This window comes from Bicyclus anynana, chromosome 16 (genome assembly GCF_947172395.1).
Source record: "Bicyclus anynana chromosome 16, ilBicAnyn1.1, whole genome shotgun sequence".
NCBI lineage: Eukaryota > Metazoa > Arthropoda > Insecta > Lepidoptera > Nymphalidae > Bicyclus > Bicyclus anynana.
Window position 1 is genome coordinate 5,078,419 of NC_069098.1, and position 144,179 is coordinate 5,222,597.

At 36.1% G+C, this 144,179-nt stretch overlaps 2 protein-coding genes across 4 annotated transcripts; both read right to left on the minus strand.

Annotated features, from left to right (window-relative positions):
- Positions 1-20,089: 20,089 nt before the first annotated feature.
- LOC112052500 (zinc finger CCCH domain-containing protein 14) lies at positions 20,090-31,990 on the minus strand. Its single transcript, XM_024091604.2, has 13 exons — positions 31,736-31,990; positions 30,574-30,616; positions 28,927-29,094; positions 27,776-28,407; positions 27,203-27,432; positions 26,242-26,391; positions 25,398-25,536; positions 24,226-24,413; positions 23,424-23,549; positions 22,440-22,807; positions 21,771-22,007; positions 21,041-21,220; positions 20,090-20,320 (listed from the first exon to the last, which is right to left on the minus strand). The coding sequence occupies exons 1-13, from the start codon at positions 31,772-31,774 to the stop codon at positions 20,115-20,117; spliced, it is 2,706 nt and encodes a 901-aa protein (XP_023947372.2). The 5' UTR covers positions 31,775-31,990; the 3' UTR covers positions 20,090-20,114.
- A 1,998-nt stretch (positions 31,991-33,988) lies between these two features.
- On the minus strand, positions 33,989-105,137 carry LOC112052502 (G-protein coupled receptor moody). 3 transcript variants are annotated; one of them, XM_024091609.2, is made up of 10 exons: positions 104,858-105,137; positions 88,349-88,433; positions 63,567-63,643; positions 56,399-56,539; positions 54,052-54,222; positions 47,844-47,971; positions 42,814-42,967; positions 41,209-41,435; positions 37,514-37,657; positions 33,989-35,865 (listed from the first exon to the last, which is right to left on the minus strand). In XM_024091609.2, the coding sequence occupies exons 3-10, from the start codon at positions 63,632-63,634 to the stop codon at positions 35,750-35,752; spliced, it is 1,149 nt and encodes a 382-aa protein (XP_023947377.2). In that variant the 5' UTR covers positions 63,635-63,643; positions 88,349-88,433; positions 104,858-105,137; the 3' UTR covers positions 33,989-35,749. The 3 variants fall into 3 exon arrangements, with proteins under 3 accessions (XP_023947377.2, XP_023947376.2, XP_023947379.2); XM_024091611.2 differs by having other exon boundaries at positions 35,728-35,865; positions 37,432-37,657; XM_024091608.2 differs by lacking the exon at positions 88,349-88,433 and having other exon boundaries at positions 33,989-35,863.
- Positions 105,138-144,179: the final 39,042 nt, after the last annotated feature.

Below are 144,179 nucleotides of genomic sequence, written 5' to 3' on the forward strand. Positions count from 1 at the left end.
ATATATACCTAATATATCTGCAATAATCTTAATGTCCTTTAATCGCGGTTTAAATAAGCAGGAAGAAAGCAAAATCTATAAAATTTACCAATATTTAACATTATGTTGTATGGCTGTACAAATCTTCACTATTCGAGTTGGTGATTTAAAAAGATGGTAAGTGGAAGGACACAAGGGGGAAGAAAGGTTAAAGAAGAAATGGTTGGAGTGTATAAAAGAGTATATAAGGAGAAGATGATGATTCGAGTAATTTATATCTAAGATTAAACCATCTGGTTGGTTGGTAGGAATTATGTGGTTGATAGCAGTAGCGAAGGCTGAAATTTTCTAGTAGGTAACCCGTTCATGTGTTTTTAGGTCTGAATGACCAAACGAGTATCATATATATTGCATTTTAGTTGCGCGGAGGCTTTTGTTGTACAGATTGTAGAAATGCTGTAGTAATAAACCTATTTGGAGGGTATAAAATACATTACAATATGAATGTATGGATTTTTAAAAGGTAGCCCGATAGGAATCGTATACCTACACCACCCCCTGACTTGGAAGAGCACGTTAAAAGCTAAGGTATGTACATATATTTTGCAGTAGGTAAATGAAGTAGCGTAACGATTTTTTTAATTATATTTTTTATCGTTTTTCTTTACAAGTGTATTAAATAAAGTACTATAACCAATATTAAAATTAGCATTGAAATCTTTTTAAATTCTGAGGCGACATATGGTTACTAACTTTATTGCATCCTAATATGCACGAGATAAATATAAATGATTTATCATTTCTATATTTTTATTAACGGATGTAATTTTCATGACAGGCAATATGCAACGAACTAAAAATTATCTCAAAGATAAATTAGATTTTTATCTAAAAATAGACTGTCTAGCTCAATTCGCATAGATTGTGTCTAATTAAGACACGTGATATAAATAGACTTAAAAGTCTTTGCATAATTTCAAAGTCAAATAGTTAGATAAACTTTTTTGTTATTGATTAAGATTATTCTACACGTGGAAAACTTAAGGTTCTATTATCAAAATATGTCATGAGAAAAGGGTGATTTTGTTAAAACAAATCTGACAAAAATAACCCTTTTTAATTAAAAGCAAACAAGGTCTTGGTCGCTAACTATGGGTCTCATAAGATGGCTCAGAGTCACACAGCGGGCTATGGAACGAGCTATGTTAGGAGTATTGCTGCGTGAACGAATCAGAAATGAGGAGATCCGCAGAAGAACTAAAGTCACTGACATAGCTCAACGAGTCGCGAAGCTGAAGTGGCAATGGGCTGGGCACATAGTTCGAAGAACCGATGGACATTGGGTCGCAAGGTGCTGGAATGGCGATCCCGCACTAGAAAGCGCAGTGTTGGTCGATCCCCCACCAGGTGAACTGACAATCAAGCAAGCCGCAGGGGTTCGCTGGATGCAGGCGGTTCAGGATCATAAGGTTTGGAAGTCCCTACAAAAGGCCTATGTCCTGCAGGACGTCCATCGGCTGATATGATGATTACGATGAATTAAAAAGCATGTGATAAACTTTTATTATGAAACTCTCGTTGAAAAACAGACAGACAAAACACAATGCCTACGGAACAGAACAAATGGCCTATGATTTTTAGAGCAGCAGGCGACACTTCTCGTATGTTTTTCTATGGAATAAATCCCAGACGATGTATCGTTAGAAACACGGAAGGAAAATTGGCAAACCCGTTTTCCATACGTTTGGAAAAAGCTTTCACAACACTACGTATGGATATACAAGATTCCATTTCATTTTCAAACTATCCCGTATCTACAGATACGAACAGATGATCCACAATTGTATAGAGCCCAGGATCAGTCATTGTACCCCAGCGGAAATAAAAGAAAATATTTTTTTAAACTATCTTTGATTATACAAATCTACGAATTTACTTAATTCTTTTGAAATAATATTCATTATCTCCCAAGAAATGCAACACTAAGGACAATAATGGCGGATAGATGATGTTTTCAATGCATTAATCGATTTGACGTTTGCTGTCAATTGTCATGTCATAGTTGCTCTATGGGTGCCATCTTGATATAACTTGAAAACTTGGGTTTTTATTTTATTTAGTTTGATTTATGCAATTTAGTCTTCATTCTGAGAGGAGACTTACTCGTAGTGCTCAACATATAAGCCGAATATGGATTGTTATTGATGAAAATGGCAAAGATCTGGCTATCCCTCTATAAGTACACACTCGTAGGTATTGCATGATATAGGTCAAAGTATAAAAAATTACCAACTTATAGATTACCAGTTATACTAATCCTTGCTCCGCTCTTTTGGTTTTTGTGATACAAAATTACAATATGTCACAAATATTTTTTTTAATTTTAAAGGTATAAAGTGCCTACTCGATATCTGCAAATGCGCGACATTGCTCGCATGAATTTCGGTTTCCAAGAAGAGGAATAAGAAAAAACATCTTGTTTGAAAAAGTTTCATTAAAATAATCAAATCGAGGTAATAAGTAGTAAGACTAAGTTTTAACACACAGTGTGGACTTTGTAAATATGATATATCTGTCAAACACGATTTTTTTTTATTTATGTATAAAAAAATATCATTTATGTTTAGAAAGGTGAAATAAAAAGATTTTTTGATTTAGGGATTTTATCAATTATTTATTATTATATAACTTTTGATGTGGGTAAGTTAAAAAAGTGCAAAAGTTTATAAAGCCAAACTTATTGCTAAGCAAAATAACGCAATATTTAACTTTTACAGATGCTAGATAATAGAACAGCAAGTACTAAAATATACAGAAATACATACAACAAATGAGTATTGTTATAATATGTACCTATAAAAGAACACATACATACTCGTAGGTGACCTTCTAATAAGATTTACATTAGCAGACAGGCATTTATTTCTTTACAGTACGATCTAGCCTACTGTAAAAAATCCAAGACAAAGGTTACTAGTTATATGTTATTATATAAATATTAATTACCCATGTATTAAAACTTATTGTACTACGTAGGTATGACTCCTTCATCTATAATTTATTTAAGTAATGAATAATGTTAGTAGGTACGCAAAACCATTTGAAACGTTCGTTACATTAGAGCTTTTATATATACAGATACACTAGTTTTTGTTTTATTAAAAATACCAAATAGTTATGATTTTACATGCATTCAAAGTTCGCATAAATATCGCATAAACGGTCGCGATATTGTACGTGACGTCATCACACAACATTTGCTCACCTGTTATAGGCAATTCGTACTTCTGCCTTACCTACTGACGAACTAATGGTTAAAATTGACATATTTTATTTTTGTGTTGAAAAGCGCATTTATCGAGGAAGGCTTTAAGCTACATAATATCAAGTTAAGACCAATAGGAGCAAAGCACCGATCTAAAATGTGGCCAAAACGGGGAAAATAATGTTCGTTCGTTGGCTAGTCTTCCTAATATACAAATGCGAAAGGTCATTCTCACGAAATTGTGAAAACCGCTCGACGTACAAAGATGAAATTTGGCAGGGAGGTAGTCCATAGTTAGTAGGTATCTGCTAATAATGGATTTTGCGATAGGGCGAGTCCCTTCGTCAAAAGTTTAAAGAAATAGGTATACTAACAGTAGCCTGTCAATATATATATAACAGTATAGTATATGTAAGACAAAATATTAATTTGTACAAACGAAAAGGAGATTTAAACCCACGTCTTACTAGACACGGGCATAAGTTAGTTATTTCTGCATATCGTCTCCAAAGAGTAAAAAAATCTTTTGTAGGTTTGGGTGTACTCTTCTATAATAAGATCCCCAAGACTGTGATGGACCTGTCAATGCATAGCTTTAAGCAATGTGTTAAAAAACATTTACTTAGTCGAGGGTACTACAACATTGATGAGTTCCTTAATGATAAAGATGCTTGGAGACCGTTGGATCAGCTTCCACCTTCACACAGAAAGTAAAACTATAAGAAATGTAAACAGTAATTGTTATCAATTGTAAATTAAAATACTGTATGACTTTTTCATAAGAGCAACTGTTGAGTTTCTTGCCGGTATCTTCTCAGCAGAACCTGCCTTCCGAACCGGTGGTAGAATCTTTACAAATAGTCAACTGACGTGTCAAAAGTGCTTGTAAACTGAGCCTACTTGAAATAAATGATTTTTGATTTTGATTTTGGGCCGGATTAAAGAGATCTAGAGGCTCTCACAAGTTTGCATGAAAGTCCTTGATTTTTTATGCTACAAACTTGATTTTTTTTTTAATACTTACAAAATTTTATAATTAGCAACCTGAAATAAACACTTATAGGTACGTACTATCACAATAAGTTACTAAGCCGAGGTCCGAGTCTCAGAGAAGACGCCCTTAGAGAGTCGTTCCGCCCATCTCTCCCACTCCCACTCTGCTTCTACCTTCGGGTCCCATCAGGCGATGCTTCTGCGACCCCCGGTGTAGCCGCTGAGGTCCCATAAGGAGCCTACAGCACTTACACAATCAGAAAAAAAGTAAGTTACTAAATAAAATAGTGATTTTAACAACCTTTATTATCAAAAGATAATAGCTATACAGCTATGAGCTAACCACCTATGTTATCATGAGCTGGAAGCTGGAATTTGTACCATTTATTACGACATCGGTGTGTAACTGTAAGGATGATGCTACCAGTCAATCTCCCCAACTGCCAACCTCACCTGCTCGTGGTGCACCCTGCAGATGGACCAACGAAGTGACCAACGAAAGGCGGTATATCCATTTCCACAGGCTAGATTATAATATTCCTCAGGCCGGTGTCGGGCAGCAGCGACATCGGCGCGAGTAATCTAGCACTGCGTTGACCAACCCGCTTGCCCAGCGTGGTAAGTACTGGGCAAAAACAGAACACAGCCCCTATTCCCTTATTCCCTGGCGGCTCCGCTATTCCTGGCTCTGGCAGTGGTTACGGTAATAGCGGGGCAAGGGGTGTTAAGAATCTCCGGCAGGTTGACTGACGACATCAAAAGAGTCGCAGGGATTCGCTGGATGCAGGCGGTTCAGGATCGTGATGTTTGGTAGTCCCTACAAAAGTCCCATGTCCTGCAGTGGATGTCCATCCGCTGTTATGATGATGATGAAGACATTACCTTACCAGTACTACTCGATACGTCCAAAGTCTAACAGTATTCCAATAGCAGAATAAAATACTATAGAAAACGGTAACATAAATTATTCTATAGTTGTATTAATTATAAGTAATAAAAAATTCATCAATTCTACTACTCCAATATCATTTTTTACGAGAACGAATCCTTTACATTCATTGATTGTTGTAGCTAAGCCCAATATTCTTTTAACAGCAACTTTCGATTTTTATTCAAACAAAAAATTGTTTGACAGTCGCAATCCTATAGATAGGTTTACCAACAATCTTGATTTTTTGGTACAAGTCCTGATTTATTTTTTATAAATTGCTTCTGTATTTGCATAAGTATATAGCATATTCAAAATTGATAAATCGTAGCTGACAATTATATAGCTCCATTAAACATATTGTAAACGTTCATCCGTTTTACCTTATAGGTAACAACTTAGAATGTAATAAAAAAATAATTATTATTATACGTAATTAGGATATGTCACTTTCAGCCAACCTAGATACACATATATTTACTAGCGGACGCCCGCGACTTCGTCCGCTCTTGGACCTCTATGATTCGGCCCTGTCGCCAAATCCGTTCATAGCAGACGTCTAATAATTACCTTACCGCTGAAGCGGTTTTTGAGATTTCGCGATGTGACTTTAAGTTTTTATTTTTATATATTTAGATTAATGGTGTATGAATATTTAAAGAAGTATGATTTTAATGAATATTTACTTAAAATACAAATACTTATTCAAAATATGACCCTTTATTAAAAAACTGATATTTAGTTAAACTAGATAAATAGATTTAACCAGAATAAGGAATTAATGGGATATTTTCTTAGTTGGCAATTATTTGTCAAATGCGTGAAAACTAAGTCTCATGTCTTTTTCCCATGGCTTTGATATGGACACCCTGAACTAAACGGACATTAAATACAGCGTTAGTCATATTCATGTTGACAAGTTTATTGTAATATTAAACCAACCGGTAAATACCGGTTCAAGTGATATAATTACAGCATATTATTATGAATACGAATATTATGTATTGTAGATTGTGTCTGTAAGTTCCAATAAAGGTAACTTTCGGAATATTTATTGCTTGAGAGTTAAATCGACTTAATTGGCACTTTCATTGAGAATTCAGTATACGAGAACGTCTTTTCATGAAATCAAAGTTGTCGGTTTCACGATTTAGCGGTACCATCGAAATTCCCAAAGTTTATTAATTATTTCGGAGCAAAGAATCTCGTTTTTTATTCAAAATAAATTTTAATTATGTAATTAGTATTAGTCATTATTTTATATAGTAAATACATAGGCAAATGATTAAGTATGAATAGGTAAATTACTATCACAATCAAGAATTTATTCTTAGGTATAACTACATTGGAAAAGTAAAACTTCTCGATCTTTTTTCTTTTCTTGATACCTACTCGTAGGTGGAACAGTAATTATCTACAGGATACTCGAGTAGGACTGAATTCCAATGCATAGATTCAAATAATTAGGTATGTAGAACAGAACGAAGGCGTTGCAAAAATTTAATTTGTATGACAAGTAAGTACCGTATCTAGATATCCAGGAAGTGTACAATTGTAAATAGGTACGCATTTTTATTGTGCTAAGACTAGTACTAGAAGCACAGTAATTAGGCCAGGGCTGTGAGTTGTGTATAGTAAAACATTATAAGGCATTAATTAGGTAAATTATCTTTGATATTTGTGTTAACTATTTATCTATTTACATTAAATTTTTGAATCATCCTTTATTTTTATGTATTAGCCTGGTAAAATATAATTAATAGCAGCTATTATTAATTAAATTTCTCTAGATCCATCAATCTGCTTCGGAAATGAATTATTAAAAATCGCAATTCTGTATTTGTTTTATTACATAGGATATATAACTGTAGATATGATATAATGCCGTTGGATTTTACATCTTCTACTAATATTGTTTTAAAAGGAAGGAAAACTTGTTGACGAAAACACGCAGCACTTATTTATAATCCCCATATAGATACCAATTTGACAGGAGCGTGCACTTTATTGATGCAACAATGCACAGTCTATCATGACGCATTATGAACCTGTATTGGAGAAGAGATTTTCTATTTTGTACCTGACCTTAACTAGGGTAGGTATTAACCTGCCATAGTTAAGGTCTTTGTGCTTGTACACAGCACTGCCAATCACTATGACCAAAATCCCACACTAATCATAGGCAACCCTGATCCGACTTACTGAATAAAATATTGTTATTTATATAGATTTTCGCGTCCGCTAGCTTTATAACCCTGGGGTTTTATTGTCCCTTTTTAGTGGTGTATCATGCATGGGGGGGGGGGGGGAGAGGCAAAATGGAGGGTAAAGATTTCTCATAAAAGAAACACAAATGCTTACATTAATAATAAAATGAATATTTATTGTTCATTTGTTATCTCTTCCTCCTAGAAATCTAGCTAGCCAAGAAATTTGCAGAAACAGAAGCAAGAAAAGTCTCGATATTTTTTTTAATTGCTTTTGTTTCAGCAAATTTCTGCCAGTATACACATTTAAAAATTTAATAAAATCATAGAAGTCTGTTTATTCATACTATTCATACCTGTATTTGTCTAATAATTGTATTTTATAGTCTGTTTAAATAATTCTCTATTTATTATTTGTAAAAGTTCAAAGCTACTCGTATAATTAAATTCAGGAATCAAAAATTAACTAAATTACAAGAAAGCTATAAAAATATTTTTAATTAACCCCTTGATCACTAACTACTCAGAAATGTTGATCGTTCAACAAGGTTTTAGTCAGAATTTTTTTCTTTTATAACCACATATCACAAGTTGGAATTACCACAGTTTACTGATTACGTAGGTTTATTCGAAATAGGGTAGGTATAAAAATAGCACCAAAACTTTCCATATATGACACGGCATACCGACCTTGATGTACTTTAATCATTGTTGTTCTTCTAAAGCTTTAGAACATATATTGTAAGATACATATATTGTAAGATCTGGAAACCTTAATTGTATCAAATACAATTAAGGTTTCCCAGAATCCAACTTAGTTTGAAGGGCCCTGGGCTATAGTCCGGTTTTGACTGTGTGTTTTTTATGTGTTTCTTTTAAATTTACGGACGGAAGATAGCTAGATAGATAGGAAATAAGTAGGTAATGAATAACATTTTCCTCTTTTTATAACTTCTTTAATAAAAGGAAAACAAAACAATCGCATCTGTTTACTGGTACATAATATTTGTTGTCATGGTGTTTCTTATTGCACAGGAAAATAAATATTTATCTGTATTATTTACATCGACTGTTGATTAGTATTGATTAGGTAACAGACAATCTGCTTGTTGCTTTAAAAGCGTTTAACTAAAATTTCATGCCCTTGATGTGAAAAGTGACAACTTTTGAATAGAAACTTTTAATTTAATAAATTATATTTTAATAATATTTTATTTTACATCCTTCAAGATTTTTACATGACAAAAATTAGGGCTGATCTACATTATTACTTACCAAAATCATGATTATTTTTAAATGAAATTTTACTTACATTGCACTATACTTTTAATTACTTAAGTTACTTATTTTTAATTACTGTAATTTTAATTTAAATATTAGAAAATCATAAAATAACGAGATGAGGAATTTTAATTAAAATAATATTCTACAGTAGAAATTAAAATGAAAGTGAAAATGGAAAAATGTGTGGTTGTAATTTTGTCCTGTTTTTTAAATTTATTTCATGGCTACTATACAAGTAGTTAGTAGCACAGAAAGTAGTTTTGTTCGATTCTTTGTTTATTAATTAGCGATTTATGCTTTTATTTTCAATAGCAAGGTCACGGCATTTTATTTTATGATGTAGTAAACTGTCGTACATAGTTGTTAAACAAAACAGTGGGAGACGTATATGATTATTGAAGTGCACAGTCAAATAATTTATATTCTATTTTCATCAAGTTTATTTTGAATAAGTCAACTTTGTCGTGACTACCGGTTACATAAAGCGTTTAGTGTTCTATATTGAGTGGGTAACATATTACTTATGTAACCTAATTTGTTTGTAAGTCTTATTTTTTTGTTTACCACCATACTTATACGATTCTATACTTACGTCATCAACCCATATTCGACTCACTGCTGAGCTCGAGTCTCCTCTCAGGATGGCTGGCTGGCTCAATGCGGATTGGCAGACTTCACACACGCAGAGAATTAAGATAATTCTCTGGTATGCAGGTTTCCTCGCGATGTTTTCCTTCACCGATTGAGACACGTGATATTTATTTTTTTTAAATGCACACAACTGAAAAGTTGGAGGTGCATGCCCCGGACCGGATTCGAACCCACATCCTCCGGAATCGGAGGCAGAGGTCATATCCACTGGGCTATCACGGCTATACTTACTTTGAGATAAAGAGATATTTTTCAATGATTATGACTATGAGCCCCGTATGGGTTCGATACTAGTCGGGCATACTCGTTGTCATAGATAATACCTACAGTATTTATCTCTTTGTATCACGTGAGTGATAGCCGTGCTTCATAATACATTAATAAATAACACTCATGATAGTTGAAAATCTAAGATTTTCGGTACGATGCCGCGTAGAAACTGCAAGAGGTAGAATGAAGTTATACCTCTTCCAAGTAACCCCGCTTCCATCTTAATCGTAATTTTGCATGACATGAGGAAGCAGTCTAAATTTCATTGAATAAAAAAAGCTATTACCGAAGCATGTACATAATCTAAGACTTTACCTATTTATGAGTAGGTGTCTAGCTTAGTTCTAATTTAATAATTATAAATGAATCAAAAACCAATTAGGACTTACACGTGTCTGAAATTTCAAAGCGCGTTCAAAGGTAGTGTCCTAGGAAGTGTTTTTGCAAATGTCAAGGATCAATTAAATGCGCGTGCGAATAGGGCTGACAAAGCCAACTTATATCACAATTTTATTGTTACATGTTTTATTGGTACATGAACAAAGTAATGGTAAAATAGTAGGTAATAAAACAGTTGCAAGGACTATTATTATGAATATAAAAAATACTGAAAATTAAGTTCTTCCTGTGTCATAGCTCAGCGAGTCGCAAAGCTGAAGTGGCAATGGACAGGCCACATAGTTTGAAGAGGGAGGGTCCCAATGTGCTGGAATTGCGACCCCGCATCGGAAAGCGCATTGGGTCGACCCCCCCACTAGATGGACTGGAGACATCAAGCGTGTTGCAGGAAGCCGCTGAATGAAAGAGGTATTGGTCCAACAGTGGACGTCCATCGGCTGATAATGATGATGATGATTTGTTAAAACTATATGAAAATTCATTTACTTAACGTAACGTACTTGCTTGCTTATATTCACTATTGAGTTGAAGATATAATAAGTTCAAAGAACTGGTGTTGAACTGCACGAACGGATTTGCACACAACGCCAAACCAGCTAGCGGTGCCGAACAGGACCCGATTACAGAACCCTAACTCATAGAGGCTCATGGGGAACATACATTGCGACTTCCCAGTGCCGGATTAAGGTAACTTGATGCCCTAAGCAATATGAATTACAATAGTCAATCAACGTCAAACGCGGATTTTGAAATTGCTTTAAAATAAATATGTCAATGGCTTAACCTATTATGTAGGATGTGTCCAACTTTTGGGTGCAAGTCTTTTTTTACTTTTATTATTTCTGAAGTGACAACTTTCAGTTTTTTATGATATTTTCCGGGAAGCAGATTAAGATTGTGGATTACACTTTACTAATTTTTGCTTTCACAAATAAGGAGCCCCTGTAATCCTGGATACTGCTGATACGGCAGTAGCTACGCCCCTGCATATAGGCTAATCCATATCGAGGACTTCTCCAGAGAGCGACAGCTTTAAGGAATAGGCAGCCCTACGTTAAGCCTATCAGTGCAAACGTTTAGCGGTTCAGCCACGGAGTGTAGTAACATTGACCGAGTTGTCTTTTGACTGCGTGAGGTCGAGCGCTATCTCCAGCATCTCGAGCGAATACGAACGGGATCAGCTGACTGAGCTGTTCACTGCTTTACTTGTGGGTTAAAATGTATAAAAAAGTTCCAATTAAGTGTCGCCGCACGTCGTGAATGAGGGACACGGTGAGAGAAAAACATCGCGAGGAAACCTGCATACCAGAGAATTATCTTAATTCTCTGCGTGTGTGAAGTCTGCCAATCCGCATTGGGCCAGCGTGGTGGACTACTGGCCTAACCCCTCTCTTAAATGGGTTGATAATGATGAATGACCCCAGGGGGAGATTCCGCTGTGCGTTCGTCTGTCACTAGGTATCTCATGAACTGTGATAGTAGGTAGTTTAAATTATCACAGGTATATTTCTGTTCAATCACAAATAAATACTAAAAAAAACTATCCACCGGACCAACGCCACAGAAAATATCCAATGCGTCAGTTAGATTTGAAGGAATTGTGACATATTTTTTTAAAAGAATATTTGCCATAACTTTTAAATATGAACTATATTCCGTTCCCCTCCAATTAGTCGTAAAAGACTGTATTAAGAGTGGGTACGACAATTTAGACCAAAGGGGATCGAACCACCACCTCTCGTTGATGAGTCCGGCTCTTTTACCACTGAGCTATTGAGGCTTAATAAATAAATATAGATGGAAATAGCACCCAAATTCTTAAAGCTAATTTTATCTAGATCTAGATAACTTCGATATATGACCTTCCTCAATTCACGCTTGTAAATATACTAGATTCAAATTGATAAGTGCATAAAAGCAGTGTGAAATAGAATTTTGATAAGATTATTATCAATCTCAACAAGGTTGAGAAAGCTTACTAAAGTTATGGTAAGTAGGCACTCGTAGGTATCAAAAAAGTCTTGAAAAAACTACTTCGTAATACATTTATTAATTGTATCTGTACCTACTTACTTCTGAACATTTCAACTGTTTTATTTTTAGGGTTCCGTATAGTCAACAAGGAACCCCTAGTCCGTCAGTCCGGTTCAGCTCAGAGACTATATATTTTGTTGAACATTAAGCTCGCCGAGAAAGTAAAATCTTGAAAAATATTTTCATTTAGGATACATTCCCTATAAGTAACTACATGTAAATTGGGAATGATTTTTTTACTCGTTGATTTTAAAGTGTGGGGTGTCGTTGCCTTATTGGATAGGTCTTTGAAATAGGTATATTTGTAGGTGTAACACCTTTGATTATATTTATTCAAAGGTTTGCACAATTTTTAATTTTAGGGAGTTAAGTTTTAAGTGCTAGGTAATTTTTGTTAGAGTCAAGTGTCAAGTGAAGAGTCTCCCCTCTGCCAGCTAAAAGGTTATTTAAGGATTTCTGATTACGTGAAAAAATTCACAGATGTAGTGTATGTTAAAAAAATAAAAAGGAAAAGTACCACGTGGGAATAGAGATAAATATTGAGAGTCGTAGTCGACCAACCAAAAACCACTACCTACTCAATGACGCGATAGCAGTCAGTGAGCCTGGCGACTTGACCGTACGATTTAACGTAGGCGTCCACTTATCCGCATCGTGGGTACGTATCGGACGCATCACATCAAACGGATTTATAGTTTTACAGTAAATAAAATATGGTCGATGCGATCCGTATGATACGGATTAGTGGACGCACTTGTATGACTTTCTATACAAAGAATACTAAAATCCATTTGATGCGATGCGTCCGATATGTACGACTGTCGCAGCTTGAAACAGTCGAACATGACTGCTTCAAGCTGTTCATGTATGACCGGTGCTAGTCAACATTGGTTACGAACAAGTTACAGCTGTGAAACACTTTAATGCGTAGAGCCAGACACGCATGTGTGAGGGTCGTGACCACCCCCATCTCTAATCTTACCCCGTAAGGTGTTGTGCCATCTTTTTCTATCTCCGGCTGTTTGGAGAGCATCATAAATGAGAGACATCATAAAGACTAGAGTGTAGTGCGGATCAGACCAACGCATCGGGCTGCGCCCTCGCGGCCTTTTTCCTTTCTTTCGCGGGTATATTTTAAAAAGGTGTTATTTAAAACTAAATATTATGCATTTTCTACGCTCAAGACAACGTTTACCTACATAACTACTAGCAGAACACATCAAGTTAATGCATTCTGTCTGTTATCAATGTTAAATGAACTCTGCTAATGTACCTAGATAATGTTATCTTAGACAGTTAATAGATACTATTTTACAAGACGCACTTGCATATATGCACTTGAAGAATTACTTTTAATGTTTTATAGAGAAATGTTTCATTATAACTATTCTCCGCGAAAAACCGAAATCTAAGCGACAACACTAAGATGAGACCGAAAATTACTATGATTGTTATACCTAGTAGTAAAATGAACCCATTATTCCAAGTCGGCATATAAGTATATAACTACGGAACCCTACACTGCGCATTACCTGACACGAACTTGGCTATTTTTTTCCGAATGAAGAAAATATTTTTAACACCTAGACTCCTATCTGTATATAACGGTACGACGGTATCTGACGGTAGATAAAAAGCAAAGTCTTATGGGTACAAATTAATAAAATTACATCAAAATCTACCCCGAAGTAAGTCCCGACGCACCAAAACGGGCTCTTACGTTGGTAAGGTACTAATAGTAGGTACCTGAACGTTACAGAAGTTTTAAAGCAATTAAAATAAGCTCTTGGGTCTTACCATTGTCTCCATGATTTTCTAATTAGTCACAGTAACACCCTGGTGAAACACAGTTTATAAATCTCGAAGTTGGAGATAAACTTATCTTTTATGCACGAACTTTTACACGGAATATAAAATCAGCTCATTTACACAGTTATTTTCAAGATTTACACGGATTTATTTGTTGAAAATTATAAGGATAGGATTATTTTATGGAATATCCTACACGTATGCAGTGCGTTTGGAGGATGGATGATTACAGGATGGTATAGGGGCCCGCGGATGTTTTGCTCTCTACTTGTGTCGTTGCAAGTAGGTGAGCACTTCATATTTGATAGCTCTAGGACTGTAGGTAATGTCTGCATAAGATAAATGAAATAGTAAGTATAGAACTATAGATAATACTCAACAGTATAAATCATCTACTAATAATATTTCATTAACATCAAAAAGAGGGGTGTTATAAGTTTGACGTGTCTGTCTGTCTGTCAATCTGTCTGTGGTACCATAACTCCCGAACGGATGAAGCGATTTCAAGTTTCTTTTTTGTATTAAAGGTGACATATGCGCAAATGTTCTTAGACATGTGTGATGAAAATCGGTTGAGCTTTTTAAAAGTTGTAGGGGGTGAAAGTGGGGAAGAACTGAATGTCTGCAAATATACTCGAGTGGGGTCCCAAATGAAAGATAGGTACTTGATCGAGAGTGTAATTAATAATTTCATGACATTCAGGGGTTTTTCAAATTTTCAATTTAATTTTTATGTATGAGTAGGTACATAATAATATAAGCAAACATATAAACATATCCATAAGAAATCACAGGAAATCATACAGAAAAAAAATTATAAACAACTTTATTAATGAAACAGGAGGGGTACGCAAAGCATTAAAAGTGTTACAAGAAAGCAAGACATGGATAGCTGGAGTAAACAATAAAAGGAACAAAAAAATAACGAACCGTAAAATAATAAACCAGTTAGCTACAGATTTCTATGAAGACCTTTACTGGGATGCTATTACTAAGAAGTAGATACCAACAATGACCAAGAAAACGAAGAACCTATTCCATGCATCCTAAACGGAGAAGTAAGAAGAGCCATACTGTCCCAAAAAAGGACAAATCACCAGGGGATGACAGCATAACAAACGAACTTCTTAAAAATGTAATAGATATAATAACTTGTCCCCTCACTATGCTTTTTAATAATATCTTAGATACAGAAGAAGTGCCAACACAATGGACACAGAGCACAATAATCCTGATTTATAAAAAAGGAAGTAAAGAATACATTAACAATTATAGAACCATAAGCCTTACATCAAATCTATATAAAATCTTCTCAAAAGTTTTACTAAACCGAATATCTAGCACTCTGGATGAACACCAACCACGGGAACAAGGAGGCTTTCGTAGTGGGTACTCAACACTTGATCACATCCATGTCATAAAACAGATAATGGAAAAATATAATGAGTATAGTATGCCCTTATATATAGCCTTTGTAGACTATAACAAGGCTTTTGACTCCATTAAACACAATAAACTATGGAAAGCCTTAATGGATCAAGGAGTTGAACAAAAATATGTACGCATTTTAAAAGAAATATATAAAAACAGTGTTGCAAAAATACAATTGGAACAACCAGGAAGAGAATTCAGAATATTAAAAGGAGTAAAACAAGGTGATGAGGTGAGGTCAGAGATGTGGCAGTAATAATTAAGAAGCTTAAGTGGAAGTGGACAGGACACTTCATGCGGGATAAAAGGGATAAGTGGACCAGGGATGTGACAGAGTGGTATCCTAGGATAGGAAAAAGGAAAAGAGGTCGCCCCTGCCAAAGATGGGAGGATGACCTCAGACAGACAGCAGGAGACACATGGAGAAGGAAAGCAAGAGATAGAGAACTATGGAAGTGTCTGGAGGAGGCCTATGCCCGAGGGCAAGCTGAAGAAAAGAATCAGTGTCAATGATATGTAACAATAATATTATGTTTATAAAGTTCAGGAAATAAAGGCTTTTATTATTATTATTATTATTATTAGGTACATATCTATTATTTTCATATATTTATCTATAGCAGATGCTGCGCGGTTTCACCCGCGTAGTTCCCGTTCCCGTAGAAATACGGGGATAAAATATAGCGTAGGTATAGAACCCGGAGATAGTGTAGCTTCCCAACAGTGAAAGATTTTTTTTAATCAGTTCAGTAGTTTCGGAGCTCAATGTAAACAAACAAACAATGAAATCTTTCCTCTTTAGAATATTAAAATAGAAGAATAAGTGACATGTATGCTGTCATTAGGGTAGAGTAGATACCTACTGTCTGTAACTCTTACATTGGAATACATTTATTTCTTACTTTTTATATTTCCTTGAAGTTATCTAAGTTTTGAGACGAGCCTATAAAAGAGTTGGTAGGTCTGTACCTACCTACTCTTTGGCTGGTGGGAGGCTTCTGCCGTGGTTAGTTACCACCCTACCGACAAAGGCGTACCGCCAAGCGATTTACCGTTCCAATACGATGTCGTGTAGAAACCGAAAGGGGTGTGGATTTCATCCTACTCCTAACAAGATAGCCCGTTTCCATCTTAGATTGCTTCATCACTTACCATCAGGAGAGATTGTAGTCAAGGGCTAACTTATAGAGAATAAAAAAAAACCTACTCTTTAAAGTTCCTGAGGAACTTCCTAGTCGTCACACTCTTGACCATAAATACCATTTGGCATCTATATGGTTCAAAGTTTCATCAATAAATAATAATCTGTCTGTAGGTACATATTTTGACAACGGTACCTACCTATTAAACAATTCAACAACTTAGGTATAGGTGGGATGCTGGATGCTGAGTAGGGGAGACCGGGTACAAAAGTAACGGCGGGTCGAAAGTAACAAATGTTCTGTAAGGATATCCAACAGTCAAACACCGCGTCGATGTCGTAAGTTAACAACGGGGCGGTACTCCCCTTCCTTGCGTTCAGTCGCCACGCGCGCCTCGTGCTGCTAGGTTAAGTGAGAAGACGTTTTGTGATTTCGCACATCAAACGTAAGTATTTTGTTGTTTTGGTATTTCGTTTTTTCGTAGTCTTTTAAAAATTATACCAATCTGAATATTTGCATGTTGATTCTTGATTAGATTGATTACACAGTATTTTAATTCATTTTGCTCTAGCACATTTCATTTTAAGGTTATCTTTTATATTTTAACAGAAATGTGGTCGGGTACAAAAGTAACATAGCCCTATGGGTACACAAGTAACATTTTTACTTTTGTCCCCGTACTGATTTGCTAACTTTTTTTGCTTATCATTGTTGTGTGTTAACAGGATCGTCTAATACTGATCGGCTTCTACAAATAAACAGTGAAATTCCACCTAATGACGTTTTGAATATTCTTGATGCAACAACCCCCACCTAAGTAGATCCAGATACTCCAGTTGATAATCTTCCAGCGTCGAGTGACCAAATTATCGAGCAAATAGTAAACAATGATTTGTCAAATATAGTATCATCTAATAAAGGATCCAATTCGCCTACACCAGAACCTAGCGGGTTACAGCAAGAAAATTCCTGTCAGCCATTTGTTTTAACACCTAAATGTCTTACCAAGACCCTTACCAAAAGTAGACCCAGAACTGCAAAAACAGAGGATGTAAAAAACGTAAGACAGCAATATTGACGGACACGCCCGAAAAAATCGCAATTGAGGAAGAACAGAATCTAGAAAAAATTAAAGCTAAGGGAAGGGTTTTACCACCTGGTACTGGAAATGGCAAGAAAAAGTTACGAAAAAAGTAAAGAAATATCTACGAAAGGCAAGGTAAAAGGAAAAAAGACAAAGAAGGCAGCTGAAGAGAAGGAAAGAAATTCAGACAACGAAGGTCGCTATTGTCTCGTTTGTTTAGAACTCTTTGGCAATAGCCGGCCAAGTGAACAGTGGGTTCAATGTCTCTCGTGCAAAATGTGGTCACACGCCGAATATCTCGATGATGATGCTAATAAAATAAGGCTGATTGTAAAAATGATTACATAAAGTTAAAAAATTACTGGTCTCATTACTAGAAGAAATAATAATTTGTTTTGTTATCTTAAAATATTTTTTTTTAGTTTTTAAGCATTTTGAATGCAACTTCTTTGAATACAAAGACTTTAAATAAATAATATGTTGATTTAGTATGTCATACTGTTTTCTTTACGAACCCTTTCGGCCTGTTACTTTTGACCCACAATGTGTTACTTTCGTCCTGCCTACGTGGTCGAAAGTAACAACTTCCCATTTTTTTTCGAGTCTCTGTGATTCACATCAAATGACCAATAAAAAGCAAAATTGAGATACCGATGTAAAGATCATAAATGGAATGTTTAAATGGTTTTATTCATTTCTACAAAATATTCATCTATAACCAGAAATCAATGTAAATGTTCAAAATGTTACTTTTGTACCCGGTCTCCCCTACACCAATACATCTCTGTCATAGGTCGCTCAATAAGGAAATCTCAAATCTGTGTCCGAAATAATCCAATAAGTACAAATTGGTCTCTATTAGCCTTGACTGGATAAAGAGACACGATAATATGACAAGCGGACCGAACTACAGAGAGCTAGTCATGGGCGACGCGACATTTGGCTCAATTCAACCAATCATGTTTTATTGATGTGAAATAAATTAAGGGTTAAAAAAAGATTTAAGATGTTTCGAGGGTTTTCAAATGGCTGCAAATCCCCTTGAAAATGATCGTACTGATATTTTAAAACTCAAAGTTTCTAGTTTTGGGATCTTACGATGAATAGTAGATTGTTAACCGAGGGTGGAAAGAGTCAATTCCGAGGTATTTAGAGCTATAGCTCTCTCGAAACTATTTCGATAGAGCTGCCACCCAACCCAACCAACTAGTGGTTAAGGCCTGTAAATTGTAATAACCCTCCCAATCTTAACGCTAACTGCAAGCAGAGGCGTCCCAAAAACGTATTTTACGACCCAGACGATGACATGACGATAGACAATGCTTTCCAGGCAACACTAACACAAGCTACAAAATAGTCTTCGCCGGCGAAGACGAGGTCCCCGATATCTAACGTCACCGGACGTGAGATATCTAACTCACGATCTTGGGGGCGTTTTGACTGACTCACTCAGGCCAAGGTTATTTCTTCCTGAACAGCCTTCTAAGCCGAGGTCCGAGTCTTACAGGAGATGCCTTTAGAGAGAATCATAACCTTTGTTCAACATTGGTTTTCTTATTTTTTAAATTCACTTCTGAGCTTTTGAGAGATCAAGAAAAAAGGGCTTTTGAGATAATTTGGCGTTAAGTTGAAAATATCGAGAACCAAGTAATGTTGAGTATGCCTTTTACAGTTCATTATGCCAACAAAAACTGCACAAGTTTAAATTCAATCTATCGAGCCGTTTTTTTGTTTTATTCAATCGAATTTATGAAAAAAGATTAAAGGATCATCATTTTGACATTACATGATCATAACCTTTGCCAAAAAAATCGTTTTTTCAGTTTTTTTATAGATCTGAATATAGATGGTTAACCATATCGCCGCTGCAACCAGCCGAACGAACCGAACTGCACTTTGACGAATGTTAGTTAATTGTGCCAGTCCCATCTCTTTCGTCACAACTCGCCGCTCTTGGTTGCTGCACGAGATATTTCGTTGGTCGCATGTTAGGCTTTAAAGATCCGCAGAAGAACCAAAGTCACTGACATAGCTCAGCGAGTCGCGAAGCTGAAGTGGAAATAGGCAGGCCAAATAGTTCGAAGAGCCTGATAGTGTTGGTCGACCCCCCACTAGGTGGACTGAGGACATCAAGCTGGTTGCAGGGAGCCGCTGGATGCGGGCGGCTCGAGACCGTTTAATTTGATGTCCATGCAATAGGCTTACGGTGATAGTTCAGTGAATATGACCTCTGCCTCCGATTCCGGAGGGTGTGGGCTCGAATCCGGTTTGGGACATGCTCCTCCAACTTTTAAGTTGTGTGCATTTTAAGAAATTAAATATCACGTGTCTCAAACGGTGAAGGACAAACATCGTAAGGAAACCTGCGTACCAGAGAATTTTCTTAAATTATCTGCGTATGTGAAATCTGCCAATCCGCATTGGGCCTGCGTGGAGTACTATTGGCCTAACCCCTCCCATTCTGAGAGGAGATTGGAGCTCAGCTGTGAGCCGAATATGGGTTGATAACGATGAAGAGGCTTATGTCCAGCGGTGGACGTCCATCGGCTGTTAATGATGAATGATGTTACTGGCTAGAACATCTCGGGACATTAAAAAAAAAACACAACAAAATTGGCTAAAACAATCATTATATATTTTATAAGGAATATTTCCACTTGGCGGCGAGGTCGTGATGATAGAAGTTACACTCGAGCTTGTTCCCGCACGCTTTGCCGTAGCGGCACGGCTTGGGGTGGTAGAAGTGGCACGCGGGGTTCACGCAGCCGGGGTAGAACTTGCACATGCTGGGCAGCGCGCCGGTGGATATAGTCTTGTAATTCGCCGCTGGTACTACGTGAGACGCTGCAAAGTTCAAACAAGTTCATGGAAAAATGAATCGACTTCAATTTATTCACAGACTAGCAAACGCCCGCCCTTTAGATCTCCTCAATCCGGCCTTCATGCAAAATCCGTTCTTAGAGGACCTCTACTAACTACAGGGTGCTGGTGAGTATTTTCCGTAACTCTGGGGCTATTAACGAAAATTAATTAAAAGTGTTCAAGGCACGCGGGGTTCAAATACGATTTTTTTTTATGCACATAGTAAGTCTGAGAATCGGCCACTATTTATTTTTCAAACCTCGAAGTGATAAGAGTTGTCCACCCTGACATATTTTTCTATACAAACGATTCGTGATAATACTTAAAGGGCAATTTGAACTTTAATACCACATCATAGTTCAAGTGTTAATGGATAAGTACCGGAATGGCAAAACAATTGATTGAAGTTAGTGTAGGGGTAGGGTAGGGGTAGGGCAGAGGTAGAGTAGAGTTAGGGTAGGGATATGGTAGGGTAGGGGTAGGGTTGGGGTTGTGTAGGGGTAGCTTGGGTAGGTAGAGGTAAGGTACAGTAGGCGTAGGGTGGGAGTAGGGTAGGGTAGGAGTAGGGTAGGGTAGATGTAGGGTGGAAGTAGAATAGGATAGAAGTAGGGAATCAGTCAAAGGTAAGCTTAGCCGGGTGAGCGAACGCGCACGCAGAGCCGAACCGGCACAGCGGGAACAGCTTGCGGTACTACAACTCACCAACGACAGGCGAAGGGGCCGCGGGGCCGGGCAGCGCGTTCGGCGCGTGCGAGTACACGCAGCCGCGCCTGGTGCACGCGGCCGCGAACTTGCAGCGCGGGTGAGCGAACGCGCACGCAGAGCCGAACCGGCACAGCGGGAACGCACGGCACCACGCCAGCTTGCGTTCCGCTTGCGATACTATAACACAAGCACAATGTTGTCACGTATCTGTATCGAGGACGTACTCGTAGTACAGCAGCGTTAATGAACCGGTTTATAAATGCGTGAGGCCCAAAGCCAGCGTTTATCGCCAGAGTGGGCGCACCGCATGAGTTTTAACTGACACCCGATGCCGATGAGGTCAGAGATACAAGATAAACTAGGGGCACTAACGGATTAGCAACAAATGGAAAAGCAACATGGTGTGCTAATATGCGAACAACAAGATAATATTGTGAAGATAAATAGACAAATTTTAACCAATTCATTCCAAGCAACCGGAAATACCGCTGTTTCTTTCATTGCGTTTTGCATTCATCATTTCATTGGGACGAAAGAGATGGGGCTCCGGCGTCATTGGACAACATTTTGTCTATTTCTTTTCACTTGGTCGTATGTTAGCAACACATCACTCGTGATTATTATAAGTTTTAAAATTTTAGATTAACTTTTCGCGTTACACGCGCGTTTTGTTAAATGTTACACAAATGTATTTTTTGATTTATATATTGTTATAAATTCAACTTACATGGCGGTAGTGAATCATATTTATGCGAACTGGAGATCGTGGACAAAGTCACGTGACTATCGCTGGTAGCGCTCACAGTCCTTTCTCTTACTACCTCCTTCTCCTTGTTTTCAGTTTCCTTCTCCTTTTTTTCCGTTTCTTTCTTCTTCTCTTTCTTGTCCACGTCAAATACGATAGGCGATGCTCTTCTCTTTTTGACGGGCGGAGATTCTATAACCTTTTCTGCTTTTGGGGGCTCTATATAGAAAAGATGTTTACATGAATATAATAATCTGAGGATGGTTTAAAACGTACAGGATGACGTAGCCAAAAATTGTTCATTTCATAAATCTATATATATATATATATCAAATGAATCCATATATCCCTTGGTCACGTCATCACGCGTGAACGGCTGGTCCGATTTCACTATTTTTTTGATGTGTTGGTTATTCAGGAGAAGGCTTATGACAGAAAAAAATTAATAATTGCGGGGAAAATTAGAAAAAGGGGTAGGGGTAGGGAAGATCAGTAAAAGGGTAGGGATAGGTATCGGTAGGGTAGGTAGTTTACATCGAGTTTCACCTAGACGAATTCTCGGGCGTCTGCTAATAATTTTAATACAACGATGTACATATCAAATTAGACAAAATATGACACAATAATATGAAATTTTAAACTAAAACTTACCTATTTCTATGATTTTTCTCTTTTCGACTGGCTTCTCATCCTGTTTTTTTAAAACAACTTGTGTGTCACTCTCAGCGCTTGTATTACTCAATCTCTTTTTTGGGTCACTTGGTATCAATACCCCTTTAACTTCCTCAGGTTTTTCTGCTATTGGTTCTTTGGTTGGACTGTCCTTTTTTATTATATTATCTATTTCTTTCGGTTCAGTATTTGCAGGAACATTTTTTGGTTTGTCTTTTAGATCATCCTTGTCTAATAGTCCTTCTGTCAATAGCTTCTTAGCGAGGAACGCGTTAGGATGGTATCCATCCATAGTCACTATGAACTGAGTGCTTTTGTCTTTGTCCACTTTTGTTTTATGAATTGTACTGTGAAGTATGAAATGTTGATTAAAAAAAAATACTTTGTCTTACTTATGGTAATAGCAATATAATTTAAAAAAGTTCTAGAAGACAATAATACAAATTAGTAGGCAATTTTTTTACAAAAATGAGGTATTTTAAATGCTGAAAATATTTGTGTTAAAGAAGAAATTTTGTATTTTCAGATATTTTTACGTACACTATTATAATGAATTCATTAAATATATTTATTTATTATACTTTTTCCTTATATTTTCTTCATTAATTCCTTAAATATTAATATATGTGTTGTAACACATATATTGTGTACTTTACATATTTTTTTTAAAGTAATCAGCGACATCACACCTCAAATTAAAAAATAAAATTTCTTGCAAGTCACTTCTTTCTCTTTAATAGAGATTTTTTTTATAATTTTTATATTATTTTTAAAGTTTCTTTTCAAGACTTATATCTAAATATCTATTATAGATCTAGATATGTATGTAAGAATAGGAGTAGGGTCAGGGTAGGTGTAGGATAGGACTAGGGGTAGGGTAGTGTAGGTGTGGGGTAGGGTAGGGGTAGGGTTTCATGTCCGCTAGTTAAATTAAAAATAAAAATAATTCGTTACAGAACTTACATAGGGTCCACGAGCATGTCATCCTGTCGAGTAGATCCGCCTTCTGGTACATAGTCAGTGTTTGTGATCACTTTAGTGATATTTTTTGGTACATAGTCATCCTTATCCGTGATATCACTTGCCACTCTGTGAAAGTATTCATCATCAGCATCATCATCACTTCATTATTACACACCACTTCACACACACAGAGAATTAAGAAAATTCTGAGCAAGAAACATTCTTACCATGTTTTTCCTTCACTGTTTGGGACATTTAATTTCTTTAAATGCGTGTAAGGGAAAAATTGGAGGTACATCCTCCGGACTGGATTCGAACATAATCCTGTCTGCTTCATTGAATGTATCCTTACCTAGTAATTCCCATCTTATTGGAAAAATGGGACACTCAGCTGTAAAGTGATAGATGGTCTCCTCCTCACTACAACCTGAACATGATGGATGGATCTTCTATGATTTTCATTATCTGGTGACACTTGCTTTGAGCCTTTCTCCTCTCCATGTCGCCCAAGTCAGACTGGGCGTCCACATTCCCGGTACCTGTATAACCATCATAACAGATGGTACTCACTTTTAACTCCTCTCCTCTCCTTCGCTGTCCATGTCTCCCAGGCTGATGGTGTCTCCATGGCTGTCAGACTGGGCGTTAATTCCCCCCGGTACCTATATCACCATCGTAACTGATGGAACTCCTCTCCTCTAGTTCGCTGTCAATGTCTCCCAGGCTGATGGTATCTCCTTGGCTGTCAGACTGAGCGTCCATACTCCTCGTCACCTGTATCACTTTAACTGATGTTACTCACTTTGAACTCTTCTCCTCTCCTTCGCTGTCCATGTCTCCCAGGCTGATAGTATCTCCCTGGCTGTCTGACTGGGCGTCCATTCCCCCCGGCACCTGTATCACGATCTTCTGCGCCTCAACACTGCGCCGCATCGGTAGCACCAGGGCGCGCTTAATTTTCTGTGGCTCAGGGTCCACTTTGGGCGGTATCTGGTGTAAGAAGCAGTAACTTTAAAGCAAATACATAGTGATAAAAATACAATATTCAGAAAAAAGTAAATCCTGAGAAATAAAAATAATAATTGGTTACAAGATTTAAACCTAAATTTTCTTTAAAGTAAAGTTAACGTTAAGTATTAGTGATTAGGTCCACTATCCTTTGTAGCAAATCTTGGTCCATGTTTATAAATAAGGCCGTTTGTGTGCAATATACACAGAGTAACTTCAGTAACAACAAGTATACAAGCAACATACTGAAGCCATTAAAAAATAACAAACGTCACGTGTCTCCTTGACCACCGCATATACAAACTTTTTTCATAATTTGTATTTAAAAATTTAACACTAACAATAGTTACTTAATTTAATAGAATAATCAATAATTAAAAAATACTCCTATCTTAAAACTTACGTTTCTGTAAACAGTTTTTAAAATATGTATTTAAAATAAAAACATAAGACGCCATTTTTCTTGAATAATATTGAAAATTACTGATGCGACGCTTCGTGTCGTACTGACTCGAGAATGTATTCGTTTTTGAATTTCGTATTTGCAACGGTTACGACAACGTCGTGTTCCTTACGCTCCATCTGTATATTATTGATTAATCTGTAGCAATATATTACAAAATGGACGCGGGAGCCGACATGCGCGGACGAGGACGCACGCGTTCGTTGAGCGGCTCTCTCTTGTAATATGGTAGTCAACCGAGGACAGTTTGTGACTGACTCGTACTAAACTATTGTTGTATTATAGTCCATACTAATATTATAAAGCTGAAGAGTTTGTTTGTTTGTTTGATTGAACGCGCTAATCTCAGGAACTACTGGTCCGATTGGAAAAATTCTTTCAGTGTTAGATAGCCCATTTATCGAGGAAGGCTATATATATTATCCCCGTATTCCTAAAGGAACGGGAACCACGCGAGTGAAACCGCGCGGCGTCAGCTAGTGTGCAATATATTGTAAACTCACGCTGAGCAAACTCTTGTGCGCGTCCGCCACGGCGCGCATGAGCAAGCTGGACGCGGGCGCCGACACGCGCGGGCGAGGACGCACGCGCACTACGGACGCGCAAGTCGAGCGCGCGCTGCGGCTCTCTAATACTGATACTCTGTAACAATGTTACTTATTTCATGACAAGATTTTTAAAAAGTTTTAGGAACTACTTAAGGCAGATGACAAAGAGGATTCCTGTCTTTCTTTTATTTCTTGGGGGAGTTTTCGAAACGCCTTTTTCAGAAATATACCCCCAAAGAATGCAACACTTTTGCGACACAACGACAACGCCCCCTTAGCTACACAATCAACCTCTGTATGTCCGGAAATTTTACTAATTGAGCGTCATACAGTAGTCATAAAAAACACTAAAACCAGCGAGAATATTTTGCTATATCCACCTAGCAACGTATATAATAGCATAGCATTCCAGATAAAAAAAAAAACAAAAAATCAAAGTTGTCATAGACCACCACTTTTATTAGAAAGATATATAATTTGCAGCCCACAAATGTGACAATATTTATCCACAGTTTACATGTAGGGAAGGGTTAATTTAAGTAAATTTTATGTTAAGACTTTGTCAGCTTCTATAATCTACATACTTAAAAAAAGTAACAGCATTCTATTAAATAGTGACAGCAGTCTAGTAACAAGTCTTTTAGCAAAACCCCAGACAGATAGATGATATGAGATGAGATGAGTTGAGATAGACAAGACGAAACTAAAGGGTCCCTTGTTGGGGGACCCTAAAAATCCGCACAACCGACGGGAGGTTTACTAGTCTTTCAGAAAACTCTAAATTCAAAATAGAACTTACTTCGAAGTGAGTCTTTTAAAACTGGACTCGGATGTCTTCTCAGAACTGTCTTCGGAAACAGAGACTCTTCTCTGAGACTCTGTCTGACTACCCAAGCGACTTCTTGCTGTTTTTTGAGGTCGAAACTCAATCTCTCTTTCAGGTGTGAATCTGAAAACAGTGGAATAATCTAGTTACATTTAATTATTCTTCATATATTTAAAATGGTTAAAGATATATGTTATAAAATCTTTATATCAACTTCCTATACACCAATATGTACTACTCTGAAAAGTAGTACCGCCTTCCTTTTTTCTGAAGTAATATAAAATATTATAAATAAACTTTTTATAGACAGTTATTTCACAAGACGGTTTGACTTTGCATGTAATAGTACAACAGCAAGTTCATAACAAATATGATTACTAATATTAGAATAGTAAAAGTGTTGGAGAGTTGAAATATGGCACTCCTTTTCATTCCAACCCAATTCATCCTCCAAAAGTCCTTCTTTTGGCGATATTTTCACCCTCAGGATCTATAAAATTTGAAGTAGAGTCATGGAAGGTCAATACTATTTCATAGTACAATAAAAAACAAACGAAAACAGATAGTTTTGTCATTCTCTGAGATAACCCTTATCTCAGAGAATATACAAAACATGAAATTTTAAAAACAATAAGTATTTAGATTGACCCTTCCTTTTTATGAGTCTATTAATAATAGAGAAGGGTGACACTAGGATTATAAATAATATTATATTTAAATTCTAACAAGAAGTGGAAAAATTAATTACGAAAGAAACTATTACAGTTACAAATCCAAAATCTACATGTTACAAACATCATCCATAATTTAAAATGCACAGGAACTAAAAAGAGTCCAAAACTACATGATACATCCATAACAACAATTTAAAAGACATTACAACTAAAAAGAGACATATTTTCTTACTACCTTAAAGGAGTTTGTAATTAACAACCTTTCAGGGCTTTCTGACTTTTTAGTTGCCACTTTCTCCTTTACTTCTTGAGTCTTTGCACCAAGCCTTTCACGAATCGGTCTTTTGGGCAGGTTCAGCTCTATTTGAGGTAGGACTTCTGGTTCTTTGGGTACTTCTGGGGGGTTTGGAGGTGTTTCAACGATTTTGGGAGGAGTGGGAGATTTTGGGGGTAACAAGGGCGGTGTAACTGGTGGTGGCTGGGATATTTCCTGAAACAAATAATTGAAGTTAACTTGGATTTGTCACAAATTTTTGTAATCACAAATATTTTGATGTCAAATATTTTTGTTCTATATTTTCTTATACTTTGGTATAGACCTCATCAAGTAAATTGAATCAAAATGACAGTTGTCTATGCAGGTACAATTACTAAAGAAATTGTTATACGCGTCCTCAGGGATTGCATACTAAAGAAGTCAAATAATTGAATATTTTGTGCATGATTGTAATGGTGTCTATATTTTGCTTTGGTTGCTCAACCTACATCGAACCTAACACCCGAAAATGAGTTACTGCGCATAGTTCAACTTATAGGCCGCTACTTTTACTTACCTGCAATACATCTTCAGCAAAGTCATTCATAAGTTCCTCTGCCTCAGTCCTAATAGTTAAGAAGTCTTCATCATCGGACATTGAATCTAACTGTTCAGCCAATTTCTGCTTTAGGCCTTGTATTTTTGCTTCAATCTGATTTATTTCCTTTATCTGCTCATCTCTAACTTCAACTTGTGGACTTTTATTTGTATTTTCACAAATTTTTTCAATTGCTGTTGATGATTCAGGCTGTGATATGGTAGCTGGATCGATAATAGGGATAATAGGTCTTTTTAGTTCCTCAAAAACTGTTTTTGTCTCTACTTGTTTAGGATCTTCTTTATATGATTCAAGTAAAACCCCATGGTTTTTCAAAATCTGTCCAGCGAATACATCAGTAATAGAAGGTTCAGATTCTTTCTCAATATTCATAAGTAGAGGTGGTACATTCGGCCGTATCATTTCATGATGTTTACTTTTCTTTTTACTTTTATGACTTTTCTTCTCTACTTTTTTGTGAGATTTTTCTTTTTCCTTTTCTTTCTTCTTGGACTTCTTTGTGCTCTCGCTCTTTTTTTGTTTGTCTTTTTTCTCTTTAACTTTTTTTTCTCTTGACACAGATCTGTCCTTCTCTTTTTCAACATCAGCTTCTATAAGAAAACGGATAAAAAGTTATTCATCAATGATAAAAATTATCTGAATTTAGGATTTTACTAATCCACAGCTACTATTCAGCTGTCCAGGATAATAAATAGTTTTCCAATGTACGAAATAGTGCATTACTCAAATGATGTCATTTATCAAAATATATCGAGCCATTCAGTAGTTACAAAAATACTTCAGGTGAAAAGGAGTGTTTATATAACACTCCTTTTCGGTTTCTACACGACATCATACCAGAATGCTAAATCGTTTGGGGGTACGTCTTTGCCGTTTGGGTGGTAACTAGCTACATCTGAAGCCTCCCACCAGCCAGACCTGGATCAATTAAAAGAGATCAAACCCAGGACCTGCACCACGGAGGTCATCACATAACATTGTTATTCTAAGTCTAAGCCCTCAAATTGGACCAGCATGGTGAGAATAAGCTCCATATCTCCTCTCCTATTAGGGCGGCCTCACCCTGTGATGGTTCTACATTCAAATAGGATAGTAAGGATAATACTTACTCAAAGGTGCAGTAACAGTGACCTCCTGAAGCTTCTTCAACACCTGATGAAGCCAGTTCACAAAGAGCTCAGTGTTGTCACCCAAGAACAGCTGCAGGTCATCCTCCATCTGTGCTCTGGTGCGCTTGTTTGCCACCATTACCATCACATAATCAGGCAACTCATCATCTGCACAAGTGGTTTATTTATTTATTGTTTTTTTTATTCTTTACAAGTTAGCCCTTGACTACAATCTCAGCTGATGGTAAGTGATGATGCAGTCTAAGATGGAAGCGGGCTAACTTGTTAGGAGGAAGATACAAATCCACACCCCTTTCGGTTTCTACACGGCGTCGTACCGGAACGCTAAATCGCTTGGCGGTGCGTCTTTGCCGGTAGGGTGGTAACTAGCCACGGCCGAAGCCTCCCACAAGCCAAACCTGGACCAATTAAGAAACCTCAATCGGTCTAGCCATACTATCGCGCATACCACTGCGCCACGGAGGCTGTCCATTCGTCGTTAATAAAATGTCATACATTTTTAGACCCCAAATCAGATTAGTCTATAGCAAAGGATATATTACATGATAATGAAGGCTTACAATGGATATTAATTCAATTCCAGGTGCTTTTATAGGCTGCTTTGAACACTTTTACTGTATTGTCTATGTTTATTTTGTAGACAAGGGAGCAAAACAAAAAAAATATTTATCTTACTAATGCGGGTTCCAAAAATTCTGAAAATTATTTTCTCAACAGCAATTTGTATCTTCTATCTGTAAAAACTACTATCAACCTGCTTATAATTATAAATAATAAAGGCCCATTTTGGGACATGTCCTTTACTTATCATTATTAAAATATATTAACAACATTAAATGTAATCACTAATAAGGCTTAACACGGAACACTGACAGAATACACAAAGGTTTTGTAATAAACCTATCTGTACAAAAGTTAATTTTATAGAACAGTTTTATTTAGAAAAGCATTTTACTATATACTTAATTTAATTTTGCTATTTCAATACATGTCCTTATCAATCTATGTCATTATGATATATTTTCTTTATTCCATAATTGAGGTTATACTATATGAGAGTAGATAAAAAAATATAACTTTATACATTGCAATAAAACTTTATCATATTAAAATTTAAAACACTTTAGCAAATTTGATATACTTAACATTTTTTTTTTTTTTTTTTTTTTTAAATTTAATTTCTATTGTGCAATCAGCTGCATCAGTTATAAGCAAATTGCTTGAGAGTACTTTATGGCATGTGCAGCTGACCTTCCATTGAGGGTCATGCTGGCTAATTTACTTTGTTATTGATTTTTTTTTTATATTTATTTTTTTATATACTTAACATAGTTTATAATATTTAATGTTATATATTGGTATGTTATTACTAGAAGACAGCCCATGGTTTCATCTGCATAGTTTCCATTCTTGTGGGAATATATGGCGGTCAAATATAGCCACTGACAAAGACAATTATTGTGGGTTTCTATTGGTTTAAGAATTTTCAAAATTGGTTTGGTAGATCCAGAGATTATGCTCCTACAACAATCTTACAAACTTTACCTCTTTTAATATTAGTCTTATAGACAACACATTAAACAACTTTATTTAACTATATTTTATTTCCCTGATGTGATGACTTACCAACATAGCAGCCCAATTCAGTCAGCTTAGCCTTGATGGCAGACTGTAAATACATAAATAAATTAGTAGTATTATAATGTTATTAAAAAAATGCCTTTAAATTATTTATTGAAAGCCCATCAAAACCAAATTAGTAGTTTTGAAAAAATTCCAAATACATATATACATACATACATTTTTGGGTTAAATTCAGAAGATAATTCTAGTTATTTTGTTGTTGCATACACTACTAGGCTTGCTTAATTATTACATATTATTGTGTAACAAACTAACTATCTAAAAATGGCTACTGGTGGAGAGTTTATGTGTATAGTTTAAGAGTATATGAGGCTTACTACACATACATACATTTACATGTACTAGCAAATACACTCTATAACCTGCTCAAAGATTTAAGCACAACTAGAACTGCAGCAAGTTTTTTTCAGTAAGATTGGGTACTTTCTTTACTAACAACTCATATTTAGGTCACTATTAAGCATAAGTCTCCTCTCAGTATGAGAAGGGTTATGACTTAGTCCACCACGCTAGCCTAATGCGGATTGGCAGACTTCACACATGCAGAGAATTAAGAAATTTATCAGGTATGCAGGTTTCTTCACAATGTTTTTCCTTCACCATCTGAGAAAAGTTATATTAAATTTCTTAAGATCCACATAACTGGAGGTGCATGGACCAGATTCGAACCCACCACCTCTGAATCGAAGACATAGATGTCCACTAGGCTATCACATCTCTATGGGTACTTTAGTATACTGTAAGGGTACTTAAGTATTTAATATGGTAATTGGTGAGGGTACTTTAGTAGGATGCTATCAATTTTTTCTTGGCAGGGAGATCAACTCGAGCAGTTAAGAAGAGAGTTGACACGCTTTAAAGGGCTCCCTACACCCACACCTGGGTAACAAGTCAACAAGTCCTGGATTTAATCAGTTTTCTCTGTTTCTCAGATGTCTCAGTTGGAATGCCTTTCGAAATGTTTCACTGTGATCCTTGTCAGATGTCGACTCTACAATGAATGAGTACCAGAATACAAGTGAACTTGTGTCTCATTTGGAATTTATCTAGCCACCCGGTCCAACTAAAATTCAGCCAATAACAGGCGCCCTGGTTGTGTTTCTCCCTAGAAATATGATCTAGTTATCAGAATAATCGTATTTACCCTCATCTTCTGGCCTATTTCGCTGCCGACAACATCCATTTTTGTTTAGTTTCCAACAGATCCTTAGCCTAAAATATCTGTGATTACACAGCACACAAACACTAAAATATAAGATTAAGAATTTTAACTTTAAGAAAACATTTTGTAGAGCTTAAATTACATGACATTACTGTATTTTAATGTTATTTAATAATTATTTTACGAAATAAATTCAATCAGCCATGCAAAATTTTTGACATTTACTGTTTGTTTCTAACTGTCAGTGTCAGATGTCATAATTGACACATAACATAAAGCGGTTGAAGTTTGTAAGCGATTTTCGTTTAGTAACATTCATTGAATTTTGACAATCATTAATAATTATCAAAGATAATTAATACGGTACGTTCTTCGTTGTAGTTTTGAAACTCGTGATCTCGTGATGCTTAAGTTATGAACTATGAAGCTCGGGAGAAGCTAAGGATGAAAAAATCCATTTTTAACTTGTGCGCCCGAAATCGTTTAGCAAGTGCAGCCAATTTACAATAGATGCCGCGAGAGTTGTTTCATTCATACAGCAGAGTTTTACCCGGTATTGCCTAGTTCGGTCTACTACTCTACTTAACGTACGTTATACGTTCAGTATTTTAGTCGAATATGAACGATTTTTGGGCGGTAAATACAAAAACTGTTCGTACTCGACTAAAATACTAAAGTAGTCCGAACTAAGCATTAATGTTAAGCAGTAAGCAGCACCACAAATTATCCTAGCCATTATATTAATTTACTTTTTGCTAGCCATCCTAGCATTAACACAGAGAAAGAGACAGGTCCAGGAGTACAATGATGTACATTGGTTTTAATCATTTTACGAAGGTCGTAGTATCTACGTAGTAGTATACGTAGTATCTATTAATCTGTGGTTTTAATTGGTACCTATATCAGTCGTCTCTCAGCATTGTTGTCGGGCCTGGGACTTGGAACAGCTGTACTTTTTAACTTCTCGTTATTTACTTACCTATTAGGTAACATCTTGATTTCACACATCAATTTTGTTCAAAATGATAATTATAGTCCCAGTCAGCAGATTTAGGTAGCTTCGTAACTGAAGATGACTCTGACTAAATAATAAATAAATGTATTTAAACAATACACATCATTATCTAGCCCCAAAGTAAGCATACAGAGTAGCTTTTGTTATGGGTACTAAGATAGTTGATATTATAATATTCATATACATTTATAAACTACATATAAATACTTATATAATGTATAAATACACACAGACACTGGAAAAAAACCTTGCTCATCACACAAATATTTTCCAGTTGTGGGAATTGAACCCACGGCCGTGGATGCAGAAAGCAGGGTCACTACCCACTGCGCCACGCGGCCGTCAAACTATGTACTATCGTGGAAAAATGAAAGGGAGGCAGGGAGGTTTATAGTTAATATGTATATCCACTAAAAATGAATTCTGCGAAAGGACCGAATTAAGGAGTTCTAAGGGCGGACGAAGTCGCGGAAGTCTACCAGTTAAGATTAACGTCCGACGGGCGTCCACTGCAGGACACGGATTTGAGCTGCCTGCATCCAACGGGCTACCCGCTTGATATTTTTTGCCCCATTGTTACCACAACCGCTGCGATGGGGATAGCGGAGCTAGTGGGAACTAGGGAATGTTGTTTTTAGATTTGTAAGTATTTCCATGTGTGAGTTGAGGTGAAGTTGGCAGTTTGTAGTTGAATGTCATTAGAGTGCGCACACGAAAAGTTTGCGTGTGTCCAAAATCAAGAACTAATCAAATGCCACCATCTTGTCGTCTATCTCTATCTATCTCTAGGCGGGTAAAAGAGATCGCGGTAAAGCTGGCATCCAGAGCGCCACCAGTCACGAGTAGACTTATCTTGCGCGCACTCTCGCCTCCCCTTACCTTTCTATGTAGATGGGAATTTAGATACACGAGCATGTTTGTGCCTAGTTCTTGAAACTATTTAGCGCATTCAGTTTTTCTTTTGAATCAGTTTGCCGAGCATCATTTTTGTAAACCTCTTAGAATTTAGATAAATAAAAAGGATTAAAAATCTGAATTCAGGTAATCTATGAAAATCGAGGTTTGTCAAAGTAAAATCGACTCCGTTTGTTGAAGTCGGCTAAAAAGCCTTTAACATCTTATAATAAGCATGAATAATTAAGGAAATTACTTACATACAAACACTGCAAAAAAAGTTCATCCTTTTGGTTTCGACATAGTCGGTAAAAAAAACAAAGATGTTCTTTAAAAGTATATAGTATATTTTATTGAAAATTAACAATCCAAATCGGTAATTTTATTGCTAAGTATAGATAAAAACAAATAAAATATGAAGATACAGTAATATCCGTCAATTAATTTCGATTTCTTAAAAAATATTATGGCATTGCAGTATTTATGATACATTTAATTTAAAATATTTTAATTAATTTACAAATGTAGGTACCTACCTACGAGTACTTACATTATTATGTAATGTATTCGATTTCATTGAATTTAATACCTAACTGTTTCTTTAATTTAAATACATAAGGCAGGTAGGTATTTTTCATAAAAATCATGAAATCCCTAGTAAATGGTTTAAAAAAATGTATAAGTAGAAATAGTGTCAGATAAAAAGAGAGTTCAACTGTAATAACATTTGCTGGTATAATTAGATAAATTCAAATGTTCAAAACCTCAACTGTAGAAGCGTGGTGGATGACCTTAGTATTTCTTTTCTACAGTACAGGGCCTGTAGCCATGTGGCACATCGATTCTCTTTCTACAAACGCTAACGCTTCGAAAACTATAATATTGGATGGGAATGACAGATCCGATCGATAACTCGATCACGTGACCTGCCGACAGCAAATATCATTCCCATATTTTACATTTTTATAGATTTCGAAGCGTTAGCGATTGTAGAAAGAGAACCGACGTGCCACTTAGCTACAGGTGCTGGGGCAGGCTCGTAATGAGTTTTCAGAGTAGGCAGTGCTTTTTAATTTCTATGAAATTTCGACTAATATGTAATTTGAAGTATTCTAATGATGGAATATTGCAAATAAAAAGATACATCTGCAGACTATTATCTACTAGCTTTTTACTTAACGTTCATACTCTCAATTGAACTCATACGAATAAATCTTTGGTCGTTACCTTAAAAATATTCAGCCAAATAAAATATACAAATGTAGGGGAATGTACAAATATACAAATACAAACTACATTTTGGAATGTGTCTTAGGTGGTTTGAATGGTGGTAACTTTCTAAAATTTATATTTAATTTCATATTATACAATAAGGCACAATATAAAATGTCTTTGTCTTTATATTACATTTGATATTTCTCTTATATTTAAATATATAATAATCATAAATAAGCCACTAACTATATACAAAGCTAATAAAGCTATAGTTTGCTTGTCGCTTTCTAGCTGGACGGATTGGTATAATACTGAGTTTTCCTTACTTCCTGAATGTATCAATACTTTCTGAAACTTTTCAAAGATACGCTGTTATGAGGGTATTTTACGTTATTTGAGAAATAATCTAAAAATGTCTGAAATAATTTTTAATTCAATCCATAAAACAAAAAAATGTATTTTAAAAATTCATTTCAAATTGAATTCTATGAATTTGTAAATTGATAGTAAAATACGTAGACAGAGAACTCCATCTACGGTAAAACGTACTAATGCCCTACATGACGTCATTAGAGCGGTAAATACTAGTGCCAGCGACTTATTAATGTAAATTAAAAATCTTATTTTCTTAGCATTGCAAATATTATTAATTTTGCCGATAATAATCACTGACAACAACTGGAGTGCGTACTTATAGTAAAAATAAAAAAAAAAAAATATCTTTGGTTCGTCTAGCTAAAAAGCGACAGGCTAAGAGCGTTGGTCAATTTCGAATCTTGTCATCTTGATCAAGGTGCCCCTTGACCCCAAACCGCTGGTAACTGTCTCTGTTCTTGGCCCCATGCTGGAACTCGGCCTGGATCCGGGGTAATCTACCTTGGAGAAGGCAGGGAGCCCCGAGGGTCTGCTCTGGAGTCCGCCAGCGACACTTGGCTTAGCACCGTTCGTGTGTTGCTGAAGCTGTATCCGTGACGCTCGTTCCATTTCTCTAAAAGAATGGGCAACTAGTTATTCAAGTATCGTATTATAATCTTCGGCACATTTATTTAGTAATTACACACTAACGACCTTACTTATAAACATGGAGTAGGCTTTAAGCCTCAAATTCCTTTAAAGTAAAGTGTACTTTAAACAGTAGACATTAGACCCACTTTACTTTTAGATAATTGAGTCTTAAACCACACTGTCTCTACGTATAGGAATATGGGGTAGAGGACCCTTAGCATGAGATGCGCGCCAAGAGGTAATGCTATAGTTTTTGTCAACATAATATCACTTTCTCTTTTATCTTTTGAAAAGGCAAACGAGAGATCGATATGTAGACGAAATTTGGTTGGTTGGCACCGTAATGATCACAACCTATCAGGTGTTATCAACCGGGGTCGACGACTAAACGCACTCTAACACCAATTCTAAAGGTAATATTAACTAAATAGTATCTAACTATAACATTTTTGAATATAGTAATTAATGATGATAATGAATAAATTAAAAGAAAAATAAGCCATGCATATAAAAATCGAAATCAAACAAACTATCAATAACTGAGTGAATTTCAAAACTGAGTATTTAAATTGAAACCTTATTTATTATACTAATTGCCTACAAGTTTTAATATAGAATTCGAACGGCAAAATAAATTCACCTAAAACAACCACACCAAAAATGAGTTAGACAAAGACCGAAATCATGACCATGATATGATGACAGAGCTTCAGGTTCTGATATCACTGAAGAAACACAATATATAATATATACATAAATATAATGTAATAATAACCAAGCCACACCAAGCAAGAATCAAAATACCAACGACAACTTCAAATTCTAATGTTAAGATACCAAGCAGATATGAAAGTTTAAGTTAAGAGGCGAACGAAAACGTGCGCTTCAGTTTTTTTTTCTGCAGGTGATGATTTACTTGGACCGTTGGTAAGAGGACTTTTCAACTTTCGCGCTGTTCTTAAAAAAAGCAAGTAACATGAAAAACGTGGAACAACACCAAGCATAATGTATCATTATGCTTACAAAAAAGATTCCGACGTTTATATAGATGTAAACAAGTGACCCCAAGCCACACCAAGTAGGTAACAGGAGAGTAAGCAATGCTACCTTTAAGTTCTGATATAGGAGATGCACGTATTAGACCTGCGTTCCGGGTACTCCAAAAATAGAGCACATCACCAAGCATTTAACGGACCTACCAAGAATATTTGACGATGATTGTTAATATAATCCACACAAGCATCAACGTTTGAGGACTCCGACATTCCTTTAGATGTACAACTCATATACTCAATACCTTCAAGTTATGATATAGGAGGCGAACGCAGACGTGCGCTCAGATTTCTTGATTTGGCATGCGGGCAATAATGGAAATACACCATCAAATATAAATCGCCATAAAAACAGCAGAACACCAATCATATAAGCAAACTTACCAAGTATCTTACAAGCATCAATGTTCGATGTCGCAGATGCTCCTAAATGTTAACTGAGTCACAACTCACAATAAGCCACACCAAGCAGGAAACAGGAGAGTAAGCAATGATACCTTCAAGTTCTGATATAGGAGGCGAACGCAGACGTGCGCTCCGGTTTCTTGATGTGGCATGCGGGCGATGATGGATACGCACCGCTGGTGAGGCCCGACAGACGCGAGAGCGGGCAGCAGAGGGCGGCGGCGTATGCTGCGCGGTACTGCGCGTTCATTATCACGTAGATGATCGGGTTCACGCACGCGCTCGCGTACAGGAGGAGGTAGCCGGCTATGTGGAATACTGAAATAAGGAGAATAAGTATTAAAAAGCCTCATCATCATCATCTCTTAATGTCATCCCCTTAACGAAGTCCATCAGTATGCGAAAAGCTTTCCTGTCTTTCACAATGCGCTTTAGTTGTGGGAAGTCGAGTAATCGAGTTTTGATAAACTATGGCGTGTTGTAGAAAACAGAGGGGACCGTAAAGACATCGTCAGTTGCTTTGGTCGTTCCGTTCGTAACAGATGGGTATGAAAGTTTGTCTGCATTAGATTTAGATATATTCATCATCATCAGTATCAGCCGATGTACGTCCATTGCTGGACATAAGGCTCTTGAGCCAGCGGTTCCCCGTCATTGGTGTCATTGGTGTACCTCGTCTTAGTAAATATATTAATAGGAATTATCATTTGAGGAAAGAGAGGAATGAATAAATAAGTTTGCGATCAGTGTTTAATTTTCTTCTACTAGTATTCTCATAGACGGCTAAAAAGTAATTTTTGCGGCCAAAATATAAGTTTTAAAAGTTGAAATTTAAAGAAACTTTTCAATGTTAAAACATGTTTCGTTTAATACCGATTTACTTTGATTTGTAGTTTGATCAAATTACAGTGGATACTATAATTTCGCCGAAGAAAACTAACGTCTTTCTCACAGTATAACTAGTAGGTGGACTTCATACTAAAGGTCGCAACGTGAGCTATACCTACGCAACTCGTACGTGGGGTGATCGTGGGGTGAAGACCGTTGCGACTGTGCCGCGGTGACGAACGCAGTGTATTGGATTGTTTAATTATGACGACTAGGAAAAAAGTTATTATTTTTATAAAGTTTGATTAATATTTTGTATTCTAAAGGCATAATTTAAAATATATATATATATATATATATATATATAAATAAATGCTTCAATGATTTTGTGTAAATAGGTAAATCACGTAAACGGTAATATAATATTATTAAATAATTATTTATTAACTTCTTTAATCAGGTTGTTTTCTTTGATTATTATGTAATACATAGATTTAAATCTTATGACATGTATGTTTTGTATACCTGTATTTTAATGTAATAAAAAAGTTAAGTAAAGAAGTTGTTTGAATTTAACAACATTATTGTGTTGCTCATACTTTAATGTATTTGAATAAAAAGAGTAAAGAGCCAGCTGATATTAATATACCTATCCAGATTTTTTTATTAAACTACTAGCGAACCCGGTCAATCTCAATTTGTTTTTGTAGTTCCTTCCCTACATGCCAAGTCAGGATCAATTTTTTATCGTCTATTCTATAGTGTGGGAGTATCGTTAATGGTATTTTTGTGCATTACATAAGGGATTAAAGTGCTAACATAATCTACGGAACCCTACACTGCGCGTGGCCCGACACGCACTTGACCGATTTTTTATTATTTGATCACCTAGTGTGGTGGTAATACCTAGATGGCATCACCAAAATAAATATATGAAGGTCCTTCAAGATCATTGATTAGTATCAGCCTTATTTAAATCTACCAATCAAAAAACAACACGCATTTTATTGATCACTTCCTATTTTACTACAATTTACAAAGTATTTTATTTGTTTATTTAAAAAAAAGTATATTTACAATAACAAAACTAAATGGAAACACAAAGTTGGCAAATGTAATTAAAATGCTGAAGGCGGGCAGCCCTATTACATGTTTACGTGCCGCGCGGCTGTAGGTATTTATTTCAAAAATACGGCCGAGTTATTATACTGCTTGTTATATCTACTGTGTCTTTCTGGTCCGCTAGTTTACCGATATTTTGAAAATTCTTTTTTTGTTTTGTAGGGTATACTTCCAGGGTGGTCCCATTTTTTTCATGTCAGGATCTGATGATGGCATCCTGGAGAAATTGAGGAGAACTTTCGAAAGTTGTAGAGACGGCTAGTACGTTTGTTAGTGTTTCCATAAGGTATTTTAAACCACTACAACTTTATGAAGGTTTGGAGTTGGTCTGATGATGGAGCCGAAACATAGACGATAGAACTCGTCAAGGATTTACAGCAGTCACCTTTTGTTTGGGTTTGATTAATTTGTATTGATGAGTTTTTTCCACCTATATGGGTTGTGACTGTATTAAGGGTCTGGTGATGAAGACGAGGGACAGTGAAGAGAACTCCTCGACGGTTCACAGTAGCTACCTTGTGTTTGGACTTGATAAATTTGTATTGATGAGAACTTTCCACCTAGAAGGATTGTGACTGTATTAAGGGTCTGGTGATGAAGACGAGGGACAGTGAAGAGAACTCCTCGACGGTTCACAGTAGCTACCTTGTGTTTGGACTTGATAAATTTGTATTGATGAGAACTTTCCACCTAGAAGGATTGTGACTGTATTAAGGGTCTGGTGATGAAGACGAAGCACAGTGAAGAGAACTCCTCGACGGCTCACAGTAGCTACCTTGTGTTTGGACTTGATAATTTTGTATTGATAAGAACTTTCCACTTAGATAGGTTGTGACTGTACACACGCAGTGGGTATGCTAACACTAAAAATAAAAAAATAAAAATTTTAATAAAAAAATTCAACCGACTTCCAACTCAAAAAATGACTTTAACTAAAAAGCAAAAAATAACATCTTACCTATGTGCTACCTTCTGATCAGTTTGAAGGCGGTGCCAAGCCAGTGTCGTGTTTTAATTAAAGCTGTTTCTGGAATAACCACAGAAATTTTGTAGTTTAAACGTATTTAATTAAAACATCACTGGCTTGGCACCGCCTTCAAACTGATCAGAAGGTAGCACATAGGTAAGATGTTATTTTTTGCTTTTTAGTTAAAGTCATTTTTTGAGTTGGAAGTCGGTTGAATTTTTTTATTAAAATTTTTCACATTAGGATTCCGAGTCGTAAATAAATAGTAGATAGGATTAAAGTGGTATTTTGCTTCCTCGGGTGACACCTACACGCGTGCCTACAGCACCGGAAGTTATTGTCTCGTGCATACTCCTGTGTAGGTGTTTTGATCAATTTGAATTTTGATCAAGCCTTGGCCTTTACTAGACTAGGTATATTGGATTTTTAACATTGCTTCGGCGGGTTATTTGAATCTCAAAATGTAAAAGGTAGCAAATAATAATAATATTAAAAATACGCTGTTTAATTACGCAACTGTTTCTTTACAAGTTTTTAAAATTTTCAGTCATGATTAGGAAATTTTATGCCGCAAAATTCCTTCCATGATAACCGAAAAATTCAAATGGTATTTAAATATGTTAGCTGGAGTAAAGAAAATTATTATCCTCCTTCTTATAGTCCTCGTGACATATCAGCATTAGAGGAATTGCCAAAAATATAAAATGAGGACAATTTAATTGATTTTTTTGATAATGTAGTAAATAGTTCATCTACGGCCTTCCATAACTTTTTGAAATTTCACTAACTTACTATGTAACTTACAGTTTTAAAATATTCGATTGTTGATCTCCACTTTAACCCTTAGTTTCTTCAGCTGTTAATAAAAAAAAAACGTTTCCAAATCGGCTCATCGATTCGGGGTTAGGTACCTACTTTAAATGACTTTACAAATATTTAACAGATAACTTACCAGGATAATGTACGTGACTATCAGCGACTTTTGCGATAGTGATGGGAAGATAGCAGACAAGGAATGAGAGGAAGATTGCCAGGACCATCTTCGTTATCCTCCACTCGTTACGACGTGCTTTGGTTTCTCTCGTATCCTTAATCGTTGAACGCTTGTCACTGCCATTGTTGAGGGTCCCGGGGATGTTGTGTTGGGAGCGTTGGTGTTCACGCATTCTTTGCTCCGAACTGTAAATAAATAAATACATAATACGTCTTCATCTATACTAGTACTGATCTATACTGATATTATAGAGAGCTAAATTTTGTGGTGTTGTAGGAATCTCTGGATTTACTGAAGCGATTTTGAAAATTCTCTACATCAGAGAAAGCCATTTTATTGGTAAGTGTCATAGGTTTCCGACTTATTATAACCAGAGCATCTTTAAGACAGATATAGGTACATATACGAATAACAAAAGGTCAAATACATGAACCTCCCTTCAGGCCTTGAGGTCGAGGAAATACTATGTTCTTACCTGACCGAAGCCAGGAAAGAACACAATATTTTTAAATAGTATTTTTAGACAAGTGCTTGCAAGAAATGTGGGTAGAAATGTAACGCTATATAACTTTAATAAAGGTAAGTACATACACCTCCAAAATTAAAAGTCAAAGGATCACCGTGCCTGTTAGACGGTCTCGTAAAAGTATCCTAATAAAACGTACCAAAAATGTTTCAATGTCCAGATGGACCTTTTTTATTTGACCACAAAATAAGCATTTGTCGCCTGACCCCCATAGATACGAAGGTATACAATTTTATGGCCCCGTAAAACCTAAATATAGTATAAAAATGTCAACCCCCTATTTGTTCTTGCCATAAAGATAAGGAACACGCTTCAGGGCATAAAACATTAATTTTGAAGCACGCATTCAGAACCCGAATACTCAACATTCATTAGTTGAACTAAATTCCTAAGGTTTCAGATGCTTAAGCATATCGTTTTATGATTGAAGATGGGTAGAGTAAGTGTATTAAAAGCACATTACCAAGTTTCCGGTACGCTCTCGGCATACGACTCTTCAAGTAACGAGGTATGTTACAAAGTTTCGTAGAACCCAAGTATTTCAATTTTCATTACGGATGGCGTGGCAAACGTTTAGGAGTTTTGCGGAAGTATTTTATACTTTTGTTATAAACATGTTATGGAAACTTACCTGCTTGAATAAAATTGCTTGAATAAAATTATTGTGAATTATTTTATTGAGGATGGGAGGTAACTAAATGTAAAATGCATCTTGTGCCATATTTTTTATGTTGATTATGTGATGATAGAACGAGAGCATTTTTTTTTATAAAACGTTTGTCAATCCATGCTCCTGGTAGGTAAGTACGGCAAGCAAATCTAATGACATTTCACACCTTAAAATCAGTAGAATGGACTGTAGAGCATGCCAAACAAATAACTCAAGTAAAGATCAGAATTCTCAAGTAAAGATCAGAAAACAGGGAATAGAGAAGACTCTCTATTCCCTGTTTTTTAATGTCGAGTATAAGTTTTAATATTCTTTCCTACTAACATTAATAATGATAAGTATTTATTTGAAATAATTATATAATTACCTGTGCACAACCCAGAATATTCTTGCGTAGCAGATGAAGATCAGGAGCGCAGGAACGATGAAGGCTATCACGAAGAGAGCGGTCTTCGCCGAACGACCGTTTTCGTCCGGCACTATGGAACACGTGCCTAGCTCTTGATCGTAGTCGAATTTACCTGTGAAATTACAACATGAAAATTTGTTAATAATAAAAAAAATATTTCTGTTAAATACCTTATATTCAGTGAAAGTTCAAGTTAAATATCTGCTTCTTTTTGTAAAGGATAGGCTGGCGCTTGGAAAGCGGTTATGCGGTTTAGGTGGGTGCGCGCTTACATAGAAGATGCTTCATTCTTGTTCTTGCTTTGAAGGTGTTTAAATTGTAAGAGTCCGGAAACACAAACGCTGGAAGGGCATCCCAAATTGTTGCTGTGCGAATAAGAAATGTGGATGTAAAACGTTTAGTACGAGTTGCCTGAATATTTACAACGTAAGGATGCCATCGTTCGCTGCGGCTTGCTGTTCTGTGGTAGAATGGGGAAGGAGGAACAAGATGGTGAAGTTCCTTCACACTCACCGAAGTGTATTCGGTAAAAAAACCAATAGATAAGCAACATAAAACCTGCATTAATTAAGCAGCAAGCGGACCATATTTGGTTTTTTCGGTTTATACATATTTGTCATCATTATCTGCTCATTTTAATAGCCTAACGGGTTGGTGTGCTAAGACTAAAGACTAAGTCCTGGATTCCAGTCCCAGGTATCGAATCCAGGACAAGGACATCGTGATCTCAATCCACAGGAGAACAATGGGGTTGTTTATTCGTAAATGGGCCCCATAAATTGCAATTGGGGGTTTTATGTTGGCATATTTAAACACGCAAGTAATTATCGTACCTTTGCTATCATAATAATTTATTATAGGGTTTTGTTTCGACAATTTCAGGCAATGTAATTCGAGTAATTAAAGTCATTTAATAAATTCTCAAGATGTTTTATGCTTAAGAGTGTGCAATATGTAATTTGGTGGTTACAAATGGTTCTAAATCTGAGATTCTGGTAAAGTTAGGAGCCTGATATTTGGGTAAATGATATTTCAAAGTGTTAGCTTCGTTATGACTATACAAAATACACAATTTGTAAAACTTTTCTCGATAGTTTATTTTTTTGAAAAATACATGTTTTGCTCACATTTTGCTTTCAATCTCAGGAAAAGCAAACTTATTTTCTTAAATTTTTGTTTTGTATAGAAAATTAGGTATATATCTTGAACATGGCCATTTTGTTTTTCGTTATGTTGTTTAATTTACTTGCAATTAGGTAAAAATGGTTTTGGCGCTCACGTCATTAAATTTGCGTCGCGCGTCAATCGGTCCGTGCTTTTCACTCACGTGAAAGTCATAATTCGGCGTCTCGTTTGCGCTTCGAATTTTATCCATATCGTACTGACTCTTAAATTGTTGTTCTTGACAATGTCTTTATTGTTACTAATTTAAATTACATCTAGCGGTACACGTATCTAGATAGGTACTATTGTTAATACGACAATGTCAGGTTGATACCCTGCGAATGCTGATTCCACGACTATAATTACATGGACTGAAAGCAAGTCATAGTCAGACCTTCCTAATTTCATCATTAATCATCATCATATCAGCCGATGGACGTCCACTGCCAGAACATAGGCCTTTTGTAGGGACTTCGAAACATCACAAGCATCCAGCGAATCCCTGCGACTCGCTTGATGTCGTCAGTCCACCTGGTGAGGGTCGACCAACGCAGCGATTACTAGTGCGGGGACGCCAACGTCCATCGGCTCTTCGAACTATGTTTCTAACTTTAGAAAGGATGAAAGTTTGTAAGCTTATGTTGGTTTTACCATAAATAACTACGGTAGGCAACTATGGAATTTGGCTTGTGGTACGTTAGGGAGTTAGTAGGTTCCAAGGGCCCACTTTCAAATTCATCATTATCAGCCAATGGACGACTGCTAAACATAGGCCTCTTGCATAGACTTTCCAACACCACTGTCTCGAATGCCCTCAAGTTTGATTTTACATAGTGTTTTTCGAAGGGTTGCCACGAAGCTAAGGGAATTGTGATTGGGGATATTATGCCGAAAGGCGAAAAGTAGAAGCAGAATTATGAATAAATCACGCTTTATATACTTGGACTATTCGAGTGGTCTAGATTCTTGAAACCTCGCCAAGCCACTACGGTCCGAAGGCTGGTTTCCGTAGTTCATTAGTTTGCTTACCTATGGAAAGACGAAGGTCTGGGTGTTGCAGGCTCGTTCTATCAGTAAAAGTCTCGTACAAGCAAGGCCAAACAATTCCATTGAGTTTCTTAACAGATGGATATAAGATGAAATGTAAATTTATGTATCTCCAAGGAATACAAAGGTAATTTAAGGTTCTTAATAGCTGTCTTCGTTTAATAGGCCCTAGTCTAGGTATTCTATTTAGGGTATCCAACATTAACTAACTTTAAAGGGCTTTCGACAAAGGATTTAAAATTCAAATAAATACTGCGTACAAAGCTTCAGAGTTATCCTGGCATATATGAGTATTAGAAGATTACCAATTTAATTCTTCTGTTCAATATTAGGGGCACGTATCACGTATCAATCCGAATTAATTTTTGAATAGTAATCTCTCGGATTTATATTTGGGATTTCATTTGTTTGACGGTTAGTTGGAAAGTTTACACTTATGTACAGATCCTGAGCATATAGTAAAAGATCCGAATGATTAGAAACTTGTTTTAAATCAAATTAGCCGATAACCTGCGGTTATTGCCGCGTACTTCCCGTTCCGTGAGATAGTTACGGGGATAAAATATTGCCTATGACGCTTACAAATAACGTAGCTTTAAAAATAAAGTAAATGAATAATCAAAATCGAGAAATTGCTACCTACACATTACCTCTTAATAATATTAGTATAGTTTTATATTAATTACATCTTAAAGTTCGATTATAACCGAAACTAGAAGAGAAAATGAAACACCTTCCATCCATGTGGGATAAGGTTTTCGAATATATTTCAAGTATAATTTTAAAAGCTTAGCGAATAGTCCAAGTCTTTTGAAAATCATTCCAAAGAGCAATTGCTTCAGTTTTAGGACGTTCCAAATCATGGTACCTCTAGCGCCATCTGTCTGAGATGTTTTATTGACCTATGCAAATGCAAATAAAGACTAGACCATTAAAATTAATACGTTCTTTAGTGAACTCTTCTGTTATTACACTAATTTCATGCTGCTCTATAATTATTAGCACGCTCCAGGTGATTTAGACATTTGTAATCGTAAGTTAATGTAAAACGGGTTTTATGTTTGATAAAACTAAACGTGTACTTAGGGTTTATCTTTAGTGTTGCCTGTTTAAATTTAACGCTCCCTTTTATCATTTTTATAGCGTTGGATACGTGTTTATTGATTTTTAAAAGGTTTTGCTTTTTTAAACTCCATTCAGTTAGGAGTGGAAATTCGATGTCGTTGCATACTATCGTTACTTTTTATTGAGCTAGACTGAATATCCAGAATATAACGGGTACCGGGTAAATATTCCACATTTCAGCAGTGGTATAACGATGTCTTTCGTGTGGTCTTAAAAACGATTGTGGTTTTATTGTACACCATATAAGTAGATTCCGAAACGATCATTATCTTCAAAATGGTGTGATACCGCGAATAAAAATACATATGAGGTAGCTCATTAGATTCATCATGACGTCTAGAAAAATGTATAGGTCATCCCTATACATTTTTCTTTGGCTGTTTTTTAAATTGTAAATAAATGAATGAGTATGCTAATAGTAAAGCAATTTTGTAAAAGTAACAGGGTATCTGCGATCTTACTTTGGAGCTTCAGGAATTTGCGGTGGTGCCACAGATCCCTGAAAAATGCCCCATACAAAATGGTACGATTTAATGACGTCGTAGGTCATAATGATCGTTAGATTTGTATGGGCGTTCAGACAAAATTACTAATTTCTTCGTTTTTGTACGTTTATGTTTATAGCTCATCTATTACAAAATGTCACATTTAATGTAAGGAAGCTAAAACTGTATGAATTTTCATCTAGTTACGATAAAAGATTTTTATCTTATTTATTTTGCAAATATCCAGACAATATTAGTTTTTATGCAGGTATAAGTTAGTTAACATTGATCTTAATTACCCGAATGTATCATAAAAATTAAAATATATTTAAACCTAGTCATCATCCCATTGTTAATAGTTTGTATTTAATATTGAAAGTAGGGTTCCGCAGGGTCACTAAACACGGTCGCGTCGTCACTGGAAAGCGAGTTTCTCTGTGTGATCGTATCTAAAATGAAGAGAACCGAAGTCACTGACATAAGTCGCGAATCGCGAAACTAATGTGGCAATAGACAGGGCTTATAGTCCAAAGTGTCGATGGACGTTGGGACCCCTAGTGTGGCAACACCACACCGGAAAACGTAGTGTTGGTGGATCCTCACTAAGTGGACTGAGGACATTAAGTGAGTTGCGGGGGACCGCTAGACTTTGGCAACTGGCGGTTTATGATGATGAAGACGATGACGATGTCGATGTCGATGTCGATGAAGATTATGTTAATGATAACGATGACGATGACGATGTCGATGACGATTATGTTGATGATAACGATGACGATGTAGATATCGATGACGATTATGATGATGATGACGATGATGATGACGATGACGATGATGATGATGATGACGATAATGATGACGATGACGATTATGATGATGATGACGATGACGATGATGATTATGATGACGATGACCATAACGATGACCATGACCATGACCATGACCATGACTATGAAGATGACGATGACGATGACGATGACGATTATGATAATGATGATGATGACGATGAGGATTATAATGATGATGACGATGACAATGACGATGACGATTATGATGTTTATGATGATGACGATGACAATTATGATGACGAGGACGATTATGATGATGATGACGCTGAATATGATGTTGCTGAGGAGTCAGCGAGTTAAGACTAGCCAAGCTACGTACCCCAGACTCCAATGAGCGTCGGTATCTGCATCCCGTACGAGAACATCCACGAGAACACGATCATGAGCGCTATGTTGTACTTGCGGTATACCCTCGCGTACCAGCTGTGGTGGGCTATCATTATGTACCTGGAAATCAAAAAATAAAATTACCTCCATTTTTATAAACATAGGCCTGTGACACTTACAACTAACGTAGCTTTCTAATGGTAAAAGAATTTTCAAAATCGGTTCAGTAGATCCAGAGATTCCCTACAACACCACAAATTTTACCTTTTGATAATATTAGTATATAACATATAATATCGTTTTTTTTACAAAATAAACGTATATAATGTTCTGGATTTGGTTCATCCTCATAGAACTATTTTCAATGGCCGACGGATCAATGTGCTACGTAGTACAGGGGTATATCACAACCAATTTCTCTCCAAAATCATATCTTCTTAAATGATCTTTCTAACCCACGTATGTATACCCAAAGAACCTTCTTTGCCGATGACACTGGTTTTATTTGAAAATTTCATAGAAGAAAGAAAGGCTTAGTATTACAGCCTGACCAGGCATCGAACTTAGGACCTTATAATTCGAAGCCACATGCTAAACACTGAACCTACGAGGCAGTTTAATTTGGGATATCGTTGCTTAAGTTCTAACACCGCGGAAGTCCAAAAATTGGCATTTTGCACTTATACGAGTATCATTCGATAGAGGATCAAAGGAAGCACCTCTTGATCTATCAGCAGCGCTGGCACGAAGTAAATTTTAGAATGGAGCGAGATCCAATTATGGCGCCTCTCCTGTTTGCTCCTATCATTATACTAGGGACATTTGAAAAGTTCGTAGCCTAACCTAATATAGACAATCGAAAAGAAAGAATTTTTTTTTATTTTTCTTTACCCTTTTGGCGCCCTCTAGGATTTGGCGCCTGGAGCGACCGCTCCGTTCGCCGTATGGACGAGCCATTGATGTCGTCAGACCATCTGAAGGGCGTCCTACACTGCGCTTGCTGGTAAGCGTCTGACCCAGCGGCCATCCGTTCTACGACAGATATGGCCAGCCCACTGCCACATCTCAAACAGGGATGTCAACCAATGATTAATGCACAGTACTATTGTACATTAATCACTAAGGATAATTATTTTTGAAACTATCTCAACACAGCTTTGAATTTATATTATTTGAGAAGTTGAAAGTAAGAACACCTGATCCATCGCTTAGACTTAGATCCTAGCTTTGATAGTTCAACACTTTACTTTAATCTTGTTACTATTTATGGGTTCATTGTGAGTGTTGTGGCTTTAAATGGTTATTTTATACAGGGTTAAGTAGGTAAGGATAGTGTTTAGCACTAAGTTACTTAATAATTTATTTTGGTTTCTATCGTTATCTGCTTCCTTTTATAGCCTAGGCTTCCTTCCGAGAGGAGATATTATTGAGCTTAATTCCACCATGCTACTCAAATGACGATAGGTGGGTTCACGTGATAATGTTTGTTTTGAACGATTATGGCAGCCTGCAGTTTTTTTAATTCTTTACAAGTTAGCTCTCGATTACAATACACATGATGATGCAATCTAAGATGGAAGCGGGCTAACTTGTTAGGAGGAGGATGAAAATCCACACCCCTTTCGGTTTCTACACGACATCGTACCGGAACGCTAAATCGCTTGGCGGTATGTGTGTGATCCAACGGCCTCCAAGCATCTTTATCATTAAGGAACTCATCAATGGTGTAGTAACCTCGACTAATTAAACGTTTTTAACACATTGCTTAATCGACATCGTTAACAGGTCCATCACAGTCTTGGGGATCTTGTTATAGAAGAGTACACCTAAACCTACAAAAGATTTTTTTACTCATTGGAGACGATATGCAGATATAACTAAGTTATGCCTTTTTATATTAGTAAATAATTTATAATTTATTTTAAATAAATACTAATAGGTATAATTATTGAAAAAAATACACCTTGAATAATACTTAAAATAACCACGCTTCTTTGTTATTGGATAAAGCTAAAATTCCACAATGAAGTATCAATTGGTTGGTGGCAAGGGGAAAAAAAGTTGAAAGATTTAGACAAATGCAAATAAATTTCATACATGAGTTCGTCTGCTTCAATAAAATCATATTCTCAACACCTGTGCTTTGGAAATTGGCTTTGGGTAATTTTTCACGTGCTTTACCACAGGTTTTATCCTATTTTCAATCTTTTTCCCATATAAATAAGGGCTATTTTACAGGGAAAAAAGAATTATGAGGTGACTATAATACACGTGGAATTGGATTACCGAAATGTTGATATTGGATATAGTATTTTCTGTTGAAATATTTCGAAAGTATTTTTCAATATTGAAGAGATCTGTTTATACCGTAGACTAATTTGTTGAAAAATTTTCACATACATAATATTTGTATGTAGATATTGTTTGTCTGTAAATTGCGTTTGTAACGAAATATCCATTCGATTTTCGTTCGCAATATTTACGAAATAGCTCGTGCATATTCAATATTCTCATTCAGTTCATTCTATCTATTCTTTTGGAAACTAGATATGTGAATATTTTAGAAGGCGTTTTATTTTGTATCTATAATATAAGATGTGTTTTCCATTCGATTTTTTTGTGTTTATTTTTAGGGTTCCGAATGTACTGTAGTACATGTAATGTAGTACAAAAATGGAACCCTCATAGTATCATTTTGGTATTCATAAACCTTTCGTCTCTTGCTATCTTTATCAAAATTAAAATTGATATCTAACCGCGATTTCAATATGCATTGCTTTTTAGTTTTATTGGACAGGATTAGATGTACTGGTATTTGTAGGTAGCTATTTATTTATTAATTAAGATAAATAAATACTTAGCTAATTAAGATGAAGCTTAAAATTGAAGCACTTAACAAGGAATATTTTCAGCTAACAATTGCAATTTTAGTCAGATTACGAAAATAAGGCAAAATGTTCTAATAGATAATTTATTGGACGCTATTGCATTTCGCTTCTAATGAACATAACTAATTGAAATCCATATAACAAATATACGTATTAAATTTAAATAAAAACATAACCCAAGTGGGTATCTAACTACCAAATTTTGGAAATTTCATAAAAATTCAAACATCGTTTTTTTTACCCGTAGTATGTTAACTAGCCTTAACCGGACTATCTAAGCTAAAACTATAAATCCTATATTTAGTAGAACTGGCTACCGAACCCAGAACCTTTCACTTGAAAATCAAAGCAGTAGTAAGTGCACCAGAAGAGGTACTGTAGGGGTAAGGTAATCTTAGGATCTACTGAACCGATTTTGAAAGTTCTTCTACGACTAGGAAGCCACGTTATTTGTGAGTGTCATAGACTATACTTTATCCCCGTATTCTCACGGAAACAGGAACTACGCGGATGAAACCACGGGGCGTCGGCTAGTCTAGCAATAAAAACAAAACACAGCTAATGTTTTTAAAACGATTTTAGAAATCATGTATGACGAGTATGAGGCATCTAGGCTCAGACTAATTTGACAACAGACCTTTGGACTTGTGTCGCACTCTAATTCACCAACAAAATTGTCTGTCTTTTTTTGAGGAGGACGAGGTAAACTCACACGTCGAAAATATTTAACACCAATAAATATATCCTGTGTCCTTACACAACAATAAATTTAAAATGTAAATACACACATGTGGAATTTTAAAACAATGTAACATCGATTCTATAGACGAAGTTTGTTACGTTAGATCGTGATCATATACTTTTGACAGAGAGGTAACGTCTAGCGTGGCACGTCCTGTTGTGATTGGTCTGAGCCTTTAGGTGAAGTAAACTCTCGACCGTGACAATGTAGACAATGAGGCACCGTTATCTCTTGACCGCACGTATTTACTCATACTTATACTAAGGTTGTATAATAATTAGTTTAGAGTTTGTCTCTAGTTTACTAGTACAATGTTAATGTATAGTCAATCAATTTACATAATACTGGCTGATGCCCTGTGGTTTCACCTGCGTAGTTTCGCGTAGTATAGGGGATAAAATATAGCCTATGAAACTAACAAATAACGTGGCTCTTTATTGGTAAAAGAATTTTCAAAATCATTAGATTACCCCCTACAATACTTTAAGTCTTTACAAAAATAGTATAGGTAAGTGATTAGGCACATTTTTTATTGTCATATCGTTTAAATATGACCAATATTCTTTCCAATTGGTCCGAAAGGCTGTGTTACGAGTAGGTGTGGGATAGACAAATATTCCAGCGAGCGGGGATCGACCCCATGACCGAACATGATCAAACCACCACCTATCGCTGATGAGTCTGGTCCCAGCGACCTGGGTGGCCTGCTTTTCAAGTTTCAGAAGCGAGCTCGATTGGCTGGAGTGACTCCAATGGGGACCAGCACCTAACGGACCTACAGCCAACCTTAGTGGCCAAGTGCTGAAAGAAGAAAAATAAAAAGAGTTCACCCCCTTAACGGAGGCTTAGACCAATCACCATAGAACGTGCCTCGCTAGACGTTACCCTTTTGTCAAAAGTATACTCGTAAGATCACGATCTAACGTGTAACGAACTTCGTCTATAAAATTGACATTAATTTTTTTTTTTTTTTTTTTTTTAATTTATTTTGTACCAATATTAGTAACACACAAAAGTAAAAAGAAAAACAGTGGACAAGGAAACACTTATCTCTATAAGAGATCTCTGCCAGTGACCCTTGGCAGTGGGAGAGATATTAAACAAAAAAAAAATGGATAGGTACAACAGAAAAAAAGTGAGGAAACATATTATACTTTATACATAAATAATAAAAGTAAATAATATTAAATACATTAAAAATAACACTAATAAATAAATTAAAATAAATATATAAATTATAACAGAACATATCAATACTATATATAAATAATAACTAAATAAATACATATATACATACATACATACATATAATATAACGATCTATGATAATAAAGAAAGATAATGTTCATGAAGTCGATGTTTGAAGGTATCAACTGATGGGTTTTTTTTGAAAATGCTATCTGGAGTTCCACAGACGCGCTGCAATAACTGAAAAAGATTTAGCACAAAAAACGGTGTTATAGGGAGGCACAGATAGAGATTTTAATTTTACACACGAACGCACCGGTCTTAGACGGCGTGGGGATTCGCGGAAGAGCTCCCGCATGTAGGAAGGAGAAGAGGTATTTAAGATTTTGAACAGCGTCGTGAGTATATGAATATTCCGGCGATGACGAATAGGGAGCCACTTCAGTTTATTACGGAAATAAGAAATACGGTCGAATTTGCGCAATCCGTATATAAATCGGATGCACAAATTCTGAAGTCGATCGAGTTTGTCGAGTAGCTCCTCTGTCGCATCTAAATAACAAACGTCAGCGTAGTCAAGAATAGGAAGGAGAAGGGATTGGGCAAGTAAGATTTTAGTACGTAAAGGAAGAAAATTTTGCAAACGCTTAAGGGAATGAAGCGAAAAATGGATCCGCCTACTAACCTCATTTATGTGGCCAGACCACGATAAGTTACAGTCAATTTTCAGCCCAAGATTTTTTGCTGTATTTGACAAGGGTATTGGTGTGCTGTCATATACTATAGGAGATAAATTTTTAAAATCAATACGACTCCGTAATTGTCGACCTCCTACAATCATGGCCTGTGACTTTCCAGGATTTACAAGTAGGCCATGTGCATCAGCCCATTTCTTCACATTTTCCAAATCCACATTAACAATATCCACTGCCGAAACAAGATCCGTGACAGAAGCATGCCTATATAGTTGCAAGTCGTCTGCATAGAGGTGATAGTGAGAGGATATTACTTTGGTGATTTCATTTATAAAAATGGAGAATAAGAGAGGAGACAGGACTCCACCTTGGCACCTTTTTTTTTTTAATTAAACGTATGTGTATTCAAATTTATAGCTGTGTGTAGTTTATGGACACAGGATATATTTATTGGTTTTAAATATTTTCGATGTGTGAAATCGTCTCCCTCGAAAAACGACAGATTTTTTTTTGTTGAATTAGAGTGCGACACAAGTCCGAAGGATTGGTCTGAGCCTAGAGGCCTACTACTGCTAACAGTGGTAAGACGGACTCTTCTTCTTTTTCTTCTTTCTTTCTCTTCTTCTTCTCAATAGCTCAGTGAAGCTATTGAAGCTTTTGAATATTGGTGAAAAAGAGATGTCTTACCTATTCAAAGTAATAAGGGCGATGCTCAACAGAGAGACGCCAACGTTCCCGTATCGCAGGAACGGCACCATCTTGCAGAGCGCGCCGCCATGTGACCACGTGCGGGTCCAGAAGCCCGATATGGCGAACGGAAGCACCACAGCACAGAACAGAAAGTCTGCTATGCATAGACTGAAATAGAAAATTACAATACAATTTACAAATTGTGTATTTTGTATAGTCATAACGAAGCTAACACTTTGAATATCATTTACCCAAATATCAGGCTCCTAACTTTTCCAGAATCTGAGATCCAGAACCATTTGTAACCACCAAATTACATATTGCACACTCTTAAATAAAAGCGAAGCTTGACCGGCTTCGCTAATTTTTTATAAGATAATGCTTGTTTCATAAAATGTTAGGTACTATAAATCCCGAAAGTTATTTACTTGTAAATGAACGATAGATAAAAAATGTTTCACCATTGAATAGATGATTTTTTTTCTTATAAGTTGCTTTCTCAAAAGTATGTATTATCTATACTTATAATAAATCTGTAGAGAGGTCAATTCTGTACATGAAATATATTTCCAAAATAACTATCAGGGGGTGATTAGTGATCGATACTGATGCCAAAAATGCAATCAGTAAAATTTTTGTCTGTCTGTCTGTCTGTCTGTCTGTCTGTCTGTCTGTCTGTCTGTCTGTCTGTCTGTCTGTCTGTCTGTCTGTATGTTCTTTATAGAAACAAAAACTACTGGACGGATTTTAACGAAACTTGGTACAATTATTCTACATACTCCTGGGCAGGTTATAGTATACTTTTCATTACGCTACGATTAATAGGAGCAGAGCAGTGAAGAGAAATGTTGAGAAAACGGGAGAAGTTACTCAATTTTTTAAGCTTCCGTCGCGTGTACAGCCTTAATGGTTAAAGCCACATAGAAATCATGTATGACGGAAATGTTCTCCTTAAAATTATCTATAAAAACACAATAGCATATATATGTCTATCTTTTATGGTTGACTCACCATAACACGTGTAACTCCCGATAGCTTAGCAGTTCGGAGCTCTCTAATTATATTTGTCTACTCTTATGTTTATAACACTCATCACTCATCCCTAATATCACTCATCTATACTTATAATAAATCTGTAGAGAGGTCAATTCTGTACATGAAATATATTTCCAAAATAACTATCAGGGGGTGATTAGTGGTAGATACTGATGCCAAAAATGCAATCAGATAAATTTTTGTCTGTCTGTCTGTCTGTCTGTATGTTCTTTATAGAATCAAAAACTACTCAACGGATTTTAACAAAACTTGGTACAATTATTTTTCATACTCCTGGGCAGGTTATAGTATACTTTTCATCACGCTACAATTAATAGGAGCAGAGCAGTGAAGGGAAATGTTGAGAAAACGGGAGAAGATACTCCATTTTTTAAGCTTCCGTCGCCGTCGCGTGGTAGGGTAGGGTTAGGGTAGGGTTAGGGTAGTGGTAGGGTAAGGATAGGGCAGGGGTAGGGTAGGGGTAGGTTAGGGGTAGGATAGGGGTAGGGTAGTAATAGGGTTTCACGCGGACGAAGTCCCGGGCGTCCGCTAGTCCATAATAAATAAACAATTTACCTTCTCATAATATCGTTGTAAGGCGCAGAATGATGAGCTTATTATCAGAATATTGCTTTTCAGTGAGAAGAAACTATAAAGGTTGAATTTATGAAAAGATAATATTATTATACTAGCGGACGCCCGCGACTTCGTCCGTGTAAAATTGAGCTTTTTGCAAATCTCGCGAGAACTATGGACTTTTTCGGGATAAAAAGCAGTATATATAGAGGAGGAGGAATGCCAAAGAAGAGATGGTTGGAATGTGTGAAAGAGGACATGTGTTTTACACTGGCGTTTCATTTCATTTCATTTCAATGGAGTAGATGATAAGTTGACGAATGATGGAAGCAAATGGAATAGATTGACATATTTTGCTGATCCCACTTAAATGGTATAAGGTAATGACAAGGATATGATTAAAAAGTACCCTATATAATGTTGCTTAATAGCCTCTTCTATCTTTCAGTGAAAGTCCCACAAAAATTGGTTTAGCCATTCCGTAGATTAGCTCTGACTAACAACTTCAGATAGTTTTGAGTGAAAATTCTTTCACTGTAGGAAAGCTATAAGCCCCAGTGGTATAGGCATATTATTCTCGTATAGGTATTTTATTCTCGTATTTCTACGTTGACGGGTACTAGGCAAGTGTAACCGCGCGACACCTGCTTGTCTTAAATAAATTTAATCTCACTGAAAACGTGAATTTGTGAGCGTACGAAGATTTATTTGCTTTGCACATATAAATACTAACCTTATAATAAATGCAGCGGCCACGTTCCGCACTTTGGGGCACTTGAGAAGGGCGACCACCGTGAGCAGGTTGCCGAACAGCCCTATGACCATGATCACACCGGTCACGATCGCTGCGAACGTGAGCAGAGTCGTTGAGAACCTGGGAACGTTACGTTTAGTTTATATTAGCTGACCTAGTGAACTTTGTGCTATCTACTAAAATAAACATTACCATAAGTTACCAATAGCTTGAAAAATCTAACAATTCATTCAATTCAATACATTTATTTTGCTGAGAACACATACAATGTAATGTATTCAGCCATTTCTGGCATACAACAATTTAAATTACAAATACAATATTATTGACAAAAAATATAAAAATTAAATAAAAAGTTAAAAATTACAATCTGTGCAGGTACGAGTACTTATGTCAAATAATAATAATTAATAATATAAAAGAACAGTCCACGTCTCGCGTTTATTTGTGTGAGCCCTGACAGCCCAGTGGATATGACCTCTGCCGCCGATTCCGGAGGGTGTGTGTGGGTTTTAAATCCGATCCTTGCACCTCCAACTGTTCAGTTGTGTGCATTTTAAGAAATTAAATATTACGTTTCTCTAACGGTGCAGGAAAAACATCGTGTGGAAACCTGCACACCAGAGAATTTTCTTAATTCTCTGCGTGTGTGAAGTCTGCCAATCCGCTTTGGGCTAGCGTGGTGGACTATTGGCCTAGCCCTTCTCATTCTGAGAGGAGACTCGAGTTCAGCAGTGAGCTATGGGTTGATAATGATGATGATGATGAAACCATGCTCTATTCTATTCCTAATTATTTGAAGTTTAAGAAAAAAACACTTGGTTTCGGTCGTTATCGTGACCATATAGGAGCCACACAAAAAGATTAAGTATATGGTGTTGTAAGGGGAATCTACTGAACCGATTTTCACTTTTATCCATAGAAAACTATATCTTCAACGAGTAGCATAGGCTATATTTAATATTTTATCGCCATATTACCACGAGAACGAGAACTACGCGGGTGAATCCTCGGTGCCTAAAAGCTACAAGAATTATAATTCCACTTTGGCTAAACCGTAGCCTAGACTTGTAGATAGAAAGGAAATTAGATGTTTAAATGAAAACTGTGATAAAGCTAGAGAAATGCAGTCTCTGTATTAAGAGAAAGATTTTATAGTACAAATGTGTACTTTTCAAGTGAAATAAGACAGTTTTATAACAAGATTTCGTATTCAAAATTCCATTTGAATATGAATAACATTTTATATTCATTAAAACCAAGGTCTGGAAATAGGTACGTATCACATTTTGTATGCAGTCTGTAGGAATTACTGAGATTTTATAACTTTACTAAAAATTCTAAAACTAAATGTATTATATCTATATATTGTTGATTCGCGTTGATTTTTTTTATTATTCTTTTATTATAAGTTAGTCCTTGACGACAATCTCACCTGATGGTAAGTAATGATGCAATCTAAGATGGTAGCGGGCTAACTTGTTAGGAGGAGCATGAAAATCCACACCCCTTTCGGTTTCTACACGACATCGTACCGGAACGCTAAATCGCTTGGCGGTACGTCTTTTCCGATAACTAGCCGCGGCCGAAGCTTCCCACCAGCCAGACAAGCAGGCTAAATCACTATCATTGATGGTAAGTGGAATATCATCAATTATAAACAGAACCCCTGTGAGAGAGCCGTGATAGCACTATGGATATGACCTCTGTCTTCGATTTGGAGGGCGTAAGTTCGAATCCGGTCAGGGACAAGCATCTCCAACCTTAAGAAATTAATTAAATTCTCAAACGCTCAAGGAAAAACATCGTGAAGAAACTTGCATACCTGAGAATTTTCTTATTCTCTACGTGTGTGGAGTCTGCCAATCCGCACTGGTGGACTACTAGCCTAACCCCTCTCATTCTGAGAGGAGACCCGTGCTCAACAGTCAGCCGAAAATGGGTTGTTAATGATGATGATAATATATATACACAGCAACATTTCGCAAAGAACTCGTCCAGTGCTGCCTTATTTCCATCAACCTGAGGAGTAGGTTTCAAGATTCTTGAGCCTGTACCTCGGCAACTATGTCCTTCAGACCAGAATACACTGCTTGTTGGTATAAATAAGTGTTACGAGTTCCTTTAAACCTACTCCCAAGGTCACAAGTCCTGGGAACTGCTCGAGATGTTTCCTCTACCACAAAATGATGGTACAATCACTGTCGTTGCTACCCATTACGTAATAAAAGCTTATTTTTGAATATGCTTGACTTGGGGAGTAAGCTGACGAATGCGTTACAAAAACTGTGATTGAGCGAAGCGAACGGAGGTTGAGAAGGAGAACTAAAGAAGTTTTACTTTAGTTCGATAAAAATATGCATATAAAAATTACTGACCATTCAAATAAACGATTCATAATAGCTCTCAGATTGTTTTGTGGTCACAAAAGGAAATTTTTAAATGAAAGCGCAAAGCAGGAAACCTTTTTATTTCGCGGGATATTTATAGGCATCTGGTATATTATTCTAAAGCCTCAATACAAGTAATTTAATACTCATTCAATTCAAATAATACGGTCTTTACGAATATTTTGTTATTATAAGCTTTTAATGTTTATTTTTATACATCAATGGCGAGAAGCCTTCTCAATAAAATACGCCTTATGAACCTTACAAAAGGTCGTCGTCATCAACCCATATTCGGCTCACTGCTGAGCTCGAGTCTCCTCTCAGAATGAGAGGGGTTAGGCCAATAGTCCACCACGCTGGCCCAATGCGGATTGGCAGACTTCACACACGCAGAGAATTAAGATAATTCTCTGGTATGCAGGTTTCCTCACGATGTTTTCCTTCACCGATTGAGACACGTGATATTTAATTTCTTAAAATGCACACAACTGAAAAGTTGGAAGTGCATGTCCCGACCGGATTCGAACCCACACTCTCCGGAATCAGAGGCAGAGGTCATATCCACTGGGCTATCACGGCTATATTGTTACAAAAGGTAGTCGGTGCTATTTTTAACCGATTTACAAAAACGATGAAAGACAAACGAGGACCTCAAATGAAAATGAAGGAGGGTTATGTTTTAAGGGTATTGTAACACTAACACTAGGAACACTTAAAAAATAATTAAGTTAATAGAATTAAGTTAATTATCACTAGACTCCTATTAAAGTTGTAAACGAGCAAATAAGGATTTTCTGTAAGCAAAATTTGTCGGCCTCCGTGGCGCAGTGGTATGCGCGGTGGATTTACAAGACGGAGGTCCTGGGTTCGATCCCCGGCTGGGCAGATTGAGATTTTCTTAATTTGTCCAGGTCTGGTTGGTGGGAGGCTTCGGCCGTGGCTTACCACCCTACCGGCAAAGGCGTACCGCCAAGCGATTTAGCGTTCCGGTACGATGCCGTGTAGAAACCGAAAGGGGTGTGGATTTTCATCCTCTTCCTAACAAGTTAGCCCGCTCCCATCTTAGACTGCATCATCACTTACCATCAGGTGAGATTGTAGTCAAGGGCTAACTTGTAAAGAATAAAAAAAAAAAATCACACTAATATTATAAAGGCGAAAGTTTGTGTGAAAGAGTGTAAGTGTGTATGTTTGTTCCTCTTTTGCTCTGCGCCTACTGAAGCGATTTGGCTGAAATATGGAATGGAAATAGATTTCACTCTGGATTAACACATAGGCTACTTTTTATCCTGGAAAAATCCATGGTTCCCGTGAGATTCGTGAAAAACTGAATTCCACGCAGACGAAGTCACGGGCGTCCGCTAGTAAATAGATATATTATTATTTTTAATTTCGCCATATATGTGTGTACGAATTCTTTTTAAAAGGAAAAAATTGGATGTTTAATCAATATAAAGTTCACAGAAAACTACTTGAACTTGAACTAACGGGTTTTTGTTATTTAAATTGATTTACTTTCTTTCATTTATTTAATAGCGGAAGCCCGCGACTTCGTCCACGTTAAATTTAGTTTTCTCAAATCCCTCGGGATCTATGAATTTTTCCGGGATGAAAAGCCTATGTGTTAATCCAGAGTAAAATCTATTTCTATTCCAAATTTTAACCAAATCAGTTTAGGTTATAGTTGCGGCGTTAAAGAGTAACAAACATCCACACAAACTTTCACGTTTATAGTATTAGTAGTATTTACACCAATTTATCTAAGTCGATTTTCATTTTTACTGTGTTAAAAGAACTCTTTTTTTACTTACATTTGGTAAAGGAGATAATTAACTATCTTTAAATAGTTAGTATTAATTACGGAATTTTTAAGCATATTATTAATCTACTTTTAACGAAATGTTTACTAAGGCTAGTAACCTCGCCTCCCTTTTAATATAAATTATATTTAATAACTAATTTCTTGAGTAAAAAGTTCGTTGTTCTAAAAGAACAAAGTGATATTAATAAGAAAATAATTGTTTACGTTTTCTGTTGTAAAATTAAACGTAGCGAATTTAATTAATAGGGGCCTCTAGAATTGTACAAAGGCTATGGCCGGATGCCTTTTGTATCGTGAGTTTTATAGTGGTACGAGAGCTGGCGGACAAACTGTTCCGAGTGTATAGTTACAATATGTAGACTTTATAATACGAATATAACTCCTCTGGTCTAGTGGTTATTATGTGGCTTCGCATCATGATGTCCTAGGTTCGTCTCCTGGGTCGGGTTTTTTTATAATTTTTTTTGGTAGATTTTAACATTTAAAAATGTAAGTACTTTTGGTCGGTCCCGATAGTGATTGTTACATAGTCAAAACATTATCACCCTAACCCGCCATCCCGCATTGAAGCGGCCTGGTGGGTATAGAACATAATTCTATATCTCCTATCCTATAAGAATTTAAATCAGGATCATTTATTTGCAAGAAACATTAAATTTATTTGTTCTTATGTATTAGGTAACATTTAACAATGTTTTACCATTAATAGGTAAACAAATGTTTAATTAATAAAATTAAATTATATAAGTTAAAATTAAATAACATTAAGTTTAAAAGAAATATAATTACAATTATTTTTGAAGTATCAGCAAAGTACTCTTCTATGGAGTAGTTACATTTTTGTATTATAAGGAGGGAGGCCTGGCGCAGCGCAGCTGGCTTATATTCACTATTTTGGTCTTTACTCTCAACCTAATAAAATAAACATCAAATCAATTGAGAAATGTTATCTACCTACTGTATAATATCCATCAGGAAGCACCGGATGACATTTGTTACATAGAATGTCAATTTGTATATGTCAACTACCATACGTTAAAGATTGTGAATTAGTTTGTTGGTGACCTTTTAAAATTGACTGATAATGATGATGAACCAAAGTAAATGGGAACGTAAAAGCTTGTTACACTTTCCCGTCTATTTACTCCATTGATAATAATTATTATAATATTTTACAAACAAGTTCCGGGTAAAGAAAAAATATTTACATACAGCTTAGTGGTTAAACGTTGCTTTATTGTTCGATAAAAAAAAGAAAATAATATTAATTCCAAAGATTTTCTTAAAATCCATTCCTGTTTTACAAGAAAATTCGATCCATAGGCTCTTAGCCTAAATGTTACATGAAAATAACCAAGTTTTGAAGTGTCACAGCCATTGTGGAATTACTTCAAGAGAATTAAATTGAATAGGTATGAAGGTACATTGAATTTTAATAACAATTTTAAAAGTCATTGATGAAATATGAGTGCCATTTTGTGGTAATGGGGCTGTAAGAGAAGTGGTTATTAGTTTTAATCGTTTTTAAGTGTGAAAGGTTTCAAATACACTTGCATTTACGTGATGTTGGTATGGGGTAAGGGCATCTTAATTTGTTGATCTTTCGGGTATTTAACTTCACAGCGATGTAAAATTAAATGGATTTTCGAAGAAGATATATGGCCCATGTCTTCTACAAAAGTCGTGGCGATTGATTCAGCGAGTTCAAAACGCTTGTGCTCGTTTTTGTTTCACCGTCCCGCCCAGATCACACATCACCCCATTTTTAATTGATAATAAAATATTAAATATGAAACATAGGTATCAGCTATTAGTAGGCACTCTTTTGTTTGGTGTTGTCAAAACTAAAGAACCTCCATATTTATACAGTAAGCTAGCTTGGCGGGAACCTAGCTATGGTAAGAGGTCTAAAGTACCACCTTTAATAATGCCACAGCACAGGTCTGCAGCATTTCGTGGCAGTTTTAAATATCTTGCCACAAAATGTTGGAACAACATCCCCCCACCTATTCGGGAGGTAAAATCTAAATTTACTTTTAAGAAAATTTTTCGATTGTATTTGTTAGATTGCCAAAAAGCAAACTGTGGCAATTATTAATTATTAATTAATAATAAACAATAAATTCTATATATTTTTTTCCTTTTTTTTTAAATTTTTCTTTTCTTTTGTGTTTGCTAGCTATTGAGATTAAATTTTTTTTTGTTCTTCTGAGATTACGCTACTGTATTTTTAAACTGTATTTTGTTTTATTTTATTAGTTATATAATTATTTTGTGTTCTGTTCTTCCCTCCTCAGGGTCTGACAGAATACCAGCGTTGTGGGTACCTACTGATGTACTCACAACAAATTTTAGCTGAGTCAGGTCCATTTTTTTGGCACAACATATTTTCTATATATATATGTATTACTTTTAAGTTATTATTACGATGTAAATGTATTAGTTTTAAGTTATTATGTAGTTATGTGTTGTGTTAACAAATAAATGATTTCTATTCTATTCTATTCTATTCTATATTTTATAGGCCATAGTTGCAGCGCATTAGGCTTCATTCTTCAAACAATATACTAGGCCTGGGTCTTGTAAATACAGGGTGATGATAATGATGAGGTTTTATTTTATAAATCGATGTTATGGAACTGTTCTATCTTAAGTGAGAATCAAAATATTTCTTTACATATTATACTTAATAAAAAAAAAACTTTTTATCAAACTTGAGCCTCACTTATTTTTTAATCAGTGGGGCAAAATAAATTATGGTATTTTTCGATGATTTTCAACTCATAACTAAATTATTACTGGACTATGATCATCAGCCCCCGCATTCTGTAAATTTACAGCTATGTGACATCGTTGGTTTCCATGGAAACTTCGTTTATCGGTCGATATGGGCTAAAATAATGATTCTTTTTCCTGGGGAATATTAAATACTTACTTAGATAGTTCACTTTGTTGTACGTTTCCATTCTGCTCAGTGAAATTGAAAATGTCTGCATCCGCCATTTTGAATATCTGTAACAATACAAAATAAGTTGTATTAAGGTTTTAGCACAAATTTTAGCTCATCGATCTCTACGTTTTACACTAATCATATAATAGAAGACCCGTTAGACATAATATGAGAAATCATCAAACCCAGACAACTTAGTTCCAAGCTTTTGAAAAAACAAACAGACAGACAAAAATTTTACCAAAGGCTTATACAGGATGCTCGGGACTATTTCCCATAATTCTAAGGTCTTAATCTTTAACAAAAATTTATTCAAGGAACATGAATATTTGAAATACTTTGTATGAAAACATAAAACCTTTTTTTTAGTTACTAAAATATTAGTTATGCCACAGAACAGAGATCGCTAAAAGCTAACGCTTTTAGCAATAGAAGTAGCATAGGGGCGTGGCCCGCTTACACCCGGGTGTGCGGAGCTTCGCAAGCCTATCTGCGCATGTACTAGCAGTCTTGTTTCGTTGACTGACACGTTATGTCCTGCGGTTGTCAAATTTGGTAATTTAAAATAATTAAAAACGATTAGAAAAATGCTGTATTGTGTCGTTTTGGAATACAAAAATGATAGCCGCCACAATCATTTATCAAATTATGGTGTTTCGTACCATCGTTAAGACGTATTTTATTATATTTTCATTAAAATATGAAAAAATAATTTTACTCAAAGTCACAAACTAAAATGAACTTTACAGGAATAGTACTAAAGTTTACTTTATTTTAATACAAGTTCGATTTTCTCGAAGATTCTGTTTACACTAGTGGGCATACATTTGCTACGTCAACAACAACAACAAAACTATCATAAATCAAAAATATACAAAAATGATTTTATTGCAATAATTCTTCTATTCCTAATTAAATGAATTATATATCAATATTAATAATCCTTGTTATTTTATATTTAACGAAAACACCCATTGATTTTGCATAAAAATTACAACAAGAAATTGTAACCATTTGAATTTTGAATTTTTATTGTTAACGTGCGAAATATAATCTAAACTGCTATATTCTGAGCTGCGTGTTGTCAGTCAAACATTAATCACAAAATAATCGGTGTTACTTTTTAATTATATACAATTTATATTATTTAAAAACTGGTTGTTAGGCATATAAAATGTACCTAAACGAACATTTTCTTTCAAACAATTCTAAGGTCAAAATAAACGTAAGAGACAGAGTGTTCGTTTTGCCTTTAGGTTCTTTAATATTTTTCAATAAATTTCTCTCTTTAGTCAGTCCCTCATGACTGACAATCGGTACTACCTTGGTGAGTCATCTTTCGATAAACAATGCTCCTCCATCGAGTACGGATACAGGCCATCTAGATGGCACTATAAAAGGTGTGGGCACCTGTTTCTACCGACCATCGGATTGGTGATCTACCTCGTGGCCGTTTTCCTCCTAAATACCACCACGTTTCCACTGTTATGACAGAGCTGTGAATTAATAAAAAAAAGACAGAAATGTAAGCGTCGAATCAGTAAAAATTAAATTACGTGTACGTGTACACTACCGCAGTATAAAATAAATAAATAAAAAAACACAAGCGACGAAGGGGAATGTTTATTGATTTGAGACAGTGAAACAAGATTAATACGATTATTTTATTGTCTGAAATCAACAAATATACGATTATTTTATTGATTTCAAAGCCAAAGGTTTCAATTGAAAAGCAGCATATTTCATGCTTTTAATATCTCCTCTAGCATTCAGTTTATCAGAAAACTGCAAAACATTTTAAAAATATGATTCCAATGTATATATTATATTATGCTTTATATAAAATAAGAGAAAAAATAGACCAAAAAATAGTTTTTATTTTTCTTGTTTTAGTTCTCCTGAAAAAAGTGTAATTTTGATTTATGTTGGTTTTGAATTTAAGCAGCTGCCATATGTCATTTGGCTATTCAATTAGGGATGTCGATAATAATATATCGATATTTTATATCTACTACTATTATATTATGATGACACGATAATGATGAAATTTTTGAAAAATTATTTTAGGAATCTGGAGAGGAAAAAAAATTAATCGAGGCGACTAGGAAGCAAAATTTGTTTTATGCAAAACCGCATTGTAATTTGTTCCAAACATTTTACGCAGTCAGACACGTTAATGTAAAGTGGAAACAGAAGATATTTAGTAGTCACGGCAGTGCCAAACAAAAAGATTTTTTTTTGTAAAAGTCGTATTCGTGTCTTTTAGGATACAAATAAAATGACGTACTTAAAGTGAACGTCAAGTCTGAGTATTTGTAATTGACCTATTGACTACTAACGGGTTGGAAAATAATCTACTGGTAACATGAAAGTCATTATAGTTAAATAGGAAATAATTGAGATATTTTCTGCAAAAACCGACGAATTAAAAAAATATATACTATCGTGTTTTTTATATATTTAGGAACTATTTTTACTTCTATGCAGAAAAGAGTGAATCTTTTCGTTGAAATATTTAGGATTTATGTTTACGAAATACTTAAAGCAGCTGGTCACGTGTTTCTCAAAACTTAAACAAACAAATTTCGACATTGCAATAATGTGACATTGTGGTGTTTTTCTGATGATATCTAAAGTTGTCAGATAGGCATAACAATACTTGCAGTTTGGTCTATTTTGTATTGGCAAATATTGTACAGTACATACTGAAAAAAATATAAAAAATCTTCTTCTGGAAATAAATATCGTTGGAAAAGGATAGTCATGTAAAAGATATGACGATATTGTACTAACTCGTGTTTTATTTTTTATTATTTGTTTTTATATCACTTTCATTTGTTAGTCAAATTGTCCTGAGAAATTTGTGAAACATTGTTTAACATTGTTTAACATTGTGAAACATTGTTTAACATCCAAATGTATCACTCCGAAACTACTTAATAAAATCAAATGAAACTTAGCACAATTTAAGCAAATAGTACGAAGAAGGTGATAGATTCCTCATGTTGCGAATATAAAAATAGAAAGGGTGAAATCGGGTTATCCCCTATTTGTTAAGGTTTTGTGGAAAGTACTTGATTTTTCAAGTACACAAGTCATGGACTTGTGTTTGACCTTCTTTGTTGTGTAAACTCGAATCGTGCAAAGTTTCAGTTTTGAATTAATGTTTTTTCAGAGTGGTACATTAAAAAAAATGCTTGTTTTTTACTATCTTGTGTGTGTTTCTTCATATATTTAAAATTTTTGATTGACCTATGTTGTTTTTCTTAGTTTTATAAAATTCAAATTTTTTTTAAACAACAGACGTTCGTTTTATTTACTGCGAGTAACGAGACTGTCGATGTTTAAGACTATCGTTATTTCACATCCCTAGACAACGTTAATAAACCAAAGTTAGGATCATATTGAATCTTATTTATAAGGTAATAAAGCTTATATATAGAGACAACTAGTGACGAGTAGCGGTACTACAGATTTCATTCATGAATTTTCATTCAAGAATTTTCATTTGTTCTGAGACAACAGTAATAAATAATTTTCAACTCTAAAATAAGGGTAATTTATTTCTTTTTTCACTAAATATTAAACAGCCAATTAAGTGAAGAGTTTATCAGTGTGATAAGTATTATTACACTATAAATGTGTTTGTAAGGCCACGCCCCCGGGTACGCTGGTTTCAATACAAAGAATTGGCACTTTATAAATCTAGTTACTTCTTATATCTGTGAGTTATGCAGTTCGATTTTTATGAGTGGTCTCGTCAACCTCGAAGTTATGGGAAATTTTACCCAGCAGATGATTAGACGTTACAAAATTAAATGTTTGTATGATAGCGTGTTTATTTATAGATAGTCACGTATTATTAAAAAAATTTAAAATTCATTTATTTCAAGTAGCCTCAGTTTACAAAGCACTTTTGGATACCTCAGTTGACTATTTATAAAGATTCTACCACCGAGCGCCGATTCGGAAGACTGGTTCTGCTGAGAAGAAACCGGCCAGAAACTCAACAGTTGCTCTTTAAAAAAAATCATACAATATTATAATTTTTTTTTTATTTATTCTTGACAAGTTAGCCCTTGACTACAATCTCACCTGATGGTAAGTGATGATGCAGTCTAATGAAAAAAAGCGGGCTAATTTGTTATGAGAAGGATGAATATCCACACTCCTTTCGGTTTCTACACGACATAGTACCGGAACGCTAAATCGCTTGGCGGTACGTATTTGCCGATAGGGTGGTAACTAGCCACGGCCGAAGCCTCCCACCAGCCAGACCTGGACCAATTAAAATAATCTCAATCTGCCCAGCCGGGGATCGAACCCAGGACCTCCGTTTTGTAAATCCACCGCGCATACCACTGCGCCACGGAGGCCGTCAAAAATTTACAATTGATAAATTAAAATTATTAAAAATTAAAATTATTATACAAACATTATATTAAAATTTTAAAACGGACGATTCTATTATGAATGAAGCACACTTATTACTCGTAATACAAGAGCACTTTGAGTCAATCCTAATTTGTGGAGGTTACAACAAATTGTCCTCGTAACCTCAAGATGATGTAACCGGCAGATGGAAGATACAGTATTAAGATGAATTCGGAATTACGTTCATCAAAAGCTAAAGTTTCAATTAGGTATAATCAAAGATTTTATAATAGAGATATGTCACTAGCGCGTCAAAACTGAGATGAACAAATAGGACTGTCCTTATTTCAATGCGTCGCATAGTAAACAACCTTAGTTAATTTAACAAATACTTAAATATTGTATATAGTGTCGAGTTGTGTGTTCAGGAAGTGTAAAAACGCTACGAGCATATAATTGGAGTGGAGTCGCTAAATTCTGATCACTTTTTGCGGTGAATTGGCGGCACGTAACATGTCTAGATGTAGTGTTTGGGTATATATACACAGGTAGTGGGACAAAGCAGCCAGTCCATAGCCAGTTTATCTCTGGCATCGAGAGGAGGCGGACATGCGCTGCTGGCCAATGTAGTGGTGAGACAGTGACTTACTGCTATTACAGTAAGGACAAGGAACCTTACAAGCTTTATGTTTTCTGTGTCTATAGTATAAAATGTCGTTAGGTTTAATAAGAAGGGAGGACCTGTAGTACCATTCAAATGGGCTGATAATTATGAAAAAAAAAAAGATAATTTTAATTAAAAAAAAATTATTACACTACACCCTCTAAGTAAACAGATTATTACAGCTACGAAAATAAATTGATTAAAAATAACACCTTTTTTATTCTTTAACCTTTGATTACAATCTCACTTGATGCTAAGTAATGATGCAATCTAAGATGGACGTGGGCTAACTTGTTAGGAGGAGGATGATTTTCATACTCCATCAGTATCCGTTTTCGGTTACTACACGACATCGTACCGGAACGCTAAATCGCTTGGCAGTACGTCTTTGCCGGTAGGGTGGTAACTCCCACCAGACTTGGACCAATTGAGAAAGCCTCACTTAGCCCATACGGGGATCGAACTCAGGACCTTCGTCTTGTAAACCTACGTCATGACCACATACATGCAAAATCGCATGCCACTGCGCCACTGAAGCCGTAAGGAGCATACCAAAGAATAGATATAATATCTAAGGATTTAACGAACAAGTCTACCTATTTTTCACTACCAAGCTTTATTTGGAGAACAATAGTTGATGCCCACTTGAGGTGTACCGTTACAATTGTGACGCATACAAGTACGATGCAAGTTACGACATATTGCTGTCCGCCATTTTCTTACAGGAAGTTTGATTGTGCCAAATATCTTAAAGTATGAGGTCATACGCTTAGAAAAACATTACGATTAGGTGACTAACACCTAAACCGTACATCGACTAGTGACTAACACCTAAACCGTACATCGACTAGTGACTAACACCTAAACCGTACATCGACTAGTGACTAACACCTAAACCGTACATCGACTAGTGACTAACGCCTAAACCGTACATCGACTAGTGACTAACACCTAAACCGTACATCGACTAGTGACTAACACCTAAACCGTACATCGACTAGTGACTAACACCGAAACCGTACATCGACTAGTGACTAACACCTAAACCGTACATCGACTAGTGACTAACACCTAAACCGTACATCGACTAGTGACTAACACCTAAACCGTACATCGACTAGTGACTAACACCTAAACCGTACATCGACTAGTGACTAACACCTAAACCGTACATCGACTTGACTAACACCTAAACCGTACATCGACTAGTGACTAACACCTAAAATTACAGAACCCTACACTGCGTGGTCCGACACGAACTTGGCCGGTTTTTTACCTGACTGCAAAAAGGGTTATGTTTTTTGCGCGTATCTTGTAGGCGGATGACTCTGTGCGAGCAGGTAAAGCAGTCGGGTATTTTATTATTTTATTTATTTATTTTAATCTTTACAAGTTAGCCCTTGACTACAATCACACTTGATGGTAAGTGATGATGCAATCTAAGATGGAAGCGGGCTAACTTGTTAGGAGGAGGATGAAAATCCAAACCCCTTTCGGTTTCTACACCGCATCGTACCGGAATTTTAATTTTTTTAACAATTTACATCGATCGTACAGTACCTGTTTACACGCGGCTTATTATTATAACGATTTACCATTAATCGTTACGTCAACTCAATATTGACGGCGGAAATTACGCCGAGCGTAACAAATGAATGAGTTGCACGCTATTTGCATATCTATGAATACGGAATTGACGATAATTAAGAGGTTAATTAGAGTATTCACATCAATGAAAGTGATACAGAAAAGTGATAGTCCGAAAAGCAACACGCACTTTCTTGAACCTTTCATGGTACGAGTATGTCTTAGTAAGTTATGATATACTACGTGATATGGTACGTTACTAAGTACTACCACAAAATACATATGTGTACTGTACTAGCAACAGATTTCAATACAATAAAGGTCGTAGCTCATTAGAGCCACCCGGGACGCAAGCCGCACCGCCTCGCCTCAAGTGGTTAGTATTCTTCGTATGGGCATGCGCTCACTACATCAACTCCGTACCATCACCGGATCGCCTCGCTCGCGAAGTGTCCACGCACAGACTGCGACTGGACCACTCGGTGGTAGAGCTAGGTGATTCAAAACATCAGTTTCGTTTTTCATAGATTTTTCGTTTTTGCGATTAATGTTAGATCATTGTTATAGTATTATCAATAAGTAACGTAATTTGGAAAAATAACGTACGTTATTTCCTTGAAATAATTTTTTTTTAACTTAATTGATACACTCTTACAGTGGATCTCTGTTACAGTTTGGGAATTCGACACTCAGCGGGTGAACGATCCCCTGGGGGTGCCCCCGCATGGTCTGTGAATTCCACTGTTATTGATGCCACTCCCTGGCTCCACTGAATCGTGTAGCCTACACAATGCAAGTCAATGGCCAGCCAAATAATAAGCTGAGCTATTCCAATTGGAACTCATTCACCAGATTACATAATAGACGGGTGTGATATGTGTTTATCAATAGCTTTGTGACATCATGCGGTGGATGCTAGAGCGTAGAAATTAGGGTCTGACCGATACTGGTTTTCTGGCTTAAACCAAAACCGAAACCGAATATTCGGCCGTGGCTTCAGTTTCGGCCGAATATTCGGTTTCGGTGGTCAAGTACAAAATTCCTTAAAATACTGAAGTTTAGTGTATTTTACACATTCTTTTGCCCCATACCCATCATTCGCCAAAGTTAGGCGAGCGTGCAGTACTACTTCCGAAATCAGTTTTAGTTTCGGCAAAAGTTTCGGCCTTTTTGACCGAAACCAAAACTGCCGCCGAAACTTGATTTTTGGCCGAACTCGCCCGAAATCTAAACCGAATTTTCGGTCGGACACTAAACATTAAATCGCGTACTGTGAGCTATTGTCATGTCAAAAAATTCAAGCAAGAAGGTGAAGCTGAACGAAGGGGCAATGGAACGAGTCTTCTGGGGTAGCCACATTTAAAAACTTGAGTCTTGAAAAATATTTGCTATGTTAATTGGTGGAATGTTACCAATTTAACCTTTACTGATGTGAACCAAGCTAGAACCCAGAGCCGTAATTTTTTTTTTAAATATTTCATAAAAAAAAGAGGTAAAGTTTATGGTATTGATAATAATCTCTAAAAAATGAGGATAATCTCTGAATCTACTGAATCGATTTTGAAAATTCTTTAACCACTAAAAAGTCACGTTATTTGCGAGTGCCATAGGCTACATTTTATCCCCGTATTTTCACGGGAACACAAACTGGAAGGAAGGCTATAGGCTATATATTATCCCCGTGTTCCTACGGGAATGGGAATCACGCGGGTGAAACCGTGGTGCGTCGGCTAGTATTTCATACATTATCAGATCATCCTGGTAATCTGTTTTGCTTAGGCATTGTATAGAATACCTGAATTATACAGATTGCAGGTAACATTTATACACAACTTGCTGACGCGGCGCGGTTTCACCCGCGTGATTCTTATTCCCGTAGGAACACGGGGATAATATATAGCCTATAGCCTTCCACGATAAATGGGCCATCTAACACTGAAAGAATTTTCCAAATCGGACCAGTAGTTCCTGAGATTAGCGCGATCAAACAAACAAACTCTTCAGCTTTATAATATTATAGATACGTAGGCACATATTAGCAAAGTGAGCTTTTTTTCCACGCGAAAAATTGTTTCAACTTAATTTTCTTTGAAATAAAAAAGTTTTATTTTCGCTAAAATGAGTTAATTTTGTTAAAAAGTAACTTTTATTACCGAATATATTTTCCTTTCCTCCTCTAGGCGGACCTTTGACTTAGTACTAAGTAGGCATTATTCCCTAGTGACTCAATTGTACGTAAAGGACGCAAATTTTACCTCCTACGTAGATTAAGTGGGAAAACTTTGTGACTTTGGGTTTAGTGCAAAGTTGGTGCGAGCCACGATTAAATTAAATTACTTTTTGTCACAACATTCAGGATTTTTTCTCTGTTTATTATAATCTATACTTATATTATAAAGCTGAAGAGCTTGTTTGATTGAACGCGCTAATCTCAGGAACTACTGGTCAGATTTGAAGAATTCTTTCAGCGTTAGATAGCCCATTTATCGAGGAAGGCTATAGGCTATATATTATCCCCGTATTCCTACGGGAACGGGAACCAAGCGGGTGAAACCGCGTGGTGTTTGCTAGTGATTCAATACGAAAAAAGAGATGTATAATATTTAATCATTGTCTGATAATAACAGATTTGTACCTCGATCCAAAACGTAAGTAACTAAATAGTTTTTAACCGACTTCAAAAAAAGTAGGAGGAGGTTCTCTATTCAAGTCTATGTTTTGTATGTCATCTTTAATAAAAGTAATTAATTTTAATATTATTTTCAATTATATTAGGTATATACGAGTATATATAAAATTTAAACATATTGATTCATACACCGAAAATATTATACAAGGACATAGGTATCTACTATGTGGACAAACGTAATAACAGCTTTATTTTTCACACTAGCTGACGCCGCGCGGTTTCACCCGCGTGGTTCCCGTTCCCGTAGGAATATGGGGATAATATATATCCTATAGCCTTCCTCGATGAATGGGCTATATAATACTGAAAGAATTTTTCAAATCGGACCAGTAATTCCTGAGATTAGCGCGTTTAATCAAACTAACAAACTCTTCAGCTTTATAAAATTAGTATAGATTCACTGGCAGATTTTGAAGCGTATCCACGCCATTTGGACTGTTGGATGTATGACGACCGCGTTATCGACTGACTAGTCGGCTGTGTAGACGGGCCACGATGCAGTTAATAACGCAGGTATCTCTTTCATTTCATGGATCATATTCATACTGTTTGCAGCAATTTATGCAAGCGGGCAAGCGTGCTTTTTATATTTTCTCTTATTTTCGAATAAAGAATAGCTTCGAGCAGTTTTCTATGTAGTGTACACAGAGTAAAGATGGCACAGAGTGAGTATTTGCAAGCATCGTGGTGAAGCCGGTGAAAGCCATAATAAACCACAAACGTCACGCGTCTTCTTAACATCCGCATAATATACAAACTTTTTTCATAATCTGTATTTCAAAATTTAACACTAAAATCAATTACCTACCGTGTGTTCCGTGCGCTCCATCTGCCTATTACTCTTAATCTGTGGTAGTGTACAATTATTTTCTTAAATTATATTTCAACTTGCTTATTGTAACTAGACGACGTATATGTTTCAACATTGTCTCTGGAACAAAATTCAGACTTGGCAAAGTACGAATACCTACTTGGACTTTTTATATATTATATTATGCATATTAACTCGGGGACCGACTTTAAACGATCCTAGACTTCATTACATTGTATTTTTATTCGTTACTGTTCTATTTGCTCAGTGTTCACGTGCTTCTGCGAGATGTTGTAATGAGAAAGTATTAAGTTTTAAATTATAATTCCGTCCGTCTTGTTATTATTGTACATAGCCACTCATGACCGTAATTCGCATTGTAATTAAAAAAAAAACTATGCTTCTATAAGTACTAATGTTATAAGGAAGTAAAGTTCGTGGTATTGAAGGGGGGTGATCTCTGGATCTACTGAATCGATTTGAAAATTTCTTTTACTATTGGAAAGTCACGTTCTTTCCGTATTTCCACGAGAACTGCGTAATTAATATTGACCCAAGTTTTTCCTATTATACGTATTTTCACGCATAGCGATTTTTGGAGTTTACTCCTTAACAATAGATTTTTCATATATAGCCCCCGGTATGAAAAAAATATGGGCAGTAAAATTCGATGAACGAATGACAGCGTTACGTTTTTGTGGGCGCACTTTTTACCGTGCCTGCCGGCCTGCTGCTCCTCAGTTGCGCACCTTTCACCTTTGAGCCGTAGGTATTGAGACGCATATAGTGTATGCTGCGGGGTAACATACACCTATTTAGACAGTCGATCTGAACGAGTAACTCCATTCGTGCGTCGGAGCTGATACACACTTTTTTTTGGTTTTGGATTGATTTATCGGATTGGATTATTCATTACCTACGGAACCTCCCTAATTAGAATCCTTAGAATTAAATTTGTGAGATATCAAACATAGAGCATCCGCAACATGAGCTCCAAGACAATTAGATCATTTATCACTTTTAACGTTCTCAATGTAGAAGATTGTTGGAACAAGAATTCACTTTCGAAACAATTTTTTACACACTTTTAATTTCTTCGGCGTAAAAAGGAAATTTCCTTACTCGTTATACTCGGTTTTAACTTTTTTACATTCTAGAACAAACCGTTCTATAATAACAGAATTTCTTGGAATAAAAACAAGGTAGAAAACCTACTTACTTATAGCTTTTCAGATTTTGTTTCGCTGTTCCTGGTTACAAAAGCTTTTGAACCTTCCATTTAATAGATATCTATACTTATATGGTATATTCGTTGGATCTTTATTTTAAGGAGTTGATTCTATTTTGGACTATGCATCCATTTTGGGCAGCCTTTGTATTTGGACTAATCATGATTTAATTTGCATTTATCTATTTATTATTTTTGACGGGTGGATTTACAAAACGGAGGTCCTGGGTTCGATCCCCGGCTGTGCATTTTGAGATTTTCTTAATTTGTCCAGGTCTGGCTGGTGGGAGGCTTCGTCCGTGGCTAGTTACCACCCTATCGGCAAAGACGTACCGCCAAGCGATTTAGCGTTCCGGTACGATGCCGTGTAGAAACCGAAAGGGGTGTGGATTTTCATTCTCCTCCTAACAAGTTAGCCCGCTTCCATCTTAGACTGCATCATCACTTACCATCAGGTGAGATTGTAGTCAAGGGTTAGCTTGTAAAGAATAAAAAAAAAGAAAAAAAACTATCCTTGCATTTTAAATAAGTATTACTTATTTTAGAACACATGTTCTTTGAACAATTTTAATAAATTTTCGGTAAAGAATATAACCTGAGTTATGGGAAATATCCTCAACACCCTGTACAAGCAAATATACACAGACACAAACTTACTTTCATACATCTCTTTTTACACGGTTCATTACCAACAAAGCAAATGGGAACTTGCACGTTGCAAAAATTGAAATTCCATAAAGGTGACGTTTTCAATTGAACGCAACTGCAAAGAAATTCAATTTCAAAGCGTACGGGACTGACGACTCATTACATAAGAATGAATTGTGTTTTAACAAAAGGGTATTTATTGTGTTGTAAAAACAATACGCGGCTTCGAGGATACATTCTGCATGTTATACGTATTACAGATAATGCTAACGAGGTAAGTAACTTATGACTTCTGCCTCCGATTCCGGAGGGTGTAAGTTCGAATCCGGTCCAGGGCATGCACCTCCAAGTTTTCAGATATGTGCATTTTAAGAAATTAAATTTGTCTCAAACGGTGTTGGAAGAACATCGTGAGGAATCCTGCCTACCAGAGAATTTTCTTAATTCTCTGCGTGTGTGAAGTCTGCCAATTGCATTGGGCCAGCGTGGTGGACTATAACTGACCTAACCGCTCTCATTCTGAGAGGAGACTCATGCTCAGCAGTGAGCCGGATATGGAGTCATAATGTATGTATGTACATGTACTTCATAATTTGCAAATTCGTCGTTAAAAAGTTTTTTTTTAGGGAACTATAAGTATACTAACTGACGCCACGCGGATTCACCCGCGTGGTTTCCGTTTCCGTGGGAATACGGGGATAATATATAGCCTATAACCTTTCTCGATAAATGGGCTATCTAACACTGAAAGAATTTTTCAAATCGGATCAGTAGTTTCTGAGATTAGCGCGTTCAACCAAACAAACTCAGCTTTATGATATAAGTATAGATTTTGTGCGCTGTGTATTCTCATTGAGAGATTATGAGAATGTACGATTCTATTTGCGGATCTTCTGCAGTGACTATTTACGGTAGAAGCTTCAACATACGGACAGGATGCAGGGAATCTCATAAGATGTCTGTACAACATTATGCTATTTGCTCCGTAAAAGCTAGCGGGATTTCATTTACTAGTGTTTTATTAGAACAAACACGTGGAAGGAACAAAAATACGGATACGGAAAACGAAAAACATTGGGCTGTATGATCTCAAAAACAAAAGTTAAATTTCTGTGATGACTTTGAAATGGTTAACAATTTGTGATATTTTCTAACGCTGTATTTGTTTTTTTAATTGGGTTCCATATTTTTATGCAAAGTTAAAATATTAATAGGTATTTAGTATGTCCTTAGTGCCTGAAGACGAGAGTCTTCGAACAGTGCGTGTTGCCAGTGATGACATACGGATCCGAAACATGGTCGCTCTCTGCGTGATCGAATCAAACATGAGGAGATCCGCAGACGAACCAAAGTCGCTGACATAGCTCAGCGAGTCGCGAAGCATAAGTTGCAATGGGCAGGCCACATAGTTTGAAGAGCCGATGGACGTTGGGGTCCAAGGTGCTGGAATGGCGACCCCGCACCGGAAAGCGTAGTGTTGGTCGACCGCCCACTAGGTGGATATCAATCGGATTGCAGGAAACCGCTGGATGCTGGCAGCTCGAGATCGTTATGCTTGGAGGTCCATGCAAGAGGCCTGTGTCCAGCAGTGGACGTCCATCGACTGGTAATGACGATAATGATGATGAGTATGTTGTCCTCCGTCATACGTCCGTCATAATATGTCATCATCCGTCATAAAAACAATTAAAAATAAATGTGACGGTAAGTGATGATGCAATCGAAGACGAAAGCAAGCTAATTTGTTAGGAGTAGGACGAAAATCCACACCCCTTTCGGTTTCTACACGACATCGTACCCGAACGCTAAATCGCTTGGCGTTACGTCTTTAAGGCCGGTAGCGTGGTAACTGGCCACGGCCAAAGCCTCCCACCAGACTTGAGCCAATTAAAAAAACCTCAATCGGCCCAGCCGGGGATCGAACCCAGGAACCTCCGTTTTATAAATCGACAACCACCACTGCGTCACCATCACTGCGCCACGAAGGCCGTGAAACGTATTTTTGTTTTGTTGGCCTGGACCTCAGTGTCTGTAGCTTAGCTTACCACCAATGAAGTATGCTTAGAATTTAACAAACCCGCAAAGGAAGGATACAATTAAGATACTTAGAAGCCGTTAAATCCGGCAAAATTAAGTTGGCGATCTTACTGCGTTGGCGATTATGACAATGGGATGACAATTCAAATTGTCTGAATCATATGCCACGACGAGCGACGTCGGGAACGATGCACCGACAATTAACTAATTTAACACGACGAATGTTAAGTGGATGAAATCGACTTTAATGGAGGAAACGCCTACGGTGTACGGACGACGATGGTTTATGTCTTTATTTAGTAGCTTACTCGTTCATTAAATTGAGATACAATTTTATAGCGTAACAGATAGCAAGTTTGAGATTTGGTTACGTAGATATACGTATTATAGGACTCAAAGGTGATTACAAATATAAGAAAACTAATGTCGAACAAAGGTTATAATTCACAACACTTGTCAGGACAACTTAATTAACAAATCAAACTGTAACCAAAATAAGACCCTAGAAAGGCAGAGAATGACCTTGAATGGAGTCACGTACTTGTGAACGATATGTGTAGGGTTAAAGGATCCTTTGACAGTCGACTAACACTCCCCTTTTCCACTCAAGTCACTCTCCCCGCCTATCCCAAGTAACCCATAAAGAATTACACAACAAGAGATGTGAACGCCTCGAACGCCACGAGCACACTGAAGCCAACACGAGATCGAGCGACGTTATATCCGTCATAGACTACTATGTCCAACACTAAACGGCGATAACATACGGATGTCAGAAAAATAGGATCTTACCAAATTTGGCTAAGCAGGAAGAACAACACGAGCAGAGAACGGGGAGTGTTGATCGATCGTCAAAGAATTCCTTAACCCTACATCCTGTAGTCACAAGTTCAGGACTCTGCTCGAAGTTTTTCTCTCTACCACGCGATGGAACTGGCACCCGCAAATTCGGAACTTAATTTGTATTTTTTATTTATTGTATTTGTAACGTAATTTGTTATTAGGATGTAAATCATCCTAATCCTTGTAAATTTTAAATGTGTGTTTGTTTGTAAAAAATCTTGAGTGAGAGTGGCGTAGGCTATATTTTATCCCTGCATTTTCTTAGAAACGGAAACTTCGCAGGTATCATATTTTTTTTAGTTTTATAAGGATGATGCAGATGCCGAAATTTAGTTAAATTATTTAGGTGCGTAAAACATAAAATCATTTTTAACTGAATAAACCCACCTAACTCCTATCAAGTTAGTTCGTTTCCATCTTAGATTGCATCATCACTTACATCCATACGGCGAACGTAGCAGTCGCTCCAGGTCCTTTAAAATCTATGATAATTCATATAAAAACCTAGAGAGCGCCTAAATGATAATCCTTCTCAATCGTAGACGGTACTGCGCCTGATATTCAATTGATCACCCCAGAGTATGGTCGAGATCTTCGCGTTCCATTCTTACTTTACACTCATAATTTGGTATAGGTATCTACATATTATTAGGAACAAACAGGAGAGGCGCCATAATTGGATCTCGCTCCATTTTAAAATTTACTTCGGGCCGGCGCTGCTTAGGTACATCATCATCATCATCAGGAGAGATCAAGGGTTAACTAGTGAAGAATAAAAAAAAAACCTGTTAGTTTCTTAGTAAATGTACGACATAGACTGAAATATTTTATTTTCATTCTATTTTTCTCTGTATAAAAATAGGATCCAACCGGATTCAGATGTCGTTTAGAACCATACATGTGTCCGACTCCCGGAAATGTTATAACATTCTCGTAAGTCGTAACTTCTAGACGTTTTCTATTTACGGCAGACAGTTTCAGTTTAGAACGTGGGACTGCGATAGTCAGATCTACCTCATTGTATGAAGGTTCAAAGTTATTCAACCCATACTACTTCGTACTGTATTTGATAGGCTAGTTGACAGTTTTTTAAATGGTCTTAAATTGTTCATTATCGTTCAACTGGAATCCCCAATTATACACTACTAACGTCACTGAGATCCAACAGAGAATTGCGTTAAATAGTCATAGATTCTAAAAGATAAAATTAAAAATTATGAAAAACCCCCGAAGGTCATGAAATTATTAATTACTCTTGATCATGTAATCTATATTCTCTTTCAGTGGGCTTTTTTTTTAAACGGCTGAACCGATTTTCATCAAAGATGTCTAGGAACACTGGCCCATAAGTCACCTTTGATACAAAAAAAAAACAAAACTGAAATCGCTTCATCCGTTCGGGAGCTATGGTGTCATAGACAGACAGACAGATAAACTTATAATACCCCTCTTTTTGCGTCGGGTGTTAAAAATATAAATCATCTAACATGCAGACTGCAGTAGTGAATGATTCGTAAAGGACTCATTGCAAACATGTCTTAGAGAATTAATTCTCTATTTTGTATAATTTGTACGTATATGGCTACCTTAGTTAAAATCCCTGTGCACGCCCGAGTTTACAAGTGTAAAAGGTCAAGAAATATGTAAAATTCTATCACATCAGTGAAAAGCACAAAAATTTACCAAACACCGTTTTTAGTACACCATAATGGATTGAAGTAGCAAGATTGATTGACTGTGAAATGAAATTTCGCCAAACTTTATCCCTTTCTGGCAAGTTTACTGCTAATAAAATTATAGTATAAAAAATTACTGCTGGGATTACGAGACTCAGACAACGGGGTTTTATATAATACTCCACATTCGGCAGACTATCAATTTAATATTCTGTGACGATCTTTATATTTTATACAGTCGTAAAACTGAAAATTCATTACCTTTTCAATCTTTTGTAATCTGTTTCAATTTAATTAAATCGCTTATTAAAACGCCCCAGTCGTCAAAAGTTTATAGTCAGCGTTATTTAGGGTTGTAACTTGTAACTCGCTGGCTACTGTACCTATTAATTGAAGTAATAACTTAATTTCAGTCCTAGAAATCCGAAGTTGCTTAATTCCATTCAGTTTGTTACAAATGTCACGTTTTTGGTGTAATAAATTAACCTGCCAGACATTGTAATTAAGCTTTAATGTCATATGGCCCTAAGTTATGCGAACAAAAATGTTGAATTGGTCAGATTAACGTTTTGCGATTATGATGTGGATAAAGTTAATAATTTAATATTATATGATTAACCATTAGGTTAAGGCTAAGGGCGCTATTTGATAGTAAATTAGAAAATGCAGAAATAGTGCGGTTAATTACAATTATTTTGCGGTTAAAATTAACGCATGCATTGATAATTTCACAATGACACTATATTTTGTTTAGAATACAGAAAACTTAACCACTATTTTGTGCATGTGTGCGCTTTATGGAGTAGCTAAATTCGTATTCGTAACATGTTTAATAACAGTATATGATGAGTATAGAATATTTTGGCTATTATGCCGATAATCCCACAACTTGGTATTTATGTGAATGAAACCGCGAGGCAGAGCTGGTTGTATAATAAATCACAAGTTTATAGCGAACTGAAGTTGACACAAGGTACATTCTGCAAGTTCACAGCTAAGAGCGCTTTCAGACTAGCGTTTTATACGCGCGTATGAGCTCGTTTTTGGAATGGCACGTAGGCGCATATAGGCGCGCCTTTTCGCAACTTGTACGAGCGTTGATGCGCTTCTAAGCTCGTATATGTTACTAGCTGACGCCGAGCGGTTTCACCCGCGTAATTCCCGTTCCCTTAGGAATACGCTATCTAACACTGAAAGAATTCTTTAAATCGGACCAGTAGTTCCCGAGATTAGCGCGTTCAAACAAACCAACTCTTCAGCTTTATAATATTAGTATAGATGTTCATACTCACACGACACCACTGGTTCGAACGAACACACCTAAAAAATATGCCGGTTTACGCGAGTCTGGTTTTTTAAAGCGCTTAATGTAGCGCGCGTGTAAGCGCGTATGCTGAAACGACCGTATACGCGCAAAAAAAAACACTAGTCTGAAATCCCCCAAAGAGGTACCTACTTAACGCTGCAGTAATGCTGTCAATGACAGTGTAGAGTACTTACACGTTGTAATGTACCATAGAACATGTTTTATGATGTCTCGAGTTCAAAATTTTGAGATTTACTCGTAGATTTCTTGAGGTCAATGTACTGACACGGCAGTATAATCTATCTTAATAGATGAGATTTTAGAAGCGGTATATATTACTATACTAATACAATGAGCCGTGTAAGCCCAGTGGATGACCTATGCCTTCGATTTTGAGGGCGTAGATTCAAAATCGGCCTTCAACTTTTCATGCACCTTCAACTTTTCAGTTATGTGCAAGATATATTCAAGAAATTGAATATCACGTGTCTCAATCGGTGAAAAAAAAACATTGTGAGGAAATCTGCATACCACTACCAAAGAATTTTCTTAATTCCATACGTGTGAAAAGTTTTTTTTCCTTTTTTATTCTCTGAAGTCTACCAATCCGTATTAATTGATTGCAAATTGTCATCGACTTTTTTAAGTCGATTTATTTTTTAAATCGACTTCAATGGTTCCCAAATTATAAGTATACCTACACCGACTATTCGAAGACACCAAAAACACAAGCACGACTTCAAAATTGCTACATATACTCCTTGTCTAATTTCGTAGTTCTCAAATGTAATTCTAGATGGCGTTAGTAGTATGCTACCCCGCGGTACCGTTTGTTGTAATGATTATTATAAGTCAAAATTTAAATTGTGAATAAAGGCTCATACGTTCAGGGTATAATGCTTATCATTTCCCACGGCGAAAAGACGACCCTGTACACTCCTTTTGATGAAAGAAGTCTCCCAGACGCGGCACTAATGTCTTAATGGCACTCATTGTCATTTGGTAATGGCGATGTTTTGTCATTTGTGTAACATGCTGTCAATTTTATGAAAAGGACTCTACTTTAAAGGTGGGTACAGAGTGGTGCAATGCAACATGTAATGCAACCTGCAATGCAAGAATTTGACGTCCACATTGCTGCAATGTATCACGAATGCTCGTGGTTTGGACGCCTCGCGCGCACTAACTGCGTCTAGGTCGCGCACGCTCCGAGCGTTACAACTCGTGCGCGGTTCGATCCGAGATTTGTCGGTTTTTGGTACGAACACAAAGGGGCGCGCAGTGTGCGCAGGACTGAGCCGACTGATTCGTAGTCAATGCGCGTACCGCGCGCGCCACACGTCCAAGGCAGCAGGAAACATGCAATGTAAGGCAGAATATTACATCACATGTTGCATAGCGCCAATCTGTACCCACCTTTAGGAAATCATAACATTATCAGCTGCATAACCGATCGGTCACACAATTATTTATGTATATGGAAAAACCTTAACACCGGTTGTTTATAAAAGCCTTTCGAACATACGTGACGTGAGTCATTACGAATCACGATAGTTGAGTCAACACCAAGATGATTCACGTCGATTGGCGACATAGCTTCGTCTTATAACATATCAACTGGTTTCTAACTACTGACGGCACTTAACATAATGAGAAACATAGTTAATTATGTAATTTGCATAATTTGTTACGCAAAGTGGATTGTTGGAACTATCTTGAGATATGGAAACCTCATTTTTAGGTAACAAAAATATTAGCTTTTGTTTTGTTGTTGCCTTTGCCACTTTCAAACTTGGTTCGCGGTTTTCTCTAATCTAAAAATCTACACACAAACAATTACCTAAGTATTTTAGAATTTAAACTATCGTGAGTTTTATTCATATTAATCCAGCGCGCTAGCGAGCAGCAGCGCGTCGCGCAGCCGCTTCGCAGGTTGTATCGTGCCGCGATGCAAGAACCAGCTCATGACTAAGGGCCCCGTATGGGTTCGAAACTAGTCGGGCACACTCCGACCTTATATCACGTGAGTTTTAGTCTAGAGAGACTCGGTAAATTCTCTGCCATGTAGGTAAATTTTATTCATAAAAAACAAAACCGCAATTTACAATACAATCCACTTATCTACGACATTTCTCATAATTACCAAATAGTTTAAAAAGGCCATTAAAATCGGTCGCGCTGTTTCAGAGTAACAGCGACGAAAAATTAAGTCACTTTAGTTCTCTGTACCTAATTATAACCAATTGTTTATTAATTCAGTTCAAAAGTAGTTAAACCGCTAGGTTAGTTATACAATTAAGGTAGCTATTCAAAACACGATAGTAACTGGTACTTTGTCACGGTCTACTGGTCGTATCCTCGTTAGGTAACCAATGGTTTGTAAAGTTTTGTTAAAGGCTTACGTGGAGTGTATGGTTTTCAATGGAATTAATACACGGTCTATCTCATATTGTTATGTAGGAATATCCTGTATCAATCGAATTCTGTTTCCTGGGTAAATTGTTCTCGCAACAGATATCAGAGTTATACTCTATTAATATCGAATACTAAGTCTTCGAACAGTGAGAGCGACCCAACTAGACAGTAGAAGAATAAACGTCAAACTAAGGTATGTTTAATTTTTGGGTATGGGTTTACGTGACGTCATGGAACGATAAAATATAGACCATCATGACCGCTGTCGTTTTGTCAAAAAAATTATATAAAATAAAAAAAAATACTATGAAATGAACGAAATGAAAGCCGAAGAGGCTATATATCTAAGAATCCAAGAAGACCAAATAAAATTCATTACATAAAACATTCATCGGCGCAATTTAACAAAAATATGGCATGGCTCCAAAAATTTATAACAACTTCTCTCTCTCCTCTCCATAGAACTTTACTGATGCTTAAAAAAAATTGTTGTAATTATATTTCTTTTAAACTTAATGTCATTTAATTTTAACTTATATAATTTTAATTTTACTAATTAAACATTTGTATACCTATTAATGGTGAAACATTATTACCTAATACATAAGAACATCTTTAACTAAATTTAATGTTTCTTGCAAATAAATGATTCTGATTCTGAAAATTTAAAAAAATATGATGATTTTTTTTCAATCTAGTAGCACGATTATGAACAATTTAAGATACTTATGCAAAAAGTGTCAACTAGCCTATTACACGTGGTGGTCTAAGGTCCATATCCTCTCTACTTAAAAGAAGGAAGCCTTGTAGTGTGACGAAATAGGTTGATAATAATGATGACATATAGTACCCATTTATAATGCTCGCTAGTATTAGCTAACAACAAAAGGAATTGTTTACATTACGAACTGTATTCATCTTCGTGTAAAATGAGTCAGTATTGAATATGAGACCAAAGACACATGATTACGTACTAATACAATGCAATGTGGTTATTAAGCAAATATCTATCTACCCACTGTGATGTTTCTTACTCGATCTATCTGTATAATATTAACAATCAAAAAATCGGGCGCCTTCTCACGTGTACACTGATGGCGGCAGCGCACGGTGAAAGGTGCGCAGAATAAACGTAACGCTGTCATTCGTTCATCGAATTTTACTGCCCATATTTTTTCATACTGGGGACTATATATGAAAAATCGATTTTTAAGGAGTAAACTCCATTAATATTAAAAGAAGAACAAAAAAGTTAATTTTCAGCCTGCTCGCGATAATTTTGGACCTACCTACTTAATTCGTTTTCACGCGGTTTCCATGTGTGGATTAAGCAAAGTGTGGTGCCAAGGTTTGTTTATTCGAGATCAGATATTTTTCGTTACGTGACAATTTCAATTACTCTACTTAAAGTCTGGCAAGTTCCTTGCTATGCGGGTGACAGGGGGAAAGACTGCGCGGGTGTGAAATCTTGCGTGAGGGAAAGTGACGTGAATATGTCGTGGGTTTTTCATTCATCGCTACACGCCCCCTGGCCCGCGCGGAACATCGGGAGTGTTACGTACGAAGTTGCCAAGCAATAGCCGCATGAAATAACTACCTATGTTTCAATAAAGTAGGCTGGTGGAAGGCTTCGGCCGTGGCTAGTTACCACCCTACCGACAAAGACGTATCACCAAGCGATTTAGTGTTCCGGTACGATATCGTGTAGAACCGAAAAGGAGCGTGGATTTCATCGTAGTCCTACCAAGTTAGCCCGCTTCCATCTTAGATTGCATCATCACTTACCATCAGGTGAGATTGTAGTCAACTTGTAAAGAATAAAAAAAGGTAAACCAGATAAAACATTTTACGCAGACGAAGTCGCGAACGTGAGGTATACAATACTCAATATAAGAAGTGGGTCGATGGCATCGTAAAATTTGCAGGTAAATTAATATGTCGACTTCCCTAAAGGATAGATTCCGTTACAAATCGTTGTAACTTCCTGCTTGTTTGGCTAAATTTATTGCAATCAGAACAGGAATTACTCGACGGCGAAGGAAATTTTGAATATTTATTGTTATGAGGAAAACAGGAAGATTAAATTTAGGTATAAGTACACAACTAGCGAATCCCACGCGGCGGCACCCGCGTTTTTCCCATTCCTGGAATATGGGGATAAAATATAGCCTATCAAATGAAAACATTTTCTATCAATTTTTTTTTTATTCTTTACAACTTAGCCTTTGACTACAATCTCACCTGATGGTAAATGATGATGTACCTAATCTAAGATGGAAGCGGGCTAACTTGTTAGGAGGAGGATACAAATTCAGACCCCTCTCGGTTTATACACTACCGGAACGCTAAATCGCTTGGTGGTACTTCTTTGTCATTAGGGTGGTAACTAGCTACGGCCGAAGCCTCCCAACAAACCACCAACTCCAGACCTTGACCAATTAAAAAACCTCAATCGGCCCAGCCGGGGATCGAGCTCAGGACCTCCGGCTTGTAAATCGACCGCGCATACCACTGCGCTACGGAGGCCGTCAAAAATATTTTCAAGATGCATTGGATTCAGTAGTTATAGACGACAAATTAACTAACAAAGCGTCGATAAGGGATGGGCATTACTTTGCTTAGCTCTGAAGGTATAAATCATCTACACCATTTGATGATAGCTTAGCAACTTCGTTCGTAACACCCACGACTAGTGCACCTCACTTTCAAGTCAAAACATTCCAGAATAAAACAGGTAAATAACTACGACAATTTACATAATATTATGACAAATATCATTCAATACTTGAATCACTTTACAGTAAACCAGTAAACGACAATTCTAAGTAATGTTGACTTAAGATATTATGATCCACTTATCAGGTCATTCAGTTCACCTAAATTTGCTGTTTAAGCACACTGATAGTGAATTTTTCGTCTATACTAATATTACCTCGCTATCAACCCATATACGGCTCACTGCTGAGCTCGAGTCTCCTCACAGAATGAGAGGGGTTAGGCCAATAGTCCACCACGCTGGCCCAATTGGCGGACTTCACACACGCAGGGAATTGAGAAATTCTCTGGAATGCAGGCTCACGATGTTTTCCTTCACCGTTAGAGACACGTGATATTTAATTTCTTAAAATGCGCACAACTGAAAAGTTGGAGGTGCATGCTCCAGACCGGATTCGAACCCACACCCTCCGGAATCGGAGGCAGAGGTCATATCCACTGGGCTATCACGGCTCTCATACTAATATTATAAGGAGGTAAAGTTTGTGGTATTGTAAAGGGTAAATCTGGATCTGCTAAACCGATTTAGAAAATTCTTATACCACTAGAAAGTCGCGTTATTTCTGAGTATCATAGGCTATATTTTATCCCCGTACTCTCACTGGCACGGGAACTACGCGATTGAAAACGATATTTTCTTTCTATTTCGTTCATGTATCTCTGACAACGTTTATTTACAGACTGATTGGTTGTATATTAACAAAGAAGCTTTTGGCACATAAAGAATATGAGATAGCTGACTCGGCAAACTTTTTTAAATTATCACTATTAACAAATACAGGTTGATTGTAGATGGATCAAAATTTAGGGTTGTATGTATTTTACAATAAAAAAACACAATTCATAAAAACAAAGTTCATAAAATAGTAGGTATTGCAGAAAAAAATTAACTATGGCGTATCCTTAGATAATGATATCTTCCAGCAACACGCCTTCTGTCCCAGTTAAACGAGTACATATTTTTGTGGCAAATAATAAATTAGGCTAATAGTAGCCTGGTCTAGACTTAGTGCCTTATTCATACTAACAGACACTAAAGTGGTCATCAAGTTAAAGTGATCCACGTAATCGTCGCGGCCCGCATTGTGGACTATGGCCCAATGATCCACAATTAGCCCTAATTGTCAGCTAGCTACCATGTCATATGAACCTTGGCTATTGTGTCGTCTTGATATCTTTTTATCCGTGTGCGTCAGGAGGGTAATGTTTTTAGAGCCTGTGTATGTATATCCATTTCTTTGGCACGCTCTTCAGCCCAAACGGCTAGACGGATTTTAAATGAGATGTCATTGAGTTCGTCAAAATTGTGGTAGTGTAGTGTGGTGTACATAAAGTATTTAGTTTGTATTATATATATCCTAATATAATATTTTTTTTATTCTCTTTCAAAATAAATTAGGTAGATATATCTGTATTTTTAAGCTCAGCGCTTTTAGAACAGTTAAAACGATGCTGACGATCTTATTTCCGTGTAAGCTCTAGTAGGTACAGAAAAACCCTTACGGTCGCATAGAAATACAATGGTTATTATTTAGTATATTAGGTATATCCATAATAATATTTACTAAGTAAATAATAGGACAGTAAAAATCGTAAAGTAATATCACATTTAATAAAGTAAAATACCACTAACTTTACCTCCTTATAATATTCGTATAGGGGGATAATTAAAGAAGAGTTAACACAAAAAAATATTTTTTAATCTATTACCAACCTGTGTTGTTGTATTTGATAGTCTCGTACTCGTTTAACGATTCTTCATGCCGTTCGAGGCTAAACTTGAGGGTTTATTCCAAAATCTGAAATAGTGAAAAAAAAAATATGAACTCTATGCTCACGTTTTCTAGTAGGTGGTAAGTAGGTAACTTATTATAATTTGTGAAATTCTAAATTATACATTGGAATTTAGCAATTAGATGTTGACACGTCATTCTTTCTGATTGTGCATTTGCTGCAAGCTCCTTAATGTTTTAATTCTCTGCCTGTGTCCTGAGCTGGAAGAACGTGGGGAGACGGAATGACACTTTAAGGGTGCACTTCCACCAGAGATGTGCTACGCTACGTTGCTATGGATACGTTTGATATCCACCAATAATATTCATTGGTGTACATAGCTTAGTACTGGTGGAAACAGATTCAATTAAGATATGTTTATAAATGGAAGGATGCGTGCTATGAATACCTACCATGGGTCGTCACAAGTGGGTAGCTATCGTATCTTCGCATGTGCATCGCACAGCTAGTATTGGTGGAAACGGTCACGTATTTTTGTAGCGTAGGTTTCACATCATCATAGCATAGCTGCATAGCACATCTCTGGTTGAAGAGCACCCTAAGTGTCTCTTGTGGGAAACCGGCGTAGAAGAACGTATAAACCCTTATTTATCTTTTAATATTTCGTGACCCTGACTCACTGACTTGATGATAAGTCATGGAGCACACACAGTTTGTCGTATAATATGTTCCTATGTCGCACAATACTCACATACCTTAAGTAGTAAGTCATGGACGTCTTGCCAAGTTTATAGTCACCGTGCAATAATGCGGTCTTTGTAAAAACCTCACACGATGTTTATGAGATATTTTTAATTTATTAATGCCACCACGCTAGCAATACGTTGGACTAACGGTGATTATCAGTGGGTCTAGCATGCGACCAACGACATATTATTTCGTGAAGAGAAATAGACAAAATGTCAGCCAATGGCAGCGGATTAGTCCCAGTCCCATCTATTTCGTCCCAACGCAGTGAAAGAGGGCGGTATTTGCGGTTGCGCCGCTATTTGTTAACATTTTCATTATTTCTGTTCACGAGATACGTCATCTGTAGTGTTAACATGTGACCAACGAGATAATCTCGTGAAAAGAAATAGACAAAATGTCGACCAATGGCGGCGGACTAGTCCCAGTCCCATCTCTTTCGTCCCAACGCAATGAAAGAGAGCAGTATTTCCGGTTGCGCCGCTATTGGTTGACATTTGTCTATTTCTCTTCACAAGTTACATCGTCTGTATTGCTAAAACGCGACCAACGAAATAATCTCATGAATAGGAATAGACGAATTTAAACCAAAGGCGGTGCAACCGAAAACACCGCTATCGAAACGAAAGACGTTTCGTTGGGACGAAATAAATGGACCTGGAACAACCCCGCCGCTATAGGACGACATTTTGTCTATTTCTCTTCACTTGGTCACATGTTAGGCTTACTGATGTCAATAATTTTTACAGCTTTGCCTAACTCAGGGCTGTTAGTGACAATTTCTCAGAGAGAAAAACCTCCTAATATGACACAGTCCGACCCAAGAGGCCCAACAGAATCATTTTATTATAAAGTTATGTTAGTAACTTAGAGTTAATAAAAATAAAAAATAAATGTAATTAAATAAATTAGCATGAATATAGCATTACTTAGTAGGTTTAACAAAAAATAATGATAAACTCCATGACTTACAATACAACAGTAAAATTATTAGACTATAAAAATTTTAACAATGAGGATTTCGTCTCATAACTGCGGATTGTACAAAATTAAATTACTTAAATATTGCAGGAGCATACGGAAAATATGTAAATTTTAGTGTATGTATAAATACGTTTGTTTCAGGATTCCATGTAGGATTCCATTATAAGCGCTTTGGATATGAAATCTGTATGATGTTTACGAAAATGAAGCTTGAAAAAATCAACATTTATAAGAACTTTTGTGTAGAAGCTCAAAATCCCCCCTCGTTTAAATTAAGGAAGATCTTATTTTAGGGTCAATAAAAATGGGCTGATGAATGATGAATGATGATGAATGAATGATGGTGGAAACTACACACGAAACCTAAAGCCTAACATGCTACCAATAGTGGAAACACAGCTTTCTCTATAATTGCGTTGGGACGAAACAACTCCGTCGCCATTGGTCGACATTTTGTCTATTTCTCGTCTGTCGTTGGTTGCATGCTATGCCTATAGTTTAAAACTTCATCGTTATTAGCATACTACAATGAACAAAATAAATTTTACGCAAATGAATTTGCAAGAATATGCCCGGAGTTTATCTCTCTCAACGAGCTTATAAATACAAAGAAGCTTTTGTATTTTGAATATTTAAATACTTTTCAAGTACCTACTTATACAATAGATTATATTACATGTGGCTTAGTGTTTGTTTATGTAATTAACACATCACTCCTAAGTTCTTAGTACAAATTGACGTCAGAAAATTACAAAGTAACGAATATTAATTAATATTTTAAGATTCACAGATTTCACAGAACATTCACAGTAGAACAGCGGGCAGGGATCGAACCACCACCTCTCGGTGATGATTCCCCTTTACCACTGAGCTATTGAGGCTATTTATATCTGTATGCTAATAATATTCTCACTACATTTATTGTGCTACAGTTTACAGTACTGAGGATTAAAACCTTGACCCACCACGCAGCATCAATGCGGGTTGGTGAGTTTAAGGTAAATAATTGATCCAATACAATTACTTTGTTATCAGGGTCAGGCCTTCTTTCTTATGACAGATCTTGATCACGTGACCTGTCGATAGCATAATATGTCATTTCCAAACATTTTTCTAGTTTTGTTTTTTCGAATGTGCAGCCGGAATCCATCGAATTATAAGACGTTGTCACGTCAAAAAATTATGATACATTCGGCGTTAATTAGCCACGGCCGAAGCCTCCCACCAGCCAGACCTGATAACATAAACTTTCAACTCCAGACTGCTACTGAGTTTTTTTTGCCAAGAAAACCCGGTGAAAACCGAACCCAACAATAAAGTTAGTTTATGATTAGGTGAAAGACAGCCACAGGTGATATGACCGCAATTAATGATCGTAAATGAAATGAATCTATTAATACAATGACAAGGTTTCGACCTTTGTGATAAAACGTGTGACTAATTGTTATAATATTATTCCGGTTTATTTATGACTCTTGAGCATTTGTAAGATAGTTCAAATATGTAAGATATGTCGAGGTTATCTTAGAAAGTACGACAAGAATAGTGTGAAAAGGCTAGGCGTATCGTAAATACTAAGATATGCTAACGGATACCAGTTTGATTTATCACTTGAGAACGTATTCTACTACCTTAATTCAGATAAATAATTATTTATATCTATACTTAAATCTATATCTACACTTATACTAGCGGACTCGGTCAAGCTTCGTTTTGACATAAGTGCACTTATTCTCTATCCCTACTCTACCCTTCTATACCTCTACCCTACCCCCCCTACCCTATCCCTACTCTACCCCTACCCTACCCCTACCGCTTGAATCTTAAACGTTTGTATGGGAAATAGAAAAGAGTTGTTTTTATGGTTTTCCCGGCAATTATACTAATTTTTCTTACCTTTAAAACCTTTCCTATACCTCCACGAACATTTTAAGACCAAGATAAGATAAATCCGTTCAGCCGTTCTCGAGTTTTAGCGAGACTAACGAACAGCTATTCATTTTTATATATATAGATAGATAGGTTAAAACTGGTCAAATTCTATACATTAATTCGCAATTTGAGATTTTACTAATACCATTTGTAACATTAAACGTTACCGTGGCATAACGTACTACTAGCGCCATCTAGAACTTATAATAAAACTGTAACAGGTACATTTCGTACATTCTGTACATTGAAGATGTTTAAAATTTTTGTCGGGGGGCATTATTTAATCGATACTGAAGCAAAAAATATTTTTTTTTCGATTTTTTGTCTGTCTGTCTGTCCGTGTTTTTTTGTTATTCGGGCATCACGCCGAAACTACTGAATGAATTCAAATAAAACTTTTGCTCGGCTTGAGACCATAATATGGAGAAGCTTATAGGATACATTTTATTGCGAAAATAAAATAAGACGAACGTGAAATAGGGGTTGAAAGTTTGTATGGCAAGTCCTTCATTTTTAAAGTTACAGTTTTAAAAATTTGTTAATAAAATAAATACGTGCTGTGATGTTATTTAAAAACTGCGATATCTCGTAAGATATTCATTTAAATCGAATTATATATAGGGCAATTTTAATATCAATATATCGCAATATATAATTCGATTCGAATTTTTTTTTACCTCGTCGAATCTATAGCGTTTCACAGTCGTCGTTTTAGTTTTTTTTTTTTAACTTTACTTATATAAGAACACTTGGGTTATTAAGAGAAATCTATACTAATATTATAAAGCTGAACAGTTTGTTTGTTTGTTTGTTTGATTGAACGCGCTAATCTCAGGAACTACTGGTCCGATTTGAAGAATTCTTTCAGTGTTAGATAGCCCATTTATCGAGGAAGGCTATAGGCTATATTATCCCCGTATTCCTACGGGAACGTGCACCACGCGAGTGAAACCGCGCGGCGTCAGCTAGTCTAACGATATCTTAATTACGTAAATCAGTTCAGCCGGTTTGGAAGATATGAGGTAAGGAATAATAATAAAGAATATTAAATACCTACATACATACAAGATACGCGCGAAAAACATAAATAACTCTACCTGCATTTGGGTAAAAACATCGTTACAGAATAGCGCTACAGGCATCTCTCCATAAATCTATTTACACGGCCTCCGTGGCGCAGTGGTGTTCGCGGTGGATTTACAAGGCGGAGGTCCTGGGTTCGATCCCCTGCTAAGCCGATTGAAGTTTCGTTATTTAGCCCAGGTCTGGCTGGTGGGGGGCTTCGGCCGTGGCTAGTTACCACCCTACCAGCAAAGACGTACGCCAAGCAATTTAACGTTCTATTACAATGTCATGTAGAAACCGAAATGGGTGTGGATTTTCATCCTACTCTTACCAAGTTATCCCGCTTCTATTTAGATTGCATCATCACTTACCTGAGATTGAGATTGCAGAGAATAAAAAAAATAAATAAATATGAGATATTTTCATATACGGGATACAAGTGAGTCGATAGATGGCGCTGTAGGTCGTTCAAATCGCGCTCACGAGTTTCTCTTATGGAAGGTATAGTTATTTTAGTGTGACGTTGTAGAAACATGTACATGGAAATAACGATTTATTTTAAAAATTTTTTGAAATTCGGACTGTTACGTTTCGTCCGAATTACGGAAATATTATAATAATTAATAATTAATAAATAATTAATAATTAATAAATAATAAATTAATTATAATTATTATTAATAATAATTCTAATTATTAATTTATAAATTAATTAATAATTATTAATTTAATAGTAAATTTTAATAATTAATTATTAAAAAAAATAATTATTAATAATTGATAATTATTCTAATTCCGTAAATTCCGTAAAATTTAATAAAAATATGTAAAAATTATTTATTAATCAATTGTTAAATATTTTTATTAATATTAAATTTATAATTAATTAATTAATTAATTGTTCAATATTTTTATTCAATTTATATTTATAATTTTTTTTTAATTAATTAATATGATATTTGAACACCACACCACACAAGTCACCAACCACGTGTTCCAATGAGGCTTGACGTGATCTTTTGAGTAATGGTAACTGTCAGATGTTAATTGATAATAATGAATGAGGAAGGGCTAAATCCGGATTTTTAGGTATTTGTCTGACGTGTCGTGGCGTAACGCATCAGAACAGAATAAGTATCATACATTCTGTATGGCAACGTTTACACTTATGTGTTGTGACATGTCGTGATGGCTTCTGATGTGTCGCATACAAAATGTATGATACCGATTCTGTTCTGATGCGTCATGATACGACACGATAGACAAATATAATTTCGCCTATAGCGTAGTCTGATCTATCTATCTATACTAATATTAAGAGCGCGCAGCGCGTCGGTACGATATGGATAAAATTCGAAGCGCAAACGAGACGCCGACATGACTTTCACGTAGCGATTGACGCGCGACGCAAATTTTATGACGTGAGCGCCAAAACCATTTTTACCTAATTGCAAGTAAATTAAACAACATAACGAAAAACAAAATGGCCATGTTCAAGATATATACCTAATTTTGACGATTGCTTTTCCTGAGATTGAAAGCAAAATGTGAGCAAAACATGTATTTTTCAAAAAACTAAACTATCGAAAAAAGTTTAACATATTGTGTATTTTGTATAGTCATAACGAAGCTAACACTTTGAAATATCATTTACCCAAATATCAGGACCCTAACTTTTCCAGAATCTGAGATCCAGAGCCATTTGTAACCACCAAATGACATATTGCACACTCTTAAAAAGAGGAAAAATTTGATTGTTTCTATGCATTGAAAAGGCTCTGAAAAATTCTTTCACTATTGGAAAGCTACACTTTGCTTATTTTGCCGACAATGGAGAGGGGGGGTGGGTAAATAACTGCTCACGTGATACGGCCCCAAAGGACTTAAAGAAGACGAAAAAGATACTTACACGTAATCACGTACAACATATGGCTGTGTGCATAAAAGAACCATACTCCATTTTTACATCAAAAAAATCAATCAATCAATCCTGTTCTAATTTCACATATTCTTCAGAAATATTATATTTTAATATTCATTTAAATTTTCACTAATTATTGAATATTTGCATAACTTTAAATTTAATTAACATAGGACGTGCCGCTTTCTACAGTGTAAAGAGAATACTCAAATAAGCCACAGTAGCTGACGTTCTAGGTCGATATTTACCCATGGGGTTAGCTTTTCCATTTACACTAAGTACTTATACAACACAACTCGTATCTTGTACTTACTAGATACGTATGCTTGTGAATTATTTACTTATTTGCAATAAGTTAATTAAGTATCATTCCAGCACCTTGGGACCCCACTGTCCATCGGCTCTTCGAACTATGTGGTCTGCCCATTACCACTTCAGCTTCGCGACTCGCTGAGCTATCAGCTATGTCAGTGACTTTGGTTCTTCTGCGGATCTCCTCATTTCTGATTCGATCACGCAGAGAAACTCTAAGCATAGCTCGCTCCATCATCCGCTGAGTGTCGTGTTTCAAAGTCCAAAGATGCCTGTGTCTATCAGTGGACGTCAATCGTCTGTTAATAACGATGATGGTGATGATGATGAATTAAGTACCACTGTATTAGAACTACTTACAGTCATCTAAGTATATGTCATATTCATCATTATCAGCTTATTTTAAAAGGCCACTATAGGCACAGTAGATATAGGGCTAGACCTACCTCCATAAAGGAGGGGATGAGGTAGTTAGACCGTCACTTTACCATATCGGGTTGGTGGTAGGGTAATGTATTAAATTCTATAACAAACACTATCAGATGTTAAGGTTTTTTTTTTATTCTTTACAAGTTTAGCCCTTGACTACAATCTCACCTGATACCTAATTAGATACTTAACGTTCAGTCCATTTGCTAGATCTTACAGACTACCTATAGAGAATTGAGGAGTTGTTATGTGAAAAACGTTTTACATTATGTGAGTCCCATACTTATAAACATATAGATGAATAGATAGTGTTACAAATTCAATTTTTTTCAACACGCCATCCATACGTGAGGAACGACCCAATTCTAGCAAATTCCCATGTGCCGCGCTTACATTTCGGCCTTGGGTGAGTGTGTGATATAATTTTTGTTAGAAAAAAACATCCATAAATAGTAGAAAGCTCTTTTCGGCACCTATAGAGGTGGATTTAAATTAAGTGCGTTTTTTAAATTAAATATATTGAATTTTTTAATATCTAGTTACTTCTACATAATGTAGGTACCTATTTATTATAATGTATTATTAATTCAGTATTATTTACAGAAAAAAAGCACAAAATATTAAATATATTTAGTTTTTTTACTTATAATATTTTTTTTTACCTACCTACTGCGTGTGTTTTAATAACTTTTCTATTTTGAACTTGAAAGTTTTGGCACATTAAAAAAAATATTAACTTTATGGTTTTAAATTACCTATAAGTAAATATTATTTGAAATATATATTTTTAAAAATATGTTAGTAAATACTGCCAATAGGTTGAATTTCAAAGTAGCTACTTAATTAATACATTTCATTTTATTTTATTTCTTAAATACATTACTACATTAATGTACTTACCTATTATAATTTATATATATTATATTTATTACTGTACTAGCTGAAGCCGCGTGGTTTTACCCTCGTGGTTCCCGTTCCCGTAGGAATATTGGGATAATATATAGCCTATAGCCTTTCTCGATAAATGGGCTATCTAACACTGAAAGAATTTTTCATATCGGACCAGTAGCTCCTGAGATTTGCGCGTTCAATCAAACAAACAAACAAACAAACTCTTCAGCTTTATAATATTAGTATAGATTGCTATTTAAGTATAGCTATTTTATTGAAAATTACATACCTATATGGAGATTTTTACGAACGTATTCTGAAAATTCCGGTAAGACCGACAATCTTGCATTGCGAACCAGTTTTATAGCAAGTACTATGGTATTCTCGCAGACATATTATATTGATAAATTATTATTAGAAACGGTTTAAGATGAGACACTTTAGTTGTACGTAGAATCACGGAAATTGTTGAATTAATTAATCATTCCCTGGAAATTGTTATTTTAGCTGTAAACTGGACAGTTTCTAAAGAATTATGTGGCATATTAATTAGTAATATTCACTATTCAGTGATCATAGAAGATATTATATTCATATGAATCTTTTGCTTACTATCTTTATTATAATACATACTAAATAACTAAGTATACTAGCACTAATACTGCGATGTATAATATTATTACATACTTTGTTATTTGAGTTTTGACGGCCTCCGTGGCGCAGTGGTATGCGCGGTGGATTTATTGGAGGTCCTGGGTTCGATCCCCGGCTGGGCAGATTAAGATTTTCTTAATTAGTCCAGGTCTGGCTGGTGGGAGGCTTTGGCCGTGGCTAGTTACCACCCTACCGACAAAGACGTATCGCCAAGCTATTTAGCGTTCCGGTACTATGCCGTGTAGAAACCAAAACGGGTGTGGATTTTCATCCTCCTCCTAACAAGTTAGCCCGCTTCCATCTTAGACTGCATCACTTACCATCAAGTGAGATTGTAGTCAAGGGCTAACTTGTAAAGAATAAAAAAAAAATGAAGCGAACGACGCGACGATAGGACGCGTTGATGTTAAAAAAGAATAACGAATATAAAATATCTTGTGCTAATTTATAGACACTATACAAGCACAAAGTGTGCATTTGTGCTACGAATAATCTTAGATTATAATATTATTAAGAATGTAAAATGTAAGAAATTGTACTGTAAGAAAATGCGGATGCACTTTTGTTAGTGATTCAAATGTCTTCATATTATGTTCCACTCCAATGCACAGTGTACATTATAGTTTAGGCCCACCCTAAAAAGATTTGTCTAACTTTAACTTGTTTTATGGACCATTATTTCTTTTCCGCTCCAGACTTCCGTAACCCATAAAATCTAAACCGTGGCTTTATAAGATAAACCATAAAGTAGTTTTATACTTAATAAATATTATAATATTTTTACATATAATATTTTTATTACCTCACTATGATAGGATTAATGTTCATAGCAAACGTTAATAAGTAATTTGGTATAAGCACAAAATACATTAATTATTATCTCATATGTACATTAAGAAAGATATTGCGATATACTTACTCATATTTTTTTCTTGCACCATTTATAATTTGAAATGACAATTTAGGATCCATTACGATTTATAGTTTTACGGTTCACTTTTTCCATAGGTATATAAATAAATAATATATTTTCATTATCTCTTGAATTAAGAATAAGTTTGAAATTTTAAATAAAAAAAAATTACATACTTAGGGGATCTATTAATAAACAAATTATTAATTTTAGAATGCGTCTGCTATGCTATCACCTATCTTCTTACTAATATTATAAACGCGAAAGTTTGTATGGATGTTTGTTTGGTTGTTTGTTACTCTTACAACTACTGAACCCATTTGGCTGAAATGTGGGATGAAAATAGATTTTACTCTGGATAGGCTTTTTCATCCTTGGAGATATAATCCTTGGTTTCCGAGGGATTTGTGAAAAACTAAATTTCACGCGGACGATGTCGCGGGATCCGCTAGTACACTATAAATTTGTTATCAACCCATGTTCGACTCACTGCTGAGCTCGAGTCTCCTCTTAAAATGAGAGGGGTTAGGCCAATTGTCCACCATGCTGACCCAATGCGGATTGGCAGACTTCAAACACGCAGAAAATTATCTGGTATGCGGGTTTCCTCACGATGTTTGGATGTGGTTTTTAATTTCTTAAAATGCACACCACTGAAAACTTGGAGGTGCATGCCCTGGACCGGATTCAAACCCACACCCTCCAGAATCAGAGGCAGGGGCATATTCACTGGGCATATTCACAGCTCTCACACTATAAATTACTACACTTTAAATATAGTACTAGTAGGACTTACGTACATTGCGTAAATAGCTTAGCTCTTTGTATTAAAGGATAGATTTGACTGTCGTTCCAAATAAGCCATGCTCTTCACGTCTCAAGGAGCGCACTAAACCTTCGTACCGCTTGATTCGGGTAGGCTCCAGCGGGTAATTAATATTATCGGTTAACCCTAAACTGTTTGTGGATATGTTAATTTCTCCTATTACGTTATCGTTTACCTTCTTCTCAAAGGTCATCGTTTGGCGGAAATTCTCGCTTATTAATATACCACACCGCCCGCGACTTCGTCCGCGTGTAATTCAGTTTATCACAAATCCCACGGGAACCATGAATTTTTCCGGGATGAAAAATAGCCTATGTGTTAATCTAGAGTTAAATCTATTTATATTTCAAATTTCAGCCAAATCACATCAGTCGCCGCAGCGTAAAGGAGGAACAAACATACACACTTACACAAACTTTCGCCTTTATAATATTAGTGTGATAGATACTAATATTATAAAGTGGTAAGTGGTAAATTGTCTGTGGTATTATATGCAGGGGGTAATCTCTGGATCTATTGAATCAATTTTTTGAGTCGTCTAGTTACTCAACAGAACGAGATAGCTAGATAATACCACATTTTATGAAGTTTGATATAGATAAGTACAATAGCCAATTATGTAGTTTGGACTGTGGTGATTTTAGGAGGTAGCGGGTTTCAATGGTCCAGATCCTGGAAGGATGTTCACATCAGTGGCTATCTCCGTCAACCTATATGGGGCGCCTATATTTAAATAGAGGGGGGCATTTAGAAGTGTTTGTAAGATCGGCTGGGATAGTTGAGCGGTTAAGAGTGCTATGATCCCGGATCTTATAAAGTGGCACAAGAGGCAGCAGGGAGAGCTAGACCGCTGGTTCACCTCTTCGCCATTCGGAAAGCGCAAGAGAGCTGCTATTTCTGCAATGAAGAAGATACCCCTAGGCACGGAGTTTTTAAATACCTACCCAGGTAACACAGATCGAAGAGCAACCGCTGAAGGAACTAGCGAGGGGGTAAACGCGAGAAACCTTATGCTACGTATGCTGTCGAGCGAGGAGCAGTGGCAGAAATACTCCCAAATTCTCCGAACCACGAAGATAAGAAGAGAGGAAAAAGAGACAGAACAAAAGAGCCGTTCCTTTTTTTTTTCTGATTGTGTAAGTGCCGTAGGCTCCTTATGGGACCTCAGCGGCGTCACCGGGGGGTTAGAGCCGTTCCGTGCTTCCGTGAGTACAGGGGCGGTTATTTTTGTCCATGCAAGTCAGACATGCCCTGCCGATTAGCCGGCAGAAGTCATGTGCGCCTAGTGGGAGTTTTCAATATTTTCATACTGTTACTATTGCGTTGACGTATATGGAATTGAATCAATTGTGCTTAGTGCCACTAGATGGCGCTGTTTCAATTCCTTAGAAATTAGCGTTTACGTTAACGTAATAGTAACAGTATCAAACTGCCACTAGGCCCTCGGAGGGATATTTTTCTCCCAGACAAGAAAAGATACTCCTGGCCAGGTATGTACCTTTTTTGTGTATGCAAGTCGGACATGCACTGCCGATTAGCCGGCAGAAGTCCGGAGGGATATTTTAACTCCCAGACAAGAAAAAAAAGATACTGGCCTGCCATGTACCTAGTGTTAGTTTGGCGGTACTTCTTCGTTGGTAGGTTGGTAATAATTAGCCATAGCTGAAGCTACAACCATTATACCATCAAACCAAATATGTGTTATCGCCGCGTTAGCCGCTTTTAAATTTACATGTTGTTAATAAACAGTGTAGGAAATAGAAGTCTGTGACGGATGTGACGTCGCTCGATCTCGTGTTGGCTTCAGTGTGCTCGTGGCGTTCGAGCCGTCCAACTGGGTTACTTGGCATAGGCGGGGAGAGTGACTTGAGTGGAAAAGGGGAGTGTTTGATATCAGTCAAAGGATCCTTTAACCCTACACACTCGTTCACAAGTGCGTGACTCCACTCAAGGTCATTCTCTGCCATTCTAGGGTCTTATTTTGGTTACAGTTTGATTTGTTAATTAAGTTGTCTGACAAGTGTTGTGAATTATAATCTTTGTTCAACATTAGTTTTCTTATATTTGTAATCACTTTTGAGTCCTATAATATATGTTGATAAGTTTTAATGTTTTTTAGCCAAATACTACTATTTTCCGACCCCAAAAATCACCAAGTTTATATGTATAATGGTGTACAAGTATGAGGTGCTTATGCCACCAGTCACGCGGAACTGAGTGCCGGCAATGGAGAGGTAGGTCGTTATTTATTGGTGTACCTACATACGTACATAACCTCATTTCATGCTCCACGTCCCCTCTGTAATCCAGCCATCCAACCAGTTTCATTACAATGTAAACTGGTGTGTTTAAAGTGACTGAGCATTACTTTTTAACCGACTTCCAAAAAAGGTAATATTTTAAGTAACCTAACCTAGGTTACCTATGTGGGTGAGAGGTATTTTCAGTTTTCTTACCTTCTGCAAGGTTGTTATGTATCTCGGTGTGCCATTAAAATAATTATTTTCGTTTATGTAATTATGGTATTAGACTTTTTCCTGGGAAGATTTAAAATAGGTCCATACATAGCTGTCATGTTTTAAATTCTCTATTGACAACAACGGCTAACGTACTTACGTCTATAGAATAAATAAATATTGAGAGGAATTATAATGGAATTAAAATTTGCAAAAGTGCTAGACCATCTTGTCCGGGACTTAAAGCGATAGCTTGCATGTCGTGGCTCAAACGTATTTGGTAATAAAAATCCAGCATTATGTGTGTATTGACTGTCGAAGATACAATTAGTATGACAATGTTTTTTTGAAAATTTTTGTCACAATATTTATTTCCTCTTCCTTCAGTCGTGTTCCTTGTATATGAGGGTGTCTTCGGCCACCCGGATAGCATTGTAGACTGTGGACTCCAATGTGGTGCGGATCAGATCAGACCAACGCATCGGGCTGCGGCCTTGCAACCTCTTTCCTTCCACTTTGCCAGTGACTATCAGTTTCTAAAGATTATCTCCGTCTTTTCTGGCAATGTGTCCGAAGTACTCAAGGATTTGCTTTAGGCAGATGGTAGATACCCCTGTTTTGGCTTGGGTTATAAATAGATGGGATGGTCCATGGGATCTGGAGCATTTTCCTTCGACACCACATTTCGAACGCGTCACTTTTTGACTGACTGTTTCCTCTACAATGCGTAATTTTCCTGGTTTGAGTAATCTTCTACTAAACGCTGGTGTTCGCGTATTGATGTTTTACAATGTTAGAGGTAATTGTTGCGTTGCTGACAAAAGCTACAATATGTAATTTTAAAAACTTTTTGAGTTAAATCGTAACGAATAAGCAAAAAAATAGAACCTTTCTCTTATCTACTTATCTCATTGGAATGTTACTGACGCCATGCGGTTTCTCCCGCATAGTTTCCGTTCGCGTGGGAATACAAGGATAAAATATAGCATATGTTTATTAGGGATAACGTATTCGAAGGATTCTAATGATGAATGGTGAATGGAAAGAATTTTTCAAATCCTTTTGTCCGTCCTATTCAGTAGATACAATCAAATCTTTAAAATATTAGTATAGATTATTTTTTTTATTTTTAACAAAAATTTTCTGAAATAAGTTATTTATAATAAAATTGTCTTTTAATGCTAAAATCTACAATTTTAATGTGTATCGTAAGAGAAATTGCTAACGCCTAAATGTAATAAAATTCCTTGAATTAAGAGCAAAATGATGTAATAAAATTGTCACGCTGGTCAAACAAGAAATTATCAAACTCCTAATTTAACGTAATTCCACAAAAAACATCCTGTAAAATTTTGTTGTCGGTTACTATAGTACGATCGATTTGTTTACAAATCTCCATTGACAACAACGTCAAACACATCAAAACGTGTACAATAATAATTGTAATTGAATTTAAGGAAGATAAGTTAAGATTATTTAAGTTTAATACTTACCCATTGGACTATTTAATTATCTTATCCATTTCTACATTTTCCATCGGTCTGTTTTCCCTAAAGTCTGGGACTAGAATAAGTATTTTGATGCTGTTTACAATCAATGACTATGCATAACCTTTAGATGCTTCAATAGCTCAAAGCTATAGCGTTTTCTGTTCTGTGAGCTCAACGTTAAAAATCCAGACTTCCGATCACCGACAGGATACAATTCTAAATGTAAAGTTGAAACGTATTCTTTTCTAACTTCACTTTTGTTTTACTCTATCTTTTTGTCTGTTTCTTTGTTTTTTTTTAGAGTAAGTTAATATTTTGTCAGAAATATATTAATATTATTCAGTTAATAAAAATATTAGTCAGTTAATTTTGTCATACAATATAAGCAATTACAATTAGCTACATTTCTTCGCCTTAGTTCCGACGCGAACATAAATGTAAAATCTGTAGTTTAAATATTTGTGACATGAAGAAACAAAAGTACACAAAAAGTAATAGAACTTTCGTCTTTTTAGTATTAGTTGGATTAAATCATCCTGTTTCTACTGTTCAAACATTAGACAGATTTGGGGGATAAATGAATTAGGTCGTAACGGTCAGAAAAGAGATCCGTACAGGAAGGTCTCCCTCGCGTCAGTCTACCCCTTGTCGTTGTAATCTAGTTTTATTTCAATGTAAACTTGGAAACTGGACCAAGTAAGGGTTTAGTGTAATTAAAACGAAACTCGTTAAAGAGGTAGGACCTAGCTCAATGGACGATGTTGCTTGCGACAGCCAATAATTGGATTTTGGCAACTTAAATGCCACTTACTTTATAAGATATTAGTTTTAGTGTAGGCGCTAGAGGTAGTTGAGTGTGTTTATGACTACAATAATTGTTTTATACCACAGTTTGTTTCATGTATGATGGTGCGAGTGACAGTTCGTTTCACTCTTGAAAGTTTGCCGCGTATCACGATAATAGTACCAATGTCATACAGGCGACTTTTACCGTATCCATGCTATCTGAAAAACACTTTTTAGATATGTTACGTGCCTACAGGATCACCACAAAAGACGTAATCCGAATTTAGTGACTCCACTGAGCCTATACTTGCACAATTTTGTGTTTAATTTTTTACACTTCAAACACACAACTCGACTTTGTAACCAATATTTAGGTAATAAAGTGTTTAAATTACTTTCGTTGCTTAATATGCGACTTAATGAAATTATAAAGACAATTTATGCCAATTTGTCCGCCTCAGTTTTGAATTTTGATACGCTAGTGCCCTGTCTCTAGTAGAAAATATCGTTGTATGAATAAGAATCTTCGATAATGTGAGAAAAGCAGCAACAGGAAACGAAAAGCAGCGTAATTTTTTTGGTGGCCTTACCCGGTTCCTAGACACTGGACTTCGTTGTTTAGGTAATCGCTGGATTGATAAGGCGGTGAATTTTGTTTAAATAATGATTTACGCAAGCAAATAAGTTTTTAACTTAGCTTCAACTTAAAAATGTCTTTGTACTTATGTTTGTCGTTTACGCAAATTCAAATGTAACAATAAAAACCAAAATGCACGTCTTTAAATATTTGTGCCACTGTTTTTTCATCTGGGCTAATTTTCGGAATAACTGAAGGCAGGTAGACGATTAAACAAGGATCAAATCTGACCTACTTTAAAATACCGGAAATCAACCCCGGATGTTGAACAGGGGATTGGAAAGTTAAATGAAAGACTTTTGTTTTAAATGTCCCAACTTTTGAAATCACCACCTCGATAAGTTTTGATATATAAAACGGATAGAAGGTACTGCAGAAAATTCGATTTTAATGCGGAAATTAAGGAAACACGAGGAAGTATGAGTAATCTAGTATTTAACAACTTACCGATTTTCACGCTAAAACAATCCAATGTTATCAAACCTCGTTCTCACTTCCAGTCAAAATAAATCGTTTGATTTCTTTAAACACACTGATCAATACGTAATATAAAGTTGTCACTACAGTAATACGTAGTATATATTTTAACGTCTCAGTCATTACAAATAAAATTAAATAATCACTTCCTAATGTTTAGTTTCTTACGATAAAATAATTCGCGCCAACATTTCATCTGCACGTTAACACGTGCTTCGTCATTGAAAGCAGATTTGCGACTGTCAAAAACTGAGTAACTTCGCAGTTGGGCATCTTGCGCATACGCATTGTACGCGCCGAGTGAGCGGGACGGATGACTCATCCGTCCAATGCCGGCTGCGTCATTCATTACTGCACGTACATTGCAATTCCAATCTAATGGTAAGGGAATAAAGATTGTAATTGTAATTTGCGCGTATTTGTTTAGTAACTTAGACGATTTTGAACTTTAATTAGAGAGGTTGAGGCTCATTCATAAAAGCAACGCTTAAGTTATACCTGAGTGTGGATTTTACAATGACTATCGCAAAGCTAGTGTATGCAAATATCCATCTAATAGAAAATGTTAAAAATTAATGGTTTAATAACTTGTTATTGCTACTATATTCGCGTTAATGCTGATTTTGTCAATAAGTTTATCCCTCTGAGACACTTTTTTGTATTCTTCCTTCCTGCTTATTTCCTTATAAGTTATCTGCCTGAGTCATTTTGGTAAATGACTGTTTATGTTTAATCCAGTGGTTAGCCTATTTTGTTTCGGAGAACGAGGCCTTATTCTGGGTACCTATTTCGAGGCTTTCTCTTATTATCATTAACATTTTGATAGTGATCGTTACAGAATCAAAAAAAATTTCCTAAGCCGCTATCCCGCTTTATAACAGCCTGTTAAAATACGTTACCTCTAAAATAGACAGAGAATTGTTAATTTAAGAACAAAACAACACATTTGAAGATAAATTTCTTTGTGTCCACAGATGTTTGTAGCGTACCATTCATAATGTTAAATTTTCTCTTCGTCAATTGAGTTTTGTTTGAACAAGTGTGGCCCCTTTTATTGCTGTCCTAAATTCCTTAATTTTATATGTTCCCCTTCACCCTTCCGGTTCAATTATAATTTGTCTATTGTTTTCACTTCATGTATGTAATTACTTTCTCTTTTTATATAATCATTAAAATTAAAATAATAATGATTAAAAACATGTTTGATTCTACATAATATCTACTAAATTCACGTAATACTATGCATAATAATAAAAAATCTGCGCAAACTAAATAAAAAAAGAGACTGAAAAGAAAAGAAACAAGTCCAGTAATTATAAAATAATCGCTTCATCCGTTCAGGAGCTATGGTGCCACAGACAAACTGAAAGACATACAGACAGACAGACACGTCAAACTTATAACACCCCTCTTTTTGCGTAGGGGGTTAAAAAGGACAAAGGACACTGGGACCGGTTTGTACTTTGTATTGGCTGCGTGAGATCTGTTCTCTCGCCTCTGTAGCCGTTATTCCAATCACGTGTATTCCGAGTGACGTAACATATCGGGGAATTCCCCATTATCGATTTTTGAATTCCGAACGCAGGTTCCGGAACGTTAGTCCTAGTATTCCTGACGTCATTCCGTAAATATTGATTCAATCTATACTTACTAATATTATAAATGCGAAAGTCTGTCTGTTTCCTACCTTTTCAGGGCTAAACGGGTGAATTTTGGTATAATGGTAAATGGGACTTTGGAGCAAAACATAGGGTACTTTTGACCCTAAAATAAAAATGAAGGGGGTGAAATAGAGATGAAAGTTTGTATAATAATTCAATTCAATTCTTCTTTATGGCTTTTATTTGTGCCAACTGGGTTTATCTCGCCAGTGTCGCGTAGATGGAGAAGGCACGAAGGAGATTGTTCGGTGAAAGCTAACAAGTTCAATTTTGAGAATCTACTAGATAGTTACTATTAAATAATATTTTTGTTAGTTCCTAACCTATAACAACACAAATAACATATATTAATATTAACAAAATATTTAAAATAATTTACATAGTATAAACATATATTATAATTTAATCTTATTATATTCTACATATTTACATAAAAATCTACAATATGGACTAAACACAAACATTTAACACTTAAAGGACGAGGGACTTTTGGGGGAAGAACGTCATAGAGAGGATGAAGAAGTCTGGGACAGTTAAAAGAGAGATGAGTAACAGTGCCGTTTGTATAATAAGTCTGTAATAGAGTGAATTGCAACACAATGACAGCTGAAATTGTCAACTGTCATTGTCATCTTGTCATCATGGACATAGATATCCATCGCTCTCTCTTTCCCGACGGTTGCGCTGTGCACAGCGTTAAAAAGTATTATTAACCATTTAGTGTAATAATAATAAAATAGTAAAAAGAAATAAAATAATTTTATTATAACAAAACCAATAACAATACAAAGTCCTTCATTTTTTAGAGTTACAGTTTTAAGAAATTGTTCATAAATTTAAAAAAAAAATACGAAATATAATGTGATTCAAGAATTTTTAAAATTCAGTCCCTAAAGTGGTTAGATTGGGGTTGAAAGTTTAAATTGATTTGCACGCGGACGAAGTCGCAGGCATTTGCTAGTAAATAATAATCATCGATTTCGTTACGCGTATTACAGATGCAACACACCGATAGTTACAACGGTATCTCGAAGTTAAATAGTTACGCATGAAGTTAAATGAAGTATTAGAAAAACATGTTTTGCCAAGATTATATAGCTTAAGACAACACGAAAGCGATTTGAGATACGCTCTATTAATCTATAGAATAAGAGGTGTGGTGACCAGACCATCGTTATTTTTGTTAGCTAATGCTTTTGCCAAAATCCGTATTACACGTAGTATTGATATAAAATACTTTCATCCAATTACAGATGGGTGAAGATCGTTTCTAATTGTCTAACAGCTTGGCAAGTTCGTTCGTAACATTCTCGATGGTCCGCGCGGGTCGAGAGGGTTAGCGATGCCGACTTCATACCCGCGCAGTCCATCCCTCAGCACCGCACGGACGACTTCACACTCGCGCAGGCCTTCCCGCTACGTCGCCCGCATATCATGGGAGTGTCATCCACGAACTGGGCAAGCTCGGTAGGCAACAATGGTGTATGAAGCAGCATTTAGAGGTAGCAGACGCTAAGTTGTCCTTAACGCATTCTTTTATAATATATTCCACAGGATATCATGAAACTTGGCTCTCAAAGACTCTCAAAGACCCTCAGCGGGCGATGGAGCGAGCCCTGCTTGGAGTTTCTCTGCGAGATCGAACCAGAAGTGAGGAGATCCGCATAAGAACCAAAGTCACTGTTAAAGCTCAGCGAGTCGCGAAGCTGAAATGGCATTAGACAGGGCTATTTGAAGAGCCGATGGACGTTAGGGTCCCAAGGTGCTGGCATGGCGACCCCGCACCGGAAAGCGCAGTGTTGGTTGACCTCCCACTAGATGGACTGAGGATATCAGGCCGGTTGCAGGGAGCCGCTGGATGCTGGCGGCTCAAGACCGTTTTGTTTCGAAATCCATGCAAGAGGCCTATGTCCAGCAATGGACGTCCATCGGCTGTTAATGATGATTCGTTCCAAACTCCATACTTACCTACCGCACTTAGATAAGTACCTATGACGTATGACGGGATCTATACTTAATATTATAAAGCTGATGAGTTTGTTTGTTTGTTTGATTGAACGCGCTAATCTCAGGAACTACTGGTCCGATTTGAAAAATTCTTTTAGTGTTACATAGCCCATTTAACGAGGAAGGCTATATATTATTCCGTATTCCTGCGGCAACGGAAGCCACGCGAGTGAAACCGCGCAGCGTCAGCTAGTATATTATATTGTCGAAGATATGGCTATCACAGTCTCTCAATCTCCTATGAACGGTGATACGGAAGAAATCGTCGTGTTTTTGTGAGTATTCAAACGCATTCCTGTAGCTTAACTGATTGGTGTCGCTATAAAAAAGCTATAAAAGGAAACAGTTTATTTTTGTACTCCCTTGCGGATCAGTGAACTCTGGAATGGTGAAACACTGTACCTACGTAAAGTAAATAAAATTAGGGAAGTTTATATGAAAATAGTTCTGAGGTATTTAAGGATAAAACGTTTTGTTTGAACCATTCTTTTTGTACTTTTTAATTAGTTGTTTTAATTATTTTGTAGAATCTATGCATAATTATTTAAAACAAAGTCTGTCTGTCTGTCCGTCTGTCTGTTACCTTTTCACGGCTAAACGGCTGAACCGATCAAGATGAATTTTGGTGTAATGGTAAATGGGATTTTGGAGCAAAACATAGCGTACTTTTTGACTCTAAAATAAAAATAGAAGTGGGTGAAATAGGGGTGGAAAGGTTGTATGGAAAGTCCTTCATTTTTCGAGCTACAGTTTTAAAATCTATACCAATATTAAAGCCGAAGAGTTTGTTTGTTTGGACGCGCTAATCTCAGGAACTACTGGTCCAACTTGAAAAATTATTTCAGTGTTAGATAGCCCATTTATCGAGGAAGGCTATAAACGGGAACCACGCTGGTGAAACCGCGCGGCGTCATCTAGTTTGTTCATAAATCATAAAAAATACAAAATTAAATGTGATTCATTTTATTTTGTATTTTTTATCATTTTTAAAATTGTTAATCCCTAAAGTGGTGAAATAGGGATTGAAAGATTACATTGATTTCCACGCGGACGAAGTCGCGAACGTCCTATAGTATGACGATAATTGTTGAAAAAGTCAAATGTCTTTCTTTTAAATCTTGCTTACGTCTATACTCATTTAAATTTCTTAAAAAAAATGGTCAAAATTGGTCATAGATACATACGAAATCATGAAATTATTAATTACGCTCTCGATCAAGTCAGCAATATTCTCTTTCAGTGCGCTTTCATTCAAGACCTCACTCGAGTATATTTGCAGACATTCGGTTATTCTTCCCCACTTTCACCCTCCACAACTTTTAAACGGGTCAACCGATTTTCATCAATAATGTCTAATAACACTGGCACATAAGTCACCTTTCATACAATACAAACTAAATTTAAATCGCTTCATCCGTTCGGGAGATATTGTCGCAAAGACAGACTGACAGATATACATACGTGTCAAATTTATGACACCTCTCTTTTTGCATCGGGGGTTAAAAATACATACGAGTAATACGCTCCTCGTCAAACCGGGTAAAGGTATTGATTATATTGTTAATGGGTAGCTAATTAACGAAAGAAACCTTTGACCCTAGATAACTGAATACATATAAATTGTTTGCTCAAACCTGATAAAAAATCTTGTTCTCCTGTCCAACCTCTTAAGAAAAATCTTCAAAGTTACAAAAACACCGAACCAACTTGCCGGAATTTGTTCGTAGTTTTATCTTACTACCCTCCAGGTCGTAAATCTAAGGCTGTGTTGGGATTGTGATTTATTTGATCGGAATCGGCTTCACAATTTTGTTTATGTCATGAAGATTGATAAGCTCATTTTAGAAGTGAGGAAAAGTGGATATTTGTTAGCATGAACATAAATAGTATTTTTTTGAAACATGTAATGTCTTCGACTATGTCTTTGTTCCCGATTTTTAACCGACTTCCAAAAAGGTTCTACGTTCGGCTGTATGTATGTTTATTTTTATGTATGTCCAGTGATATTTTCGTCATTTGTAGACCGATTTTAAAAATTATTTTTTTCAATTAATACATAACTTGAGGTTGTAAGTACAAGGGTTTAGCTGTCCAAATGCAAATCACTCTTTCATTTATTTATACTTTATTTGTACACCACAACATAACAAAAAACAAATAATAAGACAGAAAAAAGTATAGTTCAGAAGTTGGATACAGAAGGCGGCCTTATCGCTACGTAGCGATTTCTTCCAGGCAACCTTGGGTGTAGGAAACTGCAAAAACACGAGAATGCAGGTTGTATAAATAAAATTAAAAATTACACATTATAATTATTTTAAATAATACATAATATTCAGATCTTTTCTTTGAAGTCTGTAATAAAATTCAATTACGTGTGTCAAACTTATTTTTCGCAGATACCGCGAGGCACAGCTAATCATCATCATTATCATCATCATCATCATCATCATCATCATCATCAATTAGTACATATCTGTTAATACTTATTCATTTTATGGAGTCAATAAATAGCATACAGATAAACATTTAGCACCTCCTTATGTCCACGTTGTCTCGAATTCATCTCTATTTCTCTCTTTCAAACATGATGCTATAGATAGAGAGATAGTACTCAACACCAGGAGGTCGTGGGTTTGATCTCCACCTACCCACTCGTATCACTGTTTTACTAGAGGATTAACAGTCCAATTCAATATGGCTAATATAATTTTTTATTTTTTCCCTATGAGACTATTTTCATATTATATTTAATTTTGGTGTGTGGCATAATTTATAAAGCAATCTTTTATTTCAATTTGTTTTGAAAAAATGTCTTCCTCTTTACGATCACGATCGATTCCAATCGGTAAATCACAATCGGAAAGTCCGTATTGAGGTGAAATACCATTGTGATGTATGGCGTTGCAGATTGAATAATGCCTTGTTTGTTCGATTCTGACGTGTCACTACGAGAAATAGGAAATATTGGAAGTTATTAACCCTGGATTCAATAAGAGGGGTGTTATATCTAAGTTTCATGACAGATGTTTCATGACAGATGTTTCATGACAGTTTCATGACAGATACGAGTAAGTGTGGTCGCCATGGAGGTATTATACCATCGGCTCCATGCGGAATGGGTCTAGCGGGTAACTGAAAGCCATTAGACTGATAATGATAATGACTCAGGTGTGAAAGTCGAGTGAAATAGACATTGGCGTAACGTGCTTTGGAGGGGCTCTGTAACAAAATTGGGGGGCCCAATAGACAAGAGGCAATTCCCTAAAAATCTCCAAAAAAAGTCAGGTATTACAGAATGTCTAAATGGCATGTATACCTATTTTTACATCGCAGATTTTCACTAAGTGAAGTAGGGGTTAAGGCAAAAGTTATTGATTGCAGAAGATATATTCTATGATACATTCATCGTAGGCCTTCTCTAAGAAACGAATTTGGCTAAATCCCGCGTTATAAATCGAAAATCTAAGAACAAAGGAGACATTTCGCGGATCTGAAAGACACGCCCACCGATATTTTACTGTTAGCGGCTTTCAGTTCCAGCGGTCCTGTAAAAAATGCTACTTTTGATGTTTTTCTCTTGTCGTTAGACATTTTCTTTATTATTTTCTAGTGACTGCAGGAATCCTTGATTTTTGGAGAGTACCACTTCGATTTTATATGAGGCCAATGATAATTTTAAACTATAGATCGGTTACGTCCCCACAAAATCACCGCAAAAAGTGATCCGAATAATAGGCTACGACACTTAGCGCATACATGCACAATTTTGGCTTTAATTCCATTATATATTTATGTATAATTATGTAGTTCCACTTCCTAAACAACTCTACATTGTCGACGATATTTAGGTATTATTTGTTTAAATAGCGTACGGTGTTGACCACAACTAACATTGAGTTGACTTATTTTTTTGAGCGCCTCATTTTTCATGCGCTAGCAACACTTCTAACAGTATGTATTTAATATCATTGTATGATGCATTAACTGATGCACTCGTAATAGACCAGTGGCGCGTCGATTCTCTTTCTACGATCGCTAACGCTTCGAAAACTAGAAAAATGTATGGGAATGACATTTGCGATCACGTGATCAAGATCTGTCGTTCACATACATTTTTCTAGTTTTCGAAGCGTTAGCGTTCGTAGAAAGAGAATCGACGTGTCACTTGTCTACAGGGGCAGTACATACGGTAAATACGGACATTTCTCATTTGATTTGATTTGATATTTACCTATACTTTAGTAAGTTGTTAATAAAGACGGAATTAGTGAATAGGCCACAAAGTATGCCGTTGGTAAGTATTGTGCAAAAAAGTTTTCTTTTTGTAATAAATTAAGGATAATAAAAGTAACAAATTTTATTTATAAGAGGAAATTGTACTTAATAATTTTCCCTCTGTTCCCCATCTATTTCGTCTTTTTTATGTCCAGATTGATTGAATGATATCCTGTTTTGTTTTCATCTGACACTAACAAGATGCCAGCACATTCAATCAACATGTACTTGCCGTATTTATTTGTCTGTTGTCTGTCCTGTTTCTATTATTTTTATGTGCCATTCTTATTACAGTTGTACTTAACATAATTGTTTACTATCTACTACGAAATAAAATACGACGCTATGAAAACAGGGAGATTGAAAACCAATTTCGAATGTCCCACGTGGTTTCTTAGGTCACTTGGACGTTTTTTTTTATTCTTTAAAAGTTAGCCCTTGACTACAATCTCACCTGATGGAAGCGGGCTAACTTATAAGAAGGAGGATGAAAATCCACTTCCCTTTTGGTTTCTACACGACGTCGTACCGGAACGCTAAATCGCTTGGCGGTACGTCTTTGTCGGTAGGGTGGTAACTAGCCACGGCCGAAGCCTCCCACCAGCTAGACCTGGACCAATTAAGAAAACCTCAATCGCCCAGCCGGGGATCGAAACCACCACCAATAAATTCACTGCGCATACCATGCGCCACGGAGGCCGTCAAATCTCTCTCTCTCTCCGTCTGTTGTCAGTCCTGTGTCTATTATTTTTGTCCCACGTGGTTGGATGTCCCACGTGGTTTCTTAGGTCACTTGGACGTGGGTCTACCGTCATGAGGGAGTTGATTATAGCACTACACCGCAGCCTTTCTTTTTAAGTACTGTTTACCAAAAAACAATTGGAAATGAGGGTATAAATCACTATTTCACACCTATTAATAAATATAATTAACTTGTTCTCAAATTAATTGATTATGAAACACGGCTAAAACTCACGTGATATTAGGTCGGAGTATGCCCGACTAGTTTCGAACCCATACGGGGCCCTTAGTCATGAGCTGGTTCTTGCATCGCGGCACGATTTAAACATGAGTTTGGATCGTGCCGCGATGCAAGAACCAGAGTAATTTAATATGTTCTAAAATTAATGAAAATAAAGGAGATGGTCCATTTCAAATCCACTCTTGTACCCCTTATCATTAAAATTTAAAAAATACAAGGATATTATTAAAAATTATTAAAGTGTTTAAATCTAACTAAATAAAAAGAAATAAACAAAATAGAAACCTAAGTTTTTGAGTTATATCAAGATGGCGCCCATAGAGCTACAATAACATGACAATTGACAGCAAACGTCAAATCGATTATTGCATTAAAAACGTCATCTATCCGCAATTATTACCCATAATAATGTTGCATTTCTTGGGAGATAATGAGTATTATTTCGAAAGAATTAAAGTAAATTCTTAGATTTGTATAATCAAAAATAGTTAAAAAAAATATCTCCTTTTATTTCCGCCAGGGTACAATGACTGATCCTGGGCTCAATAGACCATCTCCTTTAATTAATATGCTTAGAACAATTAGATATGGTTAATATATTTTACATAACATTTTAAAAACAAACCATACATAATTTAAAATAAATATGTTATGAAATGACATGCGTTGTCTACCTTAATTTCTAATTTATTTGTTGGTTAACAGTATTCATCAAGAAAGGCTGTAGTATAGGTATCCAATAACATTTTTTTATTGTAGTAAGCAATGATATTTTATACTATTAGATATGTTACGTGCCTACAAAATCACCGCAAATAATGATCTGAATTTAGTGACTCAGAATACAGTAAAACACAACTTCACAGAGCGCACACATGCACAAAAATAAAACTGATCGTGTGTTGGTCGCGATGTCCATGACATGATGCAAAACGCGACCAACACACGATCAGTTTTATCGGATGTTCTGCCGTTAGCGCTACAGGCACGTGAATTTATTGGATGGTGTGTGGCCTACGCAGTAGGTACTAGAACTTCTTAATGACTGCGAATTATTAACTAAATTAGCACCAACATTAGTGCTAAATTAATGCACCGGTGTAAGTGCTAATTTGCAACATAAACCTAATTAATTCTAGAGCACGGCTGCAATTGTATCAATTAACTATTAATTAGGGACTAGTAGATCATTAGGTTATTTTGGATATTAGGGTCTGGTTATTAGCACTCGGCGACTTGGTTAACCTAATCATTAATATTGCTTACACGAGAGTGAGCCGAAAACTGCACAGTCATTCAAACTTTTCCTAATTACACTTTTTTCATCCTTAATCTATTTTTTATACAAATCATTCACGCAACAAACAATAAGTCCAAACCGTGCTAAGGTGGATACCTTTTTTGTCCACGACCATATAGATTTTTGTATATTTTGTTTGTTTCTTTTATTACTTCTGTGTGGACAAATAAAAATCTATTCTATTCTAAATAATCTTTTAAAAGAGATTTAAATGTTTCTTTTTAATACCATCATCATTTATTTTTAAAATACTAGATAATATCTTTATTCCAAAATTACTAAAGTAAATTTCGCAGGTTTCCCACAAAAAGTAGATCCCTTAATAAAAATAAAGACGAATCGACGGTGCCTTTCCAGACCAAACTACGTTTACCTAAAGCCTAGCCATAAAATCCCTAATCTTAACAGCCTAACTGCTTAAGTAAGTAGTTTTCCGGAGTTTCGATACCTAAACAAGAACACTAGTAGATTAAAACAAAAACAAGATATCGATGGAATGAATAAATGAATGATATTTTATTCATGAAAATGTAGGTTTAACATGATGGTACATATTATAGAATTGAGCCTTTATACATTTTACCTGGTGTATGAATTATCTTAAATAATTAAATACATTTGAACGAAGAAAAAAAAATAAAACTAAATTAATACAATGTCACAATTACAAAATAATAAGTTAGAAAATGTCCATGTCCATAAAATAATCTTGAATGTCATAATAACTTTTTTTAATAATTTACATTTAAACATTGACCTGGCTGGGCTTCTCTTTTAGACTATGAGGAAGTTTATTATATGTATTTATTGCCATACAAAAAGAACTCTTGGCATATATTGTCAATCTTGTGGGGGGTCTAACCAATTTATTTTTGCGACATGTGTGTGATCATGACATCTAAGATTTGCATTGTTGGTGTGAACAGAGAACAGACTAGGGTTTTTTTTGGAATTCTGAGTTATGTTATAAAATCTAGTATGAAAACTTGTAGCTGTTTCAAAATGCCTCTTATAAATATAAGAGCATAAAACATACATTTTTCCAAGTGTTGATCTTCCAAAGGTTAAAATATTTTAATTGGCATGTGATCGTCTATTGATTAGAACCCATTAATCAACGTTATGTCCATAATAACACAAATACTTTTAAAGTCTCAGAGGTAACAGTTCTCGTATCACGGATTCCTTAAAATATAATTGATACACGAACTCTTCGTGTTTATCAATTTACGAACTCTTCGTGGTATATCGATACACGAACTCTTCGTGGTTTATCAAAACACGAACGCTGAGTACGTTGTTAAGGTCGTTTTAATAGTTACGCCTTCGTGAATCATATAAGACCACATTGACAGCGAGTGGCAACACAACATTCAGGTTTACCCTGAACGTCAGTATTACTTCTCATTGCTGGTTCTGTAGTTCTAACAAACTCACAGAAGGTAATGGTGCTTTGGGTGAGCGAGTGAGACTGGGTGAGCGAGTGAGATTAGGTTGGCATCTTTTATTATAAAAAATGGTCATTGACTCCAACTCCCGCACAACGACGGTGGTCCTCTCCCTGAATTTGGTGAGATTAGGTTTATTTAAGAACCAGGACCCCCCTCCCTTTTCGTGAGGGTATACGGTATTGGTACGTAAGTGTGTATGTGGGTGAGTTCCACATAGTGGAAAGATAACTGATTGTCAGACGACAAGTAGAGCAAAGCACACTGTAAACACCGTATAAATACAGGCCTAGCTTCCACTATCATGTTTATATCAAGCAGAACAAGGCATCACTGTATAACTAGTGTAACAGGCCTAGCCTCTAGCTGGCAGTCTTAACTTTCAGAGTATCCATTACTCTCAAGAGAGTGTAATGCGTTCGAAAGAAATCTAAAAGATTCCACACCATAGGCCGCTCGGCCCTGTGTATAATTAATAAGCCATCAGAAGGTCATTAGTATGTAAAGTTTCACATATATGCTCTTAAGCATTAAGGAGTTCCTTCATGCGAAGACACTCCTGGCTGAATCATCATTTTGACTCATAAATCAAATTTCACACCATAGGCCGCTCGGCCCTGTGTATAAATAATATGCCATTAGAACTCAATAACTATGTAAAGGTTCACGTATATGCTCTTAAGCATCAAGGAGTTCCCTTCATGAGAAGACACTCCTGGCTTCATCATCATTTTCCATAAAAGTCCCTACTGGTCGCCCAAACAACCGACTTCGTACTATGCTTCCATCATACGATGGAAAAGCACGAGTAGAATACATCAAGCATTCAGCCAGCTGCTCTAGCTATTCATACTGAAAGCGTCACAGGCGTCAGCCCGCATGCTCCCAGTAAAGTAGTAAACACGCTCTCGGCGTCATCTGCCAATGAAAAATGAAAGATTTCCAAATAATATTTTTTCCAGTGATTTATCATTAATCTCATGTACTGAGCTTATTTTGATGAAAATCTTTTTTTTTTTTTTTTTTCTCTAAGCACCTATTAAGTTAATAAGTATGCATAATTTGTATTATATCTATATAGTATGTAAGACTTAGAGTCGTCACAAACTGTAGTATGTGTCAACAGCCTAGACTGTCAATAGATTAGTCTATAAATACAAGCCACGGACAAGAGGAGGTCAGTTGAATTTGGCTGCAACAGTAGTGCATGCCACGATGGCATTAAGTAGATAGAGTGTTCAACCAAGAGGAAGTGGTTAACCGAGTGATCAACCGTTCACCAGAGAGTGTGTGCAAACCTTACAGATACAATGGTTCAAAACTCTATCGTTACGAGAAGCCAGAGGATTAATTAACATTATATATTTAAATAGAGAGCCGTGATAGCCTAGTGAATATGACCTATACTTTGGATTCGATGGGCACTGGTTCGTATTCGATCTGGGCATGTACTTCCAACTATGCCTCCTCCTTGCGTCGTATTTCTCATTACTGAGGGTCGTAACCTCTAACAAAAGCTTGCTTCTTGACGATGTCGCGTCATGTGACTGGGCTTTTCGCGACTTGCAGAGCCTCGTGTACTTTGGTGTCGAGAGTGGTGCGGATTTGGTCTGACCAACGCTACGCTACGTCCTCGAGGTCTCTTTCCTTCCTCTTTGCCAGTGATCACTAGTTTCTCTAAGTAATCTCCGACTATGCAGTTATGTGCATTTTAAGAAATTAAATATTACGTTTCAAAAGATGAAGGAAAAACATGGTGAAGAAACCTGCATATTTGAGAATTTTCTTGATTTTCTATGCGTGTGAAGCCTGCCAAACCGCATTTGGCCAGCGTGGTGGACTAAGGGCGAACCTCTCTCATTCTGAGGAGACAGTGTTCAACAGTGAACCGAATACGGGTTGTTAATGATTATGCACATATTAAAATCACTTAGGCTTAGAAAAATAATCTTTTTAACATAAAAATGGAACCTGCTTCAAAAAATTTATCTGAGGGTCTAGTGGCAGTTTGATACTGATACTATGGCGTTAACGTAAACGCGAATTTCTAAGGAATTGAAACAGCGCCATCTAGTGGCACTACTGCAAAACCGTTTCAATTCCATAAAAATTCGCGTTTACGTCAACGCGATAGTAACAGTATGAAAATATTGAAAACTCCCACTAGGCACAGAGTTATTTTAATTTTAACACAATATTACTAAACCGATTTTTGTGTAAATTAAATGGGACCAATATGGAAGTATACTGTATATTCTTAAAAAAAAAACTTTTAACAAACTTTAAAAAAAATACGCTTCAAATTGAGAACCTCCTCTTTTTTGAAGTCGGTTAAAAAACAAGACTACCTTACTTGCTAATTATTTAATTACAAACACATTTTTAAAAGCGGTAAATTAATATTCTCATCGGCTTATAGCAAAGACCAAGATACTTTTTAGGTCACTAAGTCAAGGAAGTAAGTAAGTTCTCGTAAAATGATTATAAATTAATATTCCGGTACGTTGAGCCTTTGTATTTCAAAGTTGAAAGTGTCTCAAACAAACTTTTCTATAAGTACTTAAAGTGAAAGTTTCAAAGTGTTGAAAGTTTAAAATCAAATTGAAGGCCAATGGGGCTACGAAACTAGCTATTGTAACTTTTGCAAAAAGTATATGAGAACGTTTATTACTCATACAAAAATAAAATTTATTAATTTATTCTTAAATGGCTAGTACATAAGCAATAAATTATAATAATAAATAAAATTAATTAGGTGATACAGATATGTGCAAAAGAAAAGTAATTTATTTCAAACTACCTTTGGATTAGAAATTATAACACAATGTGGGAGAGTGCAATAATATCACTTAGCAGGTACTTATTATGTAGATTTGTCGAACTTGTTGGTGATAGATAGCTATAAAGCATATTATCTTTAACGTAAATGGCTATCGATGATGTCGCAAAGTAAAAGTCTTTCACCGGGCTTTATTTGTCTGGAAAGTATTTCAGAGTGAATATTTCTATTGCCGCAACACTACTACTTCGCATTTAATAAATATTGGCGCCATTTTATAGATTTTTAATATTTATTTTTAAATAACGGTATAATATAAAACGGTAACGTAACGAACGTAATTTGGTTTTTAACTGCCGATTAATACTTTGATTTTATTTGATAAAACTATCTATTATTCAGTCTTTTATACAATTATTCATTAGTCAAAGAATTAATTAAGTTCATTCATTCGTTAAAACCCGTCCTGTTAATCGACCGATTATCTACTGTTAACGTTGGTTCTGTTAAGCGAATTTGCGTTGAGAGTTAAATGTTCGTGGCCCTTACGATTTAGATAGACTTACCTTATCACTAGACATACTTAAAACTTAGAGGCTCTAGAGAGTCTTTCTAATAAATTTCAAGACTTGTTTTTAAAATTGGATTCCTAATTTCTGTTTATTTTTCTTCTTTCTCTTTTGTTTATTTCAAATTTAATTATTCTGCTCGCCACTAACATAATGTACCTGTGCTCTAACAGCAAAGTTGTCTAATTTTCTGTAATACGTTGCACTTTTTAAAACAGAGAGAAGAAAATGTGGATTTCATGTTGCAAAGTTTATATGAAAATAATAAATTAAAGCTATTCGTACCCGTTCATTAAAATATTTAAAATTACTAGCGAAATTTCTAGTACGTACCTACCAAGTATACGTAATACTTATTTAATATATATGCTTATATGTGTGTATGTAAATTTTCGTATGTATGTTTATGTTATATATATATTTATTTATATGTATCTTTATTTATGTAGGTATATATATATGTAATTGTTAGTAGGTATGAATGTATGTATATTCGTATGTTTTTATTTATATATATATTTTGATTTTAATTTAATATATTATTATCTAAGTGTAATGTATCTTCTACTTTTCTTTTTATGTGTACACCCGTGATTATTCATTATTCATTATTCCTTGTATTTATTTTCTCTTTTTCGATTGGTTGACTGGAAGAGATCGCTCATTAGCGATAAGGCCGCCAATTGTACATTAGTTTTTAAGTTAATTTCTTGCTTGTTATTATTCTTTTTGGTGTACAATAAAGTATATTTCATTCATTCATTCATTATCTAACTATAAAGTAAGGGACAATGCAGTCTAAGACAGATTAACGCTATAGTTTAGAAGGACCTTACAATCAATATACACGGCCCTAGCCAAGTGACACGTCGATTTTCTTTCTACGATCGCTAACGCTTCGAAAACTAGAAAGATGTATGGGAATGACATTTGCTATCGCCAGGTCACGTGATCAAGATCTGTCATTCCCGTACATTTTTCTAGTTTTCGAAGCGTTAGCGATCGTATAAAGGACTTGGCTAGGGGGGCGGTATAGTTTAGCAGCTATGAGACCAGGAGGACTATTTAGTAACGATGTTTTATATTAGTTAAAACTCGCAAGTTCGAGTTTTGAATTCACCTCTATCTCTCTGTCTAACACGATACTATAGAAAGAGAAATGGAGCTGAATACGAAACTCGTTGCGAGATATGCGAAACATCTTTACAAAATATTCCTCTAAACATAAGAAGTTTAAAGAACATGATTAAAATACTAGTATTTTCATTATTCCAGTTGTCGTTCGAACGGGTTCAAGACTTTTAAAACGTCTTCTTGTCTCATGGCTAGAGTATGTAAAGTCTGTTTTCTGATTATTACAATTTAGGTACCTTTAAAACAAGAGTGACTAAAAGCATCCTTGCCTTGCCTAAGGCAAGGCTATTCCACATTAGACCATTATTATTTACACAAATAGGCCCTGTAAGATCGTGGTCACTAGCAAATGTAAGAGACCACAGACAAAAAATAAACGGTACAGAATAGATAAATATTAACCAATACGAATGCATTCTCTATTATAACAGTGAGCCGTGATAGCCCAGTGGAAGGAACCTCTGCCTTCGATTCCGGAGGGTGTAGGTTCGAATCCGGTTCGGTGCATTCAGCTCCAACTTTTCAGTTGTGTGCATTTTAAGAAATTTTAAATATCACGTCTCTCAAACGGTAAAGGAAAAACATCGTGAGGAAACCTGCATACTAGAGAATTTTCTTAATTCTCTGCGTGTGTGAAGTCTGCCAATCCGCATTGGGCCAGCGTGGTGGACTATTGGCCTAACCCCTCTCATTCTGAGAGGAGACTCGAGCTCAGCAGTGAGCCGAATATGTGTTGATAATGATGATGATGATTATAACAGTAAACCCATCTAGAATTAAAAAAACATACCTGAACTGGGAAGCCGATTTACCTCGGCTATTCACCAAGACATTCCCAACTGAGTACATACAGGAGTTCCCTTTATCGTTATCTAGAATATGGACAACTCAAAAGTTAATTTCTTAATAAACTTCGTAGTATTATGTCTGTCGTTTGCATTTTTTGACGTTTATTACACAAAAGCGTAGCATTCGCATGCAAACCGCCAACTGAGTAGACGCGTGCCGACAGCTTGACAGTTAAATTGCATTTTTATTACGACAAAATTTGTCAACAAAAATTGTCAACGTTTGCAATATGTGCATTGTACGTACTCGTAAGTATAATATGTTCGTTTCAATTTGTTCAATGGATTCATTTGTGTCTAAAGTGGGTAGAAAATCTGTGTTTTTTAATGAGTAGGTAATGTTATAAATATTCTATTTCAGGAAGGCGTCTTTTTTATTCTTTTTTTGACGGCCTCCGTGGCGCAGTGGTATGCGCGGTGGATTTACAAGACGGAGGTCCTGGGTTCGATCCCCGGCTGGGTAGATTGAGATTTTCTTAATTTGTGCAGGTCTGGCTGATGGGAGGCTTCGCCCGTGGCTAGTTACCACCCTACCGGCAAAGACGTACCGCCAAGCGATTCAGCGTTCCTGTACGACGCCGTGTAGAAACCGAAAGGGGTGTGGATTTTCATCCTCCTCCTAACAAGTTAGCCCGCTTCCATCTTAGACTACATCATCACTTACCATCAGGTGAGATTGTAGTCAAGGGCTAACTTGTAAAGAATAAAAAAAAAAAAAAAGATCTGTGTTTTTTAATGAGTAATGTTAAAAATATTCTATTTCAGGAACGCGTCTTTTTTATTCTTTAAAACTTTTTTATTCTTTTTTGACGGCCTCCGTGGCGCAGTGGTATGCGCGGTGGATTTACAAGACGGAGGTCCTGGGTTCGAGCCCCGGCTGGGCAGATTGAGATTTTCTTAATTTGTGCAGGTCTGGCTGGTGGGAGGCTTCCCCCGTGGCTAGTTACCACCCTACCGGCAAAGACGTACCGCCAAGCGATTCAGTGTTCCTGTACGACGCCGTGTAGAAACCGAAAGGGTGTGGATTTTCATCCTCCTCCTAACAAGTTAGCCCGCTTCCATCTTAGACTACATCATCACTTACCATCAGGTGAGATAAACAGAACTTGTACAGAATAAATAAAGTTAGCCCTTGACTACAATCTCACCTGATGGTAAGTGATCATCACTTATCATCGCAATCAAATATGGAAGCGGGATAACTTATTAGGAGGAAGATGAAAATCCAGACCTCTTTCGACTTCTACTCGAAATTGTACCGGAACGCTAAATCGCTTGGTAGGGTGGTAACTAACCAGCGAATGTTCGCCGAAGCAGACCTCAGCTACTATGACCTAAACACCATACAGACGCATGTGAAATCCAGCCAACGCAAGGACCTCAAGCTGGGCGATAGACACTCTTCCTGTTATCAACGGGCATCATCCGAACCCAAAATCTCTTCGTAGAATATCTTTGGAATGGATCAACCTAACTCTCAGGAGTTTGAGTTTCGAGATATTAATTTGTATGCTCTATTAGTTATTTACATATTAGATTCTCCATCTCCACCTATCATTTACAATAAAATAAATAAATAAATAAATCATCAAAAACAGATGTACCTAACCATCGTAAACCATAAATAAGATGCCTATATATTTTTTCATAAACACTTTATAACTTCATAAATATCCAAGATTGAGGAAGTCGTGATGTGTAATGTAATGTGCGGTATAAGAGGCTTTAATGGCTTGTAACGTGAAGATAGACGCAACACAATTTCCAAAGGCCATATAAATTTTCTCAGAGACAACTCCATCCTCTATTTTGTAAACTCTGAATTATACCTAAATATTTCTTAATGTGCGTTGGTCCAATGGTTAACCGGTAGCTTTGGATCACGTGGCCTTAGTTTGGAATCCTGGGTTCAGGTGTGAAAGCCTATGAGGCTGATGAGGCCCGAAGGCAGAGGGAAGGGAGATGGCCCAGTGGATATGACCTCTGCCTCCGATTCCGGAGGATGTGTCTCACACGGTGAAGGAAAAACATCGTGAGGAAACCTGCACACCAGAGAATTTTCTTAATTCTGTTATGTGAAGTCTGCCAATCCGCATTGGGCCAGCGTGTTGGACTAAGGCCTAACCCCTCTCATTCCGAGAGGAGCCTCGAGCTCAGCAGTGAGCAGAATATGGGTTGATAATGCTGATATCAGTCAGGGGTCCCCCGAGATCGCGAGTTACAAAGTCTACGTCTGGGCGACGTCAGATATCGGGGGCCTTGTCTTCGCAATGAAGACGTTGTGTAGCTTGTGTTTGTGTTGCCTGGGAGCGTTGTCGGTTGATAAATCATTGTCAGGATTGTAAAGGTTCTATAGGTCCCGATCATTATCATTGATAGTGGTAGTAGAGTTTAACATTAACCCAAAAACCGCCAACCCTCATAGGAGCAGCGTGGTCTAAATTATAAGGGATAAGGTTCTACATAACATTTCTCCTTTAAGGAGCATGGCCCTGTAGTGATTGATTATCAACCTATGGATATCCTCTGCGGGATATAAGGCTCTTGTAAGGCCTTCAGATACCTTAGGTTTCAAACATTGGGCATTCTGTAACTTGCTTGATGTCTTTCATCAACTCTGTAAGGATCCAATAACACTGCGTTTTCAGTAGCGGATTTGCCTCTCCAGCACCTTTGAACTCCAACTTCCAACGGTTTTTTTTTAAATTCCTCTGAATACTATCGATATAAATATCGATGGTACTGACCTCACATTACTTTGTCTATTGGGACGTCTTAGTTTTGCCCACAAAAACCTTTTATGTTACAAAAATTCAGTCTTGTTTTTGCGAAGACGTGGTTTTAGGGTAATATATTATTCTATGTATGATGTAAAAAAGTCTGTAACAAATGAACAACTCTTGAGCTGAATGTTGATTGATCCGCAAGGTGCTAGACGGTCAGTGTACTGGATTTTTATGCACATTTAAATGCATCGAGCGGGCTTGAAATGCTAGACTAGTAGACTACAAACATTTCACGTTGAACTTAATTGGAAGTAACTGGATCACTGGCGTCTGTCGAATGTCTTTCAGTACGTGATGTTGTTAACGAAGAATGAAAGGTTGCTAGGAAACAAAATATGAAATGTGTTGTAAGCTACACTGTTCGTATAAAAAAAATAATGTTTGTGGACTAGTACGGGGTAATATCTGCAACTACTAGGCCAATTTCGAAAATTCTTTTACCACTAGAAAACCACGTTATTTGTCAGTGTCATAGGCTATGTTTTATCCCTGTATTCTCACGGCAACAGGAACTACGGGTGAAACCGCAGGGCCATTAGTGCTTAGCCATACATAGCCAGTTGCGTAACGTGGACAAGTAGATATATTATTATCATAGGACTCAAAGGTGATTACAAAAATAAGAAAACTGTTATATTTTTTCCCTTATTTTTATTTTTTCCCTTATCGTTATATTTTTTCCCTTATCAAAGAATCCTCATCTTCACAATCCTGGAGGTTTTTCAATTCTCAAGGAATTGGGAAATCATCTGTTCCCTGCAAACTTTCTGTAGACATTAACTCCCTAAATAAACACTTTTCCTCCCCTCCAATCAAAATCCCTTCCTCAACTAAATCCCAAACTCTTCAAAATTTGGCTAGTGTTATTCACAATTGCGATGACTTCATCTTTCAGGATATCACAGTTGATGAAGTTAAAAAAGCAATCCGCAACATCTCCACAAAAGCCGTTGGGTGTGATGGCATAAGCCGAGACATGCTTAGCCTCATCAGTGAGAGTAGAATGGCAGAGAATGACCTTGAGTGGAGTCACGCACTTGTGAATGATGTGTGTAGGGTTAAAGGATCCTTTGATTGATATCCAACACTCCCCTTTTCCACTCAAGTTAATCTCCCCACCTATCCCAAGTAACCCATAAAGAAATACACAACAAGATGTGGACGGCTAAGAACGCCACGACCACACTGAAGCCAACACGAGATTGAGCGACGTCATATCCGTCACAGACTACTATTTTCTACACTATTTATTAAAAACATGTACATTTAACAGCGGCCAACGCGGCGATATCATTATGGGCGAAGTTGCATCAGGGAAGTAGTTTTCTTTTAATATGATCCCATGAATCGTGTCAATACCTGGTCCCATGAATCGTATCAATAGATCTTGCCGACTACAACACAAGTCGATTAGTCGCCTTTCCCTAGTCTAACTAAAAGTCAGAACAAGTAAATATAAGCAACATACATATGTATATTATGTATATAGTAAAGCACTACAAGCTAATAGCAGCTTGGCAGTTATGATGGAGAGCGCGGGAACGCTCGACATCCTTATTACAGAGCGAGGGGACTGACAAACAAATAGCGGGTAACACTTCATTTCAAGGTGATGTGACATTTATATTGTAAGGATTTGTGTCACATGACCGTGTTGTGACACGCATGTATCTATACTAATATTATAAAGAGGCAAAGTTTGTGGTATTGTAGAGGGGTAATCTCTGGATCTAGTAAACCGATTTTGAATATTCTTTTACCTCTGACCACGTTATTTGTGAGTGACCTACGTTATATTTTATTTGTATTCTAAGGAAACGGGGCGGTGGCTAGTAATGTATATGTCACCGAAAATTTGTAAATACTGATAGTTTATAATCTATCCCCGACATTATGAACTGTCGATAGATTGTGAATATACATACTCCTAAGAACCCGAACGTGGGTGGCTCAGAAACCAATGGTTAGTTTAGGTATTCTTTTTATTTGTGAACGTAGAAATATGTATAACTAATATGTATTCCATCCTCTCATCATCATCATCATGATCCTCCGTGATAGCCCAGTGGCTATGACCTCTGCTTCCGTGACGGAGGGTGTGGGTTCGTATCCGATCCGGGACATGCTACTCCAACTTTTCAGTATTGTGCATTTTAAGAAATTTAATATCACGTGTCTCTAACGGTGAAGGAAAACATCGTGAGGAAACCTGCATACCAGAGAATTTTCTTAATTCTCTGCGTGTGTGTAGTCCGCTAATCCGCAGTGGGCCAGCGTGGTGGACTATTGGCTTAATCCCTCTCATTCTGAGAGAAGACTCGAGCTCAGCAGTGAGCCGAATATGGGTTGATAACGACGACGAACTATGTATTCCCCTTAGACAGAAAACACATACATAGATACAAGCTACGTCCATACTTTACATCGAAACCTAATATCTTTGTTCGAACCGTTTGAATGTTTTCATTTCGTTGAACAATTTCATTCAATCTATCGCTGTAACAAATAACTGCGTAATCAACCATGAAAAAGCTTACAGTAATTTATTGAAGTTTATTAAACATTGGATTAAACTCATAAAGTTCTGTATTATATGATTTACTATTACTATCATGGCAAGCCTTTTAATTTTGATATTAACAAAAATGAGAAATAATAGATACTTACTTATTGAACAATATACTTAAGAATAAAAAAAATATCCCCCTTTGTATAGATAGGTATCTACTTTCAACAGATATTAATAAAATTATTTATTTAAAATAAAATATTTTTACCAAAAAAATTCAACCGACTTCAAATCACAAAAATAAACTAAAAAGCGAAAAGTAACATTGTATGTGCTACCTTCTGATCACTTTGACGGCGGTGCCACCACAGTGATGCATCTTCTGTAGGAATGGAGGCTGATATTGATAATACCCTTCTGACTGCAACTCAACACTGCCACTATCGTAATTGAATATTGTTGTGTTAATTATTACTTAGCACACACTGTCTTCACACACACACACTTACTTAGTTAATTACTTAGCACACACTGTCTTCACACACACGCACACACACACACACACCACACTCACACCACAGTCAACCTCACACACACACACAATTTCTTATACCAACGTTCACTCATACATACGTTTTAATGTGATTTTATTTTCTCTCTTTTTCTTTATTATTTCCTTTTCTTGAATGTATTCTCAGATTGTGTTTTTTATAAATTGTTCTAACTATGGAAAATCTGTAATTGGCTGTATCATACAGGAAATATTGTATAATTGTATTCTTGGTAACGCTGTTGATTTTTCTTAAAAATAAATAAATAAATAAATTACCTTCTATTGAAGTCGACACTAAATAGATGATATCCCAGATCATTAATCACTAAATAGATGATATCAGTCTATACGAGATTGGTACGGCTTTCAGGCATTTTTTATCAGAATACATAAAGGCACCATAATCTGAAGAGCCGATGGACGTTGGGGTCCCAAAGTGCTGGAAAGGCGACCCCGCACCGGAAAGCGCAGTGTTGGTCACTCTCCACTAGGTGGACTGAGGACATTAAAGTCGGCCATTGACGGTCAATTATTCTCACGTTTCTGCAGCGCCAACGGCAGCGAAGACGTTTCATAAGTCGAGCCGTCATGGACACAGCGACCAACACAAGATCAGTTATAGTCGTGGGTGCTAAAGAATGGCGAGAATAAGTGATCGTCAATGGCGTGCAGACACGTTCGCTGCGGCACTGATTTTTCTGTACTTTCCTCTGGTGCTGTACGAGGTTTTTTAACCTCGTAATAAAACTTTCTGTGGAGTGGAACGAGGTTTATCGACCTCGTAACGCTTGAAGACGCTAAAAATCCTTTTTTTTTGCTGCTGTTATACGAGGTCAATTGACCTCGTGCCGCAGCGATTGTGTTCGATTGTGTGAAGTCCAAGCAAGAGGCCTATGTCCAGCAGTGGACGATAATGAGCACATGATGATGATTGAAATTGTTCGGCGTAGACGCATAGCGTGGTTTGACAATATTTTATACGGAGAATGTATTACAGAGAATCAGATCTGTGTCAAAAGTTTCTGCAAAGTCGCAAAGTTTTGATGCAAAGTTAACTTCCTCAAGTAACGTCTGCTTTGAATCCATGTTTCCCTAAGATTAATGTTGAATAACTTTTCTATTCACTCTAAATAAGTTTCATGAATAACAATGTCTATCAAGTTGCGAAAGTTTTGTGAATAATAATATTTTTATGCAACCCGAGCAATTTCACTTTTATTATACGGGAAAAGTTTAACAAAAATTGTACGTACGTTTATCAAAAAAATATTCGTTTGCCCTTTTGATTTAGTACTGTAATAAACTCTAGTTGGAAACAATGTGTGATGAAATATGGATGTGTGCAACTTTCGCTGCCAGATTTTTGTGTTAACTGTCTACTTTGATATATCGCGATTATTATTGCGCGAAATTATTCGTGTTCTGATACCGTTTTTCGTGTTGAATGGACGGCAATACATTATAAAACAATTATAGAAAACTAGCTGACGCCGCGCGGTTTCACCCGCGTGGTTCCTGTTCCCGTAATAATACGGGGATAATATATAGCCTATAGCCTTCGTCGATAAATGGGCTATCTAACACTGAAAAATTTTTTCAAATCGGACCAGTAGTTCCTGAGATTAGCGCGTTCAATCAAACAAACAAACAAACTCTTCAGCTTTATAATATTAGTATAGATGAGTAGCTGCCCTTATATTGTAAGGTACTGGGATGTTTAAAATTAGGCTTAGTTTAAAATTACGCTTCCATCTTAGATTGCATCATCACTAACCATCAAGTGGAATTTCAAGGGCAAACTTGAAAAGAATAAAAACAATCTTTTGTCAAGGAATTCTACGAGTATGTGTCTATTACTAACATTTCAACGGTTCAGGTCACTAAGTCCTCTGTTCTATTGCAGCGAAACTCTAACGTCATATTATCAGGATATCTTATCGAACAAAGAATATAGAAAACGTTTTGTATTAACGCATATAGGTACAACACAAAGAAACCAAACAAAAATGTGACGTGAGGAAACTCATTCCCAAATTATAATGTGTTTTACTACAAAACTCACAAGCACGCCCACTCGAAGAAACCTATTAAACTTCTCCGGATTAATTGCGTATCGGAATGGGTATAGAACAGGGAATCGTTAAACTTTGAACCCTAAAGCTCAATTGCGTGATGAGCCTAAATTCCATTTTAGGACCGTGTCCTAATACTTCTACGTATATATTATTAGGCCAACTAATTTGGAAGTCAGAAGGTACCTAACTGAAGTAGGTAAGTTGTTTTGGTAGTGGCTAGTTGGTAGGTGGTGGAGGGATTTTATGTACTTAGTAGAATTATCATTATAAGCCCACTAGTAGACGTCGCGCGGTTTCACCCGCGTGGTTCCCGTTCCCGTAGGAAAATGGGGATAAAATATAGCCTATAGCCTTCCTCGATAAATGGACTATCTAACACTGAAAGATTTTTTCGAATTGGACCAGGAGTTCCTGAGATTAGCGCTTTCAAACAAACAAAATCTTCAGCTTTATAATATTAGTATAGAATAGTGGACGCCCGCGACTTCGTCCGCCCTTAGACCGCTTTAATCCAGCTCTTACAGTAGTATCGCTGTAAAATTGGAGTAGTTTTTCCCGTTTTCTGAACATTTTCCTTTACTGCTCTGCTCCTACTGATCGTAGCGTAATGAAAAGTACCTATAGTATAACCTGCCCAGGAGTATGAAGAATAATTGTATCAAGTTTCGTCGAGTAGTTTTTGTTTCTATAACGAACATACAGACAGACAGACAAAAATGTTATTGCATTTTTGGCATCAGTATCGAACGCCTGATAGTTATTTTGGAAATATATTTCATGTACAGAATTGACCACTCTACAAATTTATTATACGTATAGATTATAATTGGCCGACTACAACTCCTTATATGAGAGAGGATTCGAACCTTAGACCCACCTCGTTCCTCCAATATGGGTTGGCGAGCAATGCCCGACAAGTAGCACCAATGATATTAATACTTTGGCGCAAATGCCACCAATTCTCTATTTCTTATGAATAAAATATCCCTAGGAGTCACGTTTCACTTCTCGTTAGCGAATGCCGATATCAATTCCTTTATTTTCTCTCTTGATTGGTAGCAATTCGAAACCCTTTCTTTTTTATCATCAGTTATTGTGAGTAGCTAACATACTTTATTTGCTGTTTAAAGAATTCATATTTTTTCTGTTTAACTGAAATTAAAGACGATACTCGTAAGTTAATTAAAAAATCAGGAGGGAAGCGTGTTACAATCCTACTTCCTACTAATATTATTAACGCGAAAGTTTGTATGGATGTTTGGATGTATGTTTGGATGTTTGTTACTCTTTAACGCCAGTACTACTGAAGCGATTTGGCTGAAATTTGGAATGGAAATAGATTTTACTCTGGATTAACACATAGTCTATTTTTTATCCCGAAAAAGTCCATAGTTTCTGGAGATTTCAATGTTTGTTACTCTTTCATGCCTCGACTACTGAATTAGCTGAAATTTGGTATTGAAATATATTATAGCCTGGATTAAAACATAGGCTACTTTGTATCCCGAAAAAAATCGCGATGAAGTCGCGGGCGTAGGCTCGTAGGAATATAATGGTGATGAAAAATAGACTCATATTAATAAAAATATAAGAAAACACTGAAATAATTAAACATACTTTGCTTTATCTATATTTATAATTAATATTATACTGTGCAGATAAGAGATTAATATTATTTCCTGACAAAATTTCGAATATTCCATTATTCCATTTTAAGTTCGCCTTTATGAAATATCACAGAAATTATACGAAAACAATGTAAATTATTTGTTCGAAATATTATTTGCTGAACATTCTCCAAAATCTGTGAATAATTTGTCGCGTAATCCCAGTTCAACGGAGTTTAATTGAGTTGTTGTAATTATTTTAAACCGAGTGCCACAGTATTGTAGCTTTAATGAACAACTAGCGGACGCCCGCGACTTCGTCCGCCATTAGACCTCTTTAATCCAGCCCTTACAGGAGTATCGCTGTAAAAATGGAGTAACTTCTCCCGTTTTCCCAACATTTCCTTTCACTGCGCTGCTCCTATTGATCGTGGGGTGATCAAAAGTATACTATAACCTGCCCAAGAGTATTAAGAATAATGACAGATTTTTTAAATTGTATATAAATTAAGAGTATTCTAATAGTAAAGCAATTTTGTAAAAGTAACAGAGTATCTGCGATCTTTGCTTTCGAAGCTACAGGGATTTAAAGGATCACATTTGCGGCACTGCCGCGGATCCCTGAAAAACGCCCCATACAAAATGTTACGATTTAATGACGTCGTAGGTCATTAGATTTGTATGGGCGTTCAAACAAATTCACTAATATCTTTGTAATTTGTGCGTTTATCAAAACTACGAGATAGAAACTTTTGTCATAAGAAATAAGAAATTTATAGAAAAAACATCGAACGCACTTTGGTAACTCAGTTATCATTTCAGCAGATCAAGTAGCGGGTGTGTACTAGTATCGTATATACAATAGGTATAATTCCGCTGATATCCAATAATTTCCAAGTTTGCGGAAACCTTTTAAGTAATTCGTTTGAACGTACGAAAGTTCCGAGCTATTCAATCGGTTGAGCCATTTCGAAACTTCGCGAAGTTTATTGTTATTACCGATTCACTGGATTTCTATTGAAACACCTGACGGCTCGAAGTGTATGGCGGTATATTTATGATTTATATAACAAAGGGTTATAATTCATAATCTTTAATTTCTTGGTTTTGTTATTCAAAAATTTCATTTCTAGATATAATATGTATATATATTTTCTTTACTTACTGTGGTACTTTTCTGGTGTATTTGATTTTTCTTCGGCATTCAGTCTCGGTACATTTCGTTTTGACGACCTCCGTGGCGCAGTGGTATGCGCGGTGGATTTACAAAACGGAGGTCCTGGGTTCGATCCCCGGCTGGGCAGATTGAGATTTTCTTAATTTGTCCAGGTCTGTCTGGTGGGAGGCTTCGGCCGTGGCTAGTTACCACCCTACTGGCAAAGACGTACCGCCAAGCGATTTAGTGTTCCGGTACGATGCCGTGTAGAAACCGAAAGGGGTGTAGATTTTCATCTTTCTCCTAACAAGTTAGCCCGCTTCCATCTAAGACTGCATCATCACTTACCATCAGGTGAGATTGTAGTCAAGGGCTAACTTGTAAAAAAAAATAAAAAAAAAGCATTACGTACTTACGTAAGTACATAATATATTATACATACATGCATTATAATACCCATTAGACTGAAACTGATTGATATTTTATTAATTTTATTCGTGGACAACCATACATTAATGGGAATTTTCCACCAAGTTTTTCGTCATGTGTAAACAAACGTTCCTAATCAAATTTTACATATACGAAACCTTTATTCAAATACCAAGATAGAATTTCACGTTTCGTATAATCCTTAAGATATAGATTTATAAGGGATTGGTACAAATATATGTAGTACTATAAGAGACATGGAATGATAAATTTATAGTATTTCATCATAATCTAAATTTAGTACATTTTCCATTCTCAGCCCTATCGATTGTTTCATAACTATTGTCAACTCTTTCAATAGATTTTATCTTCCAAATTGGTAGTACAACTACAAACAAACACTTTCGGATTTTTAGTACAAAAGTGAAAATATACTGCTCTTTATTTATATTAATTAATATTACACGTTCTCCAGTATTACATCTTTGATAGTAATTTCAAACTTTACTTACATACTTATTGCTTACAAGACTTAAGACACTTTCAAGCAAGGTAATGGTAGAGATACTTGGCTCATAGTTATAGTATCGTCCTGGAGTAAGCTTTGTATTACCACAAATTGAAGTTGTCTGAAATAAGCTTCACATTTTATGTTACACACTACTTACAAAGCCACCATTGTCTATATTATAATTGATTGCCGTAATGTCTCGGACCAATTACCTTTGGACTTGTATAGTACTCAAATTCTCCAGCAAAATTGTCTGAAGTAAAGTCACACATCGAAAATAGTGTTACGAACTACGGTTTGAGGTTTTATAATTAAACATCTGGTGAATCGTATAAGACTTTATTCCACTCCTTAATCCAAGTATACACACGTAGGCAATTCGTAGCCGAGTCACTTGTATCGCTTGTATCGTGATTGGTCTGTTATGGTGATTGTTGGCTTGTTATGGTGATTGTTCTGAGGTGCTCCTAGCATTTCTGCTGCTAGACAAACTTGCAGGTTTTATAATATGTCGACGGTTTGGCTATGACAGGCCCTTTACTTTAGCATGATTATTTTAAGGCCACTGTCTTTTGTATATTTCAGACGACGTTTGAACTCTTACAACAAATACGCCACTACATCCTGGTCTATAAAACTGTGGAGTGAACATTACAACGTAAAGACGAGTCATTTATTTGAGTGTACCGCTGTGGCCTATTACTATATATGGATAGACATTCATGGGCTTCGAGATAATATGAGATTGTTAAATTGTTTAATTGGCCCATTGTAATATTATTATTTGCGTGTAAGTTCCCCTGCATACTATTACTCGCGGAAAATCTCTCTCTAGCTCTGTTTGTGCAGAGGTTAACATGTTTTGCTACGGTCTACGTCGTGGGTTCGAGTCTTGGGTTTAGCTCTTTATTGGACTTACCATTCTTCCAATAATAAATAGCAGACCAAGTCAACGGTGCTGCCCTCGCCGTAAACTATTGACCCCTGCTACCCTTAATAAAGCAGCATGGTGGATATCCAAGAAAAAAACTTTTTTTACCGTAGACTGTACCGTTGTAGACGTAAGCTGTGTAATAAATAGAACGTTAAAAAAAGTATGCTAAAATAGGTTAAAACAAATTGATGAGTTTTGGCCAGGCCTAGTATTTTTCAAAAGAAAATTTACTCTTAACTTTGCTGTTATTTTCAGCAATTTCAATTGCTAATTACATAAAAGTCAGTCAGTGTATTCCTCATCTTTAATATAAAGTACCAAAGTAATGGATTTTCATATTATAACTAATTTTTTTTTTTTTAATTATAATTTTTTTTTTCTTTGAGAAATAACAAACGTCATTTATTAGTCGTTTTTAAAATGTATTTAAAAAGATTTATTCATTTTCACTTTGTATTAAGTTTTTATGTAACCGAATAGATACTTAGCGAGTGAATCGTTGTATTATTCATGGAACAATAATAAATTGAACCCCAAATTACTATGGATTTCCTTCGAAGTCCACCAGCATTAAGCTTCATGCACATTGACGTTATTGCGTTTAATTGATGCAGAACCTCTCCAAAAATTAATGTAGGAACCGAAAGGTGCGTGGATTTTCATCATCCTCCAAACAAGTTAGCCCGCTTCCATCTTAAACTACATCATCACCAGGTGAGATTGTAGTCAAGGGCTAACTTGTAAAGAATATAAAAAAAAGAATTCTGCGGATTTAGTAAAAGATACTTGTAGCTTGCAACTTTCTAATTCCGTAATTTAATTTTACTCACGTATGTATAAACATACGTGAGTAAAATTAAATAATAAAATTACGGAATCGCAAAGCTACTGAAATCATTATTATACAAATAATTGTATAATAATGATTTCAGTAGGAGACTGAGAATCCGAGATTGAAAATTAAGAAATGCTATGTTAAAAGCATTTAAACCAAAAAGTATAAAAATAAATAAATAAATAAACAATAACATACATTAATCTATCCTTAATATTATAAAAGCGAAAGCAATCTGTCTGTCTGTTACCTTTTCACGGCTTAACTGTCGCATCGATCAGGATGAATTTTGGTATAATCTCTCAGAAACATTTTCCAGTTGCAGGAATCGAACCCACGGGCGTGGATGCAGAAAACGGGTCACTATCCACGCGTATGTCGTTATTATATCCAGACTCTTAAATGGAATAAAAACGTATGATTTATTATTATTTTGAAATATTTCTAGTACCAAATATAACATATATTTGGTACTAGAAATATTTATTAGAAGGAACTATTTTTTTATTTAATTAAGGAATTCTCCAGGCTTTGATTACTCAGATCGTAGTCGTAGCAAGAGCATGTTATTTGTCTACGCTCGTAGCTTTAGTTATTAAAGTTATGGAAATACTAGCGGACGCCCACGACTTCGTCCGCGTGAAATTCAGTTTTTCACAAATCCCACGGGAACCATGGATTTTTCTGGGATGAAAAGTAGCCTATGTGTTAATCCAGAGTGAAATCTATTTCCATTCCAAATTTCAGCCAAATCACTTCAGTATCGACCCATATTCGGCTCACTGCTGAGCTCGAGTCTCCTCTCAGAAAGAGAGGGGTAAGGCCAAGTCCACCACGCTGGCTCTCTCTCATTCTCTGGTATGCAGGTTTCCTCACGATGTTTTCCTTAACCGATTGAGACACGTGATATTTAATTTCTTAAAATGCACACAACAGAAAAGTTGGAGGTGCATGCCCCGGACCGGATTCGGACCCACACCCTCCGGAATCGGAGGCAGAGGTCATATCCACTGGGCTATCACAGCTCTGACAGATGCAGCGTAAAGGAGGAAAAAACATACACACACGCACACACACAAACTTTCGCCTTTATAATGTTAGTGTGATTACCAGACGCCCCGAGATATCCACCGTAGTTCCGATAGAGGATAAAATCCTCGTATTCCCATGGGAACAGCCTATATTACCTACTTTGTTAAGTTACTATATTATTTACTCAAGGGATTTTAGGAAAATTATTTAAATTAGTTTTAGATATTTAGGTGGTGTATCAACCATCTGCATTTTGTCTATTAATTACGGGGCACCCTATATATTACAATATTACGTTATAGCCAATGTTACTTGGTGAAGATATAGCTTTCTAATGGTGAAAGAGGTTTTAAAATCGATCGATAAGTTTTGAATTAAATAGTAAGAAACCAAAAAAAATAATCTTACCTCTTTATATTTAATTAATAGCGGACCCGGTCAAGTTTGACTTTGACTAATGTGCGCTTCTTCCCTACCCTACCCTACTTCAACCCTATCCTACCCCCACCCCTACCCTACCCTACTGCTATCCCACCTCTATCCTACTCCAACCCTACCCTTACCCTACACCTACCCTACACCTACCCTAACCCTACCCCTACCCTACTCTACCTCTACCCTACCCCTACCCTAACTTACCCTACCCCTACCTTACCCTACCCTATCTATTTTTAGCTTCCTACCTTGAAAACTGCGAAAATCCCCATAAAAAATTTTATTTCTCAGTTTTTTTATGTGTTTTTGTTGAAGCATTTGGATTACTTGCCCATATCTTGATTATGCAACTGTCAATAAGACTGAAAACAAACCAGTCTAAAACTGATATTATTATTTCACTAATATTACTAGACTAATAATAAAAAGGCGAAAAGGAAAAAGTATCAAAATACTTGGACCTTGCTCACGAGATTACCGCCATGTGGAATGTTGAGTCAACTATATTGTTCCGATAGTTGTTTCAGTCAATGGTCATAGAGCGAAAAGCTTCGACTAACACCTTAAGAAGCTGTCGCTTAACTGTTGGATCAAGAGTCGGAAATAAAAGGCAGTGATTCTTGAGACGGCGCGTATTGTGAGGAGGTTCCTCACTCTGGAGTCCTGACCACCGGTTGCTTGGGCACTCAAATGTCCCGCAGCGGGAGGGTTGATTTTTTTTTATAAATTTTTAATAATGTTTTGTATTTTATACTTATATTGTTAAAAATTTAAAAAAAAAGAAGTAATAAATAAATGAGAGAGTTCAAAAAGGCGAAAAGTGTATAAGAGTGTGTGTAAGTGTGTATGTTTGTTTCTCCTTTGTGTTGTGGCTACTGAAGCGATTTGGCTAAAACTTGGCATGTAAATAGATTTTACTCTGGATTAACATTAGACTAGGTACTTTTTATCCCAGAAAAATCCATGGTTCCCGTGGGATATGTAACAAACTGAATTCCACGCGGAGGAAGTCGCGGGCGTCCGCTAGTTATTAAATGTTACTGATATGGACACTAAAGGTTCACTCATCTAATCTGGGCTTAGAAATGTATCCATAATTGCCGGTTTCCTTTGCATATATATGAAGACTTTTCCACAATTTTCTCTCAGCTATCGCAGCTTGTTTCGTGTGTACAACGCTTAGGAACATAAATCTCCCGGCAGACGCGGTTCATCCACATAATCCTTGAATTATTAACTGCCATCGTTTGCAGCTACTTTGGGATTGGGTTTAATATCTTTATACACAAAAAACTGTAACGATTGTCGACTGTGTATGAAGTGGTGAGTGCAAAATAAATATTGTTTAAGGATTCTCTGAAGAAACAGTGTAATTTTGACGCAATAGTCATAATTTTAGATAAATTATTGACGTACGTCTAGCGCCTTCAATGTTACGAGGTCGATTGACCTCGCGCCGCGCCGCATTAAGTTTTAGTACGAGGTCAAAAAACCTCGTACCGAACCAGAGGAAAGTACAGAAAAATCAGTTCCGCAGCGAACGTGTTAAATGGGATATTATTTACGCAAGAGGTATTGATAAAAGGGTATGCTTGTGTTCTTGATTTAGCTAGGTACTAGTACCTAGCTAAATCAAGAAAATATACCTATTACCTAGGTAGGTAATAGGTATATTTACAGTTGCTCATAAAAATTAAGCCTTAGATACCAATTATAGCCCGAGGATTAATTCCAGTCAGTAAAATGACAAGTACAAGTCACTGAAATGTGTCAAATGAAAATTTTACTAATAAAATGATATTTCAGTGACAGTTACACACAAAAAGATAAGATTTAAATTTTTGGTTTGTTACTAATAAATTCAAAATTACTCCATCGATTTTAAAACTGCATCACCATTAGATAGCTATATCTTCACCAAGTAACATAGGCTATAAGCAAGTAATATTGTAAAATGACATTTCAGTGACAGTTGCACTTGTCATTTTACTAGTAAAATGATATTTCAGTGACAGTTGCACACTAAAAGGTAAGATTTAAATTTTTGGTTTGTTACTAACTAATTCAAAATTACTCGATCGATTTTTAAACCTCTTCACCATTAAATAGCTATATCTTCACCAAGTAACATAGGCTGTAAGCAAGTAATATTGTAAAATGACATTTCAGTGACAGTTGCACTTGTCATTTCACTAGTAAAATGACATTTCAGTGACAGTTGCACTTGTCATTTCACTAGTATAATGACATTTCAGTGACAGTTGCACTTGTCATTTCACTAGTAAAATGACATTTCAGTGACAGTTGCACTTGTCATTTCACTAGATAAATAACATTTCAGTGACAGTTGTACTTGTCATTTTACTGACTGGAATTAATAATCGTACTATGATACAAAATATTGTATACTGACTGTTTGTGCTCTTGAATATTCATGCTAACTAATATTTGTGGTTGGTGAAGCATAAATTAAATTTGCATAAGACTTCTTGCCGGAAAGCAACTTAATCGACTTAATTTCAAAATTTCCAATTTACCAATAAAGCTTTGAATTTGAACATTTTAAATTTAAATTTTGAAATTGTAACAGTCACGTAATAACGAAATTAACTAAAGAAATATATATTGGGTATAATTATATTCTCCGGGTTAATATTTACTAGCTGACGCTCTCGACTTCGTCCGCGTGGAATTTAGTTTTTCACGAATCCCTCGGGAACCGTGGATTTTTTCAGGCTGAAATATAAACTCCCAATCGGTTAAGTAGTTGCGGCGTTAAAGAGTAACAAACATCCAAACAACCATACAGACTGACGCGTTTATAATATTAGTAGGATGATAGATAATGCACTGACGGCCTCCGTGACGCAGTGGTAGGCGCGGTGGATTTACGAGATGGAGGTCCTGGGTTCGATCCCCGGCTGGGCCGATTGAGATTTTCTTAATTGATCCAGGTCTGGCTGGTGGGAGGCTTTGGCCGTGGCTAGTTACCACCCTACCAACAAAGACGTACCGCCAAGCGATTTAGCGTTCTGGTACGATGCCGTGTAGAAACCGAAAGGAGTGTGGATTTCATCCTCCTCCTAACAAGTTAGCCCAACTTAGATTGCATCATCACTTACGATCAGGTGAGATTGTTGTCAAGGGCTAACTTATTATCATCATCTCCTTACCCTTATCCCACTTAAGTGGGGTCGGAAAAATATGTCAATCTTTTCCATTCGTCTCTATTAATCGTCAACTCATCATCCACTCCTTTTACACACATGTCCTCTTTCACACAATCCAACCGTCTCTTCTTTGGCCTTCCTCTCCTCTTATGACCTTCCACTTGCACATTCAACATTTTTCTAGTAATATGGCTTTACTCTCTACGCATTACATGTTCATACCAAGCTAACCTTCTACTCCTCAATTTTTCTGTCACTGGCGCCACCTTCAGACTTCCTCTTATATACTCTTAGGGCTAACTTATAAAGAGTAAAAAATAAAAAATAAAAATTGAGGTTAAAAACTTAGAAAGGCGTCCTTTAGCATAGTCAGAGCATCGAGTTCCTAATACACTCGTACTTCGCACTTAATAAATACCCACGTTAAGGAAGTTATGAAATCTTTTCCTCCTCAGGGGTCTGTTATCCTATAATGGAATCTCGTATACGCAGTAGGCTTCGGATATTAAAGCAGCGGGAGATTCACGATGAGGAATTCAGTAAACCTAAACAAATTGTAATGGGACTTTTTGTTTAACGATCGCCTAAATACAAAACAATTACTCGTATACTTTACTCTACATTAACTCTCTCATCACAAAGTATTGCCTTTTTTACTTATGTCAATGCTGCATTATGTATTTAGTATTTTTTTTTCTCGGGAAGCTCTACCAGATTAAGTTACTCTAATATATAAAATTCTCGTGTCACAGTTTTCGTTGCCATACTCCTGCGTAACGGCTTGACCGATTTTGATGATTTTTTTTGTGCTTATCCGGTATATCCGGTGAGAATAGGCCAACATCTATTTTTCAAACCCCTAAATCCTAGGGGTAGGGTTAAAGTAGGGTATGACTAGGGTAGGGGTAGGGTTGAGGTACGGTAGAGGTAATGTAGGGGTAGTCCGCTAGTAATACTATATAATAGATTACTTTTTATTAGTTTTTGTTTTCACACGTAAGGGGGGTCATGGTCCGGGGGCCCCGTATCATTGATATGGTTGATACGGCAGTAGCCCCTGGTAGGACCTAACATATATTCTTTAAATTAATACAGTGCAGTACATAATAATACAGCATAAAATACTTCTACATAGATACCACAATATTGTAATTACTAAAGTACATATAAACAGTGACCTGGAATGTTGGTTCATGTCTAACCTATGTCTAAGAACTTTGTAACAACGACAATTTGTTCCAGTTCCATTTGCGCCTACTATACTTTCAACGCTATTGTGCCAAACTATTCTATGTACATTAACTTTGTAGCGGCGTTAACATTACCTCTGTAAAACAGTGTATACTATAGACTTGTCTAACTTCTTAACATGGGTTCAATTAATTAATACAAATAGAACATATCTTACAACTTTTTTATGTAAGTTTAGTTGAATTTACTTTGGAGACTACGGTTGTAATTATAGTTTTTTTTTTTTTCCTTTTTTTTTTAAAAAAGAAAATTTGCCATATCTTTTTAAATATGACCAATATTCCCATTCACCTAAAACTAGTCGGGAAACACTGTATTAGGAGTGGGTACGTCAATAGTCCAACAGGGTGGGGATCGAACCACCACCCCTCGGGGATGAATCCGACCGTTCTTACCGTTGAGCTATTGAGGCTCTAAATTCTAAATTCTAGTTACCAAGCTAGGCATACTAAGCAATTAAGCGTTCCGACTACTAACATTTTTAACGATCAAAAGGCTTACGACTAACTATAATAGGGATGACGACAAGTTAATTTATTATGTTATCATTATTTACTAGAAAAAAAATAGTTATTTTATTTAAAGATTTGTATATTAATAACTAATTTAGCACGTTTTTAAATGTACACTGTAAACAAAACTTAGCAATAAAGGCTTTTTATTTTTATTATTTATTTATTATATATTAAGAGTAAGCTAATACCTAAAGCAAATAACCTTGAAGTGTTTTAATTTGCTGATGGCAGAAACACAGGCGCGAGAAGGGCAATAATAAACTTACTTATTAATAATAATTTATATAACACAGTACCACCAGGGAGGGTTTCCGTCAATAATAGGCGAAAGAGAGCTATTCTCATCCATAACTTCCTGCTAATACACAATAAAGTGGATAACTCGGACGCACTGTCGCGATGTGCCTTGTCGGTTCGAGAACCAGGCAAGTTGCTTCGGTCGTGTCGTAAGCGACCTTTTTTCGCTATCAAGTCGTTCCGTACGCAATATGCTCGAAATGCCCCAACTAATCGGGTACTGTCGATGCTCAATTCGTTGATTGCTCAGCCAAGATCTAGATATTTTTGATATAAAACTTCATGTATTTATTGATATTGTAAACCGCTGTAAATTTTAATTTTATAGAAATATGCAATTTATGTGTTTGTATTGTATAGTGATTATATTGTAATTTGTTTATCTATTATATTGTTATATTATAAGTCTGTACTTTGTATGCGTTTTGGCTTAGCTAAGCATATATAATACTAAGGATATATAATAAATAAATAAAACTTGAAAGCGGTTAAAATTTTAGTAACATATAAACTGTCAAAGGAAAAATAAAAGTGTAAAAGTAGGGAGCAAAGTAATAAGTTATGGCGCCTTCTAATAATTTTCAGAGCTCAGTCGAAGGCAATAATTTGTTTAGATTTATAAAAGTTCTTGTGACCTGAATTCATTCATTTGAGGTGATTCTAAGCTTTGGAACTTATTAACTTTATTATTTATTGGGTCAATTGATTTGGATGGATTCTTGACTTTTGACGCTCATGTGAGTAGTTAGTACTTTTCTATTTATTTTGTGGTTAGAAAATACATGTACTTAACTAACTCAAACAATCTTCAACATTATATCCGAGTCTAAGGAAAAGTTGTTTTGTCTTATACAATTTTAAGGTTGGATCTTTTCTAAAAGATATCCTAATAAAAAATGTCTTCATTTTCCATTCTTAAAGAAATATTTGAGGCATAAACAAAAAATTAATTATTAATATATTTGAGGCATAAAGTTGGGCATTGAAATATACTTAATACAAATCATACTTCAAAGCTGATAAAGGGCTTGAAATAACTTACGAATGTATCTGTAATGTATAACATAGGTATGAAAGTCAAACTCAAACATACATTGATCTTTGAATAGGTGTATTGTTGTATGTATTTATTTTCCAATACTTAGGTGCGGGAGTATATATTTCACAAGAATAAGCTAAAAGGGTCTTAAATTGTTCATTGTCGTTCAACTACATTGTAAAAAAATTAATCATATTTTTGAGACATACATATTTCTATTAATTTTTTTTTGAAAAGACGAGCCAAAACGCTATCAACCATGATGGTCTATATTTTATAATGACGTCACGTAAGCCCGTTAACACTAAATCTTAATCTTTAATCTTAAAAATTATTTAGTATTTACGGGACATACCTTAGTTCAACGTTTATTCCTTTAGCAACATACTGACGCCACAAAATGGACGTTTTGATGTTTGGAAAAATTAAAAAAAAGACTATATCTTATAATTAATATCGATATATTTTGAAACCTTATTCCAAGTACTATACGAAAGGGTAATTAATACTACCGGCTCATGTAACGCCGACCTAAGGAACCCAGATGTACCCCTGTATAAAAGTAAATAGAGATGATCATGTGATGTATAAATAAGGATCTGGTTAAATAATTGGTTAAATAAAAAAAAATTCAACCGACTTCAATAACTTAAAACATACTGACTAAACTTAAAAGCGAAAAATAATATCATACTAAGTTCTATCTATTATAATATGTTCTAACTTAGTTTGAAGGCGGTGCTAGTCCAATGATGTATTAATTCAGGCCATGTAAGAATATCATAAAGATTTACGAATTGAGAACCTCCTCCTTTTTTTGAAGTCGGTTAAAAAGTATGTTCCTTAAAGAAGAATACATTTTTTTATTACTTTTCTTCCTCAAAAGGTTCACTGGTGTATCAAAGTAGCGAAATAACATTTGAAGCCGTTTATTTTTTTTTCTATATTTTTCTTTTACTAACAAGCTTAACCAAAAAAAAAACAAACAAACAAACAAACTAATCATAAGTCTTCAAAAAAACCGTAACACTCAGGCTGTATGGTCAACGATTTTAGTATGTCTCCGTTGTAGATGAATTAAAAATGTCGTAAAACGTTGTAGCAAACTTTTTTTATAAAGTAATTATTTCATTATTAAAGTAGAATTATCAA

Bases quoted from the DNA above. Each gene is read 5' to 3' on its own strand.
- LOC112052500 (XM_024091604.2), bottom strand. From the start codon at position 31,774: ATGGATGTTGTCGGCAGCGAAATAGGCCAGAAGATGAGG. The intron at 26,392-27,202 runs GTTGTTAATTAC...CACTGTTTTCAG, and splicing joins AAGTCAGAAAGCCCTGAAAG to ATTCACACCTGAAAGAGAGA. The intron at 21,221-21,770 runs GTAAGTTGAATT...CTTGTGTTATAG, and splicing joins ATATGATTCACTACCGCCAT to TATCGCAAGCGGAACGCAAG.
- LOC112052502 (XM_024091608.2), bottom strand. From the start codon at position 63,634: ATGGCGGATGCAGACATTTTCAATTTCACTGAGCAGAATGGAAACGTA. The intron at 47,972-54,051 runs GTAAGACATCTC...TTTGATTTCCAG, and splicing joins GCCCTTATTACTTTGAATAG to GTACATAATGATAGCCCACC. The intron at 37,658-41,208 runs GTAAGTTATCTG...TCCTTATTTCAG, and splicing joins TAGTCACGTACATTATCCTG to TATTCCACATAGCCGGCTAC.